The sequence below is a fragment of the Octopus sinensis genome, linkage group LG1 (assembly GCF_006345805.1).
Source record: "Octopus sinensis linkage group LG1, ASM634580v1, whole genome shotgun sequence".
NCBI lineage: Eukaryota > Metazoa > Mollusca > Cephalopoda > Octopoda > Octopodidae > Octopus > Octopus sinensis.
This window is the reverse complement of record NC_042997.1, coordinates 156,593,657-156,705,427: the sequence shown is the minus strand read 5'-3', so window position 1 is coordinate 156,705,427 and position 111,771 is coordinate 156,593,657. Positions and strand designations below refer to the sequence as shown.

Genomic DNA, 111,771 nt, shown 5'->3' with positions numbered 1-111,771 from the left:
TAGATGGAAACTGAAAGAAACTCTTGTATATATGCATATGTGTATGTTTCTGTGTTTGTGTCTGTCTCCACCATCACTTGATAACAGATGTTAGTTTGTTTACATCCTCATAACTAAGCAGTTTGGCAAAAGAGACCAATAAAATAAGTACCAGACTTTATAACAAATAAGTACAATGGTCGAGTTCATTATTTACATTTGACGGATATTTGTCCTCATCTTGTTTGTTGTTAACACAACAATTTGGCTGATATACCCTCCAGCCTTCATCAGATGTCTTGGGAAAATTTTGAACCTGGGTTCTCATTCCTAAGGTATTTTTCAATGATGATGATGACGACGACAATGACTATTATTATTATTATTATTATCATTATTATTCAGGTCACTACGTGGAATCTTGAGGTTAGTAGCCCATGCTCTTAACCACTATATCCTTGGGTAATTATGGAATGAAATTTAGGGCTTATAAATCTAATATTTTCCTATCCTTCCTTAAACCAGTTCCCATATCCTATTCGTATCTGCATTTAGTCTGCTTAGGAGATTGTTGTGTCCTAGCATATGTGCTGCTTCTTTTAGTTTTCGTATTTTCTAGTGGTGTTCTCTATCTGTTATTTTAACTTCATCCCACAGGGGGAGGTGGTCAAGTTGTTTGACTAAAACCCTTCAAGATGGTACCCCCAGCATGGCCACAATCCAATGACTGAGACAAGCAAAAAATGTTTACATATATTTACATCATCATCATCATCATCATCGTTTAATGTCTGCTTTCCATGCTAGCATGGGTTGGAAGATTTGACTGAGGACTGGCGAACCATATGGCTGCACTAGGCTCCAATCTAATCTGGCAGAGTTTCTACAGCTGGATGTCCTTCCTAACGCCAACCACTCCAAAAGTGTAGTGGGTGTTTTTACGTTTCACTGGCACGAGGGCCAGTCAGGTGGTACTAGCAACGGCCACGCTCAAATGTTTTTTTTTTACGTGCCAACTGCACAAGAGCTAGTCCAGTGGCACTGGCAATGACCTTGCTCGAATGTTTTTCATGTGCCACCAGCACAAGTGCCAGTAAGCCAACACTGGTAACGATCACGTTTGGATGGTGTTTTTTATGTGCCACCGGCACAGAAGCCAGTCAGCTGTTCTGGCAGTGATCACACTCAGATGGTGCTCTTAGCGCTCCACTGGCACGGGTGCCAGTCATTGAATTTGATTTGATTTTGATTTCACTTGTCTGAACAGGTCTTTGCAAGCAGAGTTTAGTGTCCAACGATGGAAAGGTATGCATAAGTGGGTTGGTTACACCCCTGGCATAAGCCACGGGTTATGGTCTCACTTGGCTTGCTGGGTCTTCTCACACACTACATATTTCCAAAAGGTTTCGGTCACTAGTCATTGCCTTAGTGAGGCCCAATGTTCGAAGGTCGTGCTTCACCACCTCATCCCAGGTCTTTCTGGGTCTACCTCTTCCACACGTTCCCTCAACCGCTAGGACGTGGCACTTTTTCACACAGCTATCCTCATCCATTCTCGCCACATGCCCATACCAGCGCAGTCATCTCTCTTGCACACCACATTTGATGCTTCTTAGGTCTTAGGTTTTGATGTTGAGTGTGCCTCTAGGCTTCATCAGAGGCATACTCAACATCCAAACTCTATCTACTCATCCCTACAGAACACTTAAGAGATTAGAACTAGCATGGAGGATATCGTAGCCTTTTGGCAGAAATGGCCATAAGGAACTGATCTTTTAATCTTTTACTCTTATGTATTACTAGTATATATTTGTGTAATACACAGTATTTGAATGTGTATGTATTCTTATAATACTCCCTCTTGTTTTGGAATAAATAGATATAATAGAATGTCTGCTGGCTGATGTATGTCATTCTTGTATCCCCTCCATTTTCTTTTTGCTGTATAAATTAAGGGTAAGCCACTTTTAACACCGCCCATATATGACACTCGACTGCAAAATTGCTACGCAATAACCAGCACTTAGGTATTAATAATTGGGCACACTACCAGCAGTATATTGGATAGGTACTATCCCTTAGTTGGTTGGCTTCCCAACCTCTAACTCTCACGGAAATATGTGTGTGTGTGTGTGTATATATATATATTGTTTTGTAAGTTACTTGGTGACCCTGTCAGTGTTGGTGCCATGTAAAAAGCATCCAGTCCACACTGTAAAATGGTTGGCATTTGAAAGGGCATCCAGCCATAAAAATCTTGCCAAAAATGACTTCACCTGCTAGTGCCATGTAAAAAGCACTAAGTCCACTCTGCAGAGTGGTTGGTGTTAGGAAGGGCATCCAACTATAAAATCCCAGCCAAAACAGGCACAATAGCTTGGAGTAGTCTTCTACATGGCCAGCTCCTGTTAACTGTCCTACTCATGCATGCATGGAAGACAAATGTTAGATGACGATATATATATATATGTATGTATATATATATATATATATACACACACACACACATGTATACATGTATATAAAATATGATGTAAGAAAATTTAATTTTTTGCATCAACTATGTATTCCTAATCTTTGAATATATTGAAAAAAAAGCCAATACACACACATGCATGCATGCATGCACACATTCATATTTACATTTATGAATATTGATGACTCACATATAATAGGTTAAGCAGTGTTTATCTTATCTCAGTCCAAGCTGTTGACTATATCTGGAAATCAAAAGTACAAAATAAAGTGAAATGATTGATTCTTGTATCAATCACTTTATTTTACTGTTTTTTTATGAAGTTACCACCATTCACAACTCATATAGATATCTGTTAAAAATGCATAGTAATTATTTATTGTGTTGTGTATATCAAATGATGAATGAATCAACAAGAGATATTACCCTGGAACAGAGCCAGCCAAACCATCTCAGTATGGTAAAATGACATTAACATGAAACAGATAGCCACTGATTTATTTCTCTTTGTAATTAATATTTTCAGCTTTTCATTACACTTCTTCAAATCCTGATTATTGAGAGCTTGCCAAACTGTATCTAGTGATAAATTATTAATTTTAATTACAAATGTCAGGATTTAGCAAATGCCAAATACATATTGAAATCATCATCATTATCTAACCCTTTAGCATTCCAATAACTCTGAGAAATGTAATGCTTAGTTATTCTCATTGTTTTGAATTAATCATGCATTATCTCATAACATTGATGATGTTATTGTTTATTTTTAGGAACATGTGAAAGGGGTGAACCCAGAAAAATATGAGACCAAGTGGCAAGAATGGATCTTCAGACATTAGGCCTCACAGAGGGTATGACAAGGGACTGTGACTTCTGGTGGTTTGCTGCACTTGAGAAGACACATCAAGCTAAATAAATCATGATTGTCCTTGCATCCCTTTTCAGCTGAGCAATCCTTACCTTGTGAGCTCGTGGGTGCTAGTGCCATGTAAAAAGCACCCGTGCTGGTGCCACATAAAAGCATCCTTTCTGGTTCTGTGTAAAAGTACCCAGTACACTCTAAAGTGGTTGGCATTAGGAAAGGCATCTAGCCATAGAAACCATGCCAAAACAAACATGGAGCTTGAACAGCCTTCAGCTAGTTAGCTCTTGTCAAACCACCCTACCTGTTCCACCATGGAAAACAAATGCTAAATGATGAGGATGATGATGATGATGATGATGATTGTTGGATAAGTATGAGAGACCAGATCTGGTTTGTTGAACATAAAACAGGTAGGATATTCGGGCCAGATACAATTAATTTCCCTCGTCTACATGTTTTATTTGCTTATTGTAAACAATGGCTTCAACAAAAATCCGATCAATTCCTTAGTGCTGCCTAGCATTCATGTTGATACAGTCATTTCTGCCAGAGTTCTGACTGGTTAGTCATGTGCTCACATCATCAATGTCTAACGCAAATCCTGATTGTTGAAACTCAGTAATCTAGTTTCCATTCTTAGTTGTTTTGGGACTGCCAAATATTCCTGCTACAAGTCTGTAGAATATCAATCACAGAAAGAGAATTAGGGAAACAGTCAGCAAAATATACAGAAGATATTGTCATATGTTATCAAGCTCTATGCCTTCTAATATGATACACAGATGGCAATTTTATTCTAATACTGTTTCAATTGAATATATCAAGTTTTTCTAGTTTGTCAAGCCTTCACAATATCAATAAATGTATTATTCCCTATTTCCAATATATCAAAGCACAACAAGTCTGTAAAGAGATTTATTTCAGACAATTCCTCAGCATCATGTCTTCTAACAATATGTATACATTTAGCATGATACACAGATGGCAATATATATATATATATATATATATATATATATATATATAGTGTGAAGAATTGTTAGAATGTTGAAAATAATGCATTACAGTATTTGTTGCAGTTCTTCACATTTGATCTTGCTGAAGTCAACTTTACCTTTCATCCAGTCAAGTACTGGTGTTGATGGTATCAACTACTTCCCCTTCCCTCAAAATGGCTGGTCTTGTGCCTTAAATCAGAAATGACAGACAGCCAGCCTTAAAATTTTGTTATGACCAAGAGAACTGTAAGAAACAGAAGTGAGCCAAGAGCTGAGCCTTGATGAACACTTACAACACTTACCTGCTTGCTCACTTCCTCACGGAACTCATGGCCAAATCTCACCTTTTTGACAGCATCTCTGTACACAGCTTGTACAGCTTTCACAAACCATTCAGCTACATCTAGTTTTCTAAGCAATCACTTGACTACCCTGTCAAAACCATCTTCAGATTAACAAATGCTAGGTATAGTAACTTTTTCATAACAGAACTTCTGTAGCCGTCTCATTAGAAAGAAAGTATCCGTGATACTCCATCTTTGCAACAACCTGAACTGTGTCTTGTCTAACAATTGTCTTTCTTCTCAGTTGAGTTATATAATGCTGTTACTTCCATAAGTTGGTCCAACAGTTTGGTGCCTCTGTGGTTACGTCTTCCTAGAGCATTTCTTTTACAGTTAGTAATACTGTTTTGTCAGTCAGTGGCCATGAGGTTCAGCTGAAAAGTTCAAAGGCCAACCAAGATACTATCATGAAATGTGACCAAACAAAGTTTAGTTTTCAACATAGTCCCCCTTCCGGTTCACATACTTCATGTCAGGTGTTGCAGTGTTTGGACCCATTGGTGAAGAAGCTGTCATCCTGTTGGTCATAAAAGTCATCAACACCAGAAATTACATCATCATTACTGCAATACTCATCCCCAGCTAAGTTTTTTTTTTTATGTTGGGAAACAGATGATAGTCAGATGGGACCAAATCAGGAGAATAGGGAAGGTGACCAACCAATTCAAAGCCACAGTCATGCACAGCAGCCATTGAAACCGAGGACTTGTGTGCTGGAGCATTGCCCTGATGAAACAAAACCTCTTTCATCAGTTTTTTTGGGTGTTTGGTCTTGATAGCCTTTCATAACTGCCTCAAAAATTTGGCATAGTATTCTCCATTGATAGTGTAGCCCTTTTGAAGATAGTCATAAACACACCTTTTGTTTCCCATAAAACTGAGGCCATCACCTTCCTTGTAGATGAAGTGACCATGGCCTTTTTGGAGCATGTGATAAGGGGTGTTTCTACTACATGGATTGTCTCTTTGTCTCAGGCTGAAAGTGGTGAAACGAACACTCAGCCTGAGTCAGGAATGCTCAAGGAAACCCAGTGGATCTACCTCAAACAATGTTACATTTCCTATGATCTAATCAGCTTGGTATACTTTTGATCAGGTGTCAGAAGACATGGTACCCATCAAACAGAAACCAACGTCATGCCAAGTTCATTGTGCAGAATATTCCAAATTCCCTCATGGGATATTCTAATAGCATTGGTTATTTGATTTATAGTCAATCACCTGTCATCCATCACCATGTGGTAAACACAATGTTTTCCTCAGTGGTGGCAGTTAAAGGACCTTGGGTCACCTTCAAGATTATCTCTTCCCCTCCTAAATTTAACTGCTTACTTTTGCAGTATTGATAAAGCTGGAGCATCATCCTCTAATGTAGTAATAGTATCAGCATGAATCTCAGGGGGGGGGGGGGGGTTAAACCCTTTTTTGCAGGTATTTGATAACACCATGATGCCAAATTTTGTCCATTTTCAAGAGAAGTCACTACTAGTTATTTTTGAAATGTTCTTTGAGCAGTCAGCTGAGTTTACCTGGAAAGAAACAATACAGTTATTAAGAAGTGTTGAAATTAATGCATACCAGATTTTATACCTCTTCATTGTCAACCTATGAACTTTTCAGCCCACCCTCATATGAACCCTTCTTGGACTACCTGATTGAATGTATGAGTGACCAACCCATGTCCTACTTTGCTGGATATTTTCAGGACCTCAGCAGCTGTCATTGATAGTTTGACTACTTTCTCTATCTTCATATCCTTAATTGCCCTTTCAACATTATAGCTGCCAACTTCAATAGTTGGTTCTTCTTTTAAGTCAACTTCTACACATTCTCTTCAGCAACCTCCCGCTCTAACATTTCCAAAGCTTTTCCTTTTCAGTAACAATATCATTTTGAACACATTTTACCCCAATAACATCCAAGTTCACATTGATACACACACAACTCTAATCTTCCTGTTGCAAGATAGCATTATCAAGCTCCTTATTTTCAGCATCTCTCCACATTATGTATACTTGATGCCTAGCTTCTCTTCTAGTTACCCGATATTTTCTGGTCTCACTTTCCTTCCAATCTTTCCAGGCTTTTTCTCAGTTTCTATGGTTTTGTCTACTGTTCCATTTACCTCCATGCTGCTGTGGCATGGAAGTGAATGGAACATTAAGTAGACAGCAATATGGTGAAGATGTTTAAGTTCCCTGTTCACACTGTGACTGGTCATTTCCCACTTTCAATGACCTCTGGCATAAAAAAATTTCTTACTTGAAAAATAGATAAGGGTTAGTGACTGAAAGGCGACAAAGTGGCAGAAAAATTAGCACGCCAGGCAAAATGCTTAGCAGTATTTCGTCTGCCATTACATTGTGAGTTCAAATTCCGCCAAGGTCGACTTTGCCTTTCATCCTTTCGGGGTTGATTAAATAAGTACCAGTTACACACTGGAGTCGATATAATCAACTTAATCCGTTTGTCTGTCCTTGTTTGTCCCTTCTGTGTTTAGCCCCTTGTGGGTAGTAAAAAAATAGGTTAGTGACTGAAAGCACATTTAAAATCCTGCCTCACACAACTCCCTGTTCAACCGACATGGCAAAAAAAAAAACACACACATTAAATGAACACATGCTTCTTGAATGTGAAGAATTTTGCTTAAGCTCTCTTTCATTTTAACTCTTCTCAGTACATTTCTACTCACCTCAACTCCAGCATCTCTACAACCCCTCCTGAGCTATCTTTTATTTTGTCAGTGTTACTACTAATACTTGGTCATATGCTTTTCTTACTTAGTGATTAATTACTGTTAGTTCAACACGGCAGGATTGTATAGCTAAGAAGCCCACTAAGCCTGTCATGCGGAAATGTTATTTTAACGAGTTGTATCTATTTATCACCCAATGAAGCACATCTGCACCACTAGATGCTTCTGAACCAGTTGTTAAGTGTCCCACGTATGAGGGATCAATGCTAGACATGTTGAAACAATCATCGTGATTAATAATAAAAATTGTCATATGTTCCATCTTCTGACTTTCATTTACCATATATAATACATATATATATATATGTATGTATATATATGTGTGTGTGAGCACATCTTTGTGCCTATGTCTGTTGCCCCACCACCACTTGACAACCTGTGTTGGTTTGTTTATGTTCCCATAACTTTTCAGTTTAACAAAAGAAACCAATAGAATAAGTACCAAACTAAAAAAAAAAAAAAATACTGAAGTTGATCTGTTCAGCTAAAACCCTTCAAGTAATGCTCAAGCATAGCTGTAGTCCAATGACTGAAACAAGAAAAAGAAAAAAAAAACAAATAAAAATTACACTGAAAAGTTCCAAGAGCAGAACATGGTAAGTGTTGTCTTCCATACTTGTAAACTATATTGGTCTTCTGTTATTCTTCTGTTCCGCAGCATAGTAATGTGGCTTTTTAATATTCTAAACATTAAATCAGCTTTTACCTATTTAATAAAACCATATTGGTTTTTCAGTTACAGAAGCATATATTTTTGAAAATCCCTCCATATATCACTGTAAGCTCCCCTTTTTTCTTGTGCTTCCTTGAATGTTTTAACAAAATCACTTTGTAGCCATTTGAGTGTGTTTCTTTTTTATTAACAAACCAAAATTAAATGTCCAAGATAAATGACTAGAAGTACTTTTTTAATAGTTTCTAATATCTTGTTTAGATGAGGTCAACAGTACATTTAAAACCTACCACCTTGAAACAACATTTATTTGCCAAAGTAATTTAAATAAAAAGCTGAAAATGTTGAGAGAGAGAGAGAGAGAAATGGCTAACATTCTTTGTGATATCTTCTCCCATTTGCAGTGTGTGATGTAAGAGAAGGTTAAAAAGAGAGTTCAGAATTAGTCAGCTTCAAACTTGACCTGAAATAGCTTCCTATTGCAATGAGTCACTCTACAAACCACAAAGCAAGTGAAAAACTAGAAACACAGAAGGCCAGCAGGATTATTAGAGTCATACATCAAACAAACCAAGAATTTCATTAAGCATTAAATAAACTCAAATGTAAAAATGCCTTAAATGGTCTGTATAGGCTTGCTTGCACAGAATTCGTTAAATATTTATCAATTAAAAATATACAAAAAACACAGCAAACATTAATAATAAAAAAATGGAAACAGGAGGCAATAACAATGAGCTTAATATTAGTGAAACTGTAAAATGAAATAAAGCAATGCCAATGGAGAATATATATATATATATATAAGGCGAATATATATATATAGGTGCAGGCTTGGCTGTGTGGTAAGAAGCTTGCTTCCCAACCACGTGGTTCCGGATTTAGTTCTACTGTGTGGCATCTTGGGCAAGTGTCTTCCACTATAGCCTCGGGCCAACCAAAGCCTTGTGAGTGGATTTGATAGATGGAAACTGAAAGCCCATATGTGTATGTATGTATTTGTGTTTGTCCCCATACCATCACTTGACAACTGATGTTGGTGTGTTTATGTCCCTGTAACATAGCAGTTCAGCAAAAGAGACCAATAGAATAAGTATTAGGCTTACAAAGAATAAGTCCTGGGGTCGATTTGTTTGACTAAAGGCAGTGTTCCAGCATGACTACATTCAAATGATTGAAATAAGTAAAAGATATATATATATGTATAAAATAAGTAAAAGAAGATATATATATATATGTATGTATAAAATGATTGATGAGGCATTTGCAATGTCAAGAGAATGGTTGGAAGTTTTTAAATATGTTCAGATTAAAGATCTAAAACATATTTTGATGGTAACATTCGTTTACCAAAAGCATTACAACAGACTTGAAAATTAGAAATTCTTCGTCACACATATTTATATTGACATCACAGGTTCCTTAAGTGATATAAAAAAAGGCAGTGGTCTTATATTGATATGAAAGAAAGAGCCCATTGTTTTTACAGACCCTTAAAAACTACCAAGACTGAACAGAATGCAAGTTGATTGCTGGAAAGACATACACAGAAGTGAATTTCCAGAGAACTCAGTATAGCATTTAGCATGGGGCTTGGCGGTGGAAACACAGTATGCATGAGTGATTTGGGAGCACTTGAGTGGAGGAGGCACAATATCAGCCAGCTGTACTGTAAGTAACAGTAGAAAAGAGAGAGAGAGAGAGAGAGGAAATGTCATGTTTGTGGACCAGAAAATTTAAAGTATGTTGGTGAATATTTTCATACCAATTAGTCAGGTGCTACCATCTCTATTTTCCTCTTTTGATAAAGTCTAGGATGTTTATGTGTACCAGTAGCACCGTCTCAGATGTGGGACCAATACCCTATGTAGGTCACATTTTGCATAAGGTTGGTAGTTGTTAAAGTTTAACATCTTAGCATTTAATCTGGCTCAAATATTCTACCTGTTTTATGTTCAAACCAGTTAGATCTGACCCCTCACACTTATCCTACAATGCCATTCTAAAATTGCACAATCATATTGAAATCTTGAAGGTATGAGATAATGTATGATTAATTACATGTGACAGAGTGATCTGAATGTTGAAGAGTTAAAGTTTTTTCAGGTCATGAAGAAGGGAATTCTTTACCATGATGAAGATGTGCAAAGAGAGATGCATAAAATCAGTGATTCTGATGTTTAGCATTTACAACAACTACAATAACCAATTTCTGTATAGAATATTTTTATTTAAAAAACAACAACACATCAGTTTGAAACTATAATATTTAATTCATTAGCAAGGAAATTAAAAGTCCTACATAGAGAAATGTGGCTCTATAATCTTGAAGAATGTTTCAGTTTATACAGCAAATGTTGCCCCACATCAAGAAATACTATGCTGCCACAATATTCAACCAACTTCCACACAGGCAGTAGACATCAAAACCCTAACCAGTATGCCAGACTATATCTCCTGAGAGGTTGATATTTTCTTTTACTTTTATTGCGATCTTCCAGTGGTTTGTCATAATCAGCACCTGCAAAGAAAGTTAAACCTCAAAATACCAATGTATGGCAAAGTTTTAGATGAAATGACATGATCACTAAATATATGGACAAACATAGCTATGATGATTAGTTGACAAAGATTAGAACAAAAAACCAGATCATAGAAAAATAAAATCCAAGCATGCATTTTTTTTTTCTTTTTGTTTCTTTTTACAAAGATGTAATAATATCTGGAATGGCTATGAAGAAATAGATTAAATTAGTTTAGTTAGTCCAGAGGTAAGCTATCAGCAAAGGATTATAAAATGATTAGTAATTTGTTTTGTCGGCATTTGTGCTACCTTGCATAAGATTTTTTTCAAGGATATTTAGATATTCTCCATATAATAGGAATGAATTTCCTTAAATTTATTATAAAAATATAGTTTTTTTTCCCCCTTTCACCATCAGATTTTCTCTTCATTTATTTCATTTTTTTTTTAATAATTGCTATTAATAGCTATTATTTCTAGACAAGCTGAGGTAAGCTGCAACCTCCAACAATTATTTAGCATAGGTAATTTAACAAGACTGGATTTTTATATTACTAAGATAAGAAAATAAGTGAAAAATCAATTGTAAAGTAAGGTTTGGCCAAGACTCATCATAACAGTGTCTTTTAGTAATTATCAAATATAAACTAGATTCAGGTGAACATCACATTTTGGAACTGCGATGATCTTTGATTTTGAATAGTTTGTTTACAAATTTTCAATATAAAATCTGATATTTTATTATTCTGAGAAGTATCAGTGAAAGACTTCTGGTTTTGGTTACATTTTGTGTCCTCTATTTTGACATGGAAAAATAAGAAAACTATAATGAAATCTGAAACTGTTTAGTAATCAATATTTTAGTTTAGCTAGTTTAAATGCAGTTAGTATTTACTGTGGCATCACTTAGTCAAAAATATAAATATATATTAAAAAATCTCTGCAATTGTTACCATGTATGATATATTAAGCTCAATAGAAATTCAGTTCAGTCAGCAAAGGATATTTTTGCTTGTTGGGAAGGGCAAAAAAATCTGTGTTCTGTATTCATAAACTGCAAAACATAGTTGTTATTTTAATGTCTAAGTTACAAAAGAAAAAAATAATAATTTGCATAATTCTGAGATACCAAACTTTAGTGAATAGAAAAATAGTTAATTTATCTAGCATTCTTAAAAATTTAATTTTTTTCAATGCCTTGCATTTGAAATATCAAGTATAATTAATAATAATTACTTGTTAGTTTCTGGTATGGGCATTACGATCTATATTAATAAAAGGAATGCAAATCAGGTTGTGTGATGTTCATAATTTTTCCAAGGACAATATTAGCCTTAAATAATGTTTGGTGGCAAGAGATAAAATATAAGCCCAGTTGTCCTTTCACAGAAACCAAAACAGACTGAAAATTGTTTGCTGAAGGGCAGAGAACTTAAATGGTTTATCTAGCATAGAAAATAGAAATGAACTAAATATTTTGGTTTAGAAAGTTTTATATTATAATTTTATTTGAAAAACAAAATATTTAAACAAACAAATAAAAAAACTTATTAAAAAATTTTTAATAATTCCTTTCTTTATCATTTTATTCAATGTAAATATTTCATTATATGAACCAAATCCCAAAAGGCCAAAAAAGTTTTCTTTAAATTTCTAATGCAGAAATAAAAATGTTAAAATTTTTTTTTAAAGAGAAAACAAAAATTGTAATAAATAAAAAAAAATAATAAAATTCAAATTAACAGTTATATCGAAATTTTCATTTTTAAATATTTTATTTTCCAGCTGCACCAAAGTTTGAAATATTCAAATAAAGAGGGGACGAAATCCATATCAGATACACTGAGAATGCTATGATTTTAGAATGCTGTCCAACTAGACTCTCTCTCTCTCTCATGTACACACACACACACACACACACACACAGTAACAGAATCTAAAAAAGTTTTGGCATCTTATCTGTAGACAAACAATTTTGCATTTAGTCAACATTTCAAGATTCTTATTGTTATACTTAGGGATAGCCATCTTCTGTCTCAACACATGTTGTCACATCAAGAATAATGAAAAACAAATACACAAACATAGCAATATAGTTTTTCAGAAATTATGATTTTTCTCTCAAAATGCACAAGAGCATCAGAGATTTAACAGATATGCTTTCCTTTGTTTTGCTATTTAAATATCAAATAGTGCACAAAAATTAACTGCTTACGGAGGCAGTAGTGGAATTATAAAAATATGATGAAGTGGGGCCATTTGAAAAAATAATATAATTCTCTTTATAGTCTTCACAATAAAAAATATAAATTTTATATTTTGTGCAGCCATTTGTTGCATTTCTTGGTTACATTTAACTAGCAGAGAATCTTATTTGTTATATTACACTATTTTTATCTGACATAAAAACATACATATTGTGTACAGCCATGGTCACGTATATATAACACAGTAGTAATTATATATGTAAATGTGCCAAAGAAAACAACCTTTTGAATATTGATAAAGTGCTGTAGTGATTTATGCCTTTATCAACACAAGTAGAATAAGTCTAACTGGGAAAGTTAATGCTTTTTGAAAGAGCAAAAGAAAAAAAGCTAATGAGCACTATTTCTATGTGGTATGTAATAATGTGTGATAACATGTCTTTCAATCTGATAACCCAAATACAAAATAGTCCCTAACTACGATATAAGGGGATATACACTCAGTGTGTATACATACATATGCCCTCATTCATCTATAACTACATGTATTGCATGCATATACACACACAAACAGCGAAAAGAATCTGAGTGAGTATACGCACAAGTGTGTATGTGTCCCCACTTCCTAAACCCTACAGTTTCTTGCTACACAAATCTAAACATACACACACGCTGGTTAGATACACATAACAGGAATATTGAACAGGAAAATTGATGTTATGAAAAATTTCTCTTTGGTAAACAAAAGGAAAATAAAATATGACAAAAAAAAATGAATGTAGTAAAAAGCAAAAATGATAAATAAACAAAAATTTATCATTTAGAGAGGCCAAAAGGAAAATGGATAATTAAATAGGGAATCACCTCAACCCTGATGAAAGATTATATATATATATATATATATATATAAAGACAGATAGAGCTATTTATAAACAGGAGTGTTTGGGGGTATAAATATAGCATTTTAAGTTGATATGTTTTAAACCAAGTTGATAGTGGAGCTATTACAACATATAATAAATAGACAGAACACAAGACAAACTACACACATGACTTATAAAGAAAGGAACAATCACATATAGACACACAGGCATGTCAGTGTATGTAATATGTATGTATATATATATATATATATATATATATATATATGTGTATATATAAAGTCAAGATGGGTAGATAGATAGCTGCATACACAACGAGTAAGAGAGAGTACAAGAAGGGACATATACATAGATGTTACTTGAAACACGACTGAGGAAGGAGTAAAACAGTAGATTCTACTGATGGAGTTGACATTTTACTGTCATAAAAATGGGTATCAACGCAAGTATGACATACAGGTAGCATAAAGACACTCGTACACACACAGGTAAAGATTATGGCACCCTAAGGGTAGAAACTAAACAATTTCTCACACACACACACACACACACACATATATGCAGACATACATACACACACACACACACACACACTTAAATGCCTGAGATGAGGAGTTGTTAAAAAGATTATAGTTTTCAGACTAACAATCTCATCTTCAGAGATAAAAGCACAAATATTCAGTATTTACATCTACACTAAGTTTTGATTTTGTTTATCTCTGGTCCATCATCAGTTATCTTATATATGGATACATACATACATAGCAGAAGATTGGATTTTTATAAAGGTACATTTATTTTTAAATCAAGGGTAGTAATACTCTTTAAATTAAGGGTAGTAATACTCTTATTCACTATACTATTAACACAGATTAGAAATAAAAGACTGTTAGTTCAAATCTAGTTTGGCACTTTCCACACATCAAGGTTAGACATCTGATGATAACTGATAAACTGGTTGAAACATAGTATAGATGTAGATGTTATAGAAAAATATTCTCATCTCTAGAAATGAGGTTAATAGTCTGAACTTATTATACATTGATTTACATATAATATTGTGTGTTTGATTGTGTGGGGGTACGTGAAATTATGTGCACTTTATATACAGTTAAAGTCACATATATGCATGAATGCAAATCAAATCATGAATACACACACAAAGAAAGAAGAGAAAATATGGTGGTGAATTGGGTAATATATATATATATATATATATATATATATATATATATATATATATATACATACACACATACATACATGCATGAACAGATGTAAAAATCAGGCAAACAGATGGACGCACATTTACAGATGAAAACATAGCACAACTGTTTACACATACATACATACATACATACATACACAGATAAACTAAATAAATAGATGGGCACTCTTTCACAAGAATAAATCTCGACAAATCATACACACACACAAATGTAGAAGACAAATGTGTGTGTGCATGTATGTACATACACACATATGAATGTAAAATAAACATGAATATAAACATGAATACATAGAAACATAAACTGGTGTGTATACATACACACAGCGTACAAATGTGAATTAAATAAACAAATATGTACACACAAATATAGAAAAAAATTGTGTACACATATATACATATGTAAACCAAATAAACAGATGTGTGTATACAATGTACAGATGTAAACCAAATAAACAGCTGTGTGTACACAATGTACAGATGTAAACCAAATAGATGTTTATGTATAAAGACATCTACAGATGAAAAAATAAAATTTAAAAAATGTGTGAATGCACACATACAGATGTAAATAAATGTGCTTGCATACATGTACAGATGTAAATCAAATAAACAGATGTGTATGTACACATCTACAGATGTAAACCAAATAAACACGTGTGAACACATTTACAGATGTAAACCAAATATACAGATGTGTGTATATATGGATGTAGACTAAACAAACAGGTGTGCATGTGTGTGTGTGTGTGTGTGTGTGTGTGTATACATACATACATTAATAAATGTATATAACCATGTTTGGTAAATGAAATTGAAAAGTAAGACATAGAAATAAATAGAAATTAAGAAAGATACTAATCAATTGTTTGTCTGTGTGCATGTGATTTAATTAATGCGTGTATGTAAAGCTATGTAGTATGCATACCTATATATAATATAAATATGCATTTGTGTGTATGTGTAGTTGGTGCATGCATGTTTCAGTGTGTGATAGTGTTTGTAGTATGAGGTATTATTATACTGTGTGTCAGTGTGTGTGTATTTAATTATATAAAGTTAGATACCCATTCTCACATGATGAAACATAATGAGATGAACATGTAAATGAATGAAGGCTCGACATTAGTTTTAACACGCTTAGTAAAACGCATTTAGTTTAAGACAGCTTCTCTCTGACCCCACTGTCCATTTGTGTTGGTAAATTATAGAGAATTTTTGAAGGGGGGTGGGAAGGAGGAAGAGGGGAACAATAACAATGCCAACAGCAATAACTCCACTCATCACCAGAATGTACATATACATATATATATATACACATACATGTATATATATGCATACATATTTGTGCTTGTATATATATATATATATATATATATTATATATATATATACATGTGTGTGTATATATACATATATATATATATATATACATGTGTGTGTATATATATATATATATACACACACACACACATATATGTGTACATACATACATATGTGTGTATATACATAGATACATATGTGTGTATACATGTGTATACATGTGTGTATACATATATATACATGTGTATTTATACACACATGTATATATACATACATGTGTAAATACATATATATACGTTTATTATTTTTGTTTACTTTCCCACCATCCCTCACAATACAACCACAGGACCGTCTTTATCCTTCTCTTCCTTACTAAGGAGCTCCTGTACATCATCTTCGTCATCGCTGTCATAGGACTTCCCCGATTGTTGAGACTGCTGTGACTTATTCGACAGCTGGGAATGGCGGCCATAGCCACCTCGTTGTGGAGCCAAAGTCATTCGCTGATTCACAGGCTTAACAGTGATAATCAGATTAGCGCTGTTTGCAACCATCATGTCCGTGACCTGGTCAAGAGTCTTGCCCATCACCTCGATACCATTCACTTCCAAAACCTCATCATTCACAGCCAGAAGGCCAGTGCTTTCAGCAAGGCCTCCTGGAACTAGACGAGAAATGAAAATTCCAGGTACTTTTTCCACCCCAGAGGTAGTCACACGGAAGCTAGTACCATCTCGTATGTAAAATCCCAATGGTTTATCAGAACCATTTTTCATGAGTTTCACACGTCTGTGTGTCTCTGGCACAATATCAACATCAATAATAGCAGAGACACGGCGGAATTCCTCAGGCATACCAATCCTAAGACGTGGCTTTGGTGATGCCTCTCCAGTTCCTATCAACTTTGAAATTGGATTTTTCCTTTTCATTGGTCCTGAGCCATAACCATTCACTTCACCATAACTCTCACCTGAAAAACAAAAAAATACAATAAAATAAAAGAAAGAATAGAATAAATAAATAAATAACAACAGATGAGATAAGCATAAAACTAAATTTAGTGCGCTCCAGAAAACAGAATACTTAGAAAAAACAACAAAAAAAAACAACAGATAAATAAGTATATTTAATTTGTGTAAACTTAAATGAACAAGAAAACTTAATTAAGCAAGATAATGGTACAAGTAATGATTTCTTATATTTTCAAAAGGCCGCAGACTTTTAGATGATTTAATTGATCTTGATATCAGCAAGACATTACAAGAGAACACAAACTGAAAGAAGTGAAAGATTTCTAGTATCTTGTAGCCTACTCAGTAAAGAGTATTAAAGCTTTATCACTTAAACTTGGTTAGTATCCAACAAAATGGCAACAATAGAGAAATCAAATCTAAATCAAGACCTGAAACTTAAATTCGTCGAAGGAACAATAGTGTGCCAATGTATGGAGCAGGAACAAGACTCTTAACAAAAGCATGATAAAATTGGTTACATGATACCTACACATTACTATAAAGCTCAATATGTCAGAGGTAACATGAACAAATACTGAACTTTAAGGCAATTTACTCCCAGTAACATCTGCATTATGTTAATAGAAATTAGGGGTCTTTAAAAAAGATGTAAAATCTTGTACAGTCTAAGCATGGTTGGTTCTAAACAAACTAGATGACTGGAAATCAACCCTATCAGACAACCTTAAGACAAATTTTTTTTTGTGCAACAGTAGTCAGTCCTTTTATATGGAGCAACAAACTAGATGCTTACCAAAAAACTGTAATCCAAGCTAGATGGAACAGACACCTGAATCTTAAGAGCAGTATGGAGAACTCATCCCACCAAGAAACAACCTAATTGAGATTTCTTGCCTGTTTCCACCATTATAAGGGAAAGGCACTTATGAATTGTGGGACATTGCTAGCAAGCCAAACAAGAGCTGGCAAGTGCCCTACAGCTATGGATGCCAAAGCAGGTCATCTGAAGAGAATGTATGTATATCAGCTCACCAGAGAAACTGGCTATATATCTGAAGACCTTCCTCAATTGATGCAAGACTGAGAGGGCTAGTGTGTGGGGGTTAAAAATGCATGAGCAAATACGATCAGATGATGATGATGTGGGAAATACAAAGATGAAGTAGTACATCTGTTGTGACTATGAAAGCCAACTCACAGCTAAAGATTTATGCACACCAACCAACTAGTACAAGACACTAGGTTTACAAAATTTGCAAAATCAAGTTATTGCTTTGGACGATCATGCTTTCTGGAGGTTACTTGCTGGGAGCATCTGGGTTCACTCATTGAAAAACAAAACAAAATATGTACCTGGTACTTATCTTATATGAACCAGAGTGATATATCTTCAGGCCAAGAGTGAAACTAAACAGTTATTAACAATGATTAAAACTAACAATCAGAGGTACTATGAGATTGCTTGACCTGCTGGATATATCAGCCAGATCTTTCTCAAATTACACCCTGTCATCTGAAATGGGAGGACATATTGGATAATGTAAAATACACTTGAAAACAACATGTAATGGTCACTGGTGGAGCAGCTGCAATTATGGGTCTAATATATCAACATTGCTATGGCGCTAAACAACAGTAATAACAACAGCAACAGTTGTTTAATAGTGTCAGATGTACCCTGGAAATGTACCCATTGCTCTATAGCACTAGTTACATCTAATGACAAAAATTTTTATCAACTAATGTCATGTAGGTGGAGGCACATGGCCTTGTGGTTAGAGCAGTGGACTCGCGGTTGAGGGATCATGGGTTCAAATCTCAGATTGGGCGATGTGTGTGATTATGTGTGAAACACCTAAGTTCCACGTGGCTCCAGCAGAAGGTAATGGCGAACTTCTGCTGATTCTTTCGCCACAACTTTCTCTCACTCTTTCCTCCTGCATCTAGCAGCTCACCTGCGACAGACCGGCGTCCCGTCCAGGTAGGGAACCTATATGCCAAGGAAACTGGGAAACTGGCCCTATGAGCCAGTCGTGGCTCGAGAAGGAACAAACAACAATGTCATGAAGATGAAAAAGTGAATCTGCTCTCTTTGGATAAAACAACATTATTTGCAGGTAACATTCGCAGAAAATATGACACTGCTTCTCAACATGAATTATTGCTCCTTATGTAAAATTAAATCATTTCATACATAAGCAGAAGGAAACACTTGTTGCAGATATATTTAATCTCTGAGTAGTTAATCCAGTACCTTATCCACCTGGCTATATCATATCTACAAATTATTGCATGAAAACTTAGCAAAGTGGACAATATTAGTAAGACAAAAAATATTAGATTCACAACCTTAATAATCATTATGGAAATAATTAATTAAAAAAAATTAAACAAAGGCAAGGCAATCCTAAAATTTTAATTAAAATTAATTAAATAAGCAATGAAGTCTGACTTTTCATCACCATCATTATTCGATAGTGGTCGAGACAATGGAATTTACTATGTTACGCCAGACTTCACTTTTAGTATGATGACATCTTACAAACCATTAAAAACTATAGTGAATATAGTTTCTCTTGTTTCATGTAAAAACATCAAATGTAATTATTACAGAGCAAAATGTATACAGTTAATTTGCTCTGGAATTTATGTCTACCATCATCATTTATTTTACGCATTAAAATCATACCAAATCTCATTCTTTCCTCTTTATCATTTATCAGCATTTTACATTATCTTTTCCCTATTGGCATGAGCTGGAGAGCTATTCTGAGGTAGTGTTTTTTGGATGGATGACATTCCTGTAACCAACCTTAAATCATTTCCCGGTCAGGTAATATTTCCCCTTGATATGATTTTTTTGTGGAATACTAGAAATGAACAAAATTGCTTGTATGATGGTGATACTTGCTTGTAGCTATCTGGTGATGTCAAGACAAAGACACACACACACACACACACACACACATGGCTAGTCCACATTACTCCATAAGGAGCAATGAATGGGTCCATTTCCCAGTTTCTCTGATATATATATTCTTCCTTGGATGAGTTGCCAATATGTTGCAAGATTACCCACTTTTACCAGATGAGTGGATTGGAGCAACATGAAGTATTTTGCTCAAGAATACAACACATCACCCAGTCCATGAATCAAAACCACAATTTTGCAATCATGAGTCCAACACCCTAACCACTAAGCCATGCAAAGATGGGCTTCTTCTAGTTTCCGTCTACCAAATCCACTCTCAAGGCAATAGTAGATGTTTGCCTAAGGTACCACGCAGTGAAACTGAACCCTCACATAGCTCATAAACAAGCTTCTTCTTAACCACATAGCAATGCCTATGCCTATATGGAATGTTTCTAATAATTCACATACTTTGAATGAGTTTGATTTTGACCAAAGTATGAACACTCAAAAGAAACCACCTTCCTCACTGTACAGTACAAACTACTTTAACTACTTTGCTAGTTTTACTTAATGGCTTTTTTAACATGTCTATATACACCAGTTTAGTTAAAGTAAAGCTGTCCCAGTGGTTTTATTAATTTAGTTCAATGCCACAATTTGGTACTTAGGTGCCTTTAACAACAATGTCCACTCTGTCACAAGCATTGGACCAAACCAGGTCCCCAGTCTGAAAATATCGAGATATTTCTTGCTTACTCTCACCAGTCTGCAAAAGGTCATGTGCACTGTCTTTCCTACTCTCATTAAACCATAAAAAAATTAAATATCTGTTTTAATGAAGCTTTCAGTTCATTCCCATAAACAATTCTGAACACAAAACTACTAAAAGTTATTCAAGCTTATGTTATATGTGAGGTTTCTGAAAAGATAAAATCATTATTATTACATTTAGCAGTATTTTTATAAGGAAAAAGTTTGACAGTGACTTTCAAGTTTTGTTGTTTGTTGATTTAGCAGACAGTCTGAGGAAGCCAATGAACAATAAAATCCAAAGTTACTGACTATTTTCTTGTAAAAATAAATTTTGATATTCTACATAAATATTACTGAGTGACTCTCCAATTAATGTGTATATAACAATACATTACAACTATTGTGTGTATAACAATAAGATATAACTAAGAATGTAACATTCAAATGTGTTTAGCCCCAGGTTAGCTCTGATCAAGGATTAATTATCATTCTATTTAACAGCATTTCAATATGTTGCTGATGTTATCTTTAGTCTCAGGTCAACCCTGATTGAACAAAGCCTTAAATCAAGAACATTCCAGCACTGACCAAACTATCTTTTTGTATATCCATGAGATCATCTAGTGTCCTTCCCTTTTTTGAGTGGGGTATGGCAAGATCTGAGTAAGATTTGATTGCTATTTCTAAAAGTTTGTTCAATCACATCGTACCTGCTTCTCTCAGTGGTTCAACTTGGTGGATTGGAAATATAAGTAAAGTTGCTTAAGCATCTTACTTCAATCCACAGTACTTTCACTCACAATCTAAACTTATGAGCTAAGAACCAAGACACGTATTTTACAATGCCACTGTATCTGTAAGTAATCTGCAATCAATAATATGAGTTTTCTAATCTTCTATATTTTGGAATCAAACATTTGAAGTAAAATAACCAAGTTATAGATTTTGAGTTCATATATACACAACAAGCATTTTTGTTATACTAAGGAGAGCAATTAATTCTTTAGAGTAGATTCTTAAGCAGAATTGAGGAATGTTTAATGGTATAGGGAAGATTTCTGTCTTTCATCTGCCAAATACTTCAGTATCTAGAACTTAACACCAGTTTAAGAAACCTCAGCAAGTTAAGGAGACATCATCTCTCTATATATAAGCGGCAAAATATCTGTGTGTGTGTGTGTGTGCATGTCCTTTATACAAATCCACAATTTTTCAGTTAGAGGGCTCACACTTTCTATGGTGATTCAAAACCGTCCAAGAGTGGTCATGCACATCTTTACATTTCCCCAGTCACCCCGCAAAGCCATTAAAAAAATCAATAGAAGTGACTTTTTTGTGAATTTTCTATCCAAAATCCAATCAAAATGCCCGAAACTTGATACGCCAATTGAAAGCTTGCTAGCTGTATGTGATTGGTCGGAGATTTGGACAGTACTCGCATGTATGTGCACATGCACGCAGCTGTATATGCATGCACTAGCACTATGACCCGGCATAGTGCTAGTTGTAACTATTGTTAGACAACAATAAATTCTATAGTAACTCAATATGTGTGTGTGTAAATTATGATTTAACTCCTTGGTTTTAGGAAGGGCATCCAGCCATAGAAATCATGCCAGAATAGGCAATTGGAATTTGGACAGCTCCTTGTTAACCAGCTCCATGTCAAACTGTCCAACCCATGCCAGCATGGAAAGTGGACATTAAACAATGGTGATGAAAAAATAAACATACACAATTCTAATAGCTCTACAGAAGCTATAAGATGTTGCACAAGCACTCAGCTCAGAGTTCACTGTTTCTTATAGCAAAAAAAACCATAGTCTAATGAAGGTGATTATATAACTCCTGTTCTTTTGCAATTGATTTATTGATATTACGCACTGTACTCTCCTGACAATGTCAAAGCATTAGAATATTGAGTTTTAACAACTGGTTGTTGGTATCACTATGCTTAAGGGAAATCAATGTGTGCGTGTGTCTGTGTGTATACATACACACAAGACAGGGTTCCACACAACGTCACAACCACAAGGCATTTGTCAGCCCAAGGCTATAGTAGAAAATGCCATAGGTACTGTGAAGTAGGACTGAACCAGAAACCACATGATTGTGAAGTGAACTTCATACCCACACAGCTATGCCTGTGTCTCTAATTAAAACCAGGAAATTATATAGCTATTTCATAAGAGTCAATTTTTATCATATTAAATATGTCACCATATTAGTTACACTCTAGAAGAACAACAGGAAAATACCGATGTTTCATTTTCTTGCTTATCCATTTCACCAACCCATAATTCTATACATTTTATAACCCAATTATTATTTCAGCAATGTTTATAAGAATCATTGTTTGACTTTACTGATAAAAGTAAAAATCAAATATTCAAGACATTTTTAGGAATGCCTTTCTAAAAGACAACACAAAATCCATAAAACAGATACCGGCTATTGTATTGATTCCTTTTATTCTAAACACTGAAGTTACATCAAGTCATATTGCAGTATACAAATCTATATAATGGTACCAGAATAGACACAACCCAATGGCTGAGACTAGTAAAAGAATCTCAGTAAGCCACCAGTTATTTATATGGTAGTATACTCATATTTATTGATTCTCAATCCTCAAAATAGCCTGTTGGATGAACAAGAGATATGCTCTTTCTGTCACAATGAGGCTGTGTGGTTAAGAAGTTTGTTTCCCAACCACATGGTTTTGAGTTCAGTCCCACTGTGTGGCACCTTGGGCAAGTGTCTTCTACTACAGTTTTGGACCAACCAAGGCCATGTGAGTGGATTTGATAGAGGGAAACTGAAAAGAAATTTGTCATATATTCTCTTATTCTTTTACTTGTTTCAGTCATTTGACTGCAGCCATGCTGGAGTACCACCTTTAGTCAAACAAATCGACCCCATGACTTATTCTTTGTAAACCTAGTACTTATTCTATCGGTTTCTTATTACCAACCCGCTAAGTTACAGGGATTTAAACACACCAACATCAGTTGTCAGATGATGGTGGGGGGACAAACATATATACACATATATATATGACAGGCTTCTTCCAATTTCCGTCAACCAAATCCACTCACAGGCTTTAGTTGACTTATTCTATTGGTATCATTTGCTAAACTGCTAAGTGATGGGGACGTAAACGCACCAGCATCAGTTGTCAAGTGATGGTGGGGGGGGGGTATAATTACAGACACATGCACAGACACACACATATATATATATATATATATATATATGATGGACTTCTTTCAGTTTCTGTCTACCAAATCCACTCAAGGCTTTGGTCAGCCTGAAGCTATAGTAGAAGACACTTGCTGAAGGTGCCATGCAGTGGGACTGAACCCAGAACCATATGATTGGGAAGCAAGCTTCTTTATTTTATTAAATTTGCCATAAAGGCAGTACATAGAGTAAGGAAGCTTGTGGGTTGGACACGGACATTAATGAGATGAATGATAATGATACAAGGATGATAAGGATGGGAGAAGACGAAAAGCGCCTGCCGACTTTTGCTTCTCTAAAACATTGTTCTTTTAAAGTATCATATCGAGGCAATAAACCTCTTACACAGTTCAAAAACAAAGAAAAGAAAAAACACATTAATGAGGCAATAAACCTCTTACATTTTTGCTATACAAAAACCTTTTGAGGCAATAAACCTTCTTACCACACAGCCACGCCTGCACCTATACATATACATACATACATATATATATATGTATGTATGTATGTATATATATATATATGGGTGGCTTATTCACAATTTTACAACTTAAAGGCAGAAATATAGATGTCACTAATGTAACAAAGGAATGCAAAATCATCGATGATCTGGCTATGCCTGCTGCTATAGGAAGCTTACCTCCCCTGTCAGTCATTAAGATAGTGCTTTTCATGGCTATTGAATTATTTTGGCTTTTATTTCTAGCAATACTAGTGCTGATTAGTACCCTTAGTCACTTTAGTGACGTGTGTGTGTGTGTGTTTTTGTCTTGACATTATGTGATTGTTGTAAGTGAATATCATTCATTTCCAATATTCTGCAACATCACATCTGATCATGGGAAAATATTACCTTTCTTGGAAACAGGTTAAGTGTTAGCAACAATAAGGGTATCCAGCTATAAAAATCTGCCTCAATGACCTTAGTTCAATCCAAGCAAGTATGGGAAAAATGGACATTAAAACGATGATAATGATGATGGTAATCCTTATCATTTAGTTCATCATTTAATCTCCATCTTCCACACTGGCATGGATTGGAATGTTTGGCAGGATCTGATGGGTCCAAGGACTGCATCATATTCCAGTGTCTGCATTTTGCATAGTTTCTATGGCTGGGTACCCTTCCTAATGCCAACCACTGTACAGTATGTATTGGGTGTTTTTTTTTATGCCACTAACACTGGAGAGGTCACCATGCATGTTGCAAGACTGTGAACCCCAAGGGAAGAGAACAGCTTTATGCTAAAAGATGAGTGGTTAAAATATGAGAGGGGAAGAAATCTCATGTAGAGGAGCTGCAAAGAGATAAATGGTGAGATGAGGTGTCCAGATGGCTCCTCAAGGTAGATAGAAAATCTACCTCAAGGTAGATAGAAACTTAATTAGGTATGGAAAGAGAAGTTACATCTTTACAGCTGTTTCAAATGGTCAATGAACTCTATATTCATCAATTTTCACAATCACAAATTGAGAAGCAATGTTCACACACACACAGGCAGGCAGGTAGATGGATAGATAGTTAGACAGACAGATAGTTAGATAGTCAGACAGACAGATAAACAGTTAGACAGACAGACAGATAAACAGTTAGACAGACAGACAGATAGATAGATAGTTAGACAGACAGATAGATAGATAGATGGATAGTTAGACAGACAGATAGATAGATAGTTAGACAGACAGATAGATAATTAGATAGTTAGACAGACAGATAGTTAGACAAACAGACAGACAAATAGTTAGACAGACAGACAGATGGTTAGATAGCCAGACAGACAGACAGATAGCCAGTCAGCCGGCCACCCAGTTAGATAGATAGATAGTTATCACTCGCTTTACCTCAATACAAATCCTAAGAGTGAAGGGAAGCAACTGAAAGACTATACCTAGTAAATACTGAACCAGCCCTAGTAAAGTGAACAAGTCTTAGTAAATAAAGAGAATGAGACTTTGTAGAAAAAGTGAACAAACTGTATCACTGACTGGGATTGATGTACATAATCCTGGTTTTGAATATTTATCAATTATTAATAAATTATCATTTATTAAACATCTAAAAACAAAAAAAAACTGACCTTTCCGCTGCACTTGTAGCCGTAACAATGGTCGAGCTGTAGAGACAGCCTTTAAATAATTGTCTTTATTATTAATAGGAAGCAGATCACCATGGGCTGGGTCTGTATAGGTAATCACAAATGGAATGCGATGAAGCTGATGAAGTTTTTCCACCAGTTCATGGAAGTCCTCGAACTGGTAGTTGCCATCTTTATCAATGGCAAATCGGCGAAATTCAGCATCAAACTGAAAGAAATACAAAGAAAAAGTTGAATAACATCATCATCAAATTAAATCCCATACGAATCATATTATTACATATATATATATATATGTTTATTATTTTTATTTTGCAATTTACTTAATCATCGGTATATTATTGTTATTTTATTTTTAATATTTCTATTAAATGTAATTTTCTAGATGGTGTAATTTAATTGTTCATTTTGAATTGATAAAAGGTGCTTTTTCTAAATTTATATATATATATATATATCATCATCATCATCATTTAGCGTCCGTTTTCCATGCTAGCATGGGTTGGACGGTTCAACTGGGGTCTGGGGAGCCGAAGGCTGCACCAGGCCAGTCAGATCTGGCAGTGTTTCTACAGCTGGATGCCCTTCCTAACGCCAACCACTCCGAGAGTGTAGTGGGTGATTTTATGTGCCACCGACACAGGTGCCAGACGAGGCTGGCGAACGGCCACGCTCGGATGGTGTTTTTATGTGCCACCGACACAGGTGCCAGACGAGGCTGGCAGACGGCCACGCTCGGATGGTGTTTTTATGTGCTACCGACACAGGTGCCAGATGAGGCTGGCGGACGGCCACGATCGGATGGTGTTTGTTACGTCCCCAAAGCACGGAGGCCAGTCTATGCGGTACTGGCTACGGCCACGTTCGGATGATTTTCTTGTGTGCCACCGGCACTGGTACCACAAGATACAAATTCCATTGATGTTCATCTATTTTGATTTGTTTTGATTTGATTTGATTTTCACTTGCCTCAACAGGTCTTCACAAGTGTCACAAGAAGGAAGGTTGCACAGGTGGACTGACTACGTCCCAGGTAGGGGCCACGGGTTATGGCCTGACTAGTCTTGCCGGGTCTTCGGATGGTGTTTTTATGTGCCACCGACACAGGTGCCGATGAGGCTGGCGAACGGCACGATCGGATGGTGTTTGTTGCGTGCCCACAGCACGGAGGCCAGTCGATGCGGTACTGGCTACGGCCACATTCGGATGGTTTTCTTGTGTGCCACCGGCACTGGTACCACAAGATACAATTCCATTGATGTTCATCTATTTTGATTTGATTTGATTTGATTTTCACTTGCCTCAACAGGTCTTCACAAGTGTCACAAGAAGGAAGGAAGGTATGCACAGGTGGACTGACTACGTCCCAAGTAGGGCCATGGGTTATGGCCTGACTAGTCTTGCCGGGTCTTCGGTTGGTGTTTTCATGTGCCACCGACACAGGTGCCAGATGAGGCTGGCGGACGGCCCGATCGGATGGTGTTTGTTATGTGCCCACATCACAGAGGCCAGTCGATGCGGTACTGGCTACGGCCATGTTCGGATGGTTTTCTTGTGTGCCACCGGTACTGGTACCACAAAGATACAAATTCCATTGATGTTCATCTATTTTGATTTGGTTTGATTTGATTTGATTTGATTTTGATTTATATATATATATATATATATATATATATATATAATATATATATATATATATATATATATATATCGTTGCTTTTATGTTAAACTGTTGTATGTTCAAATTTAGTAAATGCATTTTTAGGGTATTTAATTTTGCTCGCAATAGCTGGTACATTTGGTCAAACTATCATATCTTCAGCAGCTTCAGATGAAGATTGGACAGTGGTTTAGTATTTTGCAAAAGTGTAATAAGTCCCACATACAACATCATCATCGTTTAACGTCTGCTTTCCATGCTAGCATGGATTAGACGATTTGACTGCACCAGGCTCCAATCATGATCTGGCACACTCCGAGAGTATAGTGGGTGCTTTTACGTGCCATCAGCACGAGGGCCAGTCAGGCAGTACTGGCAATGGCCACGCCCAAACAGTGTTTTTATTTTTTTACGTGTCAGCTGTACACCGGCACAAGTGCTAGTAAGGTGACGCTGGTAACCATCACACTCGAATGGTGCTTAGTTTTGCAAAAATATTTCTGACTAAAAATATCATATATGCATAGAGTTTACGATTTCATGCACCCAACAAAGTATTTGTGTTAAGCTGAAACTGTTGCTAATGTAAAAAGAAATGGAATGGTGGAACTATTTTTTTGTTTTCCAAAAAAGCAACATTTTGGACTCATAATACTTTTGTATGATAGCAATGATATATAAACACACAAACACATACCATAACATAAAACATAACATACCATCACATAACACAAATAGATATTATATATTCCAGAATCTGTTACAATGGATTTTAAATTATTTGAAGTGGCATATTTGAAATTTTTTGTCTTTTTATATATGATGGAAGAAATGCAAATATAGGGTAGAAAGGAGTACTTAGTCATCAGAAACAACCTCTTTAGGTTGGATAGCACAATAAAATGCAGTCAGTATGTGCTATAGAGTGCTTGATGATAGGAAGGTCAGCTAACTGTAATAATCATACCGAAAAAAAAAGAGAGAGAGAGAGAGAAAAGGGGGGAGATTTGGGATAGTTTAGGACTGTAAAGACTCTTTCGTATTTTCAAAGATATCTCTTATGGAAGTGGTATGATAACATGTACCCAGTTTATACTGTTGAGTGGTTGGTGCTAAAAAGGGGTATCTAGCCATAAAACCATGCCAAAAATGACATACACAACAAAGGTGGCTAGCTTTCTCCATTATTATATGTTACTTTACTGTAGTTGCTGAAAAATGAGAACAAGACTTTTTGAGACACCTCCAACCTGCATTACTGTGGAAAAATAGACATAAAAGGAGAAAGAGGATGACAAATGACAACAACAATTATCATTGTAATGAGAACACTCAGAAGGTATTTTTCACTACTTTACTAAAACAATTTCTTTTTCATATATATAAAGTAACCACATCATTCCTTGGTACATTCCTGATCAATTATGTACCAGCCACTTGTGATATCAACAAATATGTAGCTAAATGATAACTATATTTAGTTCAGCAGCAGGGAATGAGGTGAATAGTGACTAAAACATCTAGATATATCCTGCAAGGTAACTTGTGGGAAAATTTCTACTTTCCTTTGTGTGGTATATTCAAGGTGCATTCTTCAACTCATGCTCTTGTCTTTCAGCAAAAAGTAGATGAATGATTTCTTTATCTTGCTGATGATGCAGGTTAACATAGGTTAGGGTAGTGAGTATTGAAAAGATAATTAAAAATAATTATGCCGTAAAGTAAAATATTATTTCGTTTTGGGATTTGGTTTGCAAGATTCTTTATATGAGTTCGTGTGTTGAAGCATATTCTGTTGTGTCTGGGGCGAGTAATTCTCTTTTTGTGCCTTATAATGTGCCTTACACTCACCGGTAAAATTTCCACTTATTTTTTATTTTTATTTTCCTAAAATTTTCGTTGCGTCTTGCAACCTTTTCAATAGTCAAAACTCTGTCCGTTATTTACACTGCATCCCCTTTTGTTTGTTTGTGCGCATGTGAGTGAGTCAGTGTGTGTGCCCATACATGCATGTATGTATGTGTGTGTTTGCATGTGTATGTATGTATATATGTGTGTAGCTGGCAGAAACGTTAGCGCGCCGGGCGAAATGCGTAGCCGTATTTCGTCTGTTGTTACGTTCTGAGTTCAAAAATTCTGCCGAGGTCGACTTTGCCTTTCATCCTCTCGGGGTCGATAAATAAAGTACCAGTTACGCACTGGGTTGATGTAATCAACTCAATCCCTTTGTCTGTCCTTGTTTGTCCCCTCTATGTTTAGCCCCTTGTGGGTAGTAAAGAAATATATATGTATGTATGTGTGTACATCTGTATGTACATATACTAAATATTAGTTAATGGAAAATATTTTTATCATTCCAGCAAATATGGAGTCAACTCCAAAGAAAAATTACACTTCAACTGAAGAAATCTTAATAAAACACCTCATCAAATCAGAGATTTAACTCTGTTTGCCAAAGTAAAGTTGAGAGAACCACTAAGTAAATGTACAATATTGTAAACAAGTGCATGTGAAAATTAGCATCATTTCCTCATATTTTTTTAATGTTAATTTTTCCATGGAATAATATAGACTAGACCTGTCTCACAGTGTCTTCTCATGAATTTCATCCTCTGATATGCAAAACAACAAACAATACAACCAGTTTTTCTTGTAGTGTATGTATTTCAGCTGGTGTTAACAACAAACAAGATGTGGACAAATATCGGTCTAATGTAAATAATTCCTCAACTCTTAAATATAGAACTACACACACACATTGTTGAGTAGTATATTCTTGGTCATGCCATATAACTGGGCTTACCCAGAAACATATTACTCAACAATATGACAGTATAACCACTCAGTTTTTCTTTTAGTGTACGCTGCTTCTTTCCGACTTTGAGCAACTAATAATGTATATATATATACATATATACATAATAGAAGATATTAAAAGAAGTAATGCCTTTTTCATGTGAGACTGCAAAGGTTTACTCTAATTATCAAGAAAACATTTTGATATTCAAGCTGAACAGGCTTTTAACAGAAAAACTGCAAAAAAGATTTTTTCAAAGATTAAAAGTTCAAGCAATCATTCATCATGATAATAGCAACTTAAAACAAGCTTAGCCTTCAGGAAATGACACTACAAGTTACAGCCTTGAATAAACCACTTATTGATATATTTATTTGTTATATCCTTTGTTAATTAACAAAAATTTAACAATTAATTATGTAATCTCCTTAAAGCTGAATAAAAGTCATCAAAAGTATATTTTTTAACATATCGAGGAAGAAAAAGAAACTAGAAACTTAAATTATTTTGACATTTAAAAACAGAAATTTCTCTATGGTAAAAAGCTTGCTTCCCAACCACATGGTTTTGGTTTCAGTCCCACTACTTGGCATCTTGGGCAAGTGTCTTCTACTATAGCCCCAGGCCAACCAAGGCCTTGTGGGTAGATTTAGCAGATGGAAACTGAAATATGCAAGTCATATATATATATATATATATATATATATATTATATATATATATATATATATATATATATATATATATATATATGTGTGTGTGTGTGTGTGTGTGTGTATGTATGTATGTATGTATATAGCCCGAAATGGTTGTGACTTCTGGAACTTGACTGAGGAAAGAAACCCATGAATGACTCGTCTTTTTTTGCCTGTCCTAATTTTTTCTCTTGTCCACCTTTGTATCGTCTATCTGTCAATGTTTTGATGTTCTCTATTGCGTTTTTGTTCCATTTTTATGTGTGCGTGTGTGTCTTTATGTCGGTGTTTGTCTCCCATCACTGCTTAACAATTGGTGCTGATGTGATTACATACCCATAACTTAGAGATTCAGCAAAAAAAGACTGATCGAATAAGTAATATGCTTTAAAAAAAATAAGTACAGGGGTCAAATCATTTGATTACAATTTATTCAAGCTTGTGCCCCAGCATGGCCACAGTCAAATTACTGAAACGAGTAAAAATAAAAGGCAAAAGATATCAAACTAAGTTACTTTTAACCAAGTACATAAGTAATCCTCAAAAAATATTTAGTTAAACTCTAATCACCATTATTTCTTTTACACCCATTTTTCCAGGTTGGCATATACCAGAAGGGTCTCATAATGTCTCACTACCTGTTGCAGTCCACATTTGTAAAGCTGTTGATGAGATGAAGGGCATACAGCTTAATCTTCAATCTTTAACTCTAGTTATGTTTTGAACAATAAAAATAGTTTTTTGTTCCATCTAAATATCAAAAAGACATTACCAGTAAGAAATGTCAACTAAATATGATTAATTATATCCATATTCTAATTAAGATTTCCATTTATGACTATCATAACTATCACATACATTGTCTTTCTTAGGTAAAAGGTGTGGTATGTGTTATCTTGATCTATTCCACTTTCAGTATTGATGACTATAGTCCTCAGCCTTTTTGTTGTACGTGTATAAAGAAAGAAAAAAAATGACATGGGTACAAACAGTAGTAAGCAAATCCATATACACAAACACACACAAAACACAGACATATGCATGCACACACCATAGAAAGTCAGAAAGGGACTAAATAGAACAGGAGGAGAAACATGGGCTAGGGAGTCATTGAAGAGGTCACAGGATGAGTGACAAAAGATTTCCAAACAAAGGACACTAAAATATGAACAAGGATAAATCCAAAGTGAAGAATGAATATACGGTTCATGTTGGCAAAAGCAAAAAAAAAAAAAAAAAAAAATGACCATTCCGAGATATATATATATATATATATAGGGAGAGTTTACGAAAAAAACAAAAGACAAAGACAGGTGGTGTACAAAACAAACAGATGTATTAGTATAACGCACAGGAATAGAAAAAGTCTTTTACGCTTCGAGCCTACGCTCTTCTACAGAAAGGGACACAGAAAAAACAAGGAGAGAAAAAAATGTGTGTAGTGGAGATAAATATATATATATATTTATATACATATACATATATTTATATACATATATATATATACATATATACATATACATATATTTATATACATATATATATATACATATATATATACATATACATATATACATATACATATACATATATACATATACATATATACATATACATATATACATATACATATATACATATATACATACATACACACACACGAGGAATAGGGGAGGGGGAACATGCATTTATATCCATATGTCTATGTCTATGTTTACCTGAATTAAGTAGCATTGTCAATGGAAGCCAAAGTTTAACTTAATTTGATAAATGGAATAAAGACCAGTAAAATAGGTACCAAGCTAAAAGTGGTATTGGAGTCAATATGACTGGCTTAAACCTGTATGGCTACAACCCAATGACTAAATCCATTAAAAGAATAAAGAAAAATATATATATCTCAGCTACTTTTTCTCGGAGTTGTCAATGTCAGACAGTATATTGTCTACTGTTCTTTAACTTGGCCTTGAAACTGCTTATTTCTCCATAATCATCATAATCAGTATTACAGAAGTAATTCTCTTTCAAGTTAACAAATCACCCCGGCTTAAATTTTATGAATATCTAGCTGAAAATCTTTAATTACTTCGTTGAGAAACATGAACATCACAACATCATTTTCCCCATCCTATGAATTTTTACTATTTTTACTATCATTTTTATAGTTTGGCATGGCAGAGTTAGTCATAAGAAATTACAAGCTATTTTAGTTAGGAAGATGCTGTCATGAGGTTTGGTAAAAACATGTCTCCTCAAATTTCAAAAATCTTTAAGATTCTTACAGAATACAGGATTACACTTTAACGCAGATCAACAATATGAGTCTCAATTCTAATAGCTTTCAGCCTTACAGGTAGTGGTTTGGGTGTTGTGCTAAATGCACCAATATCCAAAGGAATAAATGTCATATTATTATTATTATTATGGTAGCATGCCAAGCAAAATGCTTAATGGCACTCTGTCTGTCTTTATATTCTGAGTTCAAATTATGCTAGGCTTGACTTTGTCTTTCTTCCTGTCAGGGTCAATAAAATAAGTACCAGTTGAGCAGTGGGGTCAATGTAACTCATTAGCTTCTTTATCCAGAATATCAGGCATCGTGCCTATAGCAGAAAGGATTGTTATTGTTGTTGCTGTGAGATAAATGGTAGGCAGTGACAGATTCAACAGAGCATCTAACAAAATCCCTTTCAGTGTTTAGTTATAATCCTTTATGTTCTGAGATCAAATCCTGCCAAGATCAACATTGCCTGTCATTGTTCCAGCCTGAGGATATACCAAACACTTGCCCAAACTGCCACAGTGTGGGATTGAGCCTAAAGCAATGTGGTTGGTAAGCAAAGTTCTTAACCACACAGCCATGCCTGTACCCCTAACCTTAACACACATACACAGTTACAGCTGCACCTTCTCTTAAACATTTACGTATCCTGTCTGTACATCAATAACCAAAATGTAGTCACAATGAAGAAGACTGTCAGGTTTGGATTTGATGGACAAAAATGTGTATGCCAGTATGTACATGCCTGTGCATGTATATGCATGTGCTTATGTATGTATTCATGGGAGCATGCCTGTGCAAGTGCACTTATGTGCATGTAATGTATATATATATATATATGCATGTCTATGCCTCTAGTAGTATGCATATATTCATATGCATATGCATTCGTATGTGTATTTGTTTCTGAGTAACGACTAGAAACAGAAACTACGCAATAAAAAAAACACAATACAAAATAGAAGTGAGTCAATACTACAAGTAAGTTATCATTATCATTATTATCATCATCGTTAGAGTTGGTATTTTCATTGTTATTATTGGCAATGTCTATAGTGTGATTAGTAACCATATTAACCTAATTATTCATGTATACTAGATTAACAAATCAATCAGTCAACAACAGCCAGTCACATATGATACTGGACTGAAAACTGCTGATTTGCAAGTTTAAATCTGCTTCTCATGTCTCTGCCTGTCAGAAATAGTTACAGAAACTTTTGAGAAGTTGTTTTCTCCAAGGGGAGATGTGTCTTGTCTGTTTAATACTAAAAAAACACTACAATCCAATGAGGAATTTCTACAATCATTTGTCTAGCTAGAATTAGCAGCAAAATCACACTCAAATATCACTACCATCTACCACCTTAAATAAAAGAATGGATGCATTGGTCAATGTAGTCATAGATATACTCTTAAATGATGGAACTGTCATGACTGGAAAGTCTTTGATCATTGGTCTGCTTGATCAGGCTTGACTTGGAGTTAGACAATAACTATAACAATATTATCCTAAGAATACTATTCTTTTCTCATATAGTCCATACAAACATAAAGAAAAACATACAAGCCAATACAGCTACAGTATCAATAGCCTCACTAGATCCAAATACTGGAAGCCCATGTTTGGAGTTACTGGTACAGCAAAGAGGAGAGCCATACATTCTATCACCGAAGCTGAAGAGAAAGCCATTAAGTGGCTTTGGATAAAGAAGGTATATCAGCAGTTTGCTGCTACTGGGATGCAGGTTCCAATTTGATCAACCTCAGCTAGATCGAGTGGGTGAGGAGGTCTGTGTGGAAAGACCTGAAACCAACCAAGGCCTCAGAAACATCACTGATGATACCCACCAGAGCATGAGATCTATTTGGGAATTAAAAGTTTACTTGCCATATTTTCCAGTATATGTGACACACTTTTCCTATTTTTAAATGCATGAAAAGAATTGCCCTATGTCTACCATGGCCATATTACAGATTAGAGACCAAATGCCATTGACTGGGGAGCCAGATGAACATAAGTCTGCTACATACACTAATTGTTACTAATAATATGTTGAACACAAGCTAAAATATCACAGTATGTAAGCATAAAACAAAAAATTACTTACACTATATACTAAGTTGGCAGATATGTGAGGAGGTCACATCATCTCATTATACTGCCTTCACCAGCATATATGACCCATACCTAATATATGTCTGACAATGACTGTGTAAGTTAATAAAACATTTGTTTATTGTCTAACTACAAATCTCCATGAAAGATGATAGGAATGTTAACAAATTTTCATCCACCTGTCAGCTATTTGGCAAGGAATAGCTGACAACAAAACTATATAGGTACTCCACCCTGGTGGGCGACTGAAGTTCCATAAAACATCACAACCAGAAATACTAGTTTTACATCTAGTAGGGCAATTCTGTTAACCAAAATTTAAACTATAACAGTTGATCTGAAAGAAGATAAAAAATGAAATCCATTATTCCCATAATGTAGTTTATTCATGACAAGTTTATGGTTTCTGTCACAACATTGTGTTTACAGGTATAGAATCATACATTTTCCCAACAAAACCACTTCAAAATATTATTCGATGCCAACACCAACTGTCAAATGGTGGTGTGGGACTAACACAAGCACAGAGATACACATGCACACATATATATGATGGGCTGGTTTCAGCCCGTCTACCAAATCCACCCACAAGGCTTTAGTCAACCCGAGGCTATAGTAGGAGACACTTGCCCAAGGGCCATGCAGTGGGACTGAGCCAGGAACCATGTGGTTGAAATGCAAGCTTCTTATCACACAGCCTTCCCACAATATATGCTTGTTAAATAGAGATGTCTTGTACGCAAGAGTGCATTTTATACACTGGCAAAAATGGTAAGCAAAACAGACCAGACTGAGAAGCAATGATCTTCTGATGCAATGTTTTTCTGATATTTATTCTGATTTTAGAAACTAATGCTATCAGTTCTTTCTTTCTAAAACTTTCACCTTGTCAAGAATTTCACACAACACTTAGACATTCTTCTCTTCTTGAGCATTACCTTCATTGCAAAATACCTTATTTTATGGGTTGCCCTCTCCCGCTTTACATTCCCAATTCCACAACATCCAAGTATTTTAGTCTTTGCATCAAATGGTTTCAAATTTTGGCACAAGGCCAGCAGTTTCAGGGACTGGGGTAAGTTGATTACATCGACTCCAGTGCTCAACTAGCACTTATTTTATCAACCCCAAAAGAATGAAAGGGCAAGTCAGCCATGAGAGATTTGAGATCAGAATGTAAAGATGATTCAAATGCTGTTAAGCATTCTGCCTGCCTAGCATGCTAATGATTCTGCCAGTTCTCCACCTCTCTACTCAATTGCACAAATCTCACCCCACTTTCACCAACTTTCTGATCCATCCTAAACACCCGCTATTCAGCAAATAATAGTAAGACCTATGTGGTGGCTTGACAAGCTAGAATTGGAAGGATATATAGGATAATTCAGTCTTGACCAGGGGCATATATTCCGGGTATGCTCAGTGTGTGCTGCACACCCAACGAAAATGGTAAATTCATTATAAATATTAACCTTACTCATTAATTTAATCACAAATCTTAATGGAAAACTTTTGTTATACCCCTGCTTGAAATTTGGTGGCATTGGGTGTGGAAGCTCACCCAATACAACAACCATCATACGTCACTGGCCTTGACAAACAAGACGGAGGGTCATGACAATGCTTGCCCATTGAAGGCCGATCTAAAAAAAGCATGACATATGAAAAGAAATGCTATTCCTATAAATTGATAGTTGTAAAAAAAAAAGCAAGGTTAATATAAAAGTGCCATAAAATTATTAAATACTGGCTTAAGAATAAGCACAAGAATTAGTTTTTATTCAGACTTCTGTAAGAAACACAGCAAACTCTCATGAGAATTGAGAACAATGAGAAAGACAAGGGAAAATAAACTAAGAACACAATGTCTACTGTAAGATGAAAACTGTAAAACAGTCACAATTAAAGCCTATAAATCTCTCTGCTTTTTCAGCCCTTCCCTCCCTCCCACTCTTTCAGTATTTCTTCATTGCTGAGGATATTTTTAAGCCCCCCCCCCGCCACCACCAGCAGCATGGATATTCCCATGTTACAAGAATCTATTCTCTACCCTCTGAAATGACTTATAGGTTACCAAATCAACAGTGAAGTTTCAGAGCTGGTCTTTGTGCCAGGAAATGTAGTTGAGTTCTTTCCTTTCTTCCATTTCCTTCTTTCTTCAGCTTCTTAATATAAAATACAATGTAAGGCAGTGAGCTAGCAGAAATGTTAGCATGCCAGGCAAAATGCTTAGTGGTATTTCATCTGCCGCTACATTCTGAGTTCAAATTCTGCCGAGGTCGACTTTGCCTTTTGTCCTTTCAGAGTTGATAAATTAAGTACCAGTTACATACTGGGTCGATCTAACTGACTGCCCCTCCTCCCCAAAAATTTCAGGCCTTGTGCCTAGAGTAGAAAAGAATATGAAATACAATTTGCAGTAATGGTTCCTTCACTGTGAAGGCACATGGCTCAGAGTTAGAGCGTCAAGCTTACAATCATGAGGTTGTGAGTTTGAATCCCAGACTGGGCTGCATGTTGTGTTCTTGAGCAAAACACTTTATTTCACGTTGCTCCAGTTCACTCAGCTGCAGAAATGAGTTGCAATATCACAGGTGCCAAGCTGTATTGGCCGTTGTCTTTCCCTTGGATAACACTGGTGGTGTGGAGAGGGGAGGCCGGTATGCATGGGCGACTGCTGGTCTTCCATAAACAACTTTGCCCGGACTGGTGCCTGGGAGGGTAACTTTCTAGGTGCAATCCCACAGTCAATCATGACCGAAGGGGGTCTCAGTTCCTTCATTGTATGCTTATCTCCAGTTCTTATGGTCTTTAACCCTCTTGTTACCATATTTCTGATGAAATACATTACCTCTATTACAATTAATTTTGAAAATGGTGAATAATTTAGGAAAATAACATTACCATTATTAAACTGGTGTTTAGAACATGGAATTAACATGAAATTTTGATGGAAGGTTTTAATTTAGATCGCTTTAAAATGGTAAATTTGTATTATGGAGCCAAATATGGTTTCAGGCAAGTTGGTATCAAAAGGGTTGATAACCCTCTTATAATCTTCAGTTATCTTTTCTTCAGTGTTACACTGGACATTGAATAACAATATTATATTCTTGATGCAGTCATAATAGCATATTTTTGGCACCTTTATAAGTTCAGAGCAAAAGATCTATTTGGCCATTCTTGTGTCTGGCACCCTTTTTATATGACCCCCAGCAACTACAGAATTCTTTGAATGATATTTTACCATCTCCATCAGTATTTGTATCATTCAAACTCTATGGATAGAATTCTTCGAATAATATTTTACCATCTCCATCAGTATCTGCATCATTCAAACTCTATAGTTGATGTTTTTCAGTGATGGTTTAGATCCTTGTGGATTTTGTTCTTACCAGTATAAGAATGTTTGTGAAGTAGTAGCAGTATCAATAGCTTCACTTGTCCCAACACAGTGCTAAGATACAAACCATCAACAATAATTTCAGATAAGAACAGTAATAAACAAGTGAAGAATGAATATACAGTGCACATGTTTATTTGGCAAAGAAAAATAACCAGGCATAGGACTGGCTGTGTGGTAAGTAGCTTGCTTACGAACCACATGGTTCTGAGTTCAGTCCCACTGTGTGGCACCTTGGGCAAGTGTCTTCTACTATAACCTCGGGCCAACCAAAGCCTTGTGAGTGGATTTGGTAGACTGAAACTGAAAGCAGCCTGTCGTATATATGTATATATATGTGTGTGTATGTGTGTGTGTATATATTTGTGTATCTGTGTTTGTCTCCCCAACATCGCTTGACAACCAATGCTGGTGTGTTTACGTCCCCATAACTTAGCGGTTCAGCAAAAGAGATCGATAGGCTTACAAAGAATAAGTCCTGGTATCGATTTGCTTGACTAAAGGCAGTGCTCCAGCATGGCCACAGACAAATGACTGAAACAAGTAAAAGAGTATATGCCAAAATATAACAATAGTAACTGTTGCACTCTGACCAAATTCATTTTACTCACTTCCATTGTGGCCATCACCAGAATCTGGAAGTATACAGAAATAAATTGGACAGTAGAGAAAGGGAGTAAAACCTCCAGGCTGTACTGCATCTCATATGATAATGCATAATAATTCATCATTCACATACAATATGACCAGGAAGTTGATTGTTAGGTTCGTGCATCCTCATACAGCTGACTACTAATGTGCCATGAGTTTGCTTGATGAATGACCTGAGTTTACGCAACAATATAAAGGAGCCATCAAGGGAACCTCTACAATGTCACTTGACCAGCTAGAATTAACAATCAGCTCTTTCCCTCTCTCTTTCTCTATCTTTCAAACAACATCCTATTGTTTTAAAAATGACAAGACATACTATACATTACAATCCTAGAATGAAAGAGTCATGCATGGAATGTTTTTAATTATTCTAGATCAGGGATGACTTGAGGTTAAAAAACAACAACCAGTTGAAGGACTTACTATCATTCATACTAAATTTACTGCACCTAATCTATTATGTAATTTAATCAACAAGACTAACATCCTATTATGTGTCTATTTCAGAAACTTACCAGTTTACTAATTATCACATTAGTTTAATAGCTTACTTGAAATAATCTTCAGAGCTACAGTTAATCTCCAAGCTTTAGCTGACTTTCTTCTATTAAATCTAACAAGTCAAGGTTTAACAGAAGTAAAGACATTCAATTTTGCTTGATTGTTAATTAAAAGTCTATAAAATATGTATGATTATTCAAATATTGGAGGAGAGGTTGGGTCAGTCTAATCAACCATACTTGTCTTCCAATAAATTTTAAGATTTGTGCCAATGTTACAAATCATTATTGATTAAATTGGTTATTTCTCATCAAGGCTCATGCAGAAGTAGAGATTTTTCCAGAAATGGATACATTAATCCTAGACAAAAAAAAAAGAAATAAAAGATTTAGGTGCAGGTGTGACTGTGTGTTAAGAAGCTTGCTTCCCAATGACATTCTGGGTTCAGTCCCACTGCATGGCACCTTGGGCAAGTGTGTTCTACTATAGCTTCAGACTGACCAAAGCCTTGAGTGGATTTGGTAGACAGAAACTGAAAGAAGTCCATCATATATATGTATGTGTGTGTGTGTGTGTGTGTGTGCATGTGTCTGTAATTGCCCCACCACCACCACCACCATCACTTGACAACTGATGTTGGTGCGTTTACGTCCCCATAACTTAGTGGTTTAGCAAACGACACCGATAGAATAAGTACCGGCTTACAAAAAATAAGTCCTAGGGTTTATTTGTTCAACTAAAGGCAGTGCTTCAGCATGGCCACAGTCAAATGACTGAAACAAGTAAAAGAATAAAAGATTAAATTACAAAAAAAATTATTGGAATATTTGCAGAGATATTGCATGTTAAAGAAGATAATCTGGTGCTTCTGAGGAAAGTCTTCAGACACTTAAGGTGATAATCAATAAAACTAGTGGCAATTCTTTAAAGTACTTTTGCTATGCAACCACATGATTTCAGGTTCAATCCTACTCAAGTCATCTTGGTAAAGTGTGTTATTCTCAGTTCCGGTTGACATGAGAGTAAAAATTTAGTAAATAGCAAACTTTACCGAAGTGCATCATATATAATTGTTTGTTCATTTTAATTTCATTTTTCCATGATAGTCCACACACATATATGTATACGAATTTCTTCACCTCTTCACATTGATATTGCTTGGGCAGTACTTACTTAAGCCCTCCACTCCTTATGGAACATAGGCCATCAACAACTTTTCTCCCCTGTTCTTGACTCTGGGCTGTCTTTTATACTTCCCTCCAATTGTATCATTGCTTTTTCTGCTCTACCTCCATATACCACCTTTCCCTTAGGCAAGGCTTTCTTCTTACAAGTTTTGTTGGTTTGAATTGTCATCAATGCTTCTGTAACTCTGCTTTTTTCAAGGTATGAGTATAGGCCAAATGCAAACCCATTTTTACCTCTAGCAAGAAGTGGTCCATATTAGTCTGGCCTATATCCTTTAACCTGTCCAGCATGGGAGGCCCTACCAACAGCTTACTCTCTGTTGGCACACCTCACAGGGTCACTGAGGCACACAAGCCATCAAACCATAAAACGGATTGGACCTTGTGTTGGGGCTTGAGCAGTGGTAACATGACTTTGTCCTACATAAACAGAAATTTTGGCTGCCCAGGGTTCAGTGTCATAAAAATGTGGCATAAACTACTTGATGCCAACCATTATTTGAACACAAGGGCTGACATCTAGAAGGACATCTGGCTGCAAAATACAACCTCAGTAGGTCTCATTGAACCCAAGCTGGTATAATAAAAATGGACACAAAAATGAAAACAAAAAAGTGTCTGTTTTACTGGGTTAAACCAGTGTTATGCCACTTTATATGAGAGCATAACTTAGCAAATGAATATCATCTTAATGTTCCTTTTTTCATGCTTGTGTGGGTTGGATGGAGTTTATTGAGGCAGATTTTCTATGGCTGGATGCCCTTTCTGTTGCCTACATATACCTGTTTCCAAACAAGGCAATGTTTCCCAATGGCCAGACATGCTTTTGCAGGACATTGAAAATGAGTGACATTCATTCACAATTACACAATGTCAAAACAAGGACACACACACACACGGGGGTGCTGAAAAGTTCCTGGCTTTGGGTAAAAGAAAATCCAGGAGGATCAGTTAATTATGATTTTATTCAACATATCCCCCTCTCAGGTTCACACACTTATTGCAGTGGTCCTTCAGTTTTTCTATGCTCCATAAAAGAGCTTGGAAGGTTGGGCCTCCAGCCAGGCCTTTCACAATACCCTTAAAGCCAGGAACTTTTTAGCACCCCTTCATATATATATATATGTACACACACACACACACACATATATATATATATATATATATATACACACACACACACACACATACACACACATGTGCATATCCACACCCATATGACAGGCTTCTTTCAGTTTCTAACTACCAAATTCACTCACTAGGCTTTTGACAGCCTGGGGCCAAAGTCGAAGACACTTGCTCAAGGTATCACAATAAGTTTGAACCCATAACTATGTGGTTGGGAAGCAAACTTTTGAACCACATAGTCATGCCTATGACTAAAGATTAATGAAGTAAGTTCCACACTGAAATAAGTACTGCGGTTGATATGATAGAGTAAAATTGTTGAAAGTAGTGCCCCAGCCTGGTCACAGTCTAATGAATCTCATGAAAGGATATGATTAAAGGAAAAAAAAAACATATTCAACTCAATGTATATATTATTTGAATAGACTTGCTCATGTCTTCTATACCTTCAAGAAAAATGAAAAACATTAGTCATGGACTAATGTTTTTTTTCTTCTCTCACTATATAATTAGTTCACATTTAAAATTTTAATGGCCAATGTATTAAATATGCTAACACCCGTTTACCCATTGCTTTTTTCATTATTCTATTTTATTTTATTTTATTATTTATTTATTTATTTTGTCGAGGAGATGATGTCTCTGAATCATTCGGTTTCTAAACAGTTCTCTATTCCCACACCAACAAATACATATTTCTGATGTTGTTGTTTAGACCCAGGTCAGCTATGAGTGAATCAACTTTCAACCGAAAGTATTTTAAATAGTGTAGTAACAAACCTGTCTTTTCTTTTCCTTTTTTTCTCTTCTTTTCTCATCAGGCAGTGGGCAAGCAACCCTTTCTCTTTTCAAACACTAAAGGTTGATATCAGAGAAAATTTGGCTGCTATTTATAGCTAGTCAACCAACCACACAGAGAGGCAAAATGGGCCAATAAAGGAAAATCTACATGATCACTTGTTCTGCAAGAAACAGCAGTCATGTCTTCAATCGATACCCTACCGTCTTAAATAAGGAAAGGAGACAGAGCAAAATTTTCTCCTACATAACCCTAAAAGGGTTGACAGTTATGACTGCAATGCTTGTGATCAAGTTTACTCAATCAAAAGTGATCCAAAGCTAATCAACAACAACCACACACAGGCTTTCTCACAGCTAATATATATATTTCTGTTTGTCTAATTAATGACGTGTTCATCCTTATTTGGCAAGCTACAGAGAAGAGGAATCAAGAAAAAGGCAGAGACATGCCTTGAGTTATCACATGCTCATAAAAAAAATTTTTTTATAAAAAACAACAGAAAATATATTTTATTCATTGATATATTTTTCTCACTGCTCGTTTATATATAGTTTATGTTACTAAATATGCTAAAAGCTAAATATGACCCATGTACTAAATATGCTAAATACCAATTAAGCCAACAGATTGTAAGAATAGCTGAACAATAGCTATCAGAGCAGACAATTTTGTGTTTGCTTATAAACCATGGAACACATTAAACACATCTATCAGTCTTAAAGACTTATTTTACTATCACATTGAAATTTCCCTGCAACCATAGACATTAACTTACTGCCACTGGCTTCCAACATGGTTGGCAGATTTTATCTACTCTGAACACATCATGCACTAACAAGCACATACCAGTACTAACATATTATATTTATGTAAGCACTGTAGCACGACCAAGCCACACCAGAGGAACTAGGTTTCCTTGTTTTGTTTTATTTTGTATTTTGGTGGGAGAGAGAGCTCCAGATCAATACCAATTAAGCACACCTATGGTCAAAGGCTTCTTGCTTTTATTTCCAGATTGTATCCAGGGCCACAGCCTTCAGTGTCTATTTTTAAGACAGCGGGTTGTAATTTGTTGGAGGTTTGACTGTTTTGGTTGCTATTTTTAGCAAATTGATTGTATTAGATATCCATTTCACAGACAGTGTTGTGGACTACAGGATAGTGTGCCACAGCAAACTGAAATGTTATTGAGGTGAAGTATATTCAGAATGATAGAAGCATACTTACTCTTCTTCATACTGAAAAGAAAGAAGCATGGGAATTTGATAATAAGACGTTGAATGGGGAGAGTGCATGACACTATGGAATTTATATACATTGTAGTTAAAAGACATGTTACCTGGATACATGAATATCTATGAAATAAACATTAAAATATGAACAGGTTTATAAACGTCTTTATATAGGTTACAGAATGAGAACCGGCTGATATTTCCCGCTCTAACTACCCATACCCTGAAAACATTTCAGATGTACTAAAAAAAATTTTGTTGAATTTTTAAGTCAGCTCTTATTGAACAAACCAATGATCAAACATGTTCCAGCCATGACCATCTAATTTCTTTTCTTATTCAGATATGTTTTAGAACTACCTTAATGTCTCCTCAGAGCTAAACAATGCCTTCAATACACAGGCAAATGAATAAACATATACGTGGTTACTCAGATCTATCAGAAATAACAGCAAAATTTCACTTAAATTAGACCCTACCAATGTCTCCTTGGAGCTAAGCATTGTCTTCAATACACAAGTAAGGGAATAAGCATCTGTGTGGTCACTCAGATCTACAAGAAATAACAGCAGAATTTTACTTATATTAGACCCTACCACTGTAACTACAAGAAATACATGATGTAGTACTGGAGATAATAATGTTGGGAAGGACAGAATGCTCACAGCTAGAACACATTTGACTAATACATAAATGTACTCAGTTATGACTAACTTTGGCACAAGCAACAACAATGCTTTCATCAGGAAGCTATCAGGAAAAAGAGCTTCCATCCCAACCATTAAATACTTACTCAAACCAATTCAATTTACCAAATATTTTTGTGTTAAAGAGTAGTACAGTTAACCAAATTAAATTAACACCAATTTATTATTCATACTCCATATCCTTGGAGAGATAAAACTCTGCAGGTAATACTCATATTCTTTTATTCTTTTGCTTCGGTCATTTGACTGTGGCCATGCTGGAACACCACATTTAGTCAAACAAATTGACCCCAAGATTTATTCTTTGTAAGCCTAGTACTTATTCTATCAGTCTCTTTTGCTGAACCACTAAGTTCGGGAGATATAGACACACCAACACCAATTGTCAAGCGATGGTGAGTGGACAAATACAAACACACACACGCACACATATGTATATATGTATACGACAGGCTTCTTTCAGTTTCCGTCTATCAAATCCACTCACAAGGCTTTGGTCGGCCCAAGGCTATAGTAGAAGACACTTGCCTGAGGTGCCATGCAGTGGGACTGAACCTGAAACCATGTGGTTGGCAAAAACTTGAAAGCAACATTTACCAAAGTCATATACTTCTATTTGGTGCTAATTTAATTCTACTAAAAACAAACAAAAAAAAAGGGAACTAAATATATAATTTGAAATTCTTTCCTTAATAGTTGCTAGTTTATCAGAGAGGGGAAAAATGTTTAATTTCATTAAAAAAATATAAAATGTGGCTGGCTGTTGATGCTTGCTTGAAAGTATGTAATTGTCTCTTGTTATGCATACACTATTCATTCCTCACAATCCTAAAGCACAACTCACAATATGCAACTAACTGCAGTTATACTCATATGCAATGATATGCACAAAGGAGCATATCATGCACACACATGTTCATGAACATGGCAAAACACAAGTATACATAAAAATATATACACACACACACACACACACACAAAGAGAGAACAGATTGTAGATATGAACTGCCTTAATCCTGCGTTAGTCACATGGGATGTTTTGTCACCCCCAAATTTTTTAAATGCTCGTAATTCCTAGTAGGCAACTTGTTTCTTTTGCTCTTTCCCACTACTCTCCTGACTCAGTGAGTGTGTGTAGCATTTGCCATTGTAGCTCAGTTGTCACTTTGACATCAACTAGAGGAGAATCAGAGTGAACAGTAATGGCTATATATGAGGGGGTGCTGAAAAGTTCCTGGCTTTGGGTAAAAAAAAAATACAGGCAGATCAGTTAATTATGATTTTATTCAACATATTCCCCTCTCAAATTCACACACTTATTGCAATGGTCCTTCAGTTTTGCTAAGCCCTGTAAAAGAAGTTCGAAAATATTCAAAAGCACATAACTGGGGGATATGTTTGAATAGGTTCTAAGTCATGTTCACATCCTGTTTTTGATAAATGGTTGGTTGGTTGATGTTGGAAGGGAATGACTGGAATGGCACCTAATTCTTACTAATAAACATGTTGTACAAAAACATGATGGTCAATGTGGTGTATCTTTGATTGTAGATTAACAGGGTTAAGGCTGACCTGAGTTAAACAATCACATTATATCACTAAAAGGTGGATGTAGATAGCCTTCGTAGATAAAATATTTTTAACGATTGTCTTCAAGTTAATTGCAGTACTTGCTATCTGTTAAGAATCTGAATGTAAATTAATTTATAAAAGTAATCATTTTACTTTTTTATTTTCTAAAATCCTATTTAGATTTTTGCCTTTTTATCATCACTTATGTGAGTACAAATTAAGTACATGAATTGGCTACATTGTTAAGATAGGGACTAAGATGGCATTAGTTTGCATCTTGCTTGCACTGTGTTAACTTTGTTATATTTCACTATATTTATTTGTAAATATTTCGTTTTGGGATTTGGTTTGCAAGATTCTTTATGTGAGTTCATGTGTTGAAGCATATTCTGTTGTGTCTGGGGAGAGTCATTTTCTTTTTGTGCCTTATAATTTAACACACTCACCGGTAAAATTTCTACTTATTTCTTATTTTTATTTTCTTAAAATTTTTGTTGCATCTTGCAACCTTTTTAATAGTCTTGACTCTCAAGACTATTTTAGGAAAATAAAAATAAGGAATAAAAATAAGAAATAAGTGGAAATTTTACCGGTGAGTGTGTTAAATTATAAGGCACAAAAAGAAAAAGACTCTCCCCAGACACAACAGAATATTTGTAAATAGATAAACTCCTTTCTGTAAGCAATTACAACACTGGAAAATTAAAGAGTGTTTCATTTGTGTTTGCAGTGCAAATTTCAAACTTCTGGAGAATATAGTTTTGAGAGCAAGGAAACATTCAATGACACTGACATTGACCCAATCTGCTGTAGCAGTTATGGACAAACTTTGAACCATAGAACTTTCTGAATGGTATGCCAATGGAAACTTAACTTGAATTTTTTTAGTAGCATACTGCCTGATGATGCACCATGTCTCACGTGGTCTATTTCTTGAAAAATATTGCCCATGCTTGGGTTAGAGGCTTGCTAAAATTGGTTAAACATTTTGTTTTAGTTTCAGACTTAGTTAACAAACAAAGTTGAATAGGAGGAAATAGCAGAAACAATAAGCCATTGCTTATACTAAAGTTTACTGACAGAGTGCTAGTTTCTGTAACAATTGTTTAGATGTGAAACAGTATTTAGTTTTGCCTCACTTTATGAATATTGAATTTGCTTCCTTTCATCCAGTTTTATCTTGGACCATTCCTTACACTATTTTATCTTGGACCATTCCTTATACTATTTTATCTTGGACCATTCCATACACTATTTTTTGGTCATGCGTTGATGTAAGTTACACTTTTCCCTCACTGCTGACAATTATAACTCATGCATTTCCATGACGTCTGTTGACATTTATCAACTCTACAATGAAAGACATTCCAGTTGTAACCATCCCTTTCATTTTGTATATGCAGAGCTATATTATTCAAAATGTCCACCCATTTGCAAGGAGTTGGATATTATCTGAGAAATATTTGGCTGCAATTTCTAGTTTTATAAGCAGGTGCATTGAACAGTGTGTGTGGGTAACCAAGTCTACAAAGGCCATTAACTATATGAAGTTATGAGATTTGTACCTTGTCATATGCACTGTAATGTGACAGTGCTCAGGAACAATTTACACTGAAATGTTCCTTATCAGTAAATCAGTACTCTTAAGGCAAATCAATGCAAGGTTCATTAGCTTGCTAAGAACATTTATTTCAACTTCTATGATCATAGCTCAAAAAAGCTATAATATATATCAAACAAAGTTGATATATATTATATGAATGAACCTACAAAAAATGTCAATGTGATTTCTTAATGTACGAGGAATAGTCACTAACTCTCCCTTAATTCATAACTTGGAATAGCAACCAAATCTCCCTTAATTCACAGCCTATTTGCTTAAGGAGAAAGAAACCATTTATTGGACTGTTTATGCTATGCCACCAACCCTCTGGTGATAGATCGTTACTATGATTTTCTATACTTTTTGCCTGTTCGTTTGTATACATATATATACATGTGCGTGTGTCTGTGTCTAATATACACTTCTATTTTTTTTTAAGCTGGTAGTGTGTGGATTTAAAGGAAATTTGGTTGTTATTTCTAGTTTGTTGAGAGAGAACAACATAGAGGCATCCTCATTGGCTTGCCTGCTTGAAGTATTAAGACTGGGTAGGAAAAAGAAAAGAATACTTTAATGCCAATTTAATTCTAGTAAAAAATAAAAATGAAATAATATATCTTTTCAAACTTTTTCTCAATACTTAACAATTTATTTGAGAAAACATTGTTTAATTTAATTTTTTTTTAAATGCAGTAACACTGTATGCATGTATATAAATATACAAATTGCTTCTATTATATACATAGTACACACAACCCGAACACACTACCAATGATATGCAACAAATATACAACTAATTGCAGATATACACACACAAATAACAAGAATACACATGAATGCAACCAAAAACACAAGTAGATATGAAACCACGAACACACATACAAGAGATTGTTGATATCAACAGCCTTAAAGTTGGGAAGGTAATCAAAAGCACTATTGGACATATTTGAGTAGGTTCTTAGCAATGTTCATGTCCTATTTTTGATAAATGGGCTGGTTAGTGGCAGAAAGGAATGGCTGGAGTGACACCAAAGTCTCATTAATAGATATGTGATACTCCAGACTAACCTCATTAATGCAATATAAATACACACTCACTGGAGAGGTCATTATTTTCTTTGCATAAAAACAAAATAAACTGAAAAAAAATAATAAAATAGAATAAAAAAAGACCATTACCACTGTGGAGACAGTGGGAAAAATGAACTTAAATGGTGTAGTTTCTTTTACTAAACCTTCATTTTCAGTAATGTCTTACTACAGCCATTCCCCAAAATTTATATACAAAATTTATAAATAGACATTTACAGTTGAATACATACATACATACATATATATATATATATATATATATATTCATTATATAATAGCCCTTAATATAATGAAAGTATTTATTTATTTAAAGGGAAAAATTATATATTTTGCATTAACTTTTTCCTGAACTGGTTTTTCACACTAGCTACTTGATAAACTCTTATATAGATTTTATCCTTACATATTATACATATCTATATATATTTTTTTAATTCTTTTACTTGTTCCAGTCATTTGACTGTGGCCATGTCAGAATACTGCCTTTAGTCGAACAAATCAACCCAAATAACACAGTTGACAGGCCAAAAGACTAAACCAGCTTACTAGGTGAGAAAGGTGTGTAGGCATCCAGCATAATTAAAAATTAAATCTATGGAAAGGTAGAAATGCTTCTCATAGAAAAACTAACAACCAGCCAAACCTGGAGAGGCCAATGCCAGTGACACATAAAAAGGCACCTGTGCCTATAAGAGGCATCTGTACTAGTAAAACATAAAAGGCAACCATGTCAATGACACATAAAAGGGCACTAGTGCCAGAGACACATAAAAGACGCCCAGTACACTCTGTAGATTGGTTGGCATTAGGAAAGGCATCCAGCTGTAGACACCAAGCCAAAACAGATGACTAGAGCCTGGTGCAGCTCTCCAGTTTACCAGCTCCAGTCAAACTATCCAGACTTTAACTCTATGACAATGTTTTCTTTTTATCTATCAACTAGGTTGCATTGACGGTAATCATCTCGGTTGAGATCAACAATTAGTGCACGTCAGTGGTTCAGTGTATATTTACATCAATGGTAATCCTGCCAATTGAGATCAGCACTCAGGGGGAAACAACATTCAGCGTATTTTTACATCACCCCTTTAGTGCAAGTAGTTTATTTATCTAAACTATACCCCTGTGCAGGATTCTCATGCAGTATTATTCCTGAATAAGATCACTTGACAGCACAAGTCAGATGAACTTCATGTATTTACAATCATATGATTTCAAAAATTGACTTTACTGTGATAGAGTTTAAAACTGGGTACCACACACAGGGACAAATCACATTGTGAACAATGATATCTAGTTTCCTTATGTTTCCCTTTTGCTTTATATATTATGCATCTCTTCAAAGCATTTGTCATTTTGGCAGTGGGGGTGGGGAACAGTTGTGGAAAATGTCCACATCCCATGCAGTGAGGAGAGCATCTGGCACGGGGATGTCCATGCATTCTGTACTTTGGCAGGTCTGGTTCCTGAATGTCAATCCATCTCCCACACCGCCAAGCATCTGCCAAATCAAATGTGAGTTCACAACACACATAACTATGTACAAGAAAATTTTTTTGTACCATTTCACAAATTTTTTCACTGATTTTTGTGTTGTCGCCAGCTGATCTGAGTGATCAACCTCACCCGTCACTTCATTGTATGAAATAACTACACTCGGTTTCCTTACTGCCTGCATCTTGTTTCCTAGTGTCCTTCATGCTTGCAGAATGCATTGTGGATAACATGCAGGAATTTTTTTTTTGTCACACCACACTAGAGCGAGAATGCCTATGTCGGTGCATCAGTACGCTGTTTCCCCTCTTTCAAAGTTTTATCTTGTGAAGATCAGGCAACATGTTTTTCCTGTGCATCCTCACAGTCCTACAGGTATTAGTTCTCCTCGCCTGCAGCAGTAGGAAGGGTCTGGACTGGAAAACCAGTTGTCCATATAAATATTGTAGCCTTTGTCAAACAAGTTTTCATTCAGCAACAACACAATCAATATCAGTTGACACCAGAGTAAATGCTGGAAGATCCAATCTGTCCTGACTAGTATAGACTTTGTAATTCTATGTGTACCCACAGGCCCTGCCATTTGACTGGCATACTTTATAAATCATGACTCCAAAGCGGGTACATTTGGTCGGGTTGTATTGTTTGAATCAGAGCCTTCACTTGAATTTTCACAAACTCATCTGTACAAATGTCCTGTTTGCGGACATGCACAGTTCTGAAATTTTCAGCCACTTCGTTAATGACAGGACATATTTTGTGCAGCCTGTCATCCTGGTTCTCACCTGAGTTGAAATGTAGATTTCAAAGAAGCACCAAAAATCAATCACATAGCATCACTTCCAGAAAGAAAGGTGTCAACATGGCTGGATCCCAATTCCAATATGACACCAGGGTCAGTTTCTTCACAATGTCCATCAGTATCAGCAGGGCAAGAGGAACTTTGATTTTGTTCCCTATGGTTGGAAACCAATCAATGCCATGCCCAGGTCTGACATGCAGGGGATGGTTTTCAGTATAGTCATTCGTTTCTTTCGCTATATATTGGAACATTTCATCCATCAAAAACTCATAGAAGATTTCCATTGGCGAACTTCCATGTTCAAGGTTTGCCTTTATGCCAGGCGTACCAGTAAACCCATGCCATCGGACGGAACTGTCTCTCGTTCATCACACAACATTCTGTTGTCCAGGGCCATTCACTGCTGCCCTTCTGTACCTTTGATTCATCGAAATATTATCATTACTATAGGAATCATCTGATTATGAACTAGGAAAATACTCACTCTTCGAATCATCGTCCAAGCCAAAAGAAACAACTGGTGAAGTGGTGGAGCTTCACACAACGACCATAAATTTGACAAAACAGGACACAATGACAAAGTTGATGGAGTTGGAGCGGTAGAAATGACAACCATAAATTCGATGAAACAGGACACGATGATGAAGTTGACAGAGCTGGAGTGGCAGAACCAGCCTATCGGGGTTGCAAATATTTACATGAAACATTTAATCAACCTATCAGTTGGCAGATGGAGCAGTACTAACTCAGCTAACAGGTTCTAAGTAAGGCGGCATTTAATTACATTGACCAATTTAAAGCATATACATTGTGTACGTAAATTTATGTCAACCATTTTAAAAGAGTTAAATGATGATGATGATGATCATCATCATCATCTGTTTGTTCAAGCACTATATGAAAAGTGACTCAATATCATTATTAGATTACTTTGTACCTGGTTGGTTGATGACTGGGAAAAACAGAAAAAGGAGGTTTTATCTCTCACAGTGCACCAATAACCTTCTTAAACTACAGACTCTGGATAGAATCTATGTTAGTCTCAAGATATACATAAAAACATGTTCAAAATAAAAAAATACCATGATTTTATTTTATTCAAGAATTTTTATTTATTTATTTATCTTTCACAAAATTTGTGTTTGATAATGAAGAAGTTTTCCTCCATCAAAATGGAGAGAAATTGGTAATGAAAATATCTGTAAAAATTCATGATTTGTGATGGAAGTAGTATTAGTTCAAAATAGAATTCTGTATATCTTACTTAACATGGGTATATTATAGAAAACAACAAAACGCATTTATACAAGATGCTTTCTTGAGACTAATACTGCAGTTCTGTGACTTCTACAGTATATCTACATTAAGTATTATATACAGAGTGCTATTTGTAAAATTAAATTTAACCAAATTTTAAATTCAATTAAAACTAAAATCCAAATGAAAAACAAGTGTTTTTTTATACTGAATTGAATTTCAGTTTGAGTTTCAATTTCAACAGTCCTTGCTTCAATAGAGGTTTCTGAAACATTTTTCACTGTTTTTATCAATATGAAATATCAGATTATATAACAACTCAAAACTTAGCAAAATCCTAACCAATTTTTTTTTTATCTTTTATTTATTTCCATCTTTGGACTGCAGCCAGGCAGTGAACCGCCTTAAAGGTTTAATCACACAAATTGATCCCAGTATTTATTTTAAATGACCCTTATTCTATCAGTCACTTTTGCTGAACCGCTAAGGTATGGAGACATAATCAAACCATCACTAATTGTCAAGCATTGTTGGGGGACAAACAACAAACTTGTGTTATTCATGAAATTTCTAGCTTTTGGAAGGGAAGCATGATCCTATTTTAACTGGCACTTAATCTGAAAGCCCTTCACTTATGAACACATTCTGAAGATTAGTAATGGAGAGGATATGTAGCCATAACATTAGGATGACATTGTGGAAAATCTCTTAGTGAGGTGACAACTTTCACCAGCAGGGAGAGAGGGAGAGAAAGAGAGAGGGAGAGAAAGAGAGAGGGAGAGAAAGGAGAGGGAGAGAAAGAAAGAGAGGGGGAGAAAGAGATAGGGGGAGAAAGGAGAGGGAGAGAAAGAGATAGGGAGAGAAAGAAAGAGAGCAGGAGAAAGAGAGAGGGAGGAACAAAAAATGAAAAAAACAAAAACTGAGGAATGCAGTTGAAAGACAAAAAAAACTTATAAAAATCTTGAACAAACATTTCACCTACAGACATGTCAGGCTGGAGGACTAACTGTGATGTCATTATAAAAGCTTCCAACCCTTCACAATAAAACAGGTGGATAGGTCAATTATACAATGTAAAATTGTACTACCCTTATGCATATATATACATTTCATATATGACAGAAGAATATGAACGAGGTACAGAATGGCACACAACAAGTAGAAGATTTAGATTATGCAGATGATATTTGTTTGTTCTCATACATGCCTCAAGAATTACAAGACAAATCTGAAAGACTTAGGACAAGTAGCCAACACCACAAGTCTGAAAATCAACAAGAAGAAAACGTACACTCTTTGCAAAAATGTAATAGATGCTGACCATGTGATTTTTGATTGACCAGTCAATCGCAAATATTAAAGAATTTAACTATCTAGGCACCAAAATAACAATGGTGGGAAACTGCATTCATGAAACAAATACAAGAATCAGCAAAACCAACCAATCATTCGGTATATTAAAACTCAATATGCTAATCATCAATACTCAGCAAAGCCCTAAAATACGATTTTACAAAAGCAACATACTTTTAACATCCTCCTCTACGGATCCGAATGTTGGAAAACAACCAAAAGTACTAAAAAGAAATTGGAGGTGTTTCAAAATAAATGTTTATGAAAAATTTCAAAGGTCTACTGGTTGAATATGATCTTGAATAGCCAACTACACACCAAGGGTAAAGTGGAACCAATAAGAGAAACTATTGAAGCAAGGAGATGGAAATGGCTGGGTTGAGTTTGCTGCTATAAACTGAGCTCAGTTGTTGGGATTACTTTGCAATGGGTTCCACAAAGTAAAAAAAAGACTTGGCTGACCAAAGGAAACATGGCAGAGAACAATAACAAAAGATCTTAAAAGCAGAGGGTTCACAATGGGACAAGCTGTCAAGGAGGCTTTCAGTCAGTGTTAGAAGGTGGAATGATCTTGCTGTCATCTCAAGAGCCACAAGGCACAATGAGAACCAAATGAATGACTATATACATATATATACATACACACACACACTCACATACATAGGCATACATATAATCATAAACATATGTAGATTTGCAAATACACACACATATGCATACCAATATATGGGTGAAAAAGTACAAATGAAACGAGGGGAATAAGAGATGGACAACATGTAAACACATGCATACAAAAAAAGTGTGCACAGCAAGTAGTATGCCAAAAATAAAATATATGTGTATATATATGTGTGTGTGTGTGTGTGTGTGTGTGTGTGTGTGTGTGTGTGTGTGTATATATATATATATATATATATATATATATATATGTGTGTAAGGTTCTAGGTAAATTCCACCAGATAAATTTCACCATAAGTAAATTCCACCACGGTATATTCCACCCATGGACAGACTTATATAAGCTGCTCCCACTAATAATCACCGTGGTCAGTTTCTCTAGACTGTGGGTCAATACCTGTTATTTAATCTGTCTGTCTCTCAGTCTTGAGAGAGAGAGTTTGAAGGTGAGGCAGAAAATAATCTTTATAATCTACTTGAACTGAGACAAACACTTTAATGCTCTCCCATCATGCAAGAATCTATGAAAAAACTCATCACAAAATTTAAAAATAATGTCATTTGGGATAAAGAAAGAAAAAGATTAAATTTTAGCACACACCCATAATTCACCGTGTGATTGTTCCTTAATTATTTTTTTTCCTTTGTTTTTTTTTTTTGTATTCACTGACATTAATATTATTTTTTATGCATTCTTCTTTTATTTCCATAATATCCTAACCCATATAATATAATAATTATGATGACGATGATGATAATAATATTAATAATTTCACCTGTGGTGAAATTTACCATGGTGGAATTTACCTATGGTGAAAATTACCAGGTGGAATTTACCGGTCACCATATATACATATATACATATATATATATATATATGCACACACACACACACATTTATGTATGTACACAAATGTATATATGCATACTAATGGGCATATATATATAAATGCTTAGCTGTCACTTGCAAGCAAGCATGACATGGTAGCTTGTATCACACTGTTGCTAATTGCTTTTGATGCCTACATAGTTATAAGCAGACAACCTCTCAGCCTTCCCACCCTTGAAGTAGCAAAATACTGAGGATGTAGTAGCTGAAGGGAGAGGGAGAGCTGCACCAGCACTAGGCTGGTAGTCATTTACAGTTGAGTAGATAGGAACATGAAATGAAGTCACACACACACACACACACACACATATATATATATATAATATATATATATATATATATATATATAATACAAACAGGGCATTCAGGCTAAATTTGTAGATTTTTTTTATAACTTCTTTTTTCAGGAACAGCTTCATGTATTGGTGAATAGTCAAGGGCAATGGAAAGCATAAAGATTTTATAGTTGTAGTTGAAAAAAAAATTAGCTGACATGGAGGTTTAGAAGTGATCTGAATATTGGAAGAGAGTTAGCTGTATGTTGATGATTCACACTGGGTATCAAAATACCAACATCACAACTGCTGCTGTTGCTGCTTTGTTTGTTTGTTTGTTTGTTTGTTTGTTGAGCAAAGCGGTCTTCGTCCCAGATTGCGCCTCAGGATAATCTGTAGTGGGAGAAGTCCGAAATGTGGTCCTTTGTTATTCGTAAGACCCGCAGAAGAGAGAGCAGGTCAACCCCCGACACCGAGAGCATCGACGGATGGATGAATGCGCATCCAGGCTCAGCGGTTGCGTAAGAAGTCGGGGACAAGAAACAGGAAGAAAGAGTGAGAGAAAGTTGGAGCGAAAGAGTACAACAGGGGTCGCCACCCACCCACCCCTGCCAGAGCCTCTTGGAGCTTTAGGTGTTTTCTCTCAATAAACACACACAACGCCCTGTCTGGGAATCGAAACCACGATCCTCCGACCGCGAGTCCACTGCCCTAACCACTGGGCCATTGCTCCCCACTGCTGTTGCTGCTCAATGTTCTGTGAATCCTATAAAGGCTGTAATACATGACACAATCATCATGAAAATCAAGTTCCCCCAAACTGTGACAATCTTTGGGTGTGTCTCCAGTGAAGGTGATGTCATACTGACCCACATCTTTGAACGGAGCCTTTGAACAGGCTCAATTCAGATGGCTATGTGAGGCTGCTGGAGACTATGGTCAAACTCTAGCAGGAGAGAGTTGCAGCTGGAAGGCGAAATGTGTGGCAGCAGGATTAAGCTTCTTGCCATACCTCTGGAAAAAGTCAGAAGAGGTTGTCAGAGAATTTCTACAACTTCATCAGTTCTAATTTCTGGCCTCCCAATTCCCTTGATTGTAACCTCATGGGTTACTACATGAGGTACACAGTTGAGAAAGACATCAAACACTCTTCCTGCAACACCAATGTTGAATAGGTAACCAAGATTAAGGAGGTGTTTGAAGATCATCATTTCTACAGATGAAGGTTCAAGCCCTGCCAAGCAACCTTCAAGTTTTTCTATCCAAAAGGGCTTTTCACCTCAATATTTACATACCATTATATACAGCTTTATGTGTGCTTCAAGATACACTATTCCAAAAAAGAATTATTTCATACTTTCTCAAAGGTTAATATAGTTCTTATAACATCAACAATATAATATATATATATATATATATATATATATCATCATTTAACATCTGCCTTCCATGCTGGCATGGGTGGGACAATCATTTATCTTGTACTTGTTTCGGTCATTCGACTGTGACCATGCTGGGGCACTGCCTTGAAGGGTTTTAGCCCAGCAAATCAATCTCAGGATGATTTTTTTTAAAAACCTGGTGCATATTTTATTGGTCTCCTTACTGAAAGACTAAGTTATAGGGATGTAAACACACCAGCACAGGTAGTCAAGTGGTAGAGGCGGACAAACAGACATAAACACACACAATGGGCTTTTTCAGTTTCCATCTACCAAATACACTCACAAGGCTTGGGTTGACCCAAGGCTATAGTAGAAGACACATGCACAAGATGCCATGCAGTGAGACTGAACCCAGAACAATGTGGTTAGGAAGCAAGCTTCTTGCCACACAGCCATGCTTGAAAACAAATTATACAGATGGAAAATGGAATATACTCATTGAATATTGAAGAATCCCCGAGGTAGATCCAGCAACAATTGTGTAAATACCATGGATGACATCAGGTAGCCATAGGCAGTGAACATGCTTCAAAGGTTAACTAATAGGAACATAACCAATACTTAAATAGGGTGGCAAGCTGGCAGAATCGTTAGCATCCTAGGTGAAATGTTTTGCGGCATTTTGTCTGCTGTTACGTTCTCAGTTCAAATTTTGTAAAGATTGATTTTGCCTTTCATCCTTTTGGAGTCAATTAAATAAGTACCAGTTACAGACTGGGGGTCAATGTAATTGACTTAATCCCTTTGTCCGTTTTTGTTTGTCTCCTCTATGTTTAGCCACCAATTGAGCAATAAAGAAATAAATACTTAAATATTTATATGTGAATAAACTCATATCTACATACATATATGGATATGCATCACCCACACACACACCTATATATATATATACTATATTAAAATATTAGTCATAAGCTTTGTATGGCATTCACTCAATTTTAGTATCTTTTCATTGAAGACTTTTGGCAATGCCATTAAAAAACAATGTTTTCTATTATCCTATGCTCAACATCTATAAATGTCCCATATAATACATTTCGTCATGGAATATTAAAGAAACACACTCCATACCAATACTATGAAATAATCATGTACGTGTTTGACACATTTATTGATGTATGGGAGTAGGTTTGCTAGCATTAGATAAGCTTGTTTTACATGTCTAGCTTCAGTTTACTCTTGTACTTCTTGTTGCTGTTTAACTCTAGTTTAAACGTCATTGAGTAGAACTAGACCTGTGATCACAGAATTCCACCCACAACTATCCTGACATTTTAAGGTTATATAGGACATTACCTAATATGGTCCTGGCTTATGTGATTTAACAAAGTGTTTAAATCAGCCATATCCAACCCAAATATTCTATTGTTTTATATCCATAATGGATGTTTCTGGCTTCTCACACCTACCCTGCAATGTCAATCTAAAACAAAAAAACAATCACATCATCGAAATCTTGAAATTATGAGATAATGCATGGTTAATACAAAAAGTGAATAAATAAGTATTTTTGACTGAATAATGTGAATGCTAAAGGGTTAAGGAAAATTTGACAGTTATTTCTAGCAGGTCAAACCACAATATAGAGTTTGTTTTCCAATATTTTTTTTACAGTAGTCAGTATAAATAGCGGATATATTTGCATGTAGCCACAGAAGAGATGGGTAGGTAAATAAAAATTGTATGCAAATATTCACAGGAGCCACGCTAAAAAGATATTCAAGCATGTTGTGACATCACAATCAAAGTACTGTAGTGAATAAGTTCCCACTCACTGACTCAATAAAACAGCAAATGTTTTTCTTTCCCATTGAACTTATTTTAATAATGATTCTTCAATGTAAAACAAACCATAATTTATTCATGAACATGAACGAACTATGAATATTCAAGATGTACATGAGAAATTTTCTAGTGAATATTCTGCCTTTGTCACTGAGTGTCAGTCAACAGAGTTATTTCTAGATAAATCAAGTCAGTCAGTATGTCAAGTTATGGTTTTCATTTAAAGGAGGTGTACTTCTCTTCCCTTCTGGTACTCATTCCCATGGGGAATGTATGAATACCACAACACATATTCCTATTAAAAGGATTATTACTCTTTATTGAGTCTTTTATTCTTTTACTCGTTTCAGTCATTTGACTGCACCCATGCTGGAGCACCACCTCCTTTAGTCATGCAAATCGACCCCAGGACTTATTCTTTCTTTGTAAGCTTAGTACTTATTCTACCAGTCCCTTCTGCTGAACCGTTAAGTTACAGGGATGTAAACACACCAGCATTGGTTGTCAAGCGATGTTGAGGGGGATGGGGGAACAGACACATACACACACACATTTCTAAACTATATATATATATATATATATACATACATACACACACACGATGGGCTTCTTTCAATTTCCATCTATCAAATCCACTCACAAGGCTTTGTCCTTAACATGTTAGACTAACTCTAACATATTAAGGGCAAGTAAATCTGGCAGAGTTTATCACTATATATCACATAGAAAACAGTGACATAGATAGAGTGTGTGCTGCCTGTGGTAGCCCATGAGTTTGCTCTCATAGTCCTCAAATCCCACCCACCCATACAGGCTTATAAAGAGGATCCAAAACTGACACCCCCATAGAAATATTGCGCAGGAGAATGTGCGTGCATGTGTGTATATATATATATACATATATACACACAGCATATTTTCTTATGGAGAATACAAAGTACAATAAAATAGGAAGCACTCTCTTTTTTGAAAGAACAGTAAATAATATATGTAAAATAATGAAATAACAAAATAAACAAAATATTTCTTAATGCTGAAAAAAGATTCAACCAAAAGAAAATAAAACAGTAAAAAAAATCAACTTTGACATCACGTATGTCTCTTTATTATTAATGTCAATTAATACAGCAAACCAGCAGAATCATTATCACACCAGACAAAATGCTTAGTGACAATTTCTTCTTGATGTACTAAGTTCAAATTCAGCTGAGAATGACTTAGCTTTTCATCCTTTCAGGGTTGAAAAAACAAGTTTAAATTAAGCACTGGAGACAATGTAAATGACCCCAGCCATTTATAAGTTAATTTTAAAAGGTAATTTGTACTTTAAACTGGAAAATTAACAGTCATTCACTGAATACTTGCACATCCTTATTTTATCAAGGAGTCTTTGAATTTCCTATTTTATTTATTTATTTATTTAGTACCACCTGACTGGCCCTTGTGCCAGTGACACATAAAAGCACCCACTACATTCTTGGAGTGGTTGGCATTAGGAAGGGCATCCAGCTGTAGAAACTCTGCCAGATCAGATTGGAGTCTGGTGCAGCCATCTAGTTCGCCAGACCTCAGTCAAATCATCCAACTCAAGCTAGCATGGAAAGCAGACATTAAACGATGATGATGATGATGGTTATACCAATGTAACTTCAGAATTTGTTTGATATTTTCTCAGTATACCATTTTAATTGTATTATTTCTAACCTAATTATAATCAACATTTATGAATAAGCTACTTTACTTAGACGAGATGTATAAACATAAAGCAGAAAACTTGCATTTTCTTTTATGTAGTTCACACTGTCAGATAACATGAAATAGGAGAAAAACAAATTGATAAAGATCATAGATATATAATGACCAAAATAGATACAGTTACTACTAACATAGTAATAATAGAAAACCAAAATATATACGCTGCCCTTTCATAGCAAAAAAAAAAAAGATCACATGTGACAGTCTTTTCATGTGCTAACAGATCTCATTAATGTTTTAGGCCAACTAAAATTAATTATATATATGCATGCCTGTCACTAACATTATAATTGTCAGTCAAGTTAAGATGCTGATTCACAGCTGGCAGTAGATAATATACTTTTAGCAGTTTCAAGATGTTGGAAGTAGATCTCATTTACATTTTACACACAAAAGATGTTAAGTATTTCAGGGTCTTCATCAAGTATAAGGATATAAAACCCATTCAGCGATGAGTCACTTGTTCTTAAGTTGGAACATAGTAATAAAAGAAAAAAGTAATGTTTATATGATTTAAAACAGTGGTTCTTAAATGGGGGTCTATATGGTCCCTTGGGATCCATATAAGATTTTTGAGGGTGACACAAGCAAAATAGTGAAAATGGGGATCTACAATAGTATTTTAAGGTACCTGAAAAATTTTTACTTTAGATGTAGGTATTGGAATATATATTGCAAGAAACAGCTGAATTTCTTTCTCTAACATTTTACAGTTCAACCTACATGAGTTAATGCGTGAATAACAAAATAGGAATTCAAAAGAAATTTCTATAAAAATAGATTTTAAACATCGAATAACTGTGGGGGTCCACCAGAATAAAATAGTAATAAAAAGGGGCCCACAGCTAAAAAATGGTTGAGAATCCCTGATTTAAAGCAAACATAATCCACTTATGTTCGGCACTTGTCATATGTAAGCCTTTATATCAATTTGTATGGCATGTGTATTATCATAACTATAATGGTTTCAAATTTTGGGCCCCATGGAGGCAGTGACAAGTGACTTGAGATACACCATGCTTGTGTAGACCTGTCAAGCCAAGTGAGACCATAGTTATGGCCAATGTCAGTGTCAGGTCAATGGAACCCATGCCAGTGGTACATAAAAATCATCCACTACACTCTCAGAGTGATTGACGTTAGGAAGGGTATCCAACCGTAGAACCCTTGTCAACTCAAATCAGAACCTGGTGCAGCCCCGCCAGTGTACCAGTTTTCAGTCAAACCAACCATTCAACCCATGCCAGCAAGTAAAATGGACACTAAATGATGATATACATAAATATATATGTGAGTGTGCATATATATATATATATTGGAGTGGTTGGCATTAGGAAGGGCATCCAGCTGTAGAAATCATGCCAAACTAGGTTATCAGTTCTAGTCAAACTGTCTAACCCATGAAGCCATACCAGCATGGAAAATTGACACTTAATGATGATGGTGTGCGTGTGTGTGTATATATATATATAACCTCTTCGTATTCTTCTTCAAATGATGTGTTAAAGGATTTCTTTGTCTTATTAATATTTGGATTATATTTACATATATATATATCATCACGTTAAACGATGATGATATATATATATGTAAATATAATCCAAATATTAATAAGACAAAGAAATCCTTTAACACATCATTTGAAGAAGAATACGAAGAGGTTATATATATATATACACACACACACGCACACCATCATCATTAAGTGTCAATTTTCCATGCTGGTATGGGTTCATGGGTTAGACAGTTTGACTAGAACTGATAACCTGGTTTGGCATGATTTCTACAGCTGGATGCCCTTCCTAATGCCAACCACTCCAAGAGTTTAATGGGTACCTTTTACATGTCACCAGCACCAGTCAAAACTACATCTTCACTAGGTTTGACGAGTCTTCTCAAGCACAGCAAATCACCAAGGGTCTTGATCACTTGCCATTGCCTCCCTGAAACCCATGTCTTTCTGGGTCTGCCACTTACACAGGTTATCTCCACAGTTCAGGACTGGCACTTCTTTACACAGCTGTCCTTGTCAATATGCATCACATGACCATACCAGTACAGTCATCTCTCTTGCACACCACATCTGATACCTCTTATCCCAACTTTTCTCTCAAGATGCTTACACTCTGTCATATAATACACACTGACATTGCACATCCAGCAAAGCATACTAGCTTCATTTTTTCGTGCCTTCCTACCTCCTCTGCAGTCACAGCCCATGTTTTACTGACGTGTAACATGGTTGTTCACACAGATCTCATGAGCAAACCATAGTTTTCACCATATATGCTGAAGTAGTAATAGAAGAACTACTATGTAAATGTATAGGATGGTATACTGTTTGGTGCAGTGAAATACAATTGTTTTGAGAATAAATAACTTAGAGATGGCATCTATATATGAAATGGCAATAGTTATGTTAGTGTACATATCTAATGCAAGGAGCATTAAAAAGTCAACTAGAAATAACTATGTAGCGAGGAAAACAAGAACAAAGACTAATATTCATTATTTATATTATTTACGTTCGACGGACATTTGTCCTCATCTTCTTTGTTGTTAACACAACGTTTTGGCTGATATACCCTCCAGCCTTCATCAGGTGTCTTGGGGAAATTTCAAACCTGGGTTCTCATTCCTAAGGTATTTTTCGATATCATCATTATTATTATTATTCAGGTCACTGCCTGGAATCGAACTTAGAATCTTGGGGTTAGTAGCCTGCACTCTTAACCACTACACCATAGTGGTTAAGTGACCTGAATAATAATAATAATAATATCAAAAAATACCTTAGGAATGAGAACCCAGGTTTGAAATTTCCCCAAGACACCTGATGAAGGCTGGAGGGTATATCAACAAAGAAGATGAGGACAAATATCCGTCAAATATAAATAATGTACATAATTCTTCATCTCTTAAATATAGAACTATAAAAACTAATATTGCTTTCATTTTTGCATCAGGTAGGAAGAAATAAATCTTGATCTGTTTTGATATTATGTATCAATCATAAAAAAAAGAAAGAATTATCATTAAAACATAAAGAACTATGATGTATTCATCATACATCACCAATACATGGTTTAGATTCCTTCCATGGGATTGTTCTCTTCTCTCTTATATAGGTACTTATGTCTATTAAATGCATAATTTGATATCATTCTAAAAATTTCAGTTGTGAAATGTAAACATCATGAATGGAGTTGTTTAGCTGCCTATTGGATGCCCAGAAGTATGTTTTTGCGAACTGAAAACCCTGGTTGCTAAGTAGGTTTGATATTAGACAACACAGCCATTCCATCTCGCAAATTTCTTACAAGTTAGACTATATGCAGGGCAACCTCCCTTTATCTTATCTTTAACTTCAAATATGCCAAACAGTATCAGTTCCTTTCTAGAGTTCCACATATACATCTGCTCAGTTTTAAGGTAGTTCACCAATAATAGCAAAAACTATTAATTTTTATATGTAGTTAAATATTTAGTCTAGTAACTGGAGCTTATAGCAAAAAATGCTAACAGCGAATATCATTTAACCAATCTAAAATTGATTAATTAAACCAAATATCTACTAAACCTATGTCAGTCACAAATCATGAAAAGTGGGAAGAGGATGTGAATAAACATGAAGTTTTCCTCAAATCTTGGTTTGATTTCAAGAAAGAGAAAATATGACCTTATCATAAGTTAACAGATATATGGTATCTTGGGAGATAGAATTTCATGTCGGGTTTTTGTTAAGTTTCTTATCTAAAATTTGCGTGGTACCCTTTAAGTGTCTTCTGGAATTGAAGACATTGACTTCTTTTGAAAATTTTAAAACTTCCCAATAACATATTCAGTTGTGTGTGAGCGAAAAGGTTGATAGTAACTTCAAAATTTCAGGTTACCGGCCATCATCTGATTGATGATGACTGGTAAACTGAAAGCCATCATTTTCTTCATAAAAATTAATATATATGAATACTATGCAAAAATACTGGGTGACCCTTTTATCAATAACTTCACATAAACACTCACACATATCATCATCATTCCAATGTCCACTTATTCATGCTTGCATGGGTTAGCTAGTGTTTATCAAGACAGATTTTCTGTGGCCAGATGCCCTTCCTGTTGCCAACCCTCACCTGTTTCCAAGTGAGGTAATATTTTCCCCATAGCCAAATATATTCTTGCAGAATAATTGGAAAAGAACAACACTGGCACCACGCAGAACTGAACCTGGAACTATGTGTTTGGGAAGCAAACATCATACCACAGAGTCACATCTGTACCTACAGCCATACCTGCACATGCACCACCACCACGCTCATCATCATTATTTAACATCCGTTTTCTATGCTAACATGGGTTGGACAGTTTGACAGGATTTAATGAATCAGGGAACAGCCTCAAGCCCCATAGCAGTGTAAGAAGCTTGCTTCCTAACCATGTGACCTTGGATTCAGACACACTGTGAGGCACCTTGAGCTACTGGCTTCTACTATAGCCCTAGACTGACCAAAGCCTTGTGAGTAGATTTGATAGATGGAAACTGAAAGAAACAACTTGTCATATATAAATATATATATATCTGTATGTGCCTGTGTTTGTCCCCACTCACCATTTGACAAGCAGTGTTGGTTTGTTTACATCCCAGTATCTTAAAAGTTCAGCAAAAAAAAGGTCGACAGAATAAGTAGTAAACTCAAAAAAAGAAAAGTTAAAAAAGAGGATCGGTAACCATGGCCTTTTATTTGCCCTCAACAACACAGTAGCCATCTCATTTTATCCAATATATCTCTCCTTTTTTAAGGCAGCAGGATGTAATGTGATTTAATGAGATTTGGTTGTTATTTCTAGCAAGTTGAATGACCATACAAAGGTTCCTTCAGTGGCTCAGGGAGGTGTGTTTGGGTGTGTGTGATAACAGTAGTAGTAATAACACTAATACCATCCCAGATATGTGAACAAAGTTTTAACATAGAATTAAATGCTTTTGTAAATGGTTAGCACCAATTAAAAACACAAGCACCAATTTGATTGGACTGGTTGTCAGGCAGAATAGAAGAGGGGTGATTTATCTCTTAACTATTTTCAAAAAATCCTACCCAGATATTTCATTAAAATTTATTTCATATTCATCTAATTTATTAAAAAGAAATTCAGTTGTTGAATCTGTTTAATTTTGTAATGATAAAGAAAAATATTTTAAATGTAAAAAATAAAATTAAAATTGATGAACCAATCATATTGATTACCTTGCAGAAAGGAAGGAGTCCTAACTTGTTTAATATCAGTAGCTATGAGTCCAGTTAAGAGTGACAAATATCAGTACATATTCATTGACAGACATAGAAGTAGTTAACTTTGCCTTAACAGATATACACTACACCGAACCAGAGAAAAATTGCTTGAACAGGAAATAATTTCTATATATATTTAAAACATTCAGGGCATTCATGATGAAATATTTTCTTTATAAAAAGGATATTACACATAGTTTTTGTATCACGCAAGATAATCTGAGCTGCATTTTTTTCAGGTTAAGGAAATATATCAAAGAGCATGTTTTATTAAGATGTGTAGCATGTGAGTTTAAGTGTTGTTGAATAGGGTCCTACAGCAGGAGATATTGATGGTCTTGATTCGGAGTAAATGTGCAGACCACATTAAAGGTATTGGAGGTTGCAAGTGGATGAAATAGTGTGTGGAAAGTGATGGAGAAGAGTAGTGTCATCAGTGTGGAAATGAAAAAGGTTAAAAGTGACAAGAGAGGTGACTAATGCAAATTAAATAACTTGCATTAACAGAGTAATTGGAGGCGCAATGGCCCAGTGGTTAGGGTAGTGGACTCGCAGTCGGAGGATCACAGTTTCGATTCCCAGACCGGGCGTTGAGCGAAAACACCTAAAGTTCCATGAGGCTCCAGCAGGGGGGGTGGGGGTGGCAACCCCTGTTGTACTCTTTCGCCCCAACTTTCTCTCACTCTTTCTTCCTGTTTCTTGAGTAACGCTGTGATGGACTGGCATCCTGTCCACCTGGGGGGGGGACATACAAACCGGGAAACGAGGCCCATGAGCCTGGTTAGACTTGAAAAGGGTGAGAGAAAAAAAAGACAGAGTAATCAGCGATGTAACTCAACACATACTACAACAAAGATGATGATGTTTAGTCCCAAGACAGCCAGTGAAGAGACTTATAATCAAAATCATTCCAGTTATAATCAACTCCTCCACCTCGGGCATTTGCTTATCTGCTTAGAAGCATTTCATCAATCTTTATAATTCAGAGTTCAAATTCCACCAAGGTCAACTTTGCTTTTCATCCTTTCAGGATTGATAAAATAAGTATATGTTGAGCACCTAGGGTCAATGTTATCGATTACTCTGCTCTCCCAAAATTTCGGGCCTTGTGCTTATAGCAGAAAGGATTATTAGAAGTTCAAACAACCATTTAGTTACTTATTTAGGAGTTTCTAATCTCGATTGCTTAATATTAATTAAAGGTCATTGGTTGGACTTTTGCTCCAAGATTCTCATATCAAAGGGTTAAAGATGTCATTGTGTGTATGTAGGAAGAGGATGGATACAGATTTTAATGAGACAAGCTAATTACAATCACACTCTAATGGGTAAATTAACCCCATTATAATATAATATTGAAATAGATATGCAGATCTGGAATTAATTTTATTTTACAATACAGGCATGAAGAACAGTAATTATACCTTTTGCTTCTTTCAGTCATTGGACTGTGGCCATACTGGGGCAACACCTTGAAGGGTTTAGTCAACTCAATTGACCTCGGTACTTATTCTATTGGTTGCTTTTGGTAAACCGCTAAGTTACAGAGAAAAAAAAAGACCAACACCAGTTGTCAAACATGAACACAAACATATGACAGGCTTTCACACAGTTTCCATCTACCAAATTCACTTACAAAGCATTGGTCAGCCTGGGGCTATAGTAAAAGACACTTGCTGAAGGCACCACACATTGGAACTGAACCAGACTGTGTAGCACCTCAGGAGGTGAGGGTGGAGGCATGTTTTAATGCATCAAGCTTTACAAAATCATGATCTAATGAGTAAATCATCCCAATGTAAAATAATATTGAAAAGCAAACGGATCTAGCTTGTTTATTTTACAATAAGATTAATTAAACAGACAAGGAAAACAGTAATTATAGATGATTTCTAAAACAAAATTAAGCCTGGTTGCTATATTTATGAATTACTATTTTGGAGCAACAAAGGCCCAACCAACAAAATGTATTAGGAAATGGAGCTATGCAGACATTCTATATATACTAAAAAAAAACTATGTATAAAAAAACAAATGCTTCTGAGGTTTATAATCTAACAAGCACCCTAAAAACTAATTAAACTAAAACATTAGATAAATTCACACCTTTATTTTTAGAGATTTTTAAAACTTTTTTTTTTAAATAGATGCAACAAACCATGCCAGCATGGAAAGCAGACGTTAAACGAGGATAATGATATGTGAAATTGAGTGGCTTAGTGGTTAGGATATTCAGCTGATGATTGCAAGGTCATCAGTTCAATTCTGGGCGATGTGTTGTGTCCTAGGGCAAAAATGAAATAGTCACAGCTGAAATTCCTTTAAGGCTGACCTGGGGCTACATAAAACAAGAGGTAGGGGTTTCTTCCCAGCTATGTGGTCTTGGGCTCAGTCTCACAGCATGGCACCTTGGGCAAGCGTCCTCTACTATAGCCACAGGCTCACCAAATCCTCGTGGAAAACTTTGGTAGATGGAAACTGGAAAGAAGCCTGTGGTGTGGGGTGTGGGGCTGCACATATGTGTGTAAACCCTTGTCTAGACATCAAATGATGGCTGTAAGTGAGCTTCATTGTCATATGAACAAGGTTGTTCATTGCCAGTGTCCATAATGTTTAAGCTCTTCAGAGAGGAAGTACATTTAATGTAAATGACAAAGAAACAAAAATTAAATTATATAAGCTAAATGCAGAGAAAATCAGGAAATATTTTATAACTGCATCCTAAATATTTTAGCTCCATTAGTAAAACACATGGTTGTGGTTTTGACACAAGAACAGCTTCGAGTAGGCCTATGATTAGGCAGTCCAGTTGTGACTACCACAACTTACTCAAATAGTATATCGAGAACAATATTATCCAATATGTTTTTCTTTCTTATGATGACTGCATGAGAATTGAGAGAGATTTGGTTGTTATTTCTAGAAGGTCAAGCAACCATATACAGCTTTCTTAGTGGTTTGACAAATGAGACCGATAATATAAGTACCAAACTTTAAAAAAAAAATAAGTACTGGAGGGGATTCCTTCAACTAAAAGCCCTTCAAGGTGGTACCCCAGCATGGCCAGAGTCTAATAAGAAACAAATAAAAAGATAAAATATATATATGTATTTGTGTGTCTGTGTTTGTCCCACCACCATCGCTTGGCCACTGATGTTGGTGTGTTTACATCCTCGTGACTTAGGCAAGACTAACCGATAGAATGAGTACTAGGTTTACAAAGAATAAATCTTGGGGTCAATTTGTTCGACTAAAGGCGGTGCTCCAGCATGGCAACAGTCAAATGACTGAAACAAGTAAAAGAATATATATATATTGATTAATAATTAATTAATTTTGCCCTCAATTGTTGAAATATATATATATATATATATATATGTAAGAATTGTAAGATCCAAGGATCTAGGTGTAGGAAGTTCGTAAGCTTTGAGCAATCCATGGTAGTTATAAAAAACAACTTTCAGGAACAATAATAGTTTATCGGCGTAGATGGTTGTAGGCTTTCCCTACACTGAAGTTCAATAAGCTGAAAAGTGTTTATAGTTCATGGTTTTATATATATATATATATATATATATATATATATATATATATATATATATACACCCATAAGAATTGACACTTTTTCATCATTTGTTATTTATTTATAATTCACCTCTCTTGGAAACTGCTCTTCACATGATCTGAAGTATATTACGGACTGTATATTCAATACATTGTGCATTTCTGGATTAGTCCAAGGACTAGTAATGTATTCAGTAGGGTTCAATTAATTGTATCCATAATCTAAATATCTTTCTGCCTGTACTTTGGTACCAATATTTGTATTCGTCTATAGTCGCTGTGTATGCATTTTAATTTTGACCCAACCTGATGACTTACCATTTAAGTGCCTGTTTCACCTGAATCCTTATATACACACACACAAGACCTGTATCCATGCTGCTGTTTCTAAAATCTGAAGTAGTGTTATTTTATTATATTTAAAATACCCATTATTTTTTCCTATTAGCCCATTAAGAAAGCAAGTCTATTTCAATTCTATTCCAGTGCTGACATACCTATATCCTTACTATCAATGCATACTGCTCCTTTTCCTTCCACAATTGTTTAGCGCCAGCCCCACCTAAGATAACAATAAAAACTCTGAAAAATATAATAATTAGGGGCTCTGAAACAATTATTTACTGTCAGTAGACCAGAAATTCTATAACACTTATACCAGAGAGAAGTGAGGATGAGGTCTGTTGGTAAAAAGGAGCCTTCTTACACACTTTTTATTTCTTTAAAGCATGTATATTTGTTCTGCAGCACCTAGTTTACATGAGGACTGAGGTTTTGACTGTTTTCTGAATTTTTTTATTTTTTACTCGTTTCGGTGAAGTACCACCTTGGAGAATTTTTAAGTCAAATGAATCAACCTCAGTACTTAGTTTTTTTTTTTCTCTAAGCCTGGTACAGGGATGTAAACACACCAACACCGGTTGTCAAGCAGTGTTGGGGGACAAACACCTATACAAACACACATACACACACACACACACATACATATATATATATATATATATATATATATATATATATATACAATGGGCTTCTCTCAGTTTCCGTCTACCAAATCCACTTACAGGGCTTTGATTGGTCCAAGGCCATGGCAGAAGACACTTACCAAGGTGCTATGCAGTAAGACTGAACCCAGATCCATGTGGCTGGAAGCAAGCTTCTTACCAAACAGCATGCCTGAATACTGAGGTAAATTTGCCTTCCAGTTGCAATTGATTAGAAAGAATCCTAAAATATGTTCATCACATTTATGTAATAAGAGCCATGCTACTTACTTAAAGTGGTTTTAAAAACACTTATTGCTATTATTATGACATTACTGTCATAATATTCCACCATTATTATGACATCACTGTTTGTTATTGTTTAGTGTGAGGTCAACCTGGAGTGAACATACCTATAATCAAAAATGTTCCAGCCATAACCATCTGGCCTTTTTTAAGCACATATCCTATCTTTTACCAGTTTTAGTCATTGGACTGTGGTCAATGCGGGGGCACCACTTTGAAAGGTTCATCATCATCATCATCGTTTAATGCTGTTTTCCATGCTGTCATGGGTTGGACAGTTTTACTGAGGACTAGGAAGCCAGGAGGCTGCACCAGGTTCCAATCTAATCTAGCAAGGTTTCTACAGCTGGATGCCCTTCCTAATGCCAACCACTCAGAGTGTAGTGAGTGCTTTTTACGTGCCACCGGTACGGGAGCCAGTCAGGTAGCACTGGCATCAACCACGTTCAGATGGTGCTTTTTATGTGCAACCAGTGCAGGGAGCCAGTCAGGTGGCACTGGCATCAACCCACACTTGAATGGTGCTTATTACGTGCCACCAGCACAGGTGCTAGTCAGGCGGCAGGGGATCGGCCACGACTATGATTTCACTTGACTCAACAGGTCCTCTGAAGCACAGCATATCATCCAACGATTCAAGGGTGCTTTTGAATGGGCTGGTTATGCAATACTGGCATCAGCCATGGCTGCATTCAAACAAATCAACCCCAGTACATTTTTTTTAAGCCTGATATATCATCAGTCTCTTTTTCTGATCTGCTGCATTGCAAGAACATAAACAAACCCAAACACACACACACATAGAATGGGCCTCTTTCAGCTTCCTTCTAACAAATCCACTCATGAGGCTTTGTTCAGCATGGGATTATAGTAGAAGAAAATTGCTCATGGTTCCATACAGTAGGGCTGAGCCCCAAAATTACACAAGTGCCAATGCATGTATATTTCCTTTTTTGAAGAAAATAAGATATGATTTACAGATTTATCTATTTCTTACAGGTCCATCTGACAAGTGCAGGCCTGATTGTTGGCTCAAACAATGATGTCAAAGAGCAAAAGATAAACACAGAATTATAATGAACATCTAACATCAAATTTGATGTTATATTGGATGGTTATGTGATCTGGACTGAGTCTAAAGCACTCATGCATGGACTTAACAGCTCACATGAGCCACTTACATGACCTATCTATCAAGCTATGCTGAAATTGACCCCACCTGTGCTGGTGCCATGTAAAAAGCACTCAGTCCACTCTGTGGAGTGGTTGGTGTTAGGAAGGGCATCCAGTTGTAAAAACCATGCCAAAACAGACAGAGAAGAACGGTGCAGCCTTCTGCCTGGCCAGCTCCTGTCAAACCATCCAACTCATGCCAGCATGGAAGGAGGACATTAGATGATGATGATGATGACTGCTGACAAAACAAAGTCTCCTTTCTAAACATATTTTGTCAAGTGAACACCCCAAACTACTTCAAGTGACCCTACTACAGAAAGCAGGTTAAGTGGAGTGCTTGTATTAGTATATTGACAATGAAACACTATACACCTGATAATTCATTCAGATATCCTATTTATCTGAAATACCTAAAACATTCAACTCAGCTTATAAAATGTTACTGGGTGGGGTGGAAGGAAATTCTCGCAATACTACCACCCCAAGCAAAAAGGAAATTTTTCTTCAGATGAAAGTGATAAAACATTTCTTGGGCAATGTAAACTAGTATCACTTTTAACAATGTGCTAGGATTGGTTAAAAATTTAATATAGATTTTGTTTATCAGTAATGAACTGAACTATTTATTCACTAACAGTAAAATCAGAGAGAGATTATGAAGTTTGTTGAGTAAAATAATGTGGTGATTAAGAGTTTGATAATACTTTCCAAATTAAAGTAAATAAATTGAACAAAGTGATTTGAAACAAAGTTAATTACATATAAAACCTCATGTTGATTAGGTTTTTGTGAATATCTGTGACTAGTTCAGTGTAATTTGAGCTGATTAACTTGGCAAATGTCCTCAGGGGGAAAAAAAAATCACAAAAAAAATTTAACAACTTGGAGACAGCTTAGAAAGAAAGCCTTCAAGGAGTTAAAATAAAGAAACAATTTGGCTCTGACAAAAAGCAAAAAGTGAATTTTCCTCATAAAAGTATTTTTTTAAATAATTAAAGAAAAAAATATTATTCTTATCAAATTTCTATAGCATGATCTAAAAACCAGTGGATACTAAAATCAAGGTGCCACATAAAAAGCATAGGTGTGGATGCTGGTGTCACATAAGAAGCATTGGCGTCGGTGCTATGTAAAAAGCACTTGGTGCTGGTGCCATGCAAAAAGCACCTGGTGCCGGTGCCATGCAAAAAACACTTGGTGTCGGTGCCATGCAAAAAGCACCTGGTGCCAGTGCCATGTAAAAAGCACTTGGTGCCGGTGCGATGCAAAAAGCAACCAGTACATTCTATTAAGTGGTTGTGTTAGGAAGGGCATCAAGCCATAGAAACCATGCCAAAACATACTACAGAACCTAGTGTGGCCCTTGGTTTTAACAGATACTGTCAAGCTGTCCAAGCCATGAGAGCATGGAAAATCAATGTATATGATGAATAAGGCTCCTAATATTGATGGATAGAATAGTTGATTATATTGACTCCAGGACTTGATTGCTACTTATTTTTAGCACACTAAATATAGTTGGCCTCAGCAAGATTTGAACTCAGAAAATTAAAGGGAAAGAACTAAAGACTAGGATTTTTCTCCAATGGTGTAATAATTCTATCAGTCTATGCTCTAAAGATTGTTTAACCCTTTTGATATAAATCCTACTTCTATCACACAAAGTTCCTGTTTTAATGTAATTTAAATTAAAATCGTCCATTAAAATTTCATGTTAATCTATGTTCCAAACACAAATCTAATAATAACAAAGCTATTTTACTAATTTCTTCATTATCTAAAAAAAAAATTCAAACAGACTAGTGTATTTCAAAAGAAATATGCAACAAAATGGTTAATATAGTAACAATAATAATCATTAAATGTCTACTTCACTTGCAGCATATGACTCAGAACTTATGTAAAAATCAAATTTATATAGGTTTCTTCAAGCTTAGACATATTTGCATTGTAGCTGCACAGCTCACTGACTCCACTTTACTGATGTTTTCAATAATATATATGATCGGATGATCCACCTTGACTCTATTTCCATCCAATCAGTGACCGCCACTATTTTGACAACTTGTTGACAGTTTCTAAACAAAAAGTTCAAAAGATTATTTTACTTGCAAAAAAAAAAAAAAATAAGAAAAAAAAAAAAAAGAAAAGAAAAGAGAAGAAAATTCAATTCAGTTAACACATTAAATTTTGCTGGTTACACAACCCTGTTTCATAGATGTAGCAGAAAACTTTAAGAAAAATTACTTGACTGCATTAGTGGCTTTACTTTTGACAAGTTTGTTTGTTTCAGAAAACTTGAGTTGATCCATCATTTTCTCTATAAGTAAAAGATAAGCAGATACTGTTCATTTGAACAGAATTGGAAATTTGCTTAACAAATCCACATCACACTGTGGTAAGCAGTTCGCTTCCCAACCATATGGTTCTGGGTTTAGTCGTACTGTGCGGCACCTTGGGAAAATATTTTCTACTATAACCCCAGGGTGAGCGAAGTCTTGTGAGTGGGTTTGGTAGATGGAAACTAAACAAAGCCAGTCATGTGTGTGTATACCACTGTGTTTGTGTTTGTTCCCTACCACCACTTGACAACCGGTGTTTACTTTTGGACACATTCATTTGTTTCAGAAAACTTGAGTCGGTCAATTTTTTTCTCTATAAATATAAAATAAGCAATTTCTGTCCATTCAAACCAAATTGGATATTTATTTACTTAAGAAATCCACTTCACACGAAATTATGAACGCTCAAATATATTCATCTGATATGCACATGAACACACACTTTCATAATGATTGAACGAATATATTATTTTCATAGACAATGACTCATACACACAAATTGTTCAATATTATCTTTTAAAATATATTCTATTTCATGTTAATTTCCTTGCAAACATTTTTGTGTGAAAATATAACCTATTCTATATCTTGGGAATATGAACTTGGTGATATGAATTTATATATTTTTATATATCACAATTGGGAGAGTAGGTGAAGTCTGATAGTGTGGAGCAGCAGAATAGAAATGATACTGTAAATAAGAGAAGATCTTCCTAATTGTTCTTAAATTAAATGACTTTTAGAATATAATCATTAACTCCTGCTTGTAATACTTTATCAATTATTGCATTAAGTGGTATTGACCCATTTATCCTTCATTAAAGTATAAATCATTAAAATGAGGAAAGAGTGATTTTGTTTTCAGAAACATTAAGTCCAATAAAAGAAGTTTTGTCTATGAAGGTAACATGAAATAAGGATTTTCATCAGAAACACAAGGCAACACATAATGGAAAAGGGAGCAGTTGACTAGTATTTATTTCATTGACCCCTGAGGGATGAAAGAGGCAACTTTCAATTCATAACATAAGAGTTGTAGACAGTTCCACTAATTACAGACGTTTACAGTCTGGTTTAATCCCTGCCATTTCTTTCCATTTAAATTGAAAATATTATTAACATCACACAATATAAGCTATAAATCTGAGACATAATTATGTAAGAAATTAATTCAGATGGAGCTTAAATCACCCACCCCCTACACCTCTTTTAAATTGGGTCACCTTAACTCTGGTTGGGTGACATTTTTTTGTATTAAAATCTTTTATAGTGAATAAAAGAAATACCTCCTTTTCAATAGATAATCAAAGTACCATCATCTTTCTCTATCAGAGTTCACTTCTTCAGAATTAAAACACATTTTAGATGCTTGTGAATAATAACTATTTTATAGTCTCATCTGAGATAATGCCATACAAACCTTTTTTATGAGTCTCTCTTGATACAGTGAACTTTGCCATGACAAACAACATGTAAATTAAAATATGTACTTAAGTATAACTCAGAAAGATTGCTACATCATCCAAAAATCTCTAATTTTCTTCTCTGCCTAACCCAGATAAACACAAAACACTAAAATTACAACATTGGCCATCCTCCTAGGCAACCTCAGTTAGGTGACCAATCTGTGTGATAATATTAGGATGTTTTACGCCTATTTAGTTCAAACATTTTAAAGATAATGTATAAGTTTTCAGGAGCAATACTCATGTCTCTCACATATATATTTGATCAGGTCGGCTTTCTATTAGTACTATGTAATCTAGTACTGCATACCTTATGAGCAAGAGGCTAGCAACTAAACTCTTCTTTGATAACAAGTTTACTAACTGTAGAGTCTATTGGCACCCAGCGGTTTATAAAAAATTTCTGCCAAAGAGCAGAAGAGACTCTCTCAGAAAAACCAATGACCGACAATTCTAGAAAGGAGACAAGTGATATTAGATTACCTGGTTGTTGAAATTAATCTTAATATGCACTCTCCTTAGGCTATGGTTTTAGATGATATATACACACACATACACATAAAGGGGCGCTGAGAAGTTCCTGGCTTTAAGGGCATCATGAAAGGCCTGGTTGGAAATCCAACCCTCTGAGTTCTTTTACAGGGCTTAGGAAAACTGAAGGAACACTGCGATAAGTGTGTGAATCTGAGAGGGGAATATGTTGAATAAAATCATAATTAACTGATCCTCTTGTATTTTCTTTTACTCAAAGCCAGGAACTTTTCAAGACTTCCTCATAAAGCTGGAGGAACTTTCTGGAATAGCCACACAATTTTATGAATCCATATTACATTATACACACACACACACACACACACAATGTGCACAGACTCTTTGGATTTGGATTGCTAGGAATATTTACCAAAAAGTAAAATAACTTACATTTCACCTGCAGAGTTAACCCAACCGTAATCTAATTTACTTCAGATCTATTCATTTTTTTTTTTATGGCTTGCATAGGTCCCACTGTATTTGGTCACTTATCTCAGTTCATACCATGTAGCACACACACACAGCAACAGAGAAAAACTATTGTCCCTTAATGATATATGTGTTACAATATTGACTAGGATACATCTCATCATAAATTCAGTACTGAGATTGTGTGCAACAAGGCTATTGAGTCCTTTCTACTCTGTAGTAGTTCCTAAACAGGTAGCCTGTGATGTCTGCATCTTGAGGACAGCCTCCATATTCTGGAATGTTTTCATTGGTTGAAAGATCTTCACATCAACAACCACTTAACATTGTCTTTTGGGTACACTTTATTATGCTTTCTAGTAATAGAGAGATTGTCTGTGACAAGGCTAGACAATTCTATCTTTTAGCAGACCTTATTCAGAGTTAGGGTACTCCTAGATAAATAATTGTGATGTGGATTCTTTTTAATGTCGCCATGTAAAAAGCAGTGGTGATGGTGCCACATAAAAAGAAAAGATGCTGGTGGTATGTAAAAAGCACCCAGTACACTCTGTAAAGTGGCTGGCATTAAGAAGGACATCCAGTAATAGAAACCAAACCAAAAGAGACTATGGAACCCTCCATGTGCATGTGTGTGTGTGTGTACCATATGTCTGTATCCCACCACTGCTTGACAATCAGAGTTGGTTTGTTTACACTCCTGTAATTTAGCAGTTTGACAAGAGAGACTGACAGAGTAAGTACTACACTAGAAAATTAGTACTGGGATCAATTTGTTCAACTAACCCCTCCAAGGTAGTGCTCCAGCATAGCCACAGTCTACAGACTAAAACATGTAAAAGATAAAATAGGTTAAGTTGTTGCTATTCACTTTCTACACAAGCACACTGTTTGAGATTTATAAGAGACAGGGAATTAAATTGGGTGTCATTCAGTAGAATATTTTAAATATTTCTTCTATGTTTCTTCTGTTATGATAATCTGGAGTACTTGCAATTGAATTATCTTGTTGAAAACTCTTTAGCATATTCATTCAAATGCAGGACAAAGACCTGCAAGAAATCTATTTAATTACAATTTTTATGAATATTCATCTCTAAATATCATCATCATTAGCAAGAATTCATGACCTAATTTTGACTACCGGTAAAGATGTAGTCTGTCTATAAGATATCACTAAGAAAAGGTATAAAATTTTTCTATAGTCTCTTTCCTCATAGGAATTACTTATGCAGGTCGTCATTATCATATTAACATGATAAAATAGAATACCCATTAAAGAGACATTATATATGACAATATCTGTGATAAAATTGTGACATCTCATCACATGTCTGTGAATTCATGAACTTAGTATATTAACAATGTATTGTCGTAAGAAAGTAGGGTTTTCACAATATGATAATCAATTCAGATATAAAAAAAATTCTTCCCATGAATACAAAACACAGAAGCATTGAAAACAACATTCTTGTCCTAGGATTATATCACCTGACCAACATTCTGTGTTACTTTGCCTGCTGTCTCCATACACAGAAATTCACACTGACAGCTTTACCTACTAATGCACCTGCTATGAAGTCACAAACATGCAACAATCTGAATTGATTAAACTGCATCATGAACTAGGGTAAACCTACAACTACTAAAATTATGAGAAAGAGAGATAAAAGTGTATTCAAAGGATGCACTTAAGAAAACAAATAACTTCTATTAATTCTTCAAAAAGAAAGAAAAATAACATCGTAATAAATCATTAAAAAGAAATTGATATTATGCAATAAAAATTTCTCAGGTTTTAACTAAATCTAACTTCAGATTATCAGATTACTTTCTAAGAAAAGATAAAATAAAATAATTACAGCTAAGCTTCATTAAACAGCATTTTTTTTTCTAATTTATGAAGTTTTTTGTGTTGTGAACTGTAATAATGGACATATGGCCTTCTAAAAATGCCACATATCAAGCAAGTCTTTGCATAGCTACACAAAAAAACAGATGGTGACAGGAAATATATTTCAGAAATGTGATATGTATAAGAATTCTTGGTTTATTCTTGATATAGGTAACGGCATAGACCTATGGTGTAGTAGATGTGGATTTGATCCCACTCTCAAAACTTTGTGTGATTTTTTCTAGTAAGTAGTCTTATGTTGGTCAGTGTGAGAAATTTGGTAGAAAGAAAGTATGTGCAAACTCATTATGTGTATGCATCATTATTTGACATCAGCTTTCTAGGTTGGCATGAGCTGGACACTTTGACAGGATCCAACAAGTCGGAAGACCATAACATACTCCTAATATATATATATATATAATATATATATATACACAAGAGGGTGCTAAAAAGTTTCTGGCTTTAAGGGTATTGCAAAAGGCCTGATTGGAGGCCCAACCTTTCAAGTTCTTTTACAGAACTTAGAAAAATTGAAGGACAGCTGCAATAAGTGTGTGAATCTGAGAAAGGAATATGTTGAATAAAATCATAATTAACTGATCCTTGTGTATTTAATTTTACCCACATCCAGAAATTTTTCAGCACCCACTTGTATATGCATGCATGTGTGTGTGTGTGTATATATATATATATCATCATCATCGTCGTTTAGCGTCCGTTTTCCATGCTAGCATGGGTTGGACGGTTCTACTGGGGTCTGTGAAGCCAGAAGGCTTCATCAGGCCCAGTCAAATCTGGCAGTGTTTCTACGGCTGGATGCCCTTCCTAACGCCAACCACTCCGTGAGTGTAGTGGGTGCTTTTTACATGCCACCCACAGGTGCCAGACAGAGCTGGCAAACGGCACGAACGGATGGTGCTTTTATGTGCCACCGACACAAGGGCCAGGCGAGGCTGGCAACGGACACGAAACGGGGCGGTGCTGGCAACGGTCGCGAAACGGAAGGTTCTCTTACATGCCACCGGCACTGGTAACACATCTGCAATTTCCATTGATCGATTTCCATTCTGATCCTCACTTGCCTCAACGGGTCTTCACAAGTAGAGTTTCGACATGCCACCGGCACTGGTAACACATCTGCAATTTCCATTGATCGATTTCCATTCTGATCCTCACTTGCCTCAACGGGTCTTCACAAGTAGAGTTTCGACATGCCACCGGCACTGGTAACACATCTGCAATTTCCATTGATCGATTTCGATTCTGATCCTCACTTGCCTCAACAGGTCTTCACAAGTAGAGTTTTGTGTCCCAAGAAGGGAAGGTATGCATACGTAGGCTGGCTCCATCCCAAGTAGAAGGCCACGGGTTATGGACTCACTTGTCCTGCCGGGTCTTCTCGTGCACAGCACACTTCCAGAGGACTCGGTCTCTAGTCATTTCCTCAGTGAGACCTAAAGGTCGAAGATATATATATATATATATATATATACACACACACACACACACACATACATACACAGAAGTTGTCTATAAATTACCTTTACACTTTGAAAAATTTAGAGAAAAAATGAAAAATAAGGATAACCCAGCAGAGTTTATTCTGTTCTATTTTAGGCACAAGGCTCAAAATTTTGGGGGAGGGGGCCAGTCAATTAGATCGACCCCACTACAGAACTGGTACTTAATTTATCGACACCGAAAGGATGAAAGGCAAAGTCAACCTCATTGGAATTTGAACTCAGAACATAAAGACAGACGAAATACCACTAAGCATTTCGCCCAGCATGCTAACATTTCTACCAGCTCACCTTACCCAGAAGAGTTTATTGGCAAAGTATTATTAGAAACATCAGAACACTTCGATGTGGGCCCCATTGGTAACGCACAGCACATCTAGACAATACAATAAATTATGGAAGTTGTAAAGATAATTTATGAACATCCTGTGTATATAAATTTGCATTTATTCTTACAGAACAAATACGGTTTCCTCCTCCAAAGAATTTGTCCTAGAAAAGTCATTAATTTACTTAATGCAAATATTTCCTCTACATATTGAGTACTTTGCCCTGACTTGTAGTTTTACTTTAAACAAAAACAACTATATACACACAGTAAATGTATATAACAATACATGTAATATACACGTGTGTGTGTCTGAGTGTTTGTGAATGCTGATGTAAAACAGTATGATATTGTTGCATTTAAAAGGTACCTTAAACACTGATAGAGAAGGATCAAATAAGTACCAGGTTGATACAATCAACTTTTGAAAGACAGACAGTACTCTAGTATGACTACAACCCAATAACTGACACCAGTAAAAGAATAGGTATTGCTTTAAACTGGATTAAAAAGCTGGATTGAAAATGTAAGATTTGTACTGCTAAAAATTTTGGTTATAGTTTATTACAATTCAATTCTTGATTAAAAATGTATTTATTCCATTTATAAATCTGGTGAGTGTATTTTGGATGAATGAAAATTGTGTCAGTAGGTATTTATGTGATTGTTGCTAAATTGTAGTCACTTTTTATAAGTACTAGCAGTATCGCCCGGCGTTCCTCAGGTTTGTTTCAACCCTTTAGAATTGGAATTTTTGAAAAGTAAAAATTTTGCATTATGTAGCTTGTTATTCTCATTAAGTGAACATTTTTCTGGTTGAAATACACCGAAAAATGGCAACACAGCAGTCAAAAAATCATAAAAAATAGGGATTTTCATAGAAAAAAAAGCATCCCTTTTATGTAAATAATTTTTGGTGTTAACATGGTCCAATTCGAATTTTTTCTTCTATGGAAGGAAGAGCAAACCTTCTATCATACTCTCAATTTTGGTCACCTTGCGCCGCAGGGTCTCGGAGGAGATAGTGTTAGTTGAAGGCTACCAAACCTGCCATGCACAAACAACTTCAGCTTTATATAGAGAAAGATTAATAGTAAAATCTTGCATTTAATCTGCATTTGTTCACTTCGTTTTTGTATTTGGTTTGATATATCTCAGTAGGTCATTATGCCAATAATAAACACACACACTGGGTCTATTTCACTTTAACTATTATCAGTCAATTAGTCATTAATTACTATTAGTTAACAGTTCATCAATCGACTAATCAATTGTTTGATTAACCATTTCAATCAGCTCGGTTTGTCAAAATCTATTTATCACCCTTTGCAACCCCATGTCAATGACATGCCCTGTCTGCTTCAGGTCCTAAGTAATAATGCATTTGAGTTTAACAATATGCTATTAAATAAAAGTAACCATGGAGTGGCTGTGTGGTAAGTAGCTTGCTAACCAACCACATGGTTCCGGGTTCAGTCCCACTGCGTGGCACCTTGGGCAAGTGTCTTCTGCTATAGCCCCGGGCCGGCCAATGCCTTGTGAGTGGATTTGGTAGACGGAAACTGAAAGAAGCCTGTCGTATATATGTATATATATATATATATATGTATGTGTGTGTGTGTTTGTGTCTGTCCCCGTAGCATTGCTTGACAACCAATGCTGGTGTGTTTATGTCCCCGTCACTTAGCGGTTCGGCAAAAAGAGACCGATAGAATAAGTACTGGGCTTACAAAAAGAATAAGCCCCGGGATCGATTTGCTCGACTAAAGGCTGTGCTCCAGCATGGCCGCAGTCAAAATGACTGAAACAAGTAAAAGAGTAAAAGAGAGAGTATGGAAATATTCTATGTTTATACATGAATTCATTAAACAGATATATCTAAGATGTAGAGGGGTTTGGCTATCAAGAAGCTGAAATGATGCTGCAGGGTAATGAAATGTGGGCAGAGCCGAGACTGTTTAGAATCCATGGCAACTGGTAATGAATTAAAGTAGGACAATCAATATTAATTTTCAAGAATGATAGAATGCATATGATTTAAAGCAGGAGAGTATTAGAGATTTAGATAAAAAAAACTTTTGATTGGATTAACAAATTAATGGTGAATGAAGGTATCTTGTTTAAAAAATAACTGTAGTAGAGATAGCCTAAGGAAAACTTAAGTAGAAACTGTTAGGATTGATTTGAAGAGAATGGATCTCGTGAAAGAAATAATTCAAAATAAAATTATAGTGAGAAATATTAATTCTTGTCAGCATGCTGTTGATGAACAATTTATGTAAGTGAGGTTCAGGGTCTTGAAACTCAGAATTTGACTTTTAGCACACTGATTTTCTCTAGCATTGTTTCCCTTGCCCTGTTACTACAGAAGAGAAAACAAATAGTGACATGATGCACCTACAGTGTGCTAAAGGTTAAGCTATGGATTCAAGCATTTACTCATTTATTTAGCCCCCAGGTCAGTCCTGGTTAAGCTCATCGGTAATTAAACGTGTTCCGGTCATGACTATCCAGTAACCCCAATTTGGGTTGTTTTTTTTTTACATGCACAGTGTATTTACTAAATATATATATATATTTATTTATTTCATTTTTCAGATGATAGCATATAGTTTGAAAGAAATTTGATGGCTATTTCTATCAGTTCAACCATACAGAGGATCTTTCATAGGGAAAGCCCCTGGTCTATCAGGACTCACTGCTGAGATGCTTAAAATATCTGGTAGTGTAGGATATGGTCTAGTACCTGTATAGTTAATCAGGTTACTTAGGAAGACATGATCTTCAGTGACTGGTATAGCAGCATCACAGTCAGCTGCTACAAGGGTAAGGGGGATTTTTTTAGAAGTAATTATAGAAGCATCAAATTGCTGGACCAGGTGATGAAAGTTAAGGAAACCGTTATAGCCCAATTAATTAGGAACAAAATTAGACTAGACAAAATGCAGTTTGGCTGTGTCCCAGGCAGAAACATTACCGATGCTATTTTCATAGTCAGGCAACTGCAACAGAAGCATTTAGCTAAAAATAAGCTGTTGTACTTGGCATTTGTTGATCTAGAGAAAGCCTTCGACAGGGTACCACAGTCTATGAGATGGTGGTCTCTGAGGAAGCTAGGGGTAGATAAATGGCTTATGAAAGCAGTACAGGCCATGTACAGGGTTGCTATTTGTAAGGTAAGAATTAACCATGAGTACAGAGACAAATTTAGAGTACAGGTAGGTATTCACCAAGGCTCAGTCTTCATCCTCCTCTTATCCATCATCATCTTTTAGGTCATAACAGAGGAATTTAAGACTGGAAACCCATGGGAACTACTATATGCTGGTGTTCTTGGTCTCATAGCAGATTCTGTAACAAAACTAGAGAAGAAGTTCCAGGTGTGGAAGCAAAACCTGGAATCAAAGGATTTTTAAAGTTAACTTAGCAAAAACCAAGGTCCTAGTAAGCAAGAAATTGGACAGGACCCTACTCACTTTTGGTAAATGGCCCTGCTTGATGTGCAGGAAAGGTGTAGGCAGGAATTCCATCTAGTGTACCCAGTGCAAGCTATGGATACAGAAAAGGTATAGTGGAGTAGTAGGAAGGTTAACTGAGAAAGTAGTGTTTGTATGTGAAAGATGTACAAGAGCCATAAAGATTACAGATACATGGGACACTGATTATCCCAGAGGCTCTCTAGAAGTAGTAGATAATTTCTGCTATCTAGGTGACCTAATTAGTAGTGGAAGGTGTAAATTGCTAGAATAGGATGGAGAAAGTTCAGAGAGATTTTACCTCTGATAGCAATCAAAAGTCTCTCATAATACATATGTACAAACAGAAATGCTACATGGTAGTGAGGTATGGGCCCTGAGTGCAGAGGACATGTGAAATCAGAGACGAATGAAGCTGCTATGCTCTGTTGGACATGTAATGTGCAACAGAGCATTAGTGTATTGAGAGAAAAGTTAGACATAAGAGGAATTAGATCCAATGTGCAAGAGAGAAGACTGTGCTGGTTTCGTCATGTGGTGCATATGGATGAGGACAGTTGCATAAACAAGTGCTAATCACTTAAAGTGAATGGAACTTGTGGATGGAACTCATGGAAGAAGGAGACCCAGAAAGACATGGGACAAAGTGTTGAAAGCTGATCTCAAAACAGTGAACCTTGTGAAGGAAATGACGAAGGAGTGAGATATCTGGTACTTTGCTGTACTTGATAATTGATATCCTATAACCACCTTGGTAATGCTTGTCCATAACGGGCTCTACCCCATCAACCTTCTTCCCCACCCACATTTCATCCACTAAAGCCTGTTACCCTAGGCACATACTACACTTTCTGGCTTTCTCAGTTATCTTTACTTCCCCTTCTAGTTACTTTTCTTCCATCTACAGTCTCTTCCAATCACCTCCTTTTTGCACTTTCTCTCCCCCACCTCTATACTGCTCACCTTCAACTCCTCTCTTACCTCCTATCACCCTCACATATCTACAAGCAGCTCCCACCCTGAATCCTCTCCTGTATTTCTCTCCATCAGTGGTTAGTCACCCTTCCTGCCCATTCACCCAGTCCAAGCCTCTATATCACCTCACTTATTCTCACCACTCCCAATGTCCATTGAGGGCATGTCTTGACTCATCTCCACTATCATCTCTCACTATCACTACTTTACTCTCCAGCTCACTTACAGCAAGACACCTATCTTCGTCCCCTCTATACCTTAGATCTCTCAACTGACACAAAGTCACACTCCCCCAATACTACTCCCCTGTCCCAGTTGAGGGGGCTTTTTGTTTTGCAAGGTTCTTAGTGACCCTGTTGGTGCTGGTGCCGCATAAAGAGCACCCAGTGGACTCTGTAAAGTGGTTGGCATTAGGAAGAGTAACCAGCTGTAGTAACCATGCCAAAACAGACAATGGAACCTGGTGCAGCTCCTATCAAACCAACCAACCCACCCATGTCAGCATGGAAGACAGATATTAAATGACAATGATGATGATGATGATAAAAATTGTTTGTTTGCTTTTATGTCTGGTTTCCCATGCTAACATGGGCGAGACTAGTATGTTTGAGGAATTATTTTACTGATGGACCCTTCCTTGTTCCTAACCCTTACCTATTTTTCATGTAAGGGATTGTGTATTGCACAGGTTTTTGAAGCCAAAATACAACAACATCCCTGCTTGTAGCTCCCTGATTTTTACAGAAATGAAAAATGGACACAAACACACACACATATTTTTCTTTTTAACTGGCACTCCGTTGGTTACAACGACAAACGTTCCATTTGATCTGATCAACAGAACAGTTTGCTTGTGAAATTAACGTGCAAGTGACTGAGTACTACACAGACATGCCTACGTTAGTAGGTCTCAGAAAGATTCAGCATGACATACAGTTTGATATGGGTGGCCCTTTGAATTACACGTACTACAACTCCTTTTTGCCAGCTAAGTGCACTGGAGTAACGTGAAATAAAGTGTCACACTCAAGGACTCAACAAGCCGCCAGAAATCAAACTTATGACCTTATGATCATGAACCTAGCTACTAAGCCACGAGTGCGTGCATACGTATGTATGGGGCTTCTTTTAGTCTGTCTATTAAAGTCGCTCACGGGGTGACAGACAGAAAAAATGTACCCATGGTTTTATCAATAGTATGCTGTTGTCATTTGTGTATAGCAGACCTATAGCAGTCTCGTGTTGTTAAATTTGCTCCCGACCTACTCCGGTCCTTTGTGTTGATATATACATTCCAGGCTTCACTGATATACAACACGAGTATGGCAAATCATAAACAGCTTATTTTTTTCTATCAAAGTGAAACACCTGAATTCGAGAAATTTGGTGATGGTCTATGTCAATAAATTAAATATATACAGATCACGAAGTGGAACCCTTCCAGAAACATCAGACTCCCTATTTCGGCAATTTAACCTATTCTACTTTGTAAACAGCTCGTAATTTCTTCCTCCCTGAGTTTCAGATTACCTTTATTCTAACGCTCAGCTCACCCTACCTCTACACAGAGCATTGTTCTGTATAGTTTCTACCTTCACACAAACCCGTCATCGTAATTAGTGCACAGTGCAGTCATGGGCAAACTGCGGCCCGCAAAACTTTCTGAATGGCATGCACGCCTAACAAAAAATTACCGTCAATTTTTTTTTTTTTTATATTGCGGCCCGCCAGGTGTTGAACCATGTCTCATGTGGTTCACATCTCGAAAATGGTTGCCCATGCCTGCCATAGTGAGTATCATCTATATATACGTAGATCTATCGCTAGCATCAGCAATCGCGATTAAATCTCTGTCTCCATTTACCTCCAACATCGAGGGCCTCTATGACGTCGTCAATCGACGTACTAGGAATAGCGGCCAAAAAGTCTCCTTCGCACCACATACGGAGCCTTCTTACTGCCGAGAGAGAGTGAGAGAAGGGGGGAGTGTTATTAAATATACCTAGTCTAATTTTAAAAAAAAAGGAGGTGGAACGATTGAAGTCGGAACACATTTAATTATTGTCTTGTCTATATATACCGAAACTGAGTTGGGGCCAAGTATCTTTTTTTTTTTTTTTAAAGAAACTGAATTACTAGGAGGAGTGTATTCCCAGCCCCTTCCCTCCCGTCCTTTTTAGTAGCTTCTTACGCCACGCCGGGAATACGGCAACTGCATTCTACCACCGCCCCCACCACCAGTCGCAGGAGGATTTGCTAGTTAACCTATAGCTGGGACCCTAGGTGCCACTACTCCGGACCAGAGTAGATCTGGGAACAATAGTGACTAAGAGGTGTTTCCACATTCCTCAAACGCCGAAACCAGGGCCCTATGGTCCCACTGCCGGGGTGTAGCTTAGAGTCATACCTAATATCAGGTGTCACAAAATCATATGCACAACCATCACCCGCACTCACTTTCAAACGAAGGTCGATAAAGTTCTGAAGTAGGAAAACAAATTCTCAAAAATTACAAGTTTACTTTTTACTTGAAATTCACCAAAAAAAAAAAAAAGAAAGAAAGAAAAAAGTACAAATAAAAGAGAAAACTAGCTTTCACAAATGACAGTTTCACAAACGTCAAATGTGGTGCTTGCGCACCTAAACGACGTGGGTTGTAGTTAGTTACCTTTCTGCAGTATAACTATTCCAATTTAAATAAAAATAGAAATGTTTCAGGTCTTATAAAACATGTAGTGTTTACATAGAACAAAAATAACTTCACTGTGGTTTTTCTTTATTTTTATAAACTTTATACCTCGGTTAAGTAAGTATATTTACCTCCACGATACACTAAGTATGTCAGTCAATTGCTGTTCTGGATAGTAAGTGGAATGAAAAACGTGACGGTCATGCCTTTCCCAAGGGCATTAACGAAAGAACTGAAGTGAAACAGCTAAAAACGACAATCCAAAACAAGACCCAGGACTCGGTTCGCTGACAGCGTACAGTTACTCATAATTTATTATGTTTCAAAGTTTGACCGGAAAGTAAAAAAAAATTGCCCTTTTCAAGTTTATTTCAGCCTATATCATTACTGAAGTAATCTAGCTCGCTATTCTTTAAACCGGGTATCAATTTACAACCATACGGGTTACCATCAACCGAGTAACTAAACTCGATGACATAAGTATCTTAATTAGTAGTTACGGCGTTACCAAGAAACAAAAGCATTGCTGTGTAATTTGTTAAATATAAGAGCCTTCATTATGTTAGGTTAATTATCTAATTACAACATCCATACTACATTAAGTGCCACTAAGCTATATAATAATACACTTTCAACGGTAAATAAATTATCAAGGTGCCTCATGTTAGGTGATGTGCAAGTAAACATTAGAAAAGTTAGAAAAATCGTACATACAAAATTAGAATTCTTACACAAAAGAAGCAATTAAAAAAGTTAGAGATATCTAAAATAAAACAGATAAATTTAATCTGTAATTAAATAATAAGCTAGCACTTCTAGTACTTCAGCTAAATACTTTCATGTTAAGTCGTAACAAGTCTTGTATTTTGCCGTTAAATACACGCACTAACAATCTGCAATGGATAACATAATCCCTGCGGATAGATTAGATTCTAAATTCTGGCTCATTTGCCAGATAAAATTTAAGCAAACAGCTACATCGAGTGAAACTAATATTCAGTATGTTTGTGTGTGGTTTTGTAAATATTCTGTTTCAAACAGATAATTATCTTGGGTAATTAGAATGCCTCATCAATACAACTAACACTTTTAGCGTGTGTATGCATGTTTATATATATATCGGTGATTTCGGAGTTGTACAGCTTCAAGACAAATATTACAAGATATTTTAAAGCAAGCTTAGCGTTGATACACAATCACATTGTTATTCCAAGTATTTGAACAGGAATATTTTAAGGCGGTTCGCATGCCAATATAACATACCACAGGTGGCCTGTCGAAAAGAAATCTAGAGGGGTGAAAACATAAAAAAGATACGCATATAACACGTATAATTAAATAAACTACATAATAGTAATCGTTGACGAAGGTAGACAAATAGTCAGCATCTTAAAAAATAAGTTAAGAGTGGACAAATTAAAGTGTATTATGACGTTTTAAACAGAATATTATCCCGATAATAAATTCGAATATTTTAATTTATAACAATACGTATATAAAAAAAGAAAGGTTTTGACGAAATAAAGCTAACGAAAGATTTTTCATTTATGCAGAGCAGTGAAATGAGAACAGACGAGTAGGCATAAGGTAAAAGAAAGCAAAGTTACTATGATCAAGGAGTGTCCGACATTTATTCAGGTAACACACATTTTAGGGTAATGATACACGAGAAAAAAAGGGATGGGGGCCATAATACAGCTTCGAACATGACATTGTAAGAAGAAAAACGTGTGCTTATGTAGGAGGTAGTCAGAATTTCGGGTGTGTAGAAACATTACTCGCACCTGGCTCACCTCGCAATAATTGCATAAACACTCCCTCTAAATTTTGTCTTACAAAATAAAGAGGCCGGTAACAAGACTTTATACTTATATTTTCTCCAGACCAGAACAACAGATATTTTAAATAAATTTCATACATATTTATGAGCAAAATAAAAAGAAACTTACCTTGCTTTTCACTTCAATTAAATTATTATCCGTCATTCTGTTCTTGACCACACGTTTCTGCTGTTGTGGAGATCCCATTGGGTAACATTAGTACTCATAGCAACGTTACTAAGGTAGAAATACAAATTTATACTTTTTAAGAGTAGGGTTCTCACATCACAGACAAGACACGGGAATTAGTTTCCGACTGACTCCGATGGTAAAAGTCAAGATTTTGTCTATGTTTCTGTACCTCCCACGGGTTTACTACGCTAAGCCTTCCGCTGAAAGGGCTGGTGAAGTATGCGTTGCTTTACTCTTTGTTTTGTTGTTAATTGAATCGTACTCACTTTGTCTGTATGTTTAATTTCTTCCTCCTCGTGTACTCCTCATAAACTTACCCCTTTCTCTACATGGCTTCCTAGCTGCTTCAGATCTCTCATAATCGCTCTATCTTTTTGTCAACCTATGCAGCGACGACTCCTGCTACCTAAACACCGCTCACTCACCCTCCCTTTTCTTGTCTGTCATATCTTTCTTACACCCTACGCTTACTCTCTCACTATTCCCCTCTGTCCCTCCCTCATGTCTTTCATATCTTTCTTACACCCAGCACTTGCTCTCTTTCTCTCTTTCCTCCTCCCTCTTCATATATAGTAACAAATGATTCCTTGTTCGCAACGTAGTCTTTCTCTTGTCTTTATGTTATATTTACATCGACTCTCACACACTCTCACTCTCTCTTATATTTTCCGCTTACTCTCACTCACAATATATAAAGATCATATCTTTCTCATTGCTACTTTCCGCACTATCTACATCTGTTTCCCGACCAGTACACTTCTATCATGATCGCAACCAATACTGCACCAAATGTTTTAAGTTCGTACACGAAATATATCACTGCTACTAAAGAAATTATAAACTCACAAATACAATAACATATATACTGTGTAATACAAATGCTAGCCGTTGCTACGTTGGACGATGAACCTCACAGGACAAATGTAATCAATCTTCACAATCTTTCCACAAACAGAATAAGAGCCGATCTCCGTTTTCTGTTCAGGAAGAGATTGTAAACTGATTTGTTTACGTTTATCGGGTGTGTTCGATCGCGCAATTCAGCGACAGCTTTAACACGACAACGTTCATCGTTTAAGAAAGTATGGAATATACACTATCGTACATATGTATATTACGCTAGTTAAAACACGCTGCTTGGAGCATCAATGATGTGTGTGTGTGTGTGTGTGTGTGTGTGTGTGTGTGTGTGTGCGTGAGTGGGTGTGTGCATGCATAAATGCATATACATGCGTATGTATATGCGTATATTCCTGGCTTTAAGGGTGTCGCGAAAGGCTTGGCTGGAGGCCCTACCTTCCGAGTATTTTTTTTTTTTTTTTACAGGGCTTAGAAAAACTGGACGACCGCTGCAATAAGTGTATGAATCCAAGAGGGAAATATGTTGAATAAAGTCATAATTAACTGATCCTCCTGTATTTTCTTTTACCCAAAACCAGGAACTTTTCAGCATTTGTCGGATGTGTGTGTGTGTGTATATATCTGTAATAAATCTTGCAAGCATGAAGTGGATTCGATCCATCATAGCCAAATTTAAATTAACACTTCAACAGAATTTTTCTCACGGTAAAACAATAATTTTCCTGTGACAGCAGTTTTACATTTGCCAGATTGCTTTTGCTAGGCCGAAATAATGTCATCACCACTTGACCTTTCTAACCTCTTCTATTTCACCAAAAGCTAGAAATAAGATAACAAGACCACCAACTAAATCCATTGTTCTCAGCGATAAGTCTGTCCTTCTGGATAGTTATAAAAGCAAGAACCCCAAGCAAAACTCAGTGACTTGGTGATAACTGAGTTAGTCGGCTAGGCTCCAGTTAGTTAATGAATGACAAACTCAAGTCAGAGACAGCTACCATCAGTAAGGGAGCAGAATGCTAGAATCATGATCCAAAGCAAGGCAGCTACTAAAGACAATGGTCAAATGGAGAAATGAAATTTACTGTCAGCAGCAATGAGACCCAACTTCCCACACTTTCTCACTTTTACTAACTCACTTTGTCTTCTGTGCACATTACCATATCTCTCTATGGTTTACTACTACAATAGGAACACACAGGCCAAAATTAACTTTTTTATTTCGCACACTCTAAGATTTTATCATCTGCCTGTCGAAGCAAGGTATTATATTCAATGTAACGGGAAATAAATATTTTCTTCACAACTTCAATCACTGTTCTTTCATCTTTACATAATGGCTATCAATGAAGAACCAATCTTTACAGATTACATTCTATCCTACTGTGTATCGACTATAGTCTTCCCATATTATTGTTTACTAATTAATATCATCTATTACATATATATACACATATATACATATTTATACATATATACATACACATGCACATATATACATACTTTGCTATTTATCTGATCTGAGAGAAGTGCTCAATACATACTGTAGAGGATATGTTTGTCTTTTATTGAAACCGAAACTTGAGTCGCGAGTCTCAGTTTTGTGTGTGTGTATGCACATGCACTCAGAGGAATCTCTGAGTTACAGGAGTAATCCATTCCGATTTTTTTAAAGGAAAGCAACAAAAAAAAAAAAACAAGGAAGCAACACAGCCACTTTTATATACGAGAATAGTTTCTAAATATATATAGAATAATATTTATACATAAAAACATTTGAAGTGAAATACATAAGGAAACAAATAAGAATTGTAATATGGTAATAGGATACATCCTTACCACAAAAGATTATGACTACAGTGTGAGGGTGTAAAATAAGAGTTACTAGGAGAACGAGGACCATTACCTACTATCTTAGAGTTCATCATCATCAATATTTACTCGAACACTGAAGAACTTATCTAAAATTGTATGATGTTTATGGCGATTCATTTCCTTGCTCCTTGTACAGACAACTCAGAGTAGGAATTAAGTTCATTGTGAACCCTTCTTATAATTTTCATGTTAGATTCACAATAAAAACTTGCAGCTTTCCCTCTATAAGTGCAGGTGCCAATCTCTAATTATAGAGAGAATAAAACCTGGGATGAAGTGGTGAGAAAGGATCTTCAGATGTTGGGCTTCTCACAGAGTGGATAACAAGGGACTGCAACTCTTGACAGTTTGCTGCTGTGCTTGAGAAAACAAATCAAGCTAAGCAAGAGTATAGTTGTCCTAATATACAGGGATGCCCCTGCATCCCCTTCCAGCTGAGCGTTCCTAATTTTGTGGGCTCATGGGTGCTGGTGCCATATAAAAAGCACTTGTACAGGTGCCACGTAAACTCACCCATGCCAGTGCTGTGTAAAGGCACCCAGTACGCTCTATCAAACGGTTGGCATTAGGAAGGGCATCCAGTCATGGAAACTAAGCCAAAACAGACATTTTTATAAAATTTGAAAGTTTTATAAAAATTGGAAATATTATACTGAAGAGAGAAGTAAATAAAATTTAAATTACTTTAATCTCGAAACATGCATATAATTAATCCTAGTCGTGTTGATTCGTTGTTTTTCTCTTTGCCTTCATAAAAAAGTATGTTTATTGTCATGGAGATTCTTATAGTAGCAGAAAGAGAATTTTTTAACTCCTATTTCTAATTTCGGTATGTGGGGAAGCAGTTAGCTGAACCCTAATTATAATTATATAGATAATTTTACCTATAAAGGTTATTTTAACATACTGATCTACTTGGTAAAATTGTTAATTAATTGATTAATTAATTAATTAATTTAATTAATAAATTTTACTCTTCTATTATATATATATACACGGAGTGGTTGGCGTTAGGAAGGGCATCCAGCTGTAGAAACATTGCCAGATAAGACTGGAGCCTGGTGCAGCCTTCTGGCTTCCCAGATCCCCGGTCGAACCGTCCAACCCATGCTAGCATGGAGAACGGACGTTAAATGATGATGATGATATATATATATGAATTCAATTAGAGGTTGTGTTAACCTCATAAAGGGATGGTTTCATCCAAGGAAATACTGGTTCAATACCTAGTATTTTTGGGGAATTAATTTCCTTAGAATGATAGGTATACATATATAAAACCATATAGTTTATATTCATATAAAAGAAGAAAAAGAAAATGGAGATTGGGATGTTGTTTATTATTAACAACAAATCAATCATCATTCCTTACAGCTGTTTCAATTAATACACAATGAATTAATTAAATATTAAATTTATATGCCCTGAGCATATATTTTTCCTTCTGAAGATATTATGCTCAAGGCATATGAATTTAATATTTACTTAATATTTACTGAGTATTAATTGAAACAGCTGTAGGGGATGACGATTAATTTGTTGTTAATAATAAACAACTAGGAAGGACATCCAGCTGTAGAAACACTGCCAGATTTGACTGGCCTGGTGCAGCCTTCGGGCTCCCCAGACCCCAGTTGAACCGTCCAACCCATGCTAGCATGGAAAGCGGACGTTAAATGATGATGATGATTAACTTCCCAATCTCCATTTTCTTTTTCTTCTTATATATATATATATATATATATATATATATATATATATATATATATATATATGTATGTATATATATATATATATATATTCATATATATATGTATATATGCATGTATGTATATATATATATATGAAATGGAATAAAAGTGCAATAGAGGACAATAAAACATTTGGACAGATAGATGATACAAAGGAGAAACAACAATTAGAAGAACAAGCAAAGAAAGATGTGCCTTCTTTCCTCATTGAAGTATACCAGAAGTTCTTACTGTTTCAGGCAGTTACACTTGAGACAGTTCGATATGGTTGCCTCCAAAAACGTCTAAGCTAAGAGTATTAGACCTTTTTGTAAGAAAATAAGCGAATGTGTTCAGCATCAAAGACAAAAAATGGAGCACATGGTACTCAATTACAAATACAAACAACAAGAATATAACAACAGGTGTCTTTCGACTGAGAATGAATCAAATATATATATATGTATGTATATGCATATATATATATATATATATATATATATATATATATATATATAGGGAGAGAGAGAGAGAGAGAGAGAGAGAGAGAGGAGAGAGAGAGAGAGGGAGAGAAAGATAATGGTGCAAATAAACAAATAAAATTTTTGATATACAAAATATACACATATGTGTATACATGAAAATAGAGAAAGAGCAAAGACTGAAAACTTTCAGTCGATGGATATTCAATTATAAATATATGAATATTTATATATTTACAGGGCAAACTTACACAAAGTACAAAGATACAGAAAATTAAAGGGGAAAAGGTATGGTGTTAAAGGTCTGACAGCTGTTTCTGGGGGCTTGAAGTTACTTCATGGTGTTGACAGATGTAGTTCAGAAATATATGCAATCAGTAATGGAAGCATATAAACATTGGATAAACCCAGCCTCCATCTTCAGAGCAAACAGGTAGATTTTTATGTGTATTTTTTTCAATATCTAACCCATACAGTTTTATTTGTTTATTTGCATCATTATCTCCATATTTGCTCACTTGGATTACTCTTTTAGCTTCTCTTTAACCCCATGGACTTGGTCCTTGGTAAAGATTTTGGAGTAAGTTCAAATCATTTGAGCACTACTAAGTGTCTTCTATAGTGAGCATTTGTGGATCTCATTTGTTTACTCTCTCTCTCTCTCTCTCCTCTCTCTCTCTCTCTCTCTCTCTCTCTCTCTCTCTTTATGTGTGTGTGTATATATATATATATATATATATATAACTTTAACAATTAAGGATAACTTCTTAATAATGAATCTTAACAAGAAATTATCGGGTAGATAGCGTGAAAAACCTCATAAGAGAAAAATTTCGAAAATAATTCTTTCTTATTGAACATATTAATTTATATATAGAGGGCATTATTATACATACATGCCACACGCTAAGAGGGACATTAGTCATTTCTACCAAAAATTTTACTAATTTTACTAATTTTCTTGTTAAGATTCCTTATTAAGAAGTTATCCTTAATTGTTAATTAATTTTATTCCGAAAAAACTTTTCCTACCTGAAATGCAATTCGAAGAAGCCTGCCATTTACCGGATGTATTATATGTAAACTTCCCCATGTGCTTTGTTGGGGTTGAACAGTTAGCTGTTTGGCTTCGACGAGACAGGTCGTTTATCTATGATGCGTTCAGAACCAGTCTTGCTGATGAGTACGTAAGTACGAAATCACAGGTGATACAAGACTAAATTCATTTTTTTAAATGTCTTGCTTTGAAAAATTGCATTTGGGTAGGATTAGTAAAATTTTTGGTAGAAATTACTAATGTCCCTCTTAGCGTGTGGCATGTATGTATAATAATGCCCTCTATATATAAATTATATATATATATATATATGTGTGTGTGTGTGTGAAAAGGTCACGAATTCTGAAAAAATCACTTGACCTGGGAACCTTTTCAAACTCCAGGAATGAAGTATTCAATCAATGCCCACATCTAAAAGGTTTCCTGCTTCAGACTTGGGATTCCCCATTCGTTGGATAGTCCTACCAGAGCTCCTCCAAATTCACCATGTAAGGGGGATAACCCCATACCACTAATCCTGTCCTGCTACTCCTGTCCCATTAATCCCATCCCACTAACCCTGTCCTGCTAACCTTCTCTCACCTGCAGCATGAACAAATATTTTTTGTTCACAGAACCAACTACTCATTACATATTTCTTCTTCCAGTTTCTAGAGAGGCTATGTGCCTTCAGCCATTTGAGTCTGATGAGTTGCTAGGCATGTTATAGGTTGTGAAACCAATGGTCGCTGGCCATAACTTTTAACTTCCTAATATATATATATATGTATATATATGTGTGTGTGTGTGTGTGTGTGTGTGTGTGTGTGTGTGTGTGTGTATGTATATGTATGTATGTATGTATGTATGTATATATATGTATGTATGTATGTATGTATGTATGTATATATATATATATATATAAAATTCCAGCCAAGGATGATATGCTTGCGGTTTATGTTTCAATGAGTATGATGTTTATTTTTGATATTTTTTTTCTGTTTGTTTTTGTCTAGATTGCTAAAAAAAGAAAATGGTGTGGATATATAATGAGTGAAAGAAAAGACTGATTTAACAGAGATTTTCTGGAACTAAAAAGAATCCTGTTATGAATGCATCTGCTGGTATTGCTGAATAATAACAATTAGAACAATGTGTTATTTATAACATATTTGATACTTAGTAATGAACAGCTGTTAGTGATGTATTGAAACACTAGAAGTGGGGGGGGGGTAATAAAGCATATTCAATCCATTTTCTGTTAATATTTTTGTATAAGCTGTATGGATATTTAAGGCTCTCAATGTGTATGTCCTGTGAGAAGAAAGTCCTACTGTATGATGGCATTTGGTAGCGAATTTCAGAGGAAGAGCTTTGGAAAGCACACTACAAGGTTTTTTTACCCAGATTATATTAAAATATACACACACACACATGCGCGCGCACACATTCATAACAGGATTCTTTTAAGTTTCCAAATTCTCTTTCAAGATTTTGGTTAGTCTAGTCTATAGTAGAAGACATTTGCCCAAGGTGCAATAGGACTGAACCTAAAACCAAAAATATGGTTATGAAGCAAACCTCTTAATAGCCATAGCCCATGCCTACACACACACACACACACACACACACATGCACACATATACACATACATAAGATTCATGAACATTACTCCAATAAACTTCTACAATTGTAGTCTAAAATTGTTTGACCCAGATAAACTCAAAATGTTTTAATATTTATAATAGATATTGGTCACCCAACTGATCTTTTCCAGCAGAGCATTCAATAGTACAGCTGTTTTATTGTTTTGTGTTTATCTGGGTCAGTTAGAGATTTTAAGATGAAATCGTAGGAAATTTCTGGAACAATAATTTTCTATTTTGGTTTATGGTTGGACATTGTAGTTGTAAAGATTAGCCCTTTTATTACCATGTTTCTCTTGAAATACACTATTTTAGTTTCAATAAATTTTTAAAATGATAAAGAATTAAATAATTTTGTTATTGTTAAGCTAGAGTTTGGAACATTAATTGGGATAGTATTGTGAGAGAAGGTGATAATTTAAATTACTTAAAAACAGTAAGTTTGTATCATTGAACCTGGGGTAGTCTCGGGCAGGTTGGTATCAAAAAGGTTTCATGTATTATATTAATTGAGCTTCATATAAAATAATATTTGAATAAAATAGTTTAGATTTTAGAAGAATCCAACATCTGAATTCTAATAGAAAATGATGACATTTCTTTAAAATTTCAGTAGAACCTACAAGAAGACATTAAAGATTAATACAAAATAATATCATCCAACTGAATTTAACTCTTTAGTGCTTTAACTGGCCATACCCAGCCCAAATATTCCACCAGTTTTATAGTAAAAACCAGTCAGATTTAGATTCTCACACCTACAATACAATGTTATTCTAAAACTGAAAAATGCATCATCAAAATCTCAAAGTAACAAGTTAATGGATAATTAATTCAAAATGATGTGAATAAATAAGATTTCCTCTGACAGAATAATCTGAATGATAAAGGGTTATGGTGATCTACTTTAAAAGAGATGTAATTAAGCCCAGAGTTTGGTAAGGATAGGAAGATGTCTGCCCTGGATGATGCTTTTATGGGATTGGCACTTTAGGGTTTCCTGTATAAGCCTCTATAGGGGGAGCAGGACATGATGCAAACTTAAGAATGGCACACACTCTGAGCTGCACACACTCTGGACAGTACACACTCTGGGCTGCATTCATTCTGGGCTGCACACACTATGGTCTGTTACACACTCTGGGCTACACACATTCTGAGCTGTATACACTCTGGATTGCACTCATTCTGGGCTGCACACACTCTGGTCTGTACACACTCTGGGCTACACACACTTTGGGCTGTGTTCACTCAGGGCAGCATACACTCTGGGCTGTACACACAATGGGCTGCAGACACTCTGGGTTTCACTCACTCTGGACTGCACACTCTCTGTGCTGCAATCACTCTGCATTGCATACACTCTGGGCTGCACACACTCTGAACTGCACAAACTTTAGGCTGAACACACTCTGGGCTGCACTTACTCTAGGTTGTAGACACTCTGGGCTGCACACTCTCTGGGCTACACACACTCTGAGCTGCACATACTCAAGCTATGCCATTGAGTTAAGCACCCTCTGAATTAATTTTTTACAAAAGCATAATGTCTCAGATGACATTGTGTCATATTAATGGTATTTAGAATGTAAATGAGAGAAATAATAAAGATTAAACTTTGTAATCTGGTCTCTTATATCATGATCAGAAAGTTGCCTGTAATTTTCAACAAATCGTAGAGTTTCATCCTTCTGGACTCAACAAAAGTAATACTAGTAAGTTGCTTCCTTTACCTATATATGTTTCATTTTGTCTATAATAGAAATCCCTATTTCACATATCTTCATCATCAAAACACTTTCATTTATTGGAGTTAAGTAAATGTTTCTGAAAATAAGATCATTCTTTCATCATATTTCTTTAATCATATCTGTGTTAGGAAGACAAATCTATTAATAGATTGATGCCACTCAATCCAATTATTGGCAAAATATGATAAATTGGAGTGAATAATCATATTTTATAAGTAATTAAACTTGTTAAAGAAAATCAGATAGATTTCAATGAATGAGAACTGATTAAAGCATTGGATGAAAATAATAGCCAGAAGCATAGTGCATAATGAAAAAGACAGAACAGTTGAAACTAATCACCAAAACAGAATACAGTCCAAGATAAAAGATAAAAAAAATATTAGTAGCAAGAATCCTATTACGTAAAAAAATGAAATCACATTTGAAATTACTGAAATTACCAATCATGTAAAACTGTAAAAGTATATCGGTTCTTATCACCAAGTTCATATTTCAAAGAGATGGAATACTCTCTTTTACTCTTTTATTTGTTTCAGTCAGTTGACTGTGGCCATGCTGGAGCACCACCTTTAGTTGAAGAACTCGACCCCAGGACTGCTGAACTGCTAAGTGACAGAGACGTAAACACACCAGCATCGGTTGTCAAGCGATGTTGGGGGACAAACACAGACACACAAACATAAACACACACATACATATATATATATACATATATATATATATTTATATTTATATATATATGTGTATATATATATATATATATATATATATATATTATATATATATATATACATATATATATATATATATATATATATATATACACACAAATATATACGACGGGCTTCTTTCAGTTTCCGTCTTCCAAATCCACTCACAAGGCTTTGGTCAGCCCAAAGCTATAGTAGAAGACACTTGCCCAAGGTTTTTTATGGGATTTTAATACTATCCATGTATAAGAAACTCCCCTGTTTTTTTAACCTAAGTTTTGACAAGAGTTCCTTATACACATTTAAAATATACTTTTACTTTTACTTGTTTCAGTCATTTGACTGTGGCCATGCTGGAGCACCGCCTTTAGTCGAGCAAATCGACTCCAGGACTTATTCTTTGGAAACCTAGTACCTGTTCACTAGCTTACGGTGACGTAAACACACCAACATCGGTTGTCAAGCGATGTTGGGGGGGACAAACACAGACACATAAACATATACACACACACATACATATATATACATACATATATACAACAGGCTTCTTTCAGTTTCCGTCTACCAAATACACTCACATGGCTTTGGTCAGCCCGAGGCTATAGTAGAAAACACTTGCCAAAGGTGCCATGCAGTGGGACTGAACTCGGAACCATGTGGTTGGTAAGCAAGCTACTTACCACACAGCCATGGTAATTTTTCTTACAAGTCTTCTGCTATATCTGTGTAACAGGGTCGTTTAACTAGTAAAATTTGATGTGTTGGTTGAGCTGATTTTTTTTTTTTTTCAAGTTAAATAATCTTTTGAAGTTTTTGTCCAGAAACTGTCAAAAAGGTGTAAAAAGAATGGCAGCCACTGATTGGATGGAAATAGTGTTAAGGCATATCATCTGATCATATATATCATTGAAAACATCAATGAAGTGGAGTCAGTGAGCTGTGTTGTTACAATGCAAATGTCTGAACTTAAAGAAACCTATTTAAATTTGATTTTGCATCTCTCATAAGTTGCATTGTGTTATATGCTGCAAATTTAGTACACCTTTGTCTATAAGAATTTATAAACTTTGAGAGAATGCGAAATAATTCCTGGTTTGCTGTGAGAGCCTTTGACTTTTTCAATTATGTGAACATTGTTCGAAAATAATCATTCGAAAACAATTATTTGGAAACAATTGTTCGAAAAACATTTATTCGAATGGAAAATTGTATGAATGAAAATTATTCAAAAGGACATTTATATGAAATGTTAATTATTCTAAATTTCTTATTTTATTTAAACAAAAATGATAAAATTTAAAAATTGAGTACACAAATGATATTTATTTCAAATAACTGTTTTTTGAATAATTGTTTTCAAAAAATTTTCATGATATGACTTTTTCAGTCCAAAGGATATTTTGACTCAATATTTACACACTATTATTTATAGCTTTATCTATTTTGAGATCCAACATTCCAAAAAAAAAGAAAAAAGAATTATTTCATTCATATTAAACAATCTTTAGTGTGATGGATTGGTATAAACCTTACACCTTTAGACAAAAATTGCATTGTTTTGTTACATTTCCATACGTTCTGCATTCAAATCTTGTGGTCAGCTTTGCTTTTCACCCTTTCTCAGGTTGACAAAATAAGTAACAGTCAAGTACTAGAATAATCATCATCATCATCAACATTTAGCATACGTTTTCCATACTGGCATGGGTTAAATGGTTTGACAAGAACTAGCAAGGCCAGGGGCTGCACCAGTTTCCATAGTCTGTTTTGGTTTGTTTTCTGTGGCTGAATGCTCTTCCTAACGGCAACCACTTTACATAATGTACTGGATGCTTTTTACTTGGCACCAGCACACACACCAATGCTTTTTATGTGGCACCTTGGTTTTAAGATCTCAATTCTGTTGTGGTGGGTCAGTTTTCTTGAGTGCAACAATGCACCATGTATCTTGGTCCTCTGTCATCTCTGTGTTTTGAGATCAGCCTTCAATGCTTTGTCCCATGTCTCCCTGGGTGTCCCTCTTCCATGAATTGTGTCATCTGGCAGAAGAGTTTTACTAGTATTTTGAAGATAAAGGAAAAAGAGCTTGTGAGTGGTGAAAGGATCCCTCAAGAACTTGATATGAAGAGTCATTATAGAGTTTTATTTTTGACATATGTAATTGATGGGGCATGGACTCATTATTTCCCTTAGATTTTATTATCTTGATTAATCATCCAATTCTACAGCACATATTGTTGATGCATTGCAGGTTGCCCTGAGATGTTTAACAGTAATAGCAGCTGTGTATATGAAGACACATGGCTCAGTGGTTAGAGCATCAGGATCTCAATCATGGAGTAGTGAGTTCAATTCCCAGACCAGGCTGTGAGTTGTGCTCTTGAGCAAGACAGTTTATTTCACAAACTGTATCAACTTTTTCCTTTCTCTTGGATAACATCAGTGGTGTGGAGAGGAGAGGTTGATATGCCTGGACTTGTGCCTTGGAGGGGAACTTTGTAGGTGTAATCCCATGGTCACTCATGACCAAAGGGAGTCTTTACCCTTTATAGGAAGGTATTAATTGTCCAGTGATTAACATCGCATGATTCCATGTGCTCTCCAGCCACATAACTGATAACTTTTAGAATGAGAGCAGTTAGCTTTTTCTTTAATCTCTTAAAGAATAGTTTATCACTCAATGACAGCTTACAAAAACTAGAAAAGATTTTTATGAACTGAGGTTTCAAAATGTTCTTAAATTAAATATATTCCACAGTCATTTCTGTTGAATCAGTTACATGTGGAGATATATGAAAATTTAGAGATGGTAGCAATGGTTCACCTCTCTTATGGCAAACTTCAGTTGGTTCTCAGTATTTTGAGAGGATCACAAGAGTTAGAATAGCAATTGCCATATGTGATAACCATTTTTTTTTATGGCAAAGAAAAATACATATTGCTGAAGCTGTTTTACTTTAAATAGTTTAAGTTTGGGCAAGTTCCACCCCAGTACTTTTTAGCCACTTCATATAGAAAATATAAGGGTCATCCCAGGCTTTTTCAGAGCATCAAAGTAGATCTTGATTTACATATAAATACCAATAGAAATAGGAAGAGTACTTATGTCATCTTAACAGGTGTCCTAGTGTTACTACAGTTGGTATTGGTGTTGGTGTTGTTGTTATTGTTATCTATATCAGTCATGGTCATATTAGTAAGGTTCTATGCAGTATAAGATATATTTTGTAATCTGGTTTGAATAATGCTACATTGGTAAGTAAAAAATTTTTCATTCATTCATAACAGAAGAAGTAAACAAGTTACTGATTTAGGCTGGAGGAGTTGGCATTTTTGAAAAAGGAAACATTCATAAACGGTCCTCTATGCTTGCATGTCTGATATTGATGATGCCATGATCTAATGTATGTGTGTATATATGTATGTGTGTATGCATGTATGTATTTGTGTGTTTGTGTATGTATGCATATGCGTGAGTATGTGTATGTATGTATGTATGTATGTATGTAAGCATGCATACATGTATCATTATTTTCAGATTTGAAACTTGGAACCATGGAAACATCATTCAAGGTCTGAAGGGCTGCAGTATGTGGCTTGGGTATTAAGAGAAAATTAGCATCTCTCCATTAGCCAGACGATAAGAAGATTTTAACTGCAAATACATCAATATAATTTGCGTGTTTTCATCCTATACGAAGACAGCTCCTGGCAAGTGCTGAAGTGCTGAAGTGATAATGTGAGCTGGTAAGATATATGATTTATCTTTATCAATTAGAAGTTAGTGAGTCAGGTTATGCAATAGAGAGAAACAAGGAACAGAGACTGAAAATGTACAAAGCAGTTATTCTTTATTTGAAAGTTCAAGCATATAAAATATTGGTAAGCAGAACAGTGACATTTAAAAATAAATTAAACGAGACACATGTTTTTATTGTCAAGTAATGATTTATTCAATCACCAGTACTTTCACATTTTTTACTTGAAACTACTTTTCGAAGATACGCATTGGTATAATTTTTATGTTAAAAACTTCTAAGCAGGTTTTTGGAATATTTATTTGAGTTGTCAGAAGACACTAAACTGTAGCTTCTGCCATGTTGCCCCTCTTCTAACCAGACATTATTTATTATAGAAAACACTTACTCAACTGATACAGAAATACCAGCAAGACAAAGAATGTATTCTACTACAGAACTAAGATTTTTTTACTGTGTTTTACTTTGAAACGAGCTAAAATAAATACCCCTTTCCTTCACAATTAAAATTTTGATTTGCCTGAGCTTCTACAGTAGAAACTCAATAACTCTTTGCTATAGCGATCTTGTCAAAGAATTTATCAGTTTTTATTGATTGCTTTCTAGTTCTGTGGTTGATCTTGACTACAGACTGCTCAATACTTCACTAAGGAATCTCTAGAATTTACCCACACAAAGTCTGTTTAAAGTTCAAAGTTCTTTTTCCATAGGTTCAGGTACATTAGACATCTTTCTTAAAAACTTTTAAATTCTGTCTCCACTTTTTCAAAATTTACACCATTTTCTTTGAAATTTTCTAGTCAAGGCATTTTGTATTTTGAGGTAGAAATTCACAGTTTTTCATTATTCTACTCTTGTAATAATTTGTATCTCTAGTTTAATATCTGCTACTTTGGAATCATCCTTCTCCATGGCTAGAATGAACTTGTTGGAAAGGCTGCAAATCATAGTACACTCCTTCAAATCATAAATACACTTCTTCAAAATTATTTTCAAAGAATTGTTTTATCAGTCTCAAGAAAGAACTGAAGAACTTTTCTAAAAGAGTTTTGTGGAGAGCATAAAATGTGATTGCAGAGTTCTCTGTGGTACATGAAAGTAGGTTGGTTATTGAAGACTATTTGAAATCTCAAAAGCACAATAGTATAAAATATTTATCTAAAACAAAGTTACAGTTCTGGAAGCTTTCTTCAAACCAACAACCAAACTTTATCAAAGTGGCAGTCATCTTAAACAGCAATAGTCACCTGACTAGCAAGTTGTGTCTCATGATATGGTAAACATGTGACACATACAATACTACCATGTGAATATTATATCCTCTCCATCTTTTTCTTTTTATTGCATTCAAATTAAGAACTGAATCTGATTATTGGTATATCCTTGTTTTTCTTGGAGACATATGGGGATTATGTTGTAGTTTCAAGGGATTCGGGGTCATGTTCCCTGTTTGCAACACCAAATCATTCTCATAGATACTTTAGTCAGTTGATTCATCCAGTAAACTAAATTCTCATATAAACTTTTGATCCCTATTATTTGGACTTCTTGCATGACTATTCTCTATATAGAAATGTTCTCTCAATCAATCTTCCCCCTTTCATGTTAGCAATAAACTGAGTCAAATTATATTTTGATTAGTATTTCTTGATTGTTGATTTTTTTTCAAGATGATATGGTCACCTACTTCTGTATCTGAGTACTAGGTTTTTGAATCAGAATAGTTTTTCATGTTAGGTTTTCATTAATAACTGCACTCATTATACATTAATTTCCTCAATAAGTGCATTTGTAACGCTTATCATTAATAACTGCACTCCCTTTATTGTCACTTGTAAGAAGTTTATATAATGAGAAGTAATTTAAGAGCAGAACAGATGGTGCTTTGTTGATGAATGAGGAGTGTTTCTGTAAAGCAATAAAAACTTTCAAATTTCTCTCTTCTACAGTTTACTATCTTCAATTGAAGACTTGAGTTTTGAAAATAGTGGAGTTAGATCTTTCTACTGGAGTATTTGATCACAGATAGTCATGTATAACCTTTTAATGTTGCACTCTCCAGTGTTCCAAACTTGTTGTGGCATAGACTGCTGGTCATTATCAGAAACAATTCTTTGACAAATTCTTCAAGATGTAAAAAGGAGTTCTACGCATCTGATCAGATTTTTAAATATCTGTGACCAATATTTTTTTTTTTTTTTTACCCACAAGGGGCTAAACATAGAGGGGACAAACAAGGACAGACAAACTGATTAAGTTGATTACATCGACTCCAGTGCTAACTGGTGGTACTTAATTTATCGACCCCGAAAGGATGAAAAGCAAAGTTGACCTCGGTGGAATTTGAACTCAGAACGTAACGGCAGATCAAATATGGCTACGCATTTTGCCCGGTGTGCTAACGTTTCTGCCAGCTCGCCGCCTTGTCTGTGACCAATATTATGTTGCATCCACAACTGTCATTCTTCCCTGGGTTATTGCCCCTTGAAATCTACATGTAGTTCCTCCTAAATATTTGGCATTGTATGCATTATTAAGTATTCCAGTAGATCAAGCAGTTCAAGTGACACACACACGTTAAACTATTCTTATTCTTTTTTTCTATAGCTTTCTGAATGTTAGACCACCATAATTTATTTTTTAGGAGCTCCTTTGTTTTATGATTTTAACATAATAGTTAAGGCCAATTTTAAGTAATTTTGTTTTTAGCACAAAAGGAATTGTGATTCAATCTTATTATGGAACAATAACTGATTTATCTCTAAGCTTGTGTTTTTATAGGTAAATAAGTTATAATTACCAGATTTTTCCATGTACCAGTTCACAACTGCTTCTACTATTGCTTAAGTAATTGAGTCTTCCTTTGAATATTTTAATTTGATAAGATCATAAGTTTAGGAATTGCATTCGCAGTTACAATATTGATATAATGTTCAAATTTCCTCGAGAGCAAGGAATTTAGGCTCAAAAAAGATATGAATTCTCAAACTACATCCATAACAGAATTATTTTTTTTTATTAACTTTATCATGCATATTAGATGTCTTGTTAGCTATTCAGTTAGATCATGTGTCTGTACAAATGCTATCAAATTCTAAAATGTGAGAAACAGTTTGACTGAAATAGTTTTATTTTCATGGTGTGGCTCAATGAATTGATCTAGTAGTACACTATTGGTATCATATTTACCTCAATCACATGATTTCTAACTTGCTTTTAGATGAATAATATAGCTAAGGAAACATTTTTTTTTGTGTGTGCAGTGAAATAGACTGGAAAATGTCTCTATTATATGTCAAGTATTTTATGAACTAAAATAGGACAACAGTAAGATATTTTTATGAATGTAAATTATTGCTTTGTTATATAATCTATGATAGATTCTATAATATGTGGGTCACTCTCTCATGAACATCTTAACTCCTTCTTCCTCCTTGTCCAGTCCTTCCATCCTGCCCTCGAATTCTGCACTGTCTCCAACTCCTCCATGGAATTTCTCAACATATCTGTTAATATCCACCACTCTGCTCTTACCACCTCCATCCACTACAAATACACAGACTCACACTCCTATCTCAACTCCTCCTCCTCCTCCTCTCACCCTCACTACATCAAACGCTCCATCCCCTACTCCTAATTCCTTCTTCTATGCAGGCTCTACAGTGATGACCATGACTTTGAGACCAAGTCTCAGCTCATGACTCACAACTTCACCCTATTTAGATATCCCCTCATCGTTATCCAAACTGCCCTCACCTGTGCATAATCCATTGATTGTGCCTCTGCTCTCTTTTACACATCTACCTCATCCTTACTTGCCTCCCTTTTCCTCTCACCTACCACACTTCCACCCTACTCCACTCTCCGAGCATTCCATTGACTTCAGTCCAACCCCTCCACTTCCCATATCTTCCATAAACCACCCCTTCCCTTCTTCCAATACGCCTATAATCTACACGACCCTCTGGTCTGTAGTTTCTTTCCCACGCCTGGCATCCAACCTGGCTCCTTCACTTGCTCTTGCCCATGCAGTCGCCTCTTTCTCCAACCTCTCCACCACCTCTATCCTCACCAGCACCCACCACCGCCCCTACCACATTACCAACTCATTTACCTGCACCTCCAGCAATGTCATCTACTGTAGCTCCAGCTCTCTCTTCCCTGTACATTGGCCAAACAGGATGCTACTTAACTAACCAGTTCACTGAACATCTCCTAGACATCAGACCACTTCTGCTCACCTCGGTCTCACACCACTTCCGCTCAACTGGTCATTTGCTACAACATCTATCTGTATTTAGACTGTCATTGCAGAGAGACCACCTGGACTCCTGCCTCTGTCATAATCAAGAATTGATTTTCTCTCTTCATTCTTTTGCTTGTTATGGTTTTAATTCATCACCTTTCTTCATTTAAAACCAAATTCTTGATCACAGTCTCCAGACCTACACTCAACCACTGAAATATAAAAATGTAAAATAATACAAAATATAAACCATTTCAAGTTAAAATACACATAAAACAATGTTTTTAGAGGTGTCTATTTACTTCTGTCATGTCTGTGTATTTATTACCTTTTACACACAAGTTTTTGCCATTTGCACACATACACGCACACGCACTCACAAACACACTTAATAGCCTCAAACACATGTACTATACATAGCCTTACACACATAAACACACATTCACACACACACACACATACATAAATACATGGAATATACATCACACCAGACAATACATGCACTGGTTTATTTATACACATAAGCACACATGCTCCCATAACACACACAAGTTCACATAATTTTAAGCTCACTCACAAATACATTCACACACGTTTGCCCCAATTCACACATACACACTCACACACATTCTTACATACATACACCAGTTCAACCAAGTCACCATTATTATCTTCTCTTCACTCTGCCTCTTTCTTCCAGTTATTTCATTATGTTCAGCCATTAATCCTTACACATTTCTTTCTCTCTCTGTTTTTTTTTCTCTCCATTTTTCCCCCTCTCATCCCTTTCTGTCAAAGAGCATAGGCTCGAAACATCAAATACTTTTCCATTCTTCCCAAGTGTCACACTAATACACCACCTTGTTATTCCCTCACCTGTGTTTGTTTTTTGTTTCCTGTAAATTTGAACTACACACACATACACACATATATGTAATAAATATAAATATATATATATATATTATATATTATATATATATATATTATATTATATTATAGTATATATATATATATATATATATGAGATAATATATATAATGTTGGCATCCAACTGTAAAAACCATGCCAAAAGAGACAGTGGTACTCGATGCAGTCCCCCTGGCTTGCAAACTCCTTTCAAACCATCCAACCCATGCCAGCATGGAAGACAGATATTAAATGATAATGATGATAATGATGAATATGATATATGCAAGGAATGGCAATGAACATTTTGAGGATCTATTGCTTGCACTTGAGGTGATGGTGCTCCCACATTCCTGAGCTTGCAACCCATATTGACATCGGATATCTTGCCCTGGTTTATCTCTGGATCATGTCAGTAGCATAGAGTAGGTTTGTGAGGTGTTATGCAAGCCTTATTGGACCTAAAATTTTAGGTTGTGCAATCATCGTCAATGACCAGTTGAGTAGGCAGGCTACGCAGTGAGCATGGAAGTCATGGACACAAACCCAGATGAAACCAACTGCTAGAGCAATAACTTCATACCCTGGCATTGCTGGTATTTTGCATGGGCAACGGTCAGTGATGGTCTTCCTCGGTCACAAATGGACAGCTATCATGTGTGTGTGTGTGTGACCATCTAAACTTAGTATTTTCAGCAGGACACCACTTTATGTATGCAAGTACCTGACATGACCCAGACTGCAAAATTTAGACACATATGATGCACATCATCCCACACATATAGGACAGTTGCAGAATGGGTCAAAATGATCGTCATACAGAATATAAAGACTAATACCAAATCCATCTTCTGTTTCATTAACTGATATATATATATATATATATATATATAAATATATATATGTGACTGCGTGTGTATCATTGGCGATTTTTTCTCCATCTTCCCTTCCTTGGATCTTTCCATTTCCTATGTTTCTGACAAAGAGCTCTGCTCGAAACGTTAATTCTTCCTTCTTTCTTTCCTTTCCTGAGCGTCCAATAACACTATACTTGTTCCACGTCCTCGCATTGTTGTGTTTTCTCTTTGTGTTTTCATGTTTGATTAACTTTATATATGTATATATATATATATATATATATATATATATATATATTAGGACAGTGAGAGAAGAATATAAAGAAGAACACTTCAAGAAAGGTATTGATTGTGACAAGAAATAATGAAAAAAAAGACAGGTGTATGATCTGAGAAATATGAAAAAAAAAAAAGAACAAGATGTAAGACTTGATTTAGTGTTTCTGTGAGAGGGCCTCGGAATGAACAAGTTGTTGTTGAACTCTACATCATCAACATCTTAAAAAATGAGCCTCTAAGCTGTTGCCACAAAGAATGACTTCCACCTGTGTCGTAGTTTATTAAAGAGTACTTTATCAAAGTGATAGTCATCTAAATGTCAACGAGCAAGCTGTGTTGTATGATACAATAAATATGTAAAACAACTAATGCAACCATAGGAATGTTATATCTTTTCTATCTTTTATCAAAATGCACTTTATACTAATGAACTGCAACTACACTCTGAAGTGAATAATAAGGAAGCTAATAACAATAGAAAAAATATCTGAATTATAATTATTTATTTTCTTTTGCCTCATTTTGTACAAAAATTATTTCTTCTGAAAAACAGCAACCTTATTGTTTAAGAAATCAGAGAAAAACAGGCTATTCTACTTCTACTTTATACCAAGAAAATAATCTAGCATATTACTAACTTTACAACTTTTGATGCTAATGAAGTTTTCATAATACTAGACAGAAATATCACAAAGTTCCAAATTTTTACCTAATGTGATGAACACAATGCAAGAAATATTGATTGTTCACAAACCATATACAGCATCTAGTAAAGTTGTGAGAACAAGCATGTAACTTAGAGAAAATAGTTTCCTTTTAGTGCTTAACATCAGGTGGTACAATTTTCCTACATGTAATGAAATCCCTGCATGTTTATTGGTGGAAATGGAGAATCTCAACAAAATATGCCACCAATAAAGGTTTTGTACATATCTTGCCATCTTTATACAATGTATTACAAATGGCGAGCTTCGATGATACAGTGATATGCAGCATGTTGAAGAATGATAGATATGTGTCTGAAATAAAGTGACTTTACAAGAGTTCTATGGTGAATGTTTTGTGTAAAGAAGCAGCTTCAGTGAAATTTACAGAACAGGAAAACGTTTCCAACAATATTTAGTTGGCATATACATGAATCAATAGCAAAGGATGCCATCAACAGCTCATAAAAACAACCAATCTTAGCTACAAATTGAATAGCTCAATGGGCTGATAAATAACCTACTGGCTAGAGAAGACCAGA

General features: G+C 35.5%; 1 protein-coding gene across 2 annotated transcripts; it reads right to left on the bottom strand.

The window, feature by feature from the left end:
• Window positions 1–10,346: 10,346 nt before the first annotated feature.
• Window positions 10,347–90,879, bottom strand: LOC115211867 (partitioning defective 6 homolog beta). Of its 2 annotated transcripts, XM_036505862.1 has the most exons (5): window positions 90,323–90,879; window positions 26,218–26,443; window positions 16,629–17,225; window positions 11,571–11,671; window positions 10,347–10,614 (listed from the first exon to the last, which is right to left on the bottom strand). In XM_036505862.1, exons 1-4 carry the CDS (start codon window positions 90,398–90,400, stop codon window positions 11,610–11,612), a joined length of 963 nt encoding a protein of 320 aa, XP_036361755.1. In that variant the 5' UTR covers window positions 90,401–90,879; the 3' UTR covers window positions 10,347–10,614; window positions 11,571–11,609. The 2 variants fall into 2 exon arrangements, with proteins under 2 accessions (XP_036361755.1, XP_029636463.1); XM_029780603.2 differs by lacking the exon at window positions 11,571–11,671 and having other exon boundaries at window positions 90,323–90,877.
• Window positions 90,880–111,771: the final 20,892 nt, after the last annotated feature.

Coding starts and splice junctions, on each gene's coding strand:
- LOC115211867 (XM_029780603.2), bottom strand. CDS start 90,400: ATGGGATCTCCACAACAGCAGAAACGTGTGGTCAAGAACAGAATGACG. Junction 26,444..90,322: donor TAATTGAAGTGAAAAGCAAG/GTAAGTTTCTTT, acceptor TATTTCTTTCAG/TTTGATGCTGAATTTCGCCG. Junction 17,226..26,217: donor GCTACAAGTGCAGCGGAAAG/GTCAGTTTTTTT, acceptor TTTGTTTTTCAG/GTGAGAGTTATGGTGAAGTG.